Source organism: Pristis pectinata, chromosome 3 (assembly GCF_009764475.1).
Source record: "Pristis pectinata isolate sPriPec2 chromosome 3, sPriPec2.1.pri, whole genome shotgun sequence".
Classification (NCBI taxonomy): Eukaryota; Metazoa; Chordata; class Chondrichthyes; order Rhinopristiformes; family Pristidae; genus Pristis; species Pristis pectinata.
Window position 1 is genome coordinate 94,312,065 of NC_067407.1, and position 121,896 is coordinate 94,433,960.

Here is a 121,896-nt window from a genome sequence, read left to right on the forward strand (position 1 = left end):
GAAGGGGTGGAGGGGGGAGGGATGGGGAGGGGAGGAGGGGGGAGAAGATGGGGAAGGAGGGGGGAGGGGGAGGGGGGAAGGGGAGGGAGAAGAGGGAAGGAGGGGGAGGGGGAAGGGGAGGGAGAAGATGGGGAAGGAGGGGGGGGGGGAGGGCGGGGGGTTGGGAGGGTGTGTGTGGGGGGGGGGGTGGAGAGGGGGGGACTGGGGGGTGGGGGGGGGGGGGGGGGGGGGGGGGGGGGGTGGGGGCTGCGGGGAGGGGGAGAGGGGCTGGGACGGGGGGGGGGGGGGGGTTGGGAGGGGGGTAGGGCGGGGGTGGTTGAGGTGGGGGGGGGGGGGGTGGGTGGGAGGGGGGAAGGGGGAGGGGGGCTGGGCGCTGGGGGGGGGTGTGGAGGTGGACGGAGGAGGGGGCGGGGGGAAGGAGGGGGGGGGGGGAGGGAGTGGGGGGGCGGGGGACCGGGGGGGGGGGGGGGGGGGGGGGGGGGGGGAGGGCGGGGGGGGGGGGGGGGGGGCGGGGGGGAGGGGGGGGGGAGGGGGGGGGGGGGGGGGGGGGGGGGGGGGGGGGAGGGAGGGGGAGGAGGAGTGGGGCGGGGGGGGTGGGGGGGGGGGGGGTGGGGGGGAGGGGGGGTTGGGGGGGGGGTGAGGTGGGGTAGTGGGGGGGGGGGTGGGGGTGGGGAGGGGGGATGGGGGGGGGGGGGGGGGGGGGGGGGGGGGGGGGGGGGGGGGGGGGGGGGGGGGGGGGGGGGGGTGGGGGGTGGGGGGAGGGTGGGGAGGGGGGGTGGTGGAGGGGGGGCGGGGGGAGGGAGGGGGGGGTGGGGGGGGGTGTGGGGGGGGGGGGGGGGGGGAGGGAGGGGGGGTTGGAGGTGGGGGGGGTGGGTGGGGGGGGCGGGGATGGGGGGGGGCGGGGGTGTGGGGGGAGGGGGTGGGGGGGGGGGTGGGGGGGGGGGGGGGGGGGGGGGGGGGGGGGTGGGGGGGAGGGGGGGGGGGAGCGGTGTAGGGGGGAGGTGGGCGGGAGGGGAGTGGGGGGGAGGAGGGAGGAGGGAAGGGGGGAAGGGAGGGAGGGGGGAGGGGGGGAGGGGGAGGGGGAAGGGGAGGGGGAGGGGGAGGGGGAAGAGGAGGGGGGAGGGGGAGGGGGAAGGGAGGGGGGGAGGGGGAGGGAAGGGAGGGGGGAGGGGGAGGGGGAAGGGAGGGGGGAGGGGAAGGGAGGGGGGAGGGGAGGGGGAAGGGAGGGGGGAGGGGAGGGGAAGGGAGGGGGGAGGGGAGGGGGGGGGGAGGGGGGGAAGGGAGGGGGGAGGGGGAGGGGGGAAGGAGGGGGAGGGGGAGGGGGGAAGGGAGGGGGGAAGGGAGGGGGAGGGGGAGGGGGGAAGGGAGGGGGAGGGGAGGGGGGGAGGGGAGGGGAGGGGGGGAGGGGAGGGGAGGGGGGAGGGGAGGGGGAGGGGGAAGGAGGGGGAGGGGGGGAGGGGAGGGGGAGGGGGGGAGGGGAGGGGGAGGGGGGGAGGGGAGGGGAGGGGGGAGGGGAGGGGAGGGGGGAAGGGAGGGGGAGGGGGGAAGGGAGGGGGAGGGGGGGAAGGGAGGGGGAGGGGGGGAAGGGAGGGGGGAAGGGAGGGGGGAAGGGAGGGGGGAGGGGGGAAGGAGGGGGAGGGGGAAGGGAGGGGGGGGGGGGGAAGGGAGGGGGAGGGGGGAAGGAGGGGGGGAGGGAGGGGGGAGGGGGGAAGGGAGGGGGAGGGAGGGGGAGGGGGGAAGGGAGGGGGAAGGGAGGGGGAGGGGGAAGGAGGGGGGGAGGGGGGAGGGGGGAAGGAGGGGGGGAGGGGGGGAAGGAGGGGGGAGGGGGGGAAGGAGGGGAGGGGGGGAAGGAGGGGGGAGGGGGGGAAGGAGGGGGAGGGGGGGAAGGAGGGGGAGGGGGGAAGGAGGGGGAGGGGGGAAGGAGGGGGAGGGGGGGAAGGGGGGGGGGGAGGGGGGGAAGGAGGGGGGAGGGGGAGGGGGGGAAGGGGGGGGAGGGGAAGGAGGGGAAGGAGGGGGATGGGGGTGAGGGGGAAGGAGGGGGAGGGGGGAAGGAGGGGGAGGGGGAGGGGGGGAAGGAGGGGGAAGGAGGGGGAGGGGGGAAGGAGGGGGGAGGGGGAGGGGGGAAGGAGGGGGGGGGAGGGGGGAAGGAGGGAAGGAGGGGGATGGGGGGTGAGGGGGAAGGAGGGGGGAGGGGGGAAGGAGGGGGATGGGGGGGAGGGGAAGGAGGGGGAGGGGGAGGGGGAAGGAGGGGGAGGTGGGGGGAGGGGGAAGGAGGGGGAGGGGAGGTGGAAGGAGGGGGAGGGGAGGTGGAAGGAAGGGGAGGGGAGATAGGAGGGGGAGGGGGGGAAGGAGGGGAGGGGGGGAAGGAGGAGGGGGAGGGGGGGAAGGAGGGGGGGGGGAAGGGGGGGGGGAGGGGGGAAGGAGGGGGAGGGGGGGAAGGAGGGGGAGGGGGGAAGGAGGGGGAGGGGGGGAGGGGGAAGGAGGGGAGGGGGGAAGGAGGGGGAGGGGTGAGGGGGAAGGAGGGGGATGGGGGTGAGGGGGAGAGGGGAGGGGGAAGGAGGGGGAGGGGGGTGAGGGGGAAGGAGGGGGAGGGGGGGAAGGAGGGGGATGGGGGTGAGGGGGAAGGAGGGGGGGGGGGAAGGAGGGGGAGGGGGGGTGAGGGGGAAGGAGGGGGAGGGGGGGAAGGAGGGGGAGGGGGTGAGGGGGAAGGAGGGGGAGGGGGGAAGGAGGGGGAGGGGGTGAGGGGGAAGGAGGGGGAGGGGGGGAAGGAGGGGGAGGGGGGAAGGAGGGGGAAGGAGGGGGAGGGGGGAGGGGGAAGGGGGGGGAGGGGGAGGGGGGGGGGGAAGGAGGGGGAAGGAGGGGGAGGGGGGGGAAGGGGGGGGGGGGGGGGGGGGGGGGGGGGGGGGGGGGGAAGGAGGGGGATGGGGGTGGGGGGAAGGGGGGAGGGAGGGGGATGGGGGGTGAGGGGGATGGGGGGTGAGGGGGAGGGGGAGGGAGGGGGATGGGGGGAGGGGGGAGGGAGGGGGATGGGGGGTGAGGGGGAGGGGGGAGGGAGGGGGATGGGGGGAGGGGGGAGGGAGGGGGATGGGGGGAGGGGGGAGGGAGGGGGATGGGGGGTGAGGGGGAAGGGGGGGGAGGGGGAGGGAGGGGAGGGAGGGGGATGGGGGTGAGGGGGAAGGAGGGGGATGGGGGTGAGGGGGAAGGAGGGGGAGGGAGGGGAGGGGGATGGGGGTGAGGGGGAAGGAGGGGGATGGGGGTGAGGGGAGGAGGGGGAGGGGGAAGGAGGGGGGGGAGGGGGAAGGAGGGGATGGGGAGGAAGGAGGGGAGGGGGATGGGGAGGGAGAAGGAGGGGGATGGGAGAGAGAAGTGGGGGAGAGAGGTGGGGAGAGAGGGAGGGGAAAGTGGAAGAGGGAGAGGATGGGGAGGTAGAGGGAGGGGAGGGGATGGGGGTAGAGTGATGGGGAAGAGAGGGTGGGGGTTGGGGGAGAGATAGAGGGGGGCAGTGAGAGGTAGATAGCAAGAGGGAGGGATGGGAAGATAGGGATAAATAAATTAATTAAGGGAAATAAGCCATCCAGCACCGAAATGCTTCTTCTTGGACACTCTCGGGATCCAGGATGATTTTCTTCCACTCTGGTTTTCTGGATTATGAAGTGTGTAGTTAGTGAGGAGATCTGCTCTTTGGCCATTTACAAACAGTTTCTGTGTGCTTCTGGCCTTTAGGTTCTCAAAACTATTCTGTTCGTTTTCTGCTTTAGCCAAAAATTCCCAGGAGTCAGTGGGGATGTTGTATTCTTCAAGGAGACTTTGAGTGGCTCTTGAATTTTTTTCCCTCAATCTGCACCGACAGCCAGCAGATCTTGACCTGACATCCTGTATCACAGGGACATACAACATGGAAAACAGGTCCTTTGAACCTCGACCATCAACTGCCAAGTACCCATTTATGCTGATACTATTTTATTATTCCCCTTTTACCCTCAACACTCCTACCTTCTACCACTCATCTACACACTAAGGACAATTGTGGTGGCCAATTAACCTGCTAATCTGCACAAATTTGAATTTGGGAGGAAACCCACAAGGTCACTAGGAGAACATCTTGTACAGGCAGCACCAGAGATCAGGATTGAATCGGATCGTTGGTGCTATGACGCAGTAGATCAGCTAGTTGTGCCGCTCTGCTACCCAAGTATCCTTTGGTAAATTACAGACTTTAAATTAGTGAATGATCCTTCATCAATGGCTGTTTGTTGAAGAGAGCTGTAAACCTCACCTTAAAAACATGAATTTTTAATATAATTACCACTTGTTCAAGCCTCCCAGCCAAAGAAAATTGTTTTTTTTTCTGTCAATCCTATTGGTTTCCCTTAATATCTATAAAACATTGATGAAAACGGCTCCTGACTTTCTAAATTTCAGAGAATAGAATCTGTCATAGTTGAATCTTGGAAGTTCGGGTATAATTTTCTGGTAAACTAGTGCTGGTTTCCCTTCAAGAAATATGGCTATCCTAATGTGCTGTCCACCTGAACTGTGCAGTCCACCAGGTGTAGTTTAACAAGTGCTTTGTATAGATTCAGGGTAACTTTTGCATTCTAATTTTCTAGATATAACTAACAACATTCTTTGAGCCCTTTGCATTATTGTCTATAATTCTACACTTGAGGTATGTCTTAATGATGTACATACTGTATGTGAAACTTTAAGTCTCTTTAGCACTCCACTTCTGGCTTCTCACAATTTAATAATAGATCTTCTGTCCTTTGTAGGTAAATGTTGAAATTATTGTCATGATAATGTCTCTTTATAATTTAATCCTTTCATTTACATGGCTTTAGAGTCTTGGTGTCATTGGAAAATTCAGTTTATGACTTTTTACCCCTGCCTCAATTTAACATATTCTTAAATAGGGTGAATAAATGAGGCCGCCATGCAGATGTTTGCTAGATATGGCTTTTCATACCCTGTGAATTTGAGTTCCCATCCATTATTTGCCTCTCAGTCTATTTCCTAAGAAACTTAATAATTTGCTTTCAATTCCATGAGCTAATAGTCTCATATGGGAGAACTTACCACATGTATTCTGGAAGTCCACATAACTAACATTCCTCTGAACACTTCCCCAGTTAACCAGACTGAGTGGTAAGGGACTGATGAATCTCCATCTAAAAGAGGAAAATCTTCAGATTCAATGGTGAGAGTTCTACCAGCTGAAATAGGCTAAAAATGCCATTATTATTTAATGGAATTAAACCATTTATAGCAAGATAAATGTGGGGTTTTTTGTTAGTCTCATTATATAATAAGGAAAAATATTGCATGTGCTCAAAATGTGAATAATGGGGAATCTCAAAGGTCTGTATCTCAGTGCTCCACAGTGTGACCAATCTGCTTTTTTTTCAACAATTGGTTACAGTTAACCACTCTTAAGTGATTTTTAAAAAATGCTAGGTTCATATCAATGTAGTCAAATCCTTAATAGCATAAATGTTTGAGGATCTGTTCCAAGTCAAGTGAGCAACACATAAACTGCCAAAAACAGTAGCATTCAAATCCTTGTAATTGACTTTATTGTTTTAACATGCAATGCACAGTTTTCACAGGTTTGGAGAGGATGAAATATTCCTCCCATCCTTGTGCCTTCAATATGCACACGAGATAATAAGAAAATAACTTAGAAAAACACGAAGATCTCTTTATGCATTTCTTTAAGTGATGATGCAACTTATTGCATGCTTTTCTGGTTTCAGCTGATTGATATTTTGTGAAATGCACTGCATCAGCAGATTGTACCAATAGCAACACACTAATGAATAAATAAGTATATTTTGGTACCGAGGGATGTAAATTTGAACATACAGCAAAGAAAATCCAATAAGAAAAATCATTCATATTTGCTATTTTTCAATAAGCATTTGATGAGGAATTTCTGGATTGGGAGATTTAAATATTGGTATAAAATCTAAGCAAATATTTTGAAAATTAAAGATTATACCAATGATGGAAGCATATAGTGACAAGTGAACTTCTTCAAAGATGAGAGAATTCAGAGACTGTCTTCTCAACATAAGAAATCAACATACTAATTTTTTTCACAAATGGATTTTCCTGTTAACTTTAATTACCTGAGCTGCTACTCTGTAGCTGGAGATTATGTGGCTCAAAAGACAGATGTCTTGAAAATACTTCTTTACAATAAATTGTGGTGGAAAACAACATCAAAACCAAAATGGAAAAACCAAATATTAATGACATAAATAATATATCAATCCTTTCTATCCAGTGCTCATCCTCATTACATAACTGTGAACCCACTGGAGAAATCCTCAGACCTTCAGAAATATTTCATTTGAATAACAGCTACGTTTGGATGTTGAAAGTAAAGCTTGTTGAGAAACATTAACATGCTCATGAAACATATTTATATTTATTTATATAGGCAGGCTCACCAGTACTAAAGCTTCAGGTAGAGTTTCAAAGTATGAAAGAACTCTGCATTTGGGGGGAAAAAAAGTGAAATAACATGTCTGCTTCACAACTAAGCTGTCTAAAATAAAGTAACATTGAAGACCCAGGCTCTAAATAATTCCACACACATCAACTGATGATTCTCCCATTGCAGATAGTTTCAGGAAAACCTCAGATGATAGATGAAGGAAGAATTATTGATTGATGAGGATCTTCAGAATGTGACGAAAGAACTTAACTCAAGCAAAAATCAAGCCAGCCTAATGTCTGCATTCTTTTACAACATTTTTCTTAAATTGCTTAACCATTTTAGAATGTTGGAATGTTAAACAGTGGTGTGGGTTTGAGTTTAGAGGCATGAAGTCACTCTAACAAGCAACAAAAAGAATATTGTTTAAGTTACAACAAAGAGAACGTTCTGATTTAAAATCTTTAGTATGGTCATTAACAATGCAGAACATTTGAGCAATACTTGAAAATCTGATGAAGACTGATGACCTGAAATGTTAGTTCTCTTTCTCTCCACAAACAGCTGCCTGATCTGCTGAGTGTTTCTGTTCTTATTTTAAGCAGCATGGTGCTACACTCTATGACAGCTTTTAGGAAGCGTAATTTGGCATCTTCATTTGTTTGCATTCATAAATTATGCCTTATTACATCAGAAACTTGTGGAAAATGGAGATTGGAAATAAAGGAAGTGTTCTGCTGATTCTGTGATGTTACTTCAAAGGGGCAGTACTGGATGCAAGTATTATGTCCTAGGTGAACCAAAGACAGAAAGCATCAACTTGCATTTACGTTTTAAGTCCTCAGAACATTCCGAACAACGTTCCTCTCTGGCTGGCCCTATTTATCAGTATGTGTGTGTACATAAAAGCCTGTGACAAAAGAAGTGATTGACAATCTTTAGTTTACAAAGTCCAGATTCGTTAGCCAGTGGCTTGCTTCAGGAGTGTTTCAGTGTAAATCAGATAGTCTTAACAAACAATCGAAGAGGCACTGATTTACAACATGTATTGCAGCTTGTGACCATTCTTCACAGTTGCAATATGTGTTTTCCATTATTTTTATTCCAGAGTAAGTTAATAAATTAATAGTGAGGAAAAATAATACTTGATCTCTGCAACAAATAGTCATTTGTGTTTTAAGTCACTCACTCTGGATCTAAAATATATAATGTGTTTCATTGGGAATATGCACCACACAACAAGTTAGTGAGCTAAAGGAGCACAAATTTTGTCTGAAACGAGCATAGTAAATACTGGAGATGTACAGCATATTGGTTGGTAGCTGTGGAGAGAGAACGTTTTGGGTCCATGACCTTCCATAAGAAGGATTCTGATTTTAAAAACAATCAGCCATTCTGCTCTGGACTGTTGGATGAGAATGTGTGCAGGCATGATAAAAGAAGACAGAATCAGATCATTCTGAGATGTTTCATATGATCAAATAACATGCCAGCACCAATTGTATCAGGAATCAGATGAAAAATGGCTATTTTGCCTATTGGCACTACACCCCACTATATCGGAGGCACAAAAAATTCTGCAGATGCTGGAATCTGGAGCAATACACATAAAATGCTGGAGGAACTCGGCAGGTCAGGCAGCGTCTATGGAGGGAAATAAACTGTCGACGCTGCGGGCCGAGACCATTCATCAGGACTGGAAAGGAAGAGTGCAGAAGCTGGAATAAGAAGGTGGGGGGAGGGGGAGGGCCACTATATTCTTGCCTTTGGAATAGGAAAGTCCAAAACTGAAATAGGGGAAGAAATTGTCTAATATTGACATTTTTTAAAACAGGCACAATAAATGTATGTTCGAATAATGTCACTGGCTGTCAGATTTTATAGAAAACTAAGCTAAGTTGCTGAAGATAATCCTGCAACGTATCAGCAAAACTCCCCATCATCTGTAAAACAGCATTTATTTGAACACTGGTTATAAAATAAGAACACCAAAACACACACAAAAAATCTCTGAAACACACATTATTGACACCCTTATCAGAAATCAGTGGGCCTCCTTTTAAAGGACAGAACTTTAAATATTTAAAATATTTTACAGTAGATAAAAATCTTGCAGCACAAATGCTGAACATCAAGCATTTACTTTGACACAACATGCTCACATTCTGTAGTGTTCAGCTTTACTAAATGATCATGCCTGGTTAGTAGTAGCTAGTCATGTAATCATTATGACAGCATTACAATGATCTGGAATTAAAATTAAAGTTGGCTTTTATTTGTTTTTTTTGCTAAATTAGTTAGACAGTGAAATAATTTGCTACATTGCTAAAGTTTTGCATTTGTGTTTCTATTCATCTAAGATCTAACTTTGGTCTCCAGATTCTTCTGACACCTAAAGTTACAATTAAAGGTCACCTGTGATCTCAAGAAAATGTCCTTGTCAAATTCGGTGAGTTAGTAGGTAATGGAGTTATTACCTTCATTGTCTAATTAGATATCAAATATCAGCAATTAATCCACTGACCACAATTACTCATTTCCTAGTAATATTATTATAGTGTATACATGCATCATAGCAGCTGCTGTGACAACATAATCTCAGATATAAAAATGTCAAACAATAATTTATGACTTCCAGTTACCAAAACCTCATTGTGATACAGCTGCTGTGCTTTACACAGATATACAGCTGGAACATTCAGTAGAAAAATCATCTGAGCAATAGTTTATCCTTATATGGAAAGCAGTGTTCACCTAACTATCTTTTGGGATTATGGTGGAGGAAGATCTCTCAATTGTTTAGAATGAGGACATTCTCTCCTGTACTTTGACATTGTTCATTCTGTAATTACTCTGCCAGTTAATTTTCTGCTGTAAATGTAAGATAACTATTTATATCTATCTATTCAACAGTTAGCAAAACACAAAACCATTGAAAGTATTTGTTTGTATTTCAAAAAGTGTCACAGCAAAGCGGAAAATTACATCAAGAAGTAATAACCATAGCATTACTTTGCAAAAAGATCATTCAGGAAGCTAATACCAGAGCATATGATGCCTATAAAGTATTATGACACAAGTCAAAATTAAAAATTTTGATATAAACACAGTTTTGTAATAGCTGCAGTGTGATTTCCCGGGTCAGGAATGTTAATGCGCTTTGCCAAGCAGTTTGATCTATTATGACAACCATGTGTACTCATACCCATTGCCTCGATGAGCATAAGCAGGACAGTTTGGATGTCGGTGTAACAAATTGTAAAGAATAACTCATATGCAGCACTCTTTCAACCTAAAACCAAATGTAGCTTTGAACTGTGGAGAAGCATAAACTGATCCTTAGCTTATGCTGAGACTTTTCTTTCTGGAGACATAGGCTCCATTTCATCCATTAAGGGGAGCACATGGGAACTGAAAATTTCCCATATGCAACAAAAAAAATCATTGTCCAAAATTTGCTATTGGATTGTATCTAACAGTGTCCATAAGTTTGGCTTTGAATTTACAATTTTTTGCACGGGTAGTTTCCATAAATTGAAATTGACACCACAGCAGGAGAAACACTGTACTTGCGACTTAAGTGAAAAGGGAACCCAGCAGAATTTACCCATAAATGTTGCTTGAAAGACTTTGAAATTAATAGAAAGAAGCCAGAGAAAAAGATATAAATTAGAGTGGAGAATTAGAGTAAATCAGGTATAGAAGGATTCAAAGGAGAGTAAAAGAGAGATTGTTGCAGCTTTTATAGAGTCATAGAGTAATACAGCATGGAAAAACATGATGTTTTTAAAAGCTGCAACAACAATCACATTGTTGTGATTCAAACTGGTCATAATTTTCAGTGTCAATGATGACAAAGTTAAGTCCACTTACACATGAACATAGAACAGCACAGAACAGGCCCTTCAGCCCACCATGTTTGTCAGACCATCATGCCAATCTAATCTCATTTGCCCGCACATGGTATGTATCGCTCTATCCCCTGCCTGTTAATGTGTCTGTCTGATGCCTCTTAAACATTGCTATTGTATCTGCTTCTACCATCTGCCCTGGCAGTGCGTTCCAGGTATGTACCACTCTCTGCATAATAACAATACTTGCCTCACACATCTTTAAACTTTCCCCTTCTCATCTTAAACCGATGCACTCTAGTATTTGACATTTCCACCCTGGGAAAGAGACTGACTATCTACTCCATCTATGCCTCTCATAATTTTAAATTCTTTAATCAAGTCGCCCCTCAGCTTCCAATGCTCCAGAGAAAACAATCCATGTTTGTCCAACCTCTCCTTATAGCTAATACACTACAATCCATGAAATTAGATGAGAGTTTGCATCAATTTTGCACAGCCATTTGTTTTGCTGCCAATAGTGAGGCAAGCAGATAAATACCATTTTTTGCATGGTGGTAGTAAAGCAGTGCAATTCAGAGAGCAAATTTAGGATATTTATTTTAACTTTGAATTTACCCCTTGCTTCAAGCCACTGCTTCATTTGCACAAATAATGGTATTATTCATCACAGTATTATTTTGAGAGCAAAATTGGGCCACTTGCATCTAGTTAGCAACTACTACCCACACCCACTATGTAGATTTAATATATAGTCACAGTAATATCTTCTTCTTGCTTTGCGAGATGCATATAGAACATTGTTCAAGGAATCTGTTTAATTTGTTGTAATCTATAAAATAAAGTCAATATTGTCAGGATGTACTTACATTAATATTTCCTTGTATTTTCTCTCCATCAGTCATCCATTTAGGCACATTGACAAATTGATTATTTCCCCATAAGATGGAAGGATAGGACTAAGTGTGCTCATTCTCTTGATGAAGACTGAAGAGGTGGATGTGGGCCAAACATTTTCATTGCCAGATTAAAATAGATTACTTGTTCCAAATTTATAAAAGCTGATTATTAACAGTAAATTCAAACATTAACAATTGGAAATATCCCAGTGGTAATTATTTAAACAAACTAAAGGCTTGATGATTAAATATTCACAAAATATAAATAGTTGTTGAAAAATGACATGATATTCACATCCTGCATACCTGAAACAATGCGTGCAAATTAATTTAAATTGAATCTGGAGAAGGTTTTTCATCCATTTCTGCTTATTCCATCATTCTTTTTTATATTTTTTAAAATTTTGTTTAAAATTAAAGATAAAATTAAAATGGATCTTCATTATCCAGATGGAATATTGTACAAATTACTTCATTACTCCAGCATTCAAGGGGAAATATATTGATGTACCTACTGGAAACTTTGCATTTTGTGATAGGATTACCATTTTCAAAGCACCAAGTACAGATAAGTGTCTTTGTCCATCATTTTGAAATAGTAATAAAACACTAATGCTGGAGGAACTCAGCAGGCCAGGCAGCATCCGTGGAGAAAAGCAGGCGGTCAACATTTAGGGTCAGGACCCTTCTTCAGTTCTGACCCAAAACGTTGACCGCCTGTTTTTCTCCATGGATGCTGCCTGTCCTGCTGATTTCCTCCGGCATCAGGTTTTTCATCTAGATTCCAGCATCTGCAGTCCTTTGTTTCTCTAGTATTTTGAAATAGTGAATTGGTGAGTCATACATTAGAAACACACAGAAGTTAACTGGAAATAGACCATTTCTTCCAACTTGTCCATGATAAATGTTGACCCTCCAGACAAGCACTGTGTTAAATTTGCAACATAGCTGAAGTATATCTGAAGATATTTATTTATTCCCCACATCACCTTCATAGGAACATTGAAAAATTGGGATAGAATTCAATGGAAATACTAGTGTTCTTTAAGATAATTAAGAATCAAACAGCAATAACCACCAATTTCACATTCTAAGTGTGAAATAGTTGTTTCTTTACCTTTCAGTTACAAATTAGATCAGTGAACATGGGGAAATACTCACTTCATTCTACAATTTATTTTTGCCTTTTCGTTTGTCAGTTTACATTCTCTGCCATCTTGAGATCATTCTGGAAGGGAATGAAAGTATAACCTTCTGTCCCCCAATGAAGTTTCTCCGAAGCCATTCAAAGTTCTTTATAAAATCACTTGTGAAAGAATACCTGTAATTATGCAATGTCCAGATCCCACCTGATCCAGCCACTTACCATCTCTCACTTCTTCCATATAAGAACATAAGAAATAGGAGCAGGAGGAGGCTATCTGGCCTGTTGAGCCTGCTCCACCATTCAATAAGATCATGGCCGATCTGGCCATGGACTCAGCTCCACCTAACTGCCTTTTCCCCATAACCCTTAATTCCTCGACTGTGCAAAAATATATCCAACTGTGTCTTAAATAGATTTAACGAGGTAGTCTTTACTGCTTCCCTGGGCAGAGAAATCCACAGATTCACTACTCTCTGGGAAAAGCAGTTCCTCCTCATCTCTGTCCTAAATCTCCTCACCTGAATCTCGAGGCTATGTCCCCTAGTTCTAGTCTCACTTACCAGTGGAAACAGCTTTCCTGCCTCTATCTTATCTGTCTCTTTCATAGTTTTATATGTTTCTATGAGATCCCCTCTCATTCTTCTGAATATGCCCTTCAGATGTTATTTGCTATGACAGCCCAGTGTTGACATCTTTGCCCCATATTAGATTATTAATATTGGCAAGATTGGGCACCATGAAACAATTGATTTTAAGTGTTCCATTGAACTACGAAATAATTATGCACATCTTATTTTCAAAATCACATGGTGGCATCCTGTTTGTTGGTCTTTATTTTTGAGGTAGGTTTTGAGTAAGTTCGTCATGAAGAAGAGTGAGGCGGGGAGGTTAAGATACAGATTTCACAGTTTAGTGCTGAAATGACTGAAGGCGTATCCCTCACATTGAAACTATAGTCTGCAGCTGCAATAGAGGATTATTATTAGCACTGTTGTAATCGGATGTCGTAGTTACCTCCGGAAGAAAGAGGTCACATTAATTGCAGGTGTTGTGTCGAACCTTTTCTAGAATTTACAGAAGATAATTAAGTCAGGTTTGAAACCAATGTAACCTGGCCTTCACACGAGAGCAATTTTGCTCAGCAGAGAGGCTAATTTCACAGATATTAAAAATGCTAAGTATGTCCGAGTTCCCCAGATAAATATGTGGTATTCCAGATGTCGAAAGTATGATGAAGAAGAGTAATCATGGGAGTGAAAGCAATGCGTCAACCAAAGCACAATGCTAGAAAATGTCTGTTTCACTCTTAAACTATTAAACCTCTACGCCAGTAATTGCTAAAATATTTCACTTGATAACCAGCCGCGGGTTAGTCATCCCACAAATAATGCATCATCAAAGTTCCATTTCCAGGCCATTTATTCCAGCTCCACCTTCCTGTGGTTTTTCACACTTAATGCGCTCTGGTATATTTCACCAACTCCACCGGAAAAGTGTACAGTCCCTGGAAAATGTTTTGCTTCGTGACCTCTTTCAGCTGTGCTTCAGATTTCTACAATCTTTAGGTTTGTTTCCCAGCTGTTTTTATTAAATGAAAAGTCAATCGTACCGTCTTTCCGGATTGATTCTTGCTCTGGTGCTCCTCAGTAATTGAGCAAGGCCTGATAAAACCTAACCCCGTTGAAGATTTAAATTCAATAATCCATCGAGCAAACTGTAGGTTGGTTACGTTTGTATTGCGGTTATTTTCACAACCTGAATAACTTCCGAAACATCTTTTAACTGTACAAGTAGAAGATTTTCATCGCAAGTTTACAGTGGCTGCTCTTCTACTTCCCGATTCTTAGATCTGTTTTCTCGAAGCTATTAATTTGGGTCTCTCCGGCTTTAATATCGCCTGTAGCCGCTGTGTGTCTGTGGTTAGCTTCAGATAGCAGCTGACTCCGATGACAAAATAAAGCAGCACCATGTCGTTCATTTGGTCTGCACCGCCGGACAAAGTGGCTGGAATAATCATTCGCAGAGCACGGCTCAGTACTAAGGCGCGTTGACATTTACTAGTGTTTCATACAGCATCTCATTCTGCGACAAAGATTTAGCCACTCAGTGTACAAACATTTTTATCTCACACTGCATTTATCATCAGGCTTCACTCTTGAACTTGGATAGAGAAAAGAGTTCATGTTCTGGCTGCGAGTTAATAACTGATGCGAGATCATTTCGGGCTGCGGTGCTGTTACTGCAGATAGCCAGACAGTTCGTGTAGTCAGTGGTGCAGTGTCTGGGTCAATTTCCTCAATAATTACAAGACGAAAGTTATAATCTGCTAATGCCTTTTGAAAGATCTAAAAGAAAAAAATCTGTTTCCGTTCCCATGATTTAAAGTAAAACAAAAGTGCCATTTTCATTGATTGATATAAGATCACTTTATTAGTCACATGTACATCGAAACACACAGTGAAACGCATCTTTTTGCGTAGAGTGTTCTGGGGGCAGCCCGCAAGTGTCGCCACGCTTCTGGCGCCAACATAACACGCCCACAACTTCCAAACCTGTAGGTCTTTGGAATGTGGGGGGAAACTGTAGCACCCAGAGAAAACCCACACAGTCACGGGGAGAACGTACAAACTCTTTACAGACAGTGGCTGGAATTGAACCCGGTTCACTGGTGCTGTAATAGCGTTATGCTAACTGCTACACTACCCTGTAAACCGTGCTTTTACAGGATACACAATTCCACAGTCTAATTTATAATTTGCAATCAATGGTATCTAATTGTGCTGTGTTGTACAACTTCATTACCAATAAGTTTCATTTCACTTTTATTTTGTTAATTGCCCCAGGCCAGAAGTAACTTCAAACTCTTCTTATCAGAAGTAGAAGATTATCCATGTGCAGCACATCATTAAATATTATGTCAATGCCCATCTTAAATCAATCAATCTGCCTGAAGTCAAGTTTCCCACAGTGCATCCTGGTCAAAAATTACCCAAGAAGTACTCACTTAAGTGTAGCCAAGATCAGGAAAGTGTGACAGTGTGAATCAGTCATGGATAATTTTGGCAGTTCTCATGGTCATTTCTCTGTCCATAGCCCTTAACTTTAATTGTTTTCAATAATCACTAATTTGGCCATAGAATTCAGCCCTGGGATCCAAAAAATACAAAGTTACTGTACATGCTGATCTTGTCAAACTCCTTCCAAATGTTACTGGAACCCCGGTGTATTAACCCAATAAAATAGGTTTCATGAATGCTTAGTGACAGTACCCGGCAATACAGTGAACATGATGCTGGTTACTTTTACATTTGCTTCACTGGCTGAATTTCACTTTATCCGTATTTGCTACACTTCATCATTTATTATAATTAAACAATCAATTAATCTCTCTGTCATAATGACGTACTTTCCCTCTAATCACTGCTTTATAGCAATGATCTTTCCCTTGCACCTTATCATGTCATCTAAAAACATCAACTTACCAATGCTCAGTTCAGGTTCAAACAGAATCATTCCGTTCCTCACCACATGTGAGAATGGTATGCACAAGGCCTTAGCTGAACTTGTGGCCTTTCTGATAAGTTCAGGAATAATGTGTGTTCAGTGGAATGTGGACTGCCTACAATTTCATTCTTAATTCCTCCAATAATGAAGCAGCCAATAAAAGGATCTGGTCAATGTTTAGGGTTGGGCTGATGTGGCAAGTGCAGGCTCAGTAGCCATTTCCAATAAGAAAAGTGCAAGCACCTACCTCTGAGTTTCAACACCGTCGAATCATCCAGCATCAATATCTTGGAACCCTCTGTGAATCTACAACTTTAGTTGGATGTGCAATTAGGCATCCCAAAAAAGAACCACCAAGGGTAACTTTGGGCCAGATCATCGGGTTTTGAGTTTCTGTCCACAAATGTGTGAAATGTAAATGGAACCTCAAAATTCTGCATGTCATGTGTGCAGATACTGGAAATCTGAAGCAAGAACAGAAAATGCTGGAAATATACAGTAGGCCAGACAGCATCTGTGGAGGCAGTAACAGGGTTAACTTAATTTTGTCTCATAATATGGGAGCTAATGTTATTATATAGAAAAGGAATAAACTTTACATTTAAAGTGGGCCTTAAATCAAATTCAGAAAAGTTTAGGTATTTTAAAAATCATTGTGCTGCTTGTACCTCGCACACTGTTTGAAGAAGGAGCAAGAGGAGATAGAGACAAGTTCTCCAACAAGGGAGAATCGAAACAGCTTCCTTTGACATTCAAAACATTACCATCACCAAGTTTCTGAATTATCATCAACCAAGTTTCTGACGATTAACGTCCTGGGGATCACCATTGATCAGAAACTCAACTGGACCAATCACAATAATACAGTGGCCACAAAAGCAGGTTAGAGGTTGACTATTCAGCAGCAAGTAGCTTGCTGCCTGTCACCTCAAGGCCTTTCCACCATCTATAAGACACAAGTCAGGAGTGTGTTAGAATACCTTCTACTCACCTAGAAAAATTCAGCTTCAACAACTCTCAAGAATTTCCACGCCATCCAAAACAAGATAACACACTTCATTGCCATCTCATCAACCACCATAAAAATAAATTCACCACCGGTGCACAGTGGCTGCAATGTATACCATCTACAAAATGCAGTGTAGTAACTTGCCTAGTTTACTCCGACAGCACCTCTCCCTCTCCCATTTCACAACCTCTACCACCAAGAGCCAAAGCAGCAGCTGCATGGGAACACCACCACCTGTTGATTCTCCTCCAAGTCACACACCATCCAAATTTGGAAATTTATCCTTCATCATCACTGGGTCTCCTCCTGGAACTCCTTAACAAACAGTTCTGTGGGAGCACCTTCACCAGAAAGACTGCAATAGTTCAAAAAGGTAGCTAATCTTCACCTTCTTAAGCGCAATAAGGGATGCGAGATGATTGCTGGCCTTGCCAACAATGCTCAGAACTCAAACATGAGCTTAAAAAAAACCAGGACCAGAATATCTCTGTGAAGTTATGGATTGAATTTGGATTTAGTGGACAATCTATTGATTGGCAAATGAAAATTCATATAAAAAACTTAACATATATCAACAGCAAAACCTAATAAATAAATAGGACCATAAACTCACTGTAATGTTACAATACGGGGATATGGTACATATGAAAAATTCTGCCTTTTGAAAAGTTTTGCATCAAATGAACCTCATTCGCTTAAGAATGATTTTTTAAATTCTGTCTAAGTAATGTTATACTTGGGGGAGCTTAAGGAAACTAGAGTTTGAAATTCAACATTTAAATTTGGCGTTAACAGAATTTTATCTACTTTAAACCATTTGCTCCTATCAAAGATTGTACTAATTGCAAAGTTATTTCTTTATTTATCTGGCCATATCAAAAGAGACTTTCTGTGCTATCTCCACAGGGCTGTTCCATTTGCTTGCACAGGTGAACTATAAACAACAATAGAATCAAAAGTTACAACATTATGAAACACTCGTGCTTCTGGTTCCTTGCAAGCTATTTCAGGGAATCTCTGCCACAATGGGAATTCTATTGTGCACGTGTTTATCAAGCAATGGAGAAATTCTATGTTTGCAAAAGGGAAAAGTCTTCATTACTTTCCCTCAAGTGAAAGTATTACAAAGCACAGACAGGAGCCCAAAATTCTCAAAAACAAAGGACAGAATCTTCCAATGATAAATATAATGAAATATTCAAAGAACTACTTACGCTCTTTATAAGTACAAAATAATTATTTGAAATATCCAGATATATCGAGAATGTGCTAATGGTGCTCATTTCACAGTCAACCGAATTTAGACACCTCTGCTTAAATAAGAATTGTTGATTACAACGTTCCTGTCATACCCTAATTTTTAACACATCAATGATGTAATTCTTACATATTGATAGCTGCATTCACACTTCCTTCAGTGTGTCAGTGATGGCCTAGATGCATTGGAAAATTTAACATGATAAAAAAATATAAGTTGCGAAAGGAGTAAATGTTCAGTTTGTGAGGAGAAAATAATATTTCAAAATGGCTAATCGATACTGAGAATGCATTGATGAGGTCATTAATAGGGAAGGTACAGCTTAAAACATGAGCTTCACCACCATCTCAAGGACAATAGATGATGAACCAGACCTCCAAGTGTTTTAAAGTTTCATATTTTGAAACAGCATTGACGTCTGAGAATTTTAGTGATATCTTTGACTAAATCATTTAATCAACCTAGAAAAGTCCTCAGTCTCTCTTATCCTCCTTCTCACATCTTCCTTCTCTGATTCTCACCTTGTCACCACAGCAACAGGTACTGAAAACATAAGATCATTGAAGTGCTGTGATGTTTTGTGGAAAAACAGCTTGTTTGTGCAGGTTGTATCAAACGAAATGTCATATTTGTTGATGTATTTGATATTACACATTACACAGTACTTCCAGTCATAGGACATTCAGCCCAATAGATCCATGCTAATGTTTACATCCCAACCAGGTCTCCTACCAACTTTCTTCATCTAGTGTCGTCAGCATGCCTTACATTCCTTCCTCATTTGTGTTTAACCAAGTTCCCATTTAAACCTTCTGCTCACCTCAACATTTCTTCGTGACAGTGAGTTCCATTCTCTTGGAGACACAAGGGACAGCAGATGCTGGAATCTGAAGCAACACACAAGATGTTGGAGGAACTCAGCGGGTCAGGCAGCATCTATGGAGGGAAATGGACAGTTGACGTTTTGGGTCGAGACCCTTCATTTGGACTGAAAGATAGCTGGTATAAAAGGTGGAGGGAAGGGGTGGAGCAAGAGTTAACAAGTGATAGGTGGATCCAGGTGAGGAGGGGTGATAGGCAGATGGAGGAGGGTAGAGTGGAAATAGCGACAGAAGCTGGGAGGTGATAGTGGAGGCGACAGAGGGCTGAAAATGATGGAGTCTGATCGCAGAGGAAGGCGGAGCATGGAATCAAGTGAGGGAGGTGGGGGGGCAGATGGGAACAGTGGGGAGTGTGTGGGTGATGGGCAGATGGAGTGGGTGGAGGAGGGGAAGAAAATAGGGTGATGGGGGCTAGGGTGAGTGCAGGAAAAACTGGGTAGATCAGGAGGAGAGAGAAAAGGGACAGAGGGGGACCAGTTTACCAGAAGTTGTAGAATTCAGTGTTCCATTTTCTTACCCATTCCTTGGGAAAGAGATTTCTCTCCAATTCCTTGTTGGATCTATTGGTAATTAACCTATATCTTTAGGCCTTGGTTCTGATTTCCCTTGCAAGTGGAAATATCTTCTCCAGGTCAACTCTGTCAGAGCAGTTCATAATCTTAAACACCTCTTTTAGATTGGTCCCTTTTCTACAGAAAGAGACTCAGCTTGTTCAATTTTTCCAGATCGTTATCACTTCCTTCTTGGCATAATTCAAGTAAAGCATATTTACAGTTTCTTCCCCAGGGCATATCTGTGATATCTGTACAAACTTCCAAGTGTGGTCTCATTGAGGCTTGATACATTCAGTATAAATCCTCCCCTTTTCAAACTGTCCCTTGCTTAAACCTGGAAGCAAAGACCATGAAGTGACATGATCTTATGACACATCCATTTGTATTTTCACAGTTTTGTTCTTTCCTGTTAAATCTGTTATTTTCTCATTGAATCAATAATGCTAAAGTCTAGATTTTACAAAATGAAAGGCTTTAAGTTGCCAAATTCAACATCTAGAATTATAGAGTAAACCAAGTAGAGTCTTCAGCACTTAAAAAGGTCATACTAAAATTGAGCATTTACATAAATCACACCTTTACTACTACTGTTAATTAAAGTTCCTGCTTAAAGTTTTCCAATATGGAACTACACAGGAAAATCTCTTGGTGGAATTACTATCTTAATCTTATCAATAGCACTATTACAAAGCTCAAATGAGGAGTTGGTGGCTTTTTGACACATACTGTCCATGAGTGAAGCATTCTGGCCCTGGTCCTGTTACCAGATGTGAAGTGGATCGAGGATCAGAAATCTTGTCACCTCCCTCAGCCATTCATCCCTTCTGTTTAACAGAGTCCCTCTGCTGGTATGTAAATAAAATGTAAATAAAATAAGAGAAAGAAAATGGTCCTCTCTCAATGACAATTGAGGGAAGGTATAGATGATTACTTCTGGAAGAGCTGGAACTTCTGCAGTGCAAACCAGCATAGATGTTCAGAACTGTAGGGGAAATGTGGTATTCTTCAGGCAGCTCAGTATTCTACACTCAGGAGGAACATTTCTCCCAGATATTCAGACAGAACAGCCAATAAACTACTCCCAGTGAAAGCAATCAATTTCCATTTCAAAGTAACAATTGCCCTTCCAAGACATCCATTTCTGAATGACCGACTTCCCATTCCAGGCAATTGAGCATAAATCCCCTGTTCCTTGAAACTAGTCATCTACCTTGTAAAACAAATTGCATAGTCTGAAAAATTAATTAACTATTCCAGAAAATCAATCACACACTCCAAAAGATCGTTCACCTTTTCGTGGAAGCTAATTAGAAATCAGTCCCCCGTTCTGGGAAATTCCTGTGCAAACTCTTACTTCCCCTCAGATTCCTGTTCTAATGCTATTGCATCAGGCAAAGTAATAGAAACTAAATATTTTATTCAATCACAGGAGGTGAACTTCAATAGGAAGGTCAGTATTTACTCACTATACCTAAATGTCTTGAAACATAGGTTGTACGCCAACTTCTCAAACCATCACCATTTGTGCAGTGAAATTACTCTCTCTGTGAGGCTTGCAGATGGATTTCAACCCAGTGATGATGAAGGGATGTTGATATATTTCCAGTTAAAGATAGTCTGATATTTGAAAGAAAGAAAAAAACACTTGCATTTATAATCTCACAACCAATTAATATTTGAAATCACTTGGAATTCAGGAAACATCAATCTGCATATAAGCAAGCTCTTATATTTGTCATTGGAACAATAAACGGGTAAGGTTCTGGTGATGTCGATTGAAGGATAAATATTGCCCAGCACTGGGCATTATGGTTAACTCCCTTTCTCTTCTTCAAAATAATTCTGAAAGATATTTCATGAGCAACTGAGAACATACGCATGGTCTTGACTTTGTGGGCCATACTCAATTGGAGCCACTGCCCACACTTAGAACATAGAACAGTACAGCACAGGAATGGGCCCTTCGGCCCATGATGTTGTTCACTTGTCCCCTGTGTTAGTCCTTCTATTGCACTAACATTATGCAGCTGTGAAAATGCCAACAACTCCAAGGGCTTAGGGTATGAAGTACATCTGGACTCTCAGCTCAGGACATTAAGGAATGCCCCTGAACTCCATGGATAGGATGAGCTGTCAGAGATGCCTTCATCTTTCTGTTTTTCTGTGCTGCAATGTACTGTCATGGTAGTCCAGAACATGCTGAGGTTCATGCCGCAGTTAGCTGGAAGCTCTCTACAAAACTGTTTACTGGTTGTCAGCATGATCTAGCTAATGTCCCAGCAGGAAATCTTGAAGGGGAAATCGCAGGTGGTGATGCTCCCAAGTGACTGCTGCTCTTGCTCTTCTGCGTGGTGTAGGTTACAATGTTAGGATTTACTGTTGCAAAGTTTTGGCAAGTTACTGCAATGCAGATGGTAAACACTGCAGCAATGATGTACTGGTGGTGGAGAAAGGGAATATTTAAGGTGATAGATAGGGTGCCAATAAAATGGACTGCTTTTTCTTGGATGGTATGAAACTACCTGCCCGTTATTACAGTAGCATTCATCCAGCCAAGTGAGAAGTATTCCACCAGTGTTTTCATGTTAGGTAATTTGTATCCATTATGGACCAGTCCTTTTTCAATTGTTTCTTTTCTCCTGGAAGATTTGTGGTTTGGAAGGAAATAGGTGCTGTGAACATTTTCACCATATCTCAGTGAAATGGGCTTGATGGGACCAAAAGACTTTTTCTGCTTGTCTCATTAACTGGCTCATTACTAGTTAATGTGGATATGGTCTTTAATAATGTGCCTACTGGCTAAATTTGGAAAAAAATCTCTGCAGTCTCTTGCTGATGTTTGCCATTCCATTGCCTGTTTACCTTTTACCGCCTCTTTTAGTCATGTTCAACTGTCTTTTATATGTTTTCCCAGTTCTCATTACTATCTGTATCTTTTAAATGTTTTGGGTTAATCTTTACGCTATTTTGACCTTCAGTCAGCCAGTGTGGTTTTGCTGTTGCTCAATATGTAAGTTTCAACAGTTCACAAGTGCAGAGATCTCTTTAAAACTGTTCAATTCTGATTTCAGGTTAAAATTAGAATCTTGATGTTATGGATTTAAGTACTTTTAATTTTTTTTTTGCAATCAGAATAAAAAAATATTGAAACAAAATTGAAATCATAGTTTTTCGCATTTCTCCACATGGAAGGCAATGGAATTCTCATCAAATGTCTTTGGATTTCATGTGAGATCAATCAAAGGAATCTTGTCCCAAAACTGCAAAACAACGATTCTAACCAAATTCCCAAATATTCACATCAATGGGGAAATTGATGCAACCCAACTGTTGCCACTCATGAACAACCCTGCCAAAATGTCTGCTTACAAAATCATCTGGGGGTATGCTTATGAGGAGAGGGAAATTTGGGCAGATCAGTAGTTGCAAAACGTCCTGAAAATAAGATGTACCCAACCTTTTCTCCTACAAGTTACAAGAACGTATCAACCTTAACCCCAAATGTTTGTTTCAAAATGTTTTATTCCGGCTCCTAAAAAAACATCAAAATACTTAAATCCATAAGATCATGTTTCTAATTTTAATCTTTGTTCTGAAATCAGAATTGAACACTTTTAAAGAGGCCTCTGTACTTGTGAACTATTGAAATATGTCGGATAGACATGATCAATATTTGCTGGAAGGACAATAGTACACATTGCTAATAATGGGTCAAGTTGAGCAGGCTGTGGTGTTCAGCAGCAGAACCCAATCATGCTGGGAAATCCACCTCATCCTCATTAACTTGAATGGGATTTCCAGTCCTGTACATTCAATGGGGAAAGATATGTAGAGTAATTTCAGTTATTCATTTTTTTTAAACTTTGACAATATTTTAATGTTTTAATTATTTATTGTTTAATATGTTTACATTATTTTTATTTGTTTTTGATTAAAATAAATCTAGTAGTTTTTAAATGCCTCTGAATGTCAAAAACATTTTAAAAATGTTACAAAGCCTAAACAATTCTGGCAGAAGATGAGGCTCCAAGCCTTGCCTCTTATCAAAGGCAGGGTGTTTTGGGGCAGGGTCCTTGAAGTCTCCCTATGCCTCCCAGGATACCTGTAGGATTCAAGCAAGTTAGTTCATTTGGCCCTCCATCCAGCCCAAGTAAGTATAGGTAAGCAGGTACGTTGGGAAGTGAGTCCAGGCAGCTATCTGGATCCAGCTCAATTTGGCCCCTTGTGTAAATTAGCCAGCAACTTGTGGAGAGCAAGATGTATACCAAGAATTGTGAACTGCAGAGGTGTCACCTTGTGCTTGACCATGCTGAAGCCAGAACCAGCATTCTAATGAATTGCTCTCCAATAGTAAATACATTAAACTCCCACGAGTGAATGCCTTCAATCACCACACAATACCTTCCAGCAGAAGGGCTGGAAAAAGTAGTTAATCAGCAAAAATATGACCACTCGTCTGCTGAAAGCAGTTACATAATGGTCATGCTTCTCGCCCAGTCATTTCAAAATAACTTAGAACAGATTGATCATTATATGTGAACAATATAAAGGCATGTAATAAAAGAATGCTTAATGTTTGGAACAGTTGGTATGAGTATAAATGCAACTGAAGTGCTCAGCGAAGCTTTAGCTATTTTGTTAGGTTTTGCAATGATTCTGCCTTTTCCGTGACATCATTAATTTTCAGTAGATAGCATTATTAAAATAATCTCCTGGTATGAATTTTATTTATGTAGCTAAAATTGAAATACAAAATAAATACAAGTGAGCAGGATAAACCAGGAAACTGCTAAGCCAATCTGCCTAACATTGGTGCTGGGTAAGTTACGGGAAAAGATTCCCAGGATCCACAATTGCATGGAGCAGCTCAGTAGACAGATCTGGCACTCCAGCATTAAAATAATAACTAAGTTCTGTCTTTACAACAAGTGCATCATTCCCATACTGGCCTTGAGCTCAGCGATGTGGTCACTGACAGTGTCTCTGAGAGCAATAGTGTATGAAATAGATACCTTGCATCCACTTTAGCCATCACATTACCAGCACCAAGGTTTGCCATCAAACAGCATGTCTGGTGGTGACTGAAATGGTTGCGATTGGGAGACTTCATTTTTTTGCACAGATTGCATGAGTGGGTGCCTCCGTTAATCACTCCAGAGATTTGCACACCATCATCTACTGTCTACATTGAGTCTGAAGGGAACCTTGGAGCAAAACACAGTTTTCACTGAGTGTGTTCGATGCACCTTTACAATCAGTTAGATTTGCCTGGCAGTATTTGATGGCATTGCTACAATCCAATTCGGGGAAAATGACTGAAGAAATAGGGGATCGTATGGGAAGGGATGGCTAATGGGGTGAAATAAACTTTCACTTGGAAGAGGCAAAGGTTAACGTAAGGTATCCAATAGATATTTACTAAGAAAATCTCATATGACTAAATCATACCAAGAAGGATTAATAAGAAGACAGAAGCGCAGGGAATTAAGGGAAAGTACTCAAATGGAATGGGCTCAATGAAAAGTTTTGGATCAACTACTCTTTTGAGCTGTTATAAACAACCCAGAATGGAAACAACTTGATCAAGTTTGCAGATGGTACGAAAATTGGCAAAGTGGCAGGTAATGACTTAAGAATAGTTATAGCTTTCAGGATAACCCATACAGAATGGTGAAGCAAGTGGAAACATGGCATAGGGAGCTGAATGTGAAAATATATGTGAATACTTTGGGAGAACTAATGTAGAAAGGCAACATGCCATCAGTGCATAATTTTTTAAATGTAGGAGAGCAAATAAACCTTGTTCCCCACACAGAGAAATTCTTAAAGTTGTCAAGACAGGTTAAAGAAGTGTTTTTAAAAAAATGTATGGGTTATTTGGGTTTATAAACATAAATGCAGAATGTGAAAACAAAGAGCTCATCCTCGAAGTTCATAACTCATGGATTTAGGCTCAACTGCATGTTTGGACGGTTCTGGACCTATGCTGATGAGCTTCCTTCCGTGCTGTAAGTTTCTATGATTCTATGACATCACTGAAGCAATCGAGTCACAGAGCTATATAGCATGGAATCAGGCCCTACAGCCCACTGTGTCCATGCTGGTCATTAAGAACTCATTTTACACCAATACTATGATAATCCCATTTTATTCTCCCCACATTCCTATTAACCTTCCCCCCTGGTTTTACCACTCACCTTCACACAAGGTGTAATTTACAGTGACCGACTTACCTCCCAACCCACGTCTTTGGGATGTGGGAGGAAACTGGAACGCCCGGAGGAAACCCACATGGTCAAAGGAAGAACATCAAACTTCACACAGACAGTGCTGGAGGTTAGCATTGAACCCAGATCACTGGAGCTGTTGAGGCAGCAGCTCTACCAGATATGCAAGTCAATAAATACTGGACCAAAGAGCCACAGATTACATCTAACAGTCCGTGCTTATTGCTTTGACACAGTAAACTATATCCATGTATTCCAGCAGCAAGTAACATTCAGTGAATGTTTCATTAAAAACCAGGCAAGATGTCATGTATACTTTGGAAAGATACAGTACACAAAATAAACTTCTTAGGCATTGCCTTACGACTGAGAATGACTTGCTTCCACCATTTTTGTTGATTGTGAGATGACTAATGAGGCCGATGTGGAAACCACAGATTTGCACAAATTGGGCAGAAAGTGGCCAGCGACGCAGGCTCTGGGTAGTTTGCGAGGTTGTGCACACCCTCTGCCACTTCTGCAGGGCTCCTCTTCTCAATAGCATCCTGAATGCTCCTTTTCCCTTAGAGCAGTCATTGGCCAGAGGCTCCACAGTTCCTCAATGCAAGCTTTGAGCACATCCTTCAATCTTTTTCTCTGACTGCCTGGTAATCTCCTCCATGACAGACCTCAGAGCAGTGTACCTGTTTCAGGAGTGTGGTGTCAGGCATGTGAAAAATCTGGCCAGCCAAAGTAGCTAACTGAGAGTAACTAGGGCCTCAGTGCAGGGGATGGATGCTGATGTCTGTTCACTTTGGAGGATCTCACAGAGACAGCATTGCTGATACTTTACCAGTAACATGAGTTGCTTGCTGTCCAGGTCTCAGAAGTATATGGAAGGACAGGGATCACTGCTGCCTGGGAGACTATGAGATTTGCGCCAGACCTGAAATCTTGATCTTCAAACACCCTTTTCCTCAGTCAATCAAAAGCTGTGCTAGTGCATTGAAGATGATGAATTTTATCATCAATGTCTTCCTTTGCTGAAAAGGAGCGCCCAAGATATGGAAAGTGGTCCATGTTGTCCTGATTCAGGGTTTCGACTCAAAACGCCGACACTTCCTTTCCTTCCTCAGATGCTGCTCGACCCACTGAGTTCCTCTGGCAGATTGTTGTTGCTCCATGTTTTCCAGGGTCTTGTCGTGAACTTTTATTGTCAGAGGGCAGTGTGGTGCAGTGGGGACAAGTTGGTAAAGGAACTCGGTCTTCAGGATGTTGACTGTAAGGCCATTCTCTCATATGCTTGGGGCTTGGCCTCTGAGGTGCTTAAACATAACTTTGAAGGGAGAAAGATTGAGAAAAGTGTTGGGGCAATGGCACAGCCATGTTTGACACTGGTCTTCACAAAGTGCATTGTGAGGGCATTCAATGTTTTATAATATGATTAACATGAATATAAATTACATCAGATCATCACTAATGAACATAAATCTCTTCCTTATATGAGAAGACATGGTAGCTTCTCTTGTGTTTCCCATTGTTATTTCCAATGGTGCCGCCTTTGTCTTACTGCAGCATCATAGTGGTTAGTAATGGGACTCAATTATACATAGCAATATCTAACCACTGTGCAAGAAAATTGCCATGTCTACAACGTTCATTAATTTAATGCCAGCATGCTCGTAGGAAGCTGCAGATTTGTTTTCTGAACCACATATTAGGAATTGTGGCCATTCCTGACATTTTATTTTCAGCCCTTTACATTTTTCCCCTCTTCCTCCAGCTTGAAATGTTGCTTGGAAACGGGAATTGTGATACCCACACAGTGACAGAAAGGCTGTTTCTAAAGTGTTGCCTACACTGCCCTTGGTGTATGCTCAAATCTGAAGGAACACAGGGAACGTTCTGCATTGAAACAGGATTCCAGTAAAATGGCATGAATTATCACGGTGGGTAAATTCTGCCAAAAATATCCGGATGCAAATTATCTTCAGTGGATTGGAAATCCTACTTGACCTCCACTTCAGCACTAGTCATGAATTGTTAATTATTTGAACAATATCTCCATTGGATTTAATGTGCTGATTTTCTGATTAGAAATAACCCCTCGATGTTTGTACCAGGCATCTTTCCAGTGCTGTAATTCATGAAGCTGTAATCACAAAATACAAAGCCCTCCTTGTGAGTCATCTTTGCAATACAAGTATTAATTGATCAAACTGTATGATCAGTTGCGAGGGACAAACTCATTAATATCCCAGTAGCTGTCTTGTGATACTGTACACCTTCAATATCACATTTCCCTATCCACTGATTGTGCTGTTTTAACCCCATAATCACAACACTGAGGAAAATGACCTTGTTTTAAAAATCTTCCTTGTGTGGATACAAGATGCATACCTGGGAGTGAGTCAAGTTTGCAATTCAGTGTTGGCATTCCTGTTGGTTTTTGCAAACAGCTGCAATTATAGGCTTCTAGTTCCAAAGGTAGTTATTATTCTATATAAGTCTTGGCTTCTAACCGTGACTGCGGGTGTCTTTAATATTTTGCAGACATGTTAATATTGGGGTTTAGTATTCTAATTATCCCAGTTATATTTAGATTTTAGGCTGACAATTCAAAAGCCGAATCCATGTTTTTCTGTATGAATGCACAAAGACCTCAAATGCCAGACACGGGTGAAGTTATGTTGAAAATGAAATGCCCAAATGGTCCGCATGAAGAGTAAGAGACAGATAGAGAGAGAGAAAGAGAGAGAGAGAGAGAGAGAGAGAGAGAGATTGCAACTGGCAGTGTAATGTTAAGCTATTCTGGCAAATAACAAACAGACATGACATTATTTCTAAAAATAACTGCAGATGTTGGAAATCAGGAAAAAAAACAGCAAGTGCTGGAAAGAGTTAGGGGAGGGGGGAGAGAGTAAAAGCATAACCATTCAAGTTGATGATGTTTCATTGGAACTGCTCATCACCTACCACCCCCTTCCCACTACCCACAACCCCCTCATCACTAAAAACGTGAGTGCAGATTCCTCAGAGACTTTTGTAAATAGCTTAATGGAGAAGATGTTTTGCAGCTTGTTTATGTGCAGTTGTTATAAATCCAAAAATCTTTAGTGGTGAAAGTCACCAAGAAACAGTGATAAAGGAGAACTGTAGTGGAATCTGTGCGTATACTGTACAAGAAAAGAGCCGATGCAATTCAATCACCAGACTTGATGTGTGACCTGTCTCTGCTGGAATTAAGATTATCCTGTACGCAGTGGCCCTCAGTCCAGCATGTTTCAGCGTTAGTATTCCTATCCTTCTTCTCCAAACAAAATTCAATTAGTTTTGTCAGGTATAAACTGCCAATAACTGGCTGTTCCTGTCAAATGAGAATTTTCAAGTTGTTCTGTCACACTCCTTATTTATGGGCTAGTAATTTTATGTCAACAGATTTAAGCTAATTGGTCTTTTGTTATCTTGTTCCCTTCTCTCTCATGTCTGTCCTTTCTTATCCTTGTTTTCAAATGTCCTCATTGCCCTGACTCTCTCCCCATGTCTGTAACCTCTTCCAGCCTACAACCCTCAAAGTTCTCTGCATTTCTGCCTTCTTCCTTACATCTGCTTTCAGTCACCCCACCATAACTGGCCAAGCCCTCAAATGTTTGTTCCAAAGCTCTGGGATTCCCCAACTAAACTTCTCCATCCCTCCCCTCCTATAAAATAGTCTTTGGGTCCTTTGAAGAAGAATCTAATGTGCAAATGTTATTGACTATTCTGGTTCTGGATATATTCATAAGGGGAGGTAAAGGAAAACGGGAGTTAATAACCTTACCTTCAGAAAAATGATTTTTCTAGATTGATGTTTATTAAAATATACACTCCATCTGAACATTCTCTTGTAACTTACTGCAGAACTTAAAAACATCAAAAATAAGTTTGGCGATTGAAACTAGCTCCAGTTCTCTGAACTATTCAGGCAATGATCAGTGCTTTTGCCAATGAAGAGGAATAGAGAAACCGGAATGAGGTGAATGCAAAACAGACTGCAGATGCTGGAATCTGGAATGCAAAACAGAATGCTAGAAGAACTCAGCGAGTCAAGTAGTATCTGTGGAGGCAAAAGGTGTAAGTTGAAGTCTGAGGTCAAGATCTGTGCATCAGACCTGTGTATCCTTTATTAATTGCTACAGAATAAGGTTAGCTTCTGTGTGATCAAGAACAAGTACAACTGATCTTATCTGACAAATATGGTATACATGCCATCTCTGTGGACACAGAAAGACTGCAAGAAGGATAGGCAGCATTTTGTCCAAGGCACATTGAACAGAAGACTGTCAAAAAGGTAAGTAAGGAGAACAACCGTAATATATAACCCGGTTGGATTAATAATCTGGGCGGGGGGACGCAGAATGAATGGTATCCCTTATAACCAGAATAAAGATTCACAGAGAAACAAAGGACTGCAGATGCTAGAATCTAGATGAAAAATCAGTGACAGTGTGGGAGGGGGAGTTGAAGTGACTGGCAACTGGGAGATGCAGAACGCGGTTACGGACAGAGCGCAGGTGTTCTGCGAAATGGCCATCTAGTCTACGTTTAGTCTCACCAATGTAGAAGAGGCCACACTTGGAGCACCGAAAGATTCATAGGTTTACATTCTCTGCATGGTGCCGAGGTAAGGGACTTTATCATCTGCTCATACACCATGATTCAAATTTAAAGTGCTTATCATTTGTTTCAGTTTGCTCAGTGGCTTTGCAACTTTCTGAAACTTGCTTGAAAGGATTCTGGAGATGGAGGAGGAACAGTCGGTTAGAACCAACAGCATCAGGGAAGACTAGTAGAGCTTGGTAAAAGAACAGGGCAAGAAAAGAAAAGTTGATGGGATGCCAATTAGAGAGGTTGCTTTGTCCTGGATAATGTTGAGCTTAATGACAGTTGTTGGAGTTGCAATCCTGACTTGTGCCTTATAAATGGTGGAGTCTTTAGGATGTCAGGATGTGAGTCACTTGTTGCAGGATACCCAGTCTCTGACCTGCTCTAATATCCAGTGTTGATGAGGGTTTCTCATCAATGGTAACCCCAGGATGTTGATGGTGGGGGACTTAACAATGGTTATGTTATTTAACACAGGTGATTCGATTCTGTCTTATTGGAGAAGTGGTCATTGCCTGAAACTTTCATGCCATAATGTTACTTGCCACTTATCCGCCCAGACCTGAATGTTATCCAGGTCTTGTTGAATGCAGGCATGGATTGCTCCATTTGCTGAGGAGTAAAAAATGGAATTGAACATTGTGTAATCATCAGGGAACACGTCTGACTGAGCCAAAGACACTGCCCTACAGAGTTCTAGTTAGACCAAACCTGGAGTACAGAGAACCATTATGGGAAGGGTACATTCATCTTCAAGAATATGCCTCATAGACTTGCCAAAATGATACCTCAACATCAAGGCTTAAAATACTAGTTGAATTTAGACAAATCAAGATTGTATTCACAAAATTTAGAAGGTTAAAAGTCAATTTGTTTGAAGATTTCAAGATACGAATGAGAACTTACAGATGGATGGGGAGAAACTTCATTGTTTTGGATATCTAAGTCAGGGGGCATAGGTTAAAGATTAGAGACGATCCTCACAAGAATGAAGTTTGGAAAACTACTGCAGGCAAAGAATAGTGAAAGTTTGAAATTATTTCTTCCATGCTGATGCTAGGTGAATTGTTAATTCTGAATGAGGCAAATAGATTTTGCTTTAAACATGGATCTCGGTGTATTTGCAGAAAAGGCAGGCATTTAGAATTTGACCTCAGATAAGCCATGGCCTTTAAGCAGCAACAAAGGCTCAGGAAGCAAAACAGCCTAATTATATTCTAACAGGTAAGGCAGATGAACTCGGGGCATGGATAGCTACATTGTACTGGAATATTATAGCCATTACAGAAACATGGCTAAGGGAGGGACAGGACTGACAGCTAAATGTTCCAGGGTACCGATGCTATAGGTGGGATAGAGGTGGAGGAAAGAGGAGGGGGAGTTGCATTCCTGATTAAGGAGAACGCCACGGCAGTAGTCCAAGATGAAATTACTGAGAAGTTGTTCTGTGAGGCTTTGTGGGTGGAGCTGTGAAGTAAGAAAGGGAATTGAGGAAGAAATAAGCAGGGAGATTGTAGAAGGTTGCGTGAATAATAGGGTTGTCATAGTAGGGGATTTTAATTTTCCTAACATAAACTGGGACTGCCATAGTGCTAAGGGCTTAGATGGGGTGAAATGTATTAAGTGTGTTAAGGAAAGATTCCTCATGCAATATATAGAAGGCCCTACTAGGGAGAGGGCAAAGCTCAACCTCCTTTTGGGAAATAGGGCAGGACAAGTGATTGAGGTGTCAGTGGGGAAGAACTTTGGGACCAATGACCACAGTTCTACTAATTTTAAATTAATTAAGATTGAAAGGGACAGATCCGGTCCAAGTTAAAGTTCTAAATTGGAGCAAGGCAAATTTTGACAGTATTAGACAGGAACTTGCAAAGGTTGATTGGAGTGGGTTGTTTGCAGGCAATGGGACACCTGGTAAGTGGGAGGCTTTTAAAAATGAGACAATGAGAGCTCAAGATCCGCATGTTCCTGTTATAGTGAAGGGCAAGGCTGGCAGGAGTAGGCATGACAAAGGATTTTGAGGCTCTGGTCAGGAAAAAGGAGGCATGGGTCAAGTACAGGCAGCTAGGATCAAGTGAATCCCAGGAGTATAGGGGAGTATAGGAAAGAAATCAGAAAGGCAAAAAGGGAGCATGTGATAGCTTTGGCAGAAAACATTAAGAAGAATCCAAAGAGATTTTATAAGTATATTAAGGGAAAACAAGTAACGACAGAGAGAATGGGGCCCATCAAAGACCAAAGTGGACATCTGTGTGTGGAGCTGCAGGAGATGGGTGAGGTCGTCAATGAATATTTGAGGACCTCACCCTCCATGGACTCTGTCTATACTTCTCACTGCCTCAGTAAAGCAGTCAGCATAATCAAAGACCCCACCCACCTGGGACATCAGGCAGAAGATACCAAAGCCTGAAAGCACGTACCACCAGGCTCAAGGACAGCTTCTATCCCACTGTTATAAGACTATTGAATGGTTGCCTAGTACGATAAGATGGACTCTTGATCTCAGAATCTACTTCATTATGATCTTGCACCTTATTGTCTCCCTGCACTGCACTTTCTATGTAGCTGTGACACTTTACTCTGCATTCTGCATTGTTTTACCTTGTACTACCTCAATGCACTATGGAATGAATTGATCTGTATGAACGGTATGCAAGACAAGTTTTTCACTGTACCTCAGTACATGTGACAATAATAAACCAATTCCAAAACATCTCCTCTGTTTTTGCCGTGTAGAAGGATATGAAGACCTCAGAACTTGAGATAGTTAATGGGGATGTCTTGGGGATAGTCCACATTACAGCAGAGGAGGCACAGGATGTCTTAAAGCATATGAAGGTGAATAAATCTCCAGGGCCTGATCAGGTATATCCAAGAACAACACTATGGGAAGCTAAAGAAAAAATTGTGGGACCCCTGACTGAGATATATGCATCATCATTAGCAACAGGTGCAGTGCCAGAAGAATGGTGAGTGGCTAATGTTGGGCTACCAAGAAAAACCTGGGAACTATTGACCAGTAAGCCTAACATCTGTGGTCGGTAAGTTACTTGAGGGGATCCTGAGGGATAAGATATACAAGCATGAGCTGCCAGAGGAAGTGGTTGAGGCAGGTCCATGAACAACATTTAAAAGGTACTTGGACAGGTACGTGGATAGGAAGGTTTAGAAGGATATGGGCCAAACGCAGGCAAATGGGACGAGATGGGAATCTTGGTTGGCATGGATCAGTTGGGCTGAAGGGCCTGTTTCCATGCTGTACAACTCTATGGCTGCCCCTTATTTTAACCCTGGCGCCAGAGTGGGAGTGCTAGGGTTAATATGGCTATTGTATACATCTCAGAGTTCACACCTCTCCAAGACCTATCACTTTAATTCATGAGCTTTTATAAATGTGGAAGTAACATCAGACAGGTGAGGGCCTTCAATATTGCTGTTGTGGGCTGATGACATAAGTGAGATCACAGAATTAATTTCAGAGTTATGTGTGTGAGTTGCTTTGCCTGTGGAGCTGGGGAGGACTGGACATGTTGATTCAGGTTTCTGTTGGGCCAAGAGGAGGAAGAAAACTTGACCCTCCTCTTCCCCAAGTTAACAGACCCACCTCCTCCCCGACCTTGCCAATTCAGTTACCTCAGGTTTCTGGCAAAAGCAGTGTCCAGCTCTTCCTCACCAGATTCTAGCCAGAAAGGATTTCCAGTTCCAACATCCAGTCTCTGAAATGATTGCAAGATTTATAACAGCATCACTCTGCCAGAAATTTGCTCCACAGAATCATTATGGTTGATGCCCTCATTGCTATTTGTGGAACATGGCTGACATAGAATGAACGTGGTTACTTCTTCCAGGACAAGTCATTACACCACATTATTTGTTATGGCATTTAAATGCGGGCAGGTACGGTAGTGTAGCGGTTAGCATAACGCTTTACAGCACCAGCAATCCGGGTTCAACTCCTGCCACAATCTGTAAGGAGTTTGTACGTTCTCCGCGTCTGCGTGGGTTTCCTCCGGGTGCTCCGGTTTCCTCCCACATTCCAAAGACGAAAGTTGTGGCCATGCTATGTTGACACCAGAAGCGTGGTGACACTTGCGGGCTGCCTCCAGAACACTGCACCAAAGATGTGTTTCACTGTGTGTTTCCTTGTACATGTGACATGTTATTACATCTTGACACCAAAGTTTATAAGTTTATCTAACTGCCCCATTTCCACCTACAACATTCAGCTTGGACATATGAAATATTAATAGCACAATGATGTGTTTCACTGTGTGTTTCCTTGTACATGTTATTAATACATCTTGACACCAAAGTTTATAAATTTATCTAACTGCCCCATTTCCACCTACAACATTCAGCTTGGACATAGGAAATATTAACAGCACAATGATTGAATGCCTGAAAAAGTAGGCATTGAAAATTCTCTGTAGTTCTCCAGAATAGTTTGGCAGTACCATGCAATATGAACAGGTGACCAACACCTTTACATGGATATCGCAACTTGGAGACAGGCCTTGTAGCTTTTCTAGATTATGCCAGCTAGATTTTGCAATGAACCTCCTCCCAACCTTCTCTAACCCTACTTAACCTTCTCTTCCATTCATCCGTACGCCTTTTTTTCTTTCTGCTTAAAATGTATTCAGTCAGTTTGGCGCATCTAAGTTGAAGTCAAGTTTGTCATATGCACAAGTGCAATTCAAAACTTACTTGCAGCAGCACCACAGGCACATAACATCAGAATCGCAATATTCACAAGAAAAGTAACTTGTACAAAAATTATACAAGAAAGAACACAATTAGAACAAAAAAAGACCATATGACAAGGTGGTCAGAGTGGTCATGGTGTTTCTAGTAGTGATTAGGTTTGTATAGGTTGGTTTAAGAAGCAAATGATTGAAGGGAAGTATCTTTCTTATTCCTGGTTGTGTGGGACTTCAGGCCTCTGTACCTCCTGCCCAATGGTATTTGCGAGAAGATGGCACGGCTCGGATGGTGGGGTCTTTTGAGATAGATGTTACCTTCTTGAGGCAGCGCCTCACGTAGATGCTACTGATGGTGGTTAGGGATGTGCCAGTGACGTATTGAGCTGAGTCCGCTACTCTCTGCAGTTTCTTACATTCCTGCACATTAGAATTGCCATAACAGACCATGATGCGCCCAGTCAGGAATTCAACATTTTAACATCACACAGAGCGGGGTGGTTACGTGTTTCTGCTAAATTCCACATTGGATTTATCAGCAAAGTTCTTATACTTATGGACTCTGGTCCTGGTCTCATCCACAATTAGAAACACCTTCTCCAAATCTGCACTTTGGTTTTACTGTGCACAATATTAAAAATCGAGAATGATATTCTCTTAACTACATCCTTTCATTTCCCAGTCTTTTGGCCCACAATCACCAAATTGCTTCAGGCCTACATTGTCTCTGCGGTGGCTGATGAGATCAACGTGAGACCTACAGACTTTGCTACGGGTGGTGCTCGATAAGGTGGGTGCTCACTTTGGGAGGTGGTGCACTCTTCCAATATTCATGCTGGGCTTCCCTGTGGCTTCCACAAAAGGACTCAAGATTCTCATTCTTCTCCATTCTGACCAGTGAATGGGACATTATACTTTCTCAAGGAGGTTTTGAGAACATCCTTATATTGAACCCCTGTCCACCTGGTAAGGTCTTGCGATGAGAGTTCAGAAATAGAATGCCTGATTTTGGGCATCTGTTGTTGGGGATACAAACAATGTGACCTGCCCAATGAACTGAATTGAGTGTAGTTAGGTCCTCATTTCTGAGTATCAGAAAGCAGAAGATGCTGAAAACCAGATGAGTTCATCAACAACAAAAACCGAAATATTGGAAGAATTCAGCCAGTCAAGCAGCATCTATAGAAAGAGAAACAAGTTAGCATTTTGTATCCTCAGAACCTTCCTTTCTGGTTTTGCTTCAGATTCCAGCATTGGCAGTTGTGTTTGTTTTTGGATAACTTCATCAACAGAATGTGGGCATGGGAACCCTGGTCTCATCCTGTCAGAGATAGGCTCTCTCTTCTCTTCATTTTAAGAGCACATAGGAAGAGAAAGGAATGTAAGATAATGTTGCGTTAGATGCAATAGTTCGGTGTTAGACTCACAGGGAACATTAACACTGATAGGAAAGGCATGATGGGATGGCAAAGATTGTGACCTAAGGCACAATGAGTTCACTTCACTAGTATACAGCGTGATGAAGGAGTTAAGAAAGAAGACTAAATGCTGGCAATAAAAATGTTTGTTTTTTTTCAACAACAGATACTGCATCTCATCCCTCTTCCCTTGACCGGCAACAGAAAGATGCTGCAGTCAACTAAAACAGAACTCACAAGCAAATCCAAATGTTATTTGAAGGCAAGCTTTAAAAAAAAGAATTCAGTTTAAAACAAAAGACGTCACTGTTCTTTGTTTTATTCCAGAAGCATAAAATCCTAAATGGAATTGGTGACGAGCAAGTTTCCATTCGGTGTTGTCTTGGAATGGCAAGTAATTAATGCAATTTTTTTTTTAAAAATTGACAGATTTTAAAAAGGCAGCATTGAAATTCAGTCAAGTTTTAACTTCCAATACAAGAGCTTCTGAAAATTTAACTTCTTACTTCAGCCGTTTTCCTTGTATGGGGAATGCTGCCCTCTGGTGGCCAGGACCCATTACTTCAGCAGTAAAATCATCAGGAAGGATTTAGCAACAAGAACAGCTCCACACGTGGCAACTACAGCCCTTCATTTCCAAAAACTCACTACCTCAGTATCTTGCCAAGAGCCACAGTACTGAATTAGAATACAATAAATTGTAGTGTTTCCTCCTGCAGAATTTCTTGTTTCCTCCAGCACTTTTTGTGTATTATGCCAGATACATCCAGCATCTGCAGAATTTCTGGTCTCTCTGAAACTGTAGTGTTACCATCCTTTCAGACCCCTATCACCCCTAGGTGTAAAAAATTGTCATCGTACCTCTAATCCTACCAAGCACCATCCCTTGGTTTTTGACACCTCTCAAGGGAAAAGTCTTGGCCCCTCCATTTTATACACCTCTATTAAGTTTCCCTTCTGTCTCTTTTGTTCAAAAGAAAAAATCCTTGTTCATGTAAGACAAGAGATTCTGCAGATGCTTGAATCTGGAGCAACACACACAAAATGCTGGAGGAACTCAGGTGGTCAGGCAGCGTCTATGGAGAGAAATAAACAGTCGATGTTTCGGGTCAAGACCCTTTATCAGGACCAGAAAGGAAGAGGGCAGAATAACAAGGTTGAGGGAGGGGGGAGGAGTACATGCTGGCAGGTGATAGGTGAGGTCAGGTGACAGGCAAGTCCAGGTGAGAGGGGGAAGGTATGAGGGTGGGGAGGGGGGAGAAGTAAGAAGCTGAGAGGTGATAGGTAGAAGAGGCAAAGGGCTGAAGGAGGAGGAATCCGGTAGGAGAGGGCAGTGGACCATGGAATAAAGGGAAGGAGGTGGGGAAAGGATCGGCAGGTCATGAGGGTGGGGGAAGGGGAAAGAGTAGGGGGCCACAGGAATGAGGGAAGACAAAGGAGGGGGAGAAAAAAGCTGTGAAGAGGGGAGGGGTTACTAGGTTAGAGAAATCGACATTGAAGCCATCAGGTTGGAGACTACCAAGTTGGAATATGACGTGTTCCTCCAACCTATGTCTGGCCTCAATGTGGCGGTAGAGGAGGCCATGGATAGACATGTCAGTATGGGAGTAGGATGTGGAATTGGAGTGGATGGCCACTGGGAGATCCTGGCTGTTGTGGTGGATGGAGTGAAGGTGCTCAATGAAGCGGTCACCCAATCTACGTGGGGTCTCACTGATGTACAGAAGACCACACCAGGAGCACCAGATGCAATAAATGACACCCTTGGACACTCAGGTGAAGCACTGCCTCGCCTGGAAGAACTGTCTAGGGCCCTCAATGGTGGTGAGAGAGGTGTGGGGCAGATGTAGCACTTAGTGTAGTTACAGGGATAAGTGCTGGGAGGGTCATCTCTGTGGAGGGATGAGTAGACAAAGGAGGCACAAGGTGGGGTCCTGTTGGAGGTAGCGGAAGTTGCTGAGAATGATGTGTCAGATGCAGAGGTTTGTTGGGTGGTAGGTGAGGACGGGAACCCTGTCCCTGTTATGTCGGGGTCGGAGATGCAGGTGAGGGCAGCATTGATGGCGGTGGAAAGGAAACCCCATTTACTGAAAAACAAGGACATCTCTGATGTCCTGGAGTGGAAAGTCTCATCGTGGGAACAGATGTGGCAGAGGCAGAGGAACTGGGAGAAGATGGTGGCATCCTTGCAAGTGCCCTTACCAGTATCTCCATTTCCCCACACATCTGCCCTCATCCCATCCACCCCCAACATAACATGGACAGGGTTCCCCTTATCCTCACCTACCGCCCCGTGAGCATCTGCATCCACATCATTGTCCGCAACTTCCGCCACCTCCAACAAGACCCCACTACATCTTCCCCTCTGCTTTCTGTAGGGATTGCTCTCTACAACTCCCTTGTCCACTCATCCCTCCCAGTACTTATACCTGCAAACACACTAAGTGCTACACCTGCCCCTATACCTCTTCCCTCACCACCATTTAGGGCCCTAGACAGTCCTTCCAGGTGAGGCAGCACTTCACCTGTGAATCAGAGGGTGTCATTTATTGCATCCAGTGTGGTCTCCTCTACATCAGAGAGTCCCGATACAGATTGGGTGACTGCTTCGTCCAGCACCTTCACTCCATCTGCAGGAAAGGCAAGGATCACCTAGTGGCCACCCATGTCAATTCCACATCCCACTCCCATACTGACATGTCTAGCCATGACCTCCTCTACTGCCACATTGAGGCCAGACAGAGGTTAGAGGAGCAATACCTCATATTGTCTTGGAAGTCTCCAACCTAACATCCTCAACATTGACTTCTGGTAACCCCTCCCCTCCCTTTGTCTTCCCTCATTCCTGTGGCCCCCTCCACCCTTCCCTGCCCTCATGACCTGCCCATCTATTCCCCATCTCCTTCCCTTTATTCCATGATCCAATGCCCACTCCTACCAGATTCCTCCTCCTTCAGCCCTCTGCCTCCTACCTCTCCCCTCCTTACATCTCTCCCCCTTCCCTGCATGTCCTCCTCCCCTGACCTCCTTATTCTGGCTTCTGCCCTCTTCCTTTCCAGTCCTGGAACATCATCTATTTATTTCTCACCACAGATACTGCCTGACCTGCTGAATTCTAATCCTTGTTTTTCTAATCATCCCTCATAGCTGCAATTTTCTAGTCCCAGATTATCCTTGCAAGTCTCCACTGCATCTGTTCCAGTCCAGTCACATCTTACTTGTAATATGATGAGCTAAACTGCATACTGGACTCCAGCAATAGCTTAAATTGTATTTTCTGTAATGTTAACATACCCCATGCTCCAAGCCTCAAATAATGTGTGCCTTTTTAAAAACCATCTTCTTGCTCTTTCCTGTTACCTTTTAAAGAAATATGTGCATACTCTCCAAAAAGGAGATAGTCGACGGGTGTTTTTGTTAATGGAAGACAGTGGGGTTCCACAGGGTTCAGAATTCCAGTCCTCAGCTCCGGTAAAACATACTCATGATTTTGTCCAAAAGAAGTTTCCAGAGTACAAAAATTAGCTAGGTGTTTGATGGGAAGGAAGCCTTTACAATGGCAGGATGATATAGATGGTCTGGTCAATTAGGCAGACAAATAGTAAATGGAAATTTAATCCAGAGAAGTCTGAGGGGTGCACTCGCAGAGTTCCAACAAGGCATAGGAATGTGTAATAGAAGGGAGGGTATCAGGTGGGATCTTGGACTGTACACTTATCAACCATTACTTTTTGAAAAGTATGCACATGCATCTTTAAAAGGAGGTAGGAAAAGGCAGTAAGGTAGTTTAAAATAGCTCACAGGCTGCTATACTGCAGCTGAGGTTTGGAGCAGAGGAAGTGCTAAAGTGTTTGCAGCACAAGTTAGTTTTAAAAAGGGAGCAGGGCACGTCAGTATAGATAGTTTACAAGGGCATGCCAAGCTCCCTTTTATTAGACCAGGTACAAAATAAGAGTCAGGAGTAAAAGTTTTGTGGAATTAAAATGAGAATACAATTTGAAAGAGGAACTCAGGCAATGTGAATTCCATCAGGTGATCCCTCAACTCAAAGATAAAAATGCCATACAGCATTCAAAAAAATTTAAAATAAAGCCCAACAAGATGTGATAAGTAACCAGGTTTATTTTTGCCTTTCATACACCATGATCCACTGTAGCACTTATTTTTAAAACCTGATGGTTGGAAAAATAAAGGATTATTTTAGATACTAACAAAACTAAATCAACTAAAAAGCAGAGTGACTTCAGTTCTCTGTAGCAGACAGAATATCAGATTTCAGTCATTGCCCAGACATGTCCAAATAGTTTTCATTTTAATGCAAAGAACTGGCACAAGAATGGAAGTATGGATCCCAGCTCCTTCCCATCATTTAGGTTCTGTAATGGTATTGATGTGTCAAGCAATACAATGTATACAATGCAGTGAAGATAAATGTATTCTGAGCACCTAGTCCAAGAACCAGCCTCAAAAGCCATGCAGAAGATACTATCACCACCTAATTCAAGGAATGCTGGATGCTCTACGCAACTCCTCCTGGATAGTTTCAAAACCAAATCAGTGGATCTTTTCAATTTGAGTCACACCTTTCATGAAGGAAGCAGCTTCACAACGGGCCAGGTTTTTCTTGCAGGCAAGTTGATCATCTCTTCTGAATCAGTTTCTTGACCATTCACTTCTTCAGGTATTGGCTGAAATTTTCTGAATGATATATAATTGGCACTTCTGTGTCGCACGATAAATAACGATTCCTCGCTTTCCAATTCTTCTGAAGACAAATTTCTTCCAGATACACCAGCTGGATATGTGTCACAAGTTCTGAGATAGTTTTTGCGTGATCTTTTAAACATCACAAAACAGAGAGCTAGTGCCAATGACACAAGTAGGAATGCACATATAGCAGAAGCAATTAAGATTTCCTTCAAGCCAAATGAGGACCAAAAGCCAGAATCTGAAGGAAGAAATCAAACATGAGCTCCAATTTCATTTGCTTCCTTATCCAAAAAGAAATTTAGTCTATTCATTAGCATTACTAAATTTGGTTGTTGTTGAAAAGTGGAAAACAACATTTAATTTTTCCTGAAAGAGAACTAAAAATATTCAATTTTTTTTCTGACAACTACTTACAGCAACCCAAGTATAATAAGTTTAAATGTAGATTTCAGTTGCTGATTTTCCAATAATCTTATCGTCATTGACCTTCAAAACCAGGATTAATTCATTCAAAAACTTGTGGTAATCTAATAGTCTGAGATCATAAAAATCTGAAAAAAATCACTGCTCATTTCTGCAAACTTTCTAATTCTTAACTTTCCTCTTTGGTCTCTTACGATTTGTTTTGCTCCTTATTACAGGAATAATATGATAAAAGACTCAATGCCAGTTGTGATGAGTATTATTTTAAAAAAGGTATTTCCAAGTTAATTTTTTTGTCATGGGCATAACATACCCTCAGGGTATAAATGCCATGAAAATTAGCTTTTTGCAGCAGCATAGTAACATTTCTGAAAACAAGGTTATTGAATCAGCAAAAGGCAGAAGATGATTTGAACAGACTACAGACCAAGACTTGCAGTTAAGGTAACGCTTTCACTCTTTTTCCAAGTCTCTTGGAAAGCAGTTTCCTTCTCCAAATGACAAAGGGATTCATAGAGTTGTACAGCACAGAAACAGGCTCTTCAGCCCAGCTTATCCATGTTTATCCAGATGCCCATCTGTGCTAATCCCATTTGCCTGCATTTGGCCCATTTTGCTCCAAACATTTTCTAACTCTGTACCTGTCTAAATAGCTTTTAAATATTGTAATTGTACTTGCCTCTACCACCTCTTTGGAGCTTGTTCCATATACCCACCACCCTCAGTGTGGAAACCCATGTTTCTCAGATCCCTTTTAAATCATTCTCCTCTCACCTTAAACCAATGCCCTCTAGCATTACACTCCCCTATCCTGAGATAAAAAGACTGAATATCTACCCCATCGATACCCCTCAAAATATTATAAACCCCTCAGCCCAATTCATGCCAGGGAAAAGAAGACCAGTTTATCTGGTGTGTCCTTGCAATTCCAGCCCAGCTAACATATATAAATTTTTTTTGCATCCTCTTGTTTCATCACATCCTTCCTATCGTGTGGCAACCAGAACTGCACACAATACCGCAAGTGTGGCTTAACCAACGATCCATGCAACTGAAACATTAAGTCCCAAATCTTGTACTCCGTGCTGTGGCTGAAGACAACAAACGTGCCACATGCCTTCTTCACCACTGTGTATTTGTGTCACCACCTTCAGAGAACTATGTACTTGAACCCCCCCCCCCAAGGTTTCACTGTTCGACTACACTCCCAGGATCCTGCTGTTCATTGTGTTTGATCTCACCTGGTTTAAGTTCCCAATATGTGTCACTTCGCACTCAAGTTAAATTCCATCAGCCATTCCTTTGCCCACTTTCCCCGGTTGATCTAGATCCTGTTGTAACCTTGGCCAAACTTCTTCACTGTCCCCTATACCACTAGGTTTGGTGTCACCTGCAAACTGAATAGTGATGCCACCTATATTCTCTTCCACATTATTAATATGAGAAACAGTAAAGGATACTGGACTGATCCCTGCAGCTCACCACTGGTTACAGGACTCCAATCTGAAAAATCCCCCAGTACCATCCACCACCAAGCCATCTCAGCAGTACTTCATAACACACGAAACCAGTTGCTTCTGAATGAAGACCAAGTGAAGAGTAGTTATTCTTAACATTTTTCAGCTGCAATCAGTGGTGGAATTTGGTGATTGTGCATACATACAAGCACAAATTTAGTCCAGGGAATTCTTTTTTGAGCCAGGGAGGTCAAGAGCAGGACTGGTAAGGCAAGAATAGATCAAGTCTCTACCAGCCCAAGATGTTTTGCATTGACACAATGAGCAAGTCCAAATGGGCAGTGTCAAACTTGGTTTAGAAAAAAATACCAGTTTTTAAAAAGGGATCTTAAATACATTATATACCATTTTCACATTAATTTGTGCAAACAAAATATTCATTCATATAGCTGAGGATTTTTTTCATTCTTACACATACCTAATTCAATGCACTTGGGCTTTTGTCCCACTGAATAGTTATCAAATCCGTATTTACACTGGCAGAAATATGAACCAATGGTATTTAGACAGTTAGCTTCCTTGCCACATGCTGCAGTCTTAGATTTGCACTCATCAACATCTGCAAAATATAAAAATACTAAGTAGTTCCGAACAGTAAAAGGCAGAGCACTTCACTGTATTTACACAAAACCTCCATCATTCACAAAACAAAAAAAAATGCTTCCCAGCCCCACCCAGAGTTGTTTCTGCCACTTATTCCAACTTTGGTGGTTTACAAATACCCTCGCCAAGTATAATGTGCCTAAGGTGTTAACCAAAACTGATCACAGATGTGCTGTTGCAGATATTGCATTATTTAATGCAGTTAGCTTTGCTATATTGTTTTCTGGAGACACTGTTAGTGGGAACACCATGACTGTTTTCTTGAATCAAGCAAGGTAAACTCTGTAGAAATGTGGATAACCCTGATTGAAAGATCACATCTATTTTACTTTACACATTAGAGAACAGAGAAGTCATCAGTTAATTAGAAGGTGCAAGTTTTACCAGTCTTTTTTTTAAAAAACAAAATGGAGTTAGAAATCAGCTTCACACCAACATACAATTGGAAATACTGTCACAAATAATGATGTGCTTCATTCACCATCCACAATGATCAGTAAAACAAAATATGTGGTGCACGTAATGAGACAGAGCTTAGAGGACGTGGTCTTTCTACATCCCTCTACACTTGATCTTTGTGGGGTGAGCTAGATTTCAGTGGTTGGAGTCTATTAGAAAAATGTAGTAAGTCCATAAAGGACAAGCACAATGTGTTTTTTTTTCCCCCAAAAGGGAAAGGAAAATTCCCACCATTACCAAATTGGATATGATAACAAATTGAAAATGGATTTTTTTTCTGTATTTGTTAGATACAAGAGAATGCATAATGTGTATTCATTCACCGGACATGCTCATCAATGGCAAAGACAGAATTTAATTTTCACTCCTAAATATATCTTGGACCTAGAAGTTTCCAAGCTGCCTCAAAAGGACTACAAATAGTCAACCAGATTTGAGACTAGCTTTTAATTCTACACTTAGTTACTCAAAAATCAATTTCCCTAGTTACTCTGTTGGGATTCAAACTCCTATCTCTGGATTAATAGTCTAGACCTCTAGGTACTGTGTCATAGCTTAACACTATGCTACTGTACCTCTCAGTAATTTTCCAAAGTGTGAGGTGCCAGGGCACACTAAATACCAAGATACACTCATTGACTCAAAGGGTTTTCTCATTCATCTAAGGAGGCTCCTTCCTAAGTTACAAGCCAGGGTGTTCCAATATTAAATAGTGGAAAATTGGATTCTTTATATACTCCCCCTCCCCCCCCACAAACAAATTATTTTCTCTATGACACTGCTATATAAACAAATCATACTTCAAAGAGATGCAAGAGATTGCACATGCTGGAATCTGAAGAGATAATCTCCTGGGAGGTCCTGATGCAGGGTTTTGACCCAAAAGATCAACAATTCCTCCTCCCCACCCCCAGATGCTGCTCAACCCATTGAATTCTAGTTTGTTGCTCCATACTTCAATGTATGCAGCCATTGTAATACTGAAAACTATAGAATGTAGCCCAGGAGACCAATACCACCCTTCCATTTACTTCAGAGACATCAAGGTCAAGTTTAGTTCCCTCATTTCTGTGCCCCAGCTAAGAATGATTAAATGTACGTAAACCAAGGGTGAATTTTGGGACCTTCTAGTTGTGTGGAGTGTGGCCTATTGATCTGAGCGAACAAGGATAGATCTCTAAATACATGTGCATCTCTAAAGTAGTACAGTCAGTTATTGCTAACTTAGCTACTACTTCAAAACCAGTAAGAATTTTGAGCACTCAACATTTCCCAGTTTTCAAGCTCCATATTTTAATTACCTCTCACTGATATTGACACCAAGTGGACTTGTCCATTCCTCATGTTAGCCACCAACTCGTTTGACAAGCTATTCATGTGCATCTGTAGAGAGTGTTGGATGTTCTCTCCATTTGGACCAAAATACAGCTCATAGGCAAAATTGAATCCTGAAGTATTGACCCTGCAACAAAACAGTTACTGTAAAACTGGAGTAGCAAATACTTATTGACTGTTGAGATAAATGGGCAAGCAAGAAAGTAGTTTACTTCTTTCTCACTAAATTTCAAACCTTTAGAGATTGATTTCATACAGCTTTAAGGAGGCTATTGTGCACATTGCTCAATGTACAACTCAATGCTAGTTTCTGCTTTTTCCATTAAAAATATTTCACATCTACACATTCATAAACGCTGCGGGACACCTTGACTGCATTCTTTCACTACTTCACTGCTAATCTACTAGATTTCCAAATAAAATGACTTAATTAGTCTAAGGTAGGCCAACAGTGAATAGTTGAGAGAAGAATTGACAAAATTAGTCTTTAAATGAACTAGTCTTTGAAAATCAGTTGCAGGTTTCACCATTTTCCATAGAGCAGGTAACTTCTCATCAGAATGTGTCAATTGAACCAGGGACCATTCACCGGCAGAGTTTAAACAGAAATTAGAGCTTTGCCTTGAAGTACTGTTCCTCATGGCAATTACTGGTGAGATCAGTGTGGCAATACTTTTCAGCTCTGGGTTATCAGATATACTGTTCTTTCACAATTGCAGCAGTGTACATGTTTCAGACCAATTTACAGGGATTGACCAAGGAAAATTGTATGTTTATTATATGGATTTTGTGATCTTAAAAATGTCTGCACTCAGCAGCAGTGGCAGACAAAGGAAGAGGACCCAGGAGAGCATAAGGGAACAACATAGTTAATCAAGGAAGGTACCAGAGCAGTGCTGAGTCGTGATGTAAAGGCAGTGGGTAGTGACATGGGATTGGTTTGGGTTGCAATTATGAATAGCAGGGGAAGGAAGACACAGGTGGGAGTAGTCTAAGTGTGACTCAATAGGTCAGAGCATGAATGGGGAAATATTAAGGGCATGATTGAAAGGAACAGCAATTATCATGGGAGATTTTAATCTACACATCGACTGGATAAAGTAAACTGGCAAGGGGATGGTCGAAGAATAACTTGTGGAATTCTTTTTAGAGCAGTCTCTCATGGAGCCTTCTTGGGAATGGGCTACTTTAGATTTGGTCTTATGAAGGATTAATAAGGGATCTTGTGGTTAAAGATCCTCTCTGGGATAGTGACAGCAATATGACTAAATTCCAAATACAGTTAGAGGATAAACATGGGTCCATACCAGTGCCTTCAATTTAACTAAGAGCAATTATGGTATGAGGGAGGAATGGATAAACAAGCTGAGAAACAGATCAGATGAACAGTGGCAGATATTCAAACAGCTGGTCAAAAATGCTCAGCAAGAGTTTATCCCAATCAAAAGGAGGAATTCCATGAGAAAGAGGTACAATGTGTGGTTAACAAAGGGAGGTAAAGAATAATGTTAAATTGAAAAGTAGGATTATATAAAGTGACAAGGGCTAGTGGTAGACCAGGGGACAGGGAAATTTAAGATCCAGCAGCAGAACCCTAAAAAGCTCAAGGGAGAAAATTAATTTTGAGAGAAAACTTGCATACAAGTATAAAAACAAATAGTAAAAAAAAAGCTTCTATGGATATACAAATCAGAAGAGAGAGTGGCCAAGTAAAATGTGGAGCCTCCAGAGAACAAGGTTGGCGAATTAACAACAGCAAACAAAAAATGTTGAATAATTTTTAACATCAGGTCTTCTGATGAAGACATTGCTAATATTCCAAAGATATCAGACAGGCTAATTTCAAAGAAAATGGTAGAATTTACAAAAATCCCATTCACAAGGGATAAAGTATTGGAGAAACTCAGGGGCTGAAGGCAGACAAGTCACCAGGACCCAATGGACTGCATACTAGGGTTTTAAAGGAAGTGGCTGCAGAGATAGTGGACCCATTGGTTGAAATTTTTCATAACTTGCTCAACTCCAGGAGGGTACCAGAAGATTGGATAACAGCCAATGCAACTCACTTGTTCAAAAAAGTAGAAAGGCAGAGGTAGGGAGCTACAGGCAAGTTAGTTTGACAGCTATTATTGGCAAGATGCTGGAGTCAAAAGAGGAAATAGTTCATCGGTTAGGAAAGCTGAATTATAATTAAACCTAGTCAATATTGTTTTGAAAGGAAAGTCATGTTTGATAAATTAGCTTGAATTCTTTGAGGATGTAACAAAGAACTGATAATGGGGAACCTGTAGATGTAGTGTATTTAGATTTCCAAAAGGCATTTGGGAATGTACCACAGAAGATGCTGGTGCACAAATTAAATGCCCATTGTATCAGAGGAAATGTGTTAAAATAGATTGAAAACTGGCTGCCTCTCAGAAAATAAAAGTCAGAACAAATGGGTCCTTTTCAGACTGGAAAGAGGTAACAAGTGGAGTATCACAGGGATCAGTTCTTGGCCTGCATTTGTTCACTATTTACCTTAATGACCTGGAGGAAGGAACAATATGCAAGGTTTCCAGATGATACAAAAATCAATGGAAGGGCATGTTGCATTAGAGGTACTGTGATTCTGCAACAGCATATAGATCAATGGAGTGGGCAGGCAAAAAACAGATAAATGGAGTTTAATACAGGGAAGTTTGAGGTCATGCACTTCAGTAAGAGAAATCAAAAGGCAGATTATCTAAATGAAGAGACCAACTAAGTACAGGGGATCTAGGTGTTCTAATGCATGAATCACAAAAATCTACAAGTCCAACTAGTTAAGGTGGGAAACAGCATTTTTTGTCTTTGTGGCAAAAGAGTTGAAGTTTGAAATTTGGGAATTTTTTTTTTTTTGCAATTGGCCAGGGTGTTGGCAAGGCTTCCTCTGGACTGCTGCCTACAGTTTTGGTCTCTAGGCAAAAAAAAGACAGTAACATAGGAGACAATACAAAAGAGATTCACCAGGCTAATTCTTGGAAGTGAGAGGGTTGTCCTACAAAAGAGACTGTAGCTTTGCTCTGTACTCCTTGGAGTTGAGATTAAAGGGTGACTTTATTCAAACAAAGAAGTCTCGACAGATTAGATGCTGGGATGTTTTCACAAATAGGAAAGTGACAAACAGGGGGACATAGCCATAAGAGGCCAGTCATTTAAAATTGAGGTACGTAGAAATTTATTCAGAGACTGGAATTTACTGCCCTGGCAGGTGGTGGAAGCTGGTTTATGACAAGTACGTAAGATGCAGGCAGGTCAATATTTGGTAGATCAAGGAATGGAGGGGTATGGAGAAATGGCATAGGAAAGGAGTTGAGGCCAGCATGGATTAGCCATGATCAAACTAACTAGCAGGACAGCCTTGAGGAGCCCAATAGCCGCCTACTCTCCCATTTTGTGTTCTTGTTCACGAGTCTCTTGGGAGTTCAATTCCATGACACATTGCAATGAAAAATGTACAAGTGGCTTTGTTGTTCTTGTGAATAAGGACACTCTCAATATGTCCCTCACCTGAGCCTCAACCTGCTGATTTCTGCCATCCCTTCTGTCTCCGCCTGTCCTTCCATGTTGGGCTGAACCAAACTGTCTGCAGTCACTGAGCTATCTGCATCTCACTGGGAGAGTGAGGCGTGTCTGCCATGGAGACCACAAATGACTGTGTTGGGCCTTTAACACCCCATTCTAATGTTCACAACACCTCCTCTGTCTACACTTAAAGGATATTAGAATCCAGCATAGACTAGCAATGAATGGGCTTAACTCCAGCAAATGTAGGTCTTGTGCACAATGATGCCACTATACCAGTCGGTGAGAAAGTACTCATATGGTGGTAGAGCCCTTTCTGACCCTTGGTGCCTAGTCAATTTCAGATTCTGAGTGAAGTTCAGAGTACAACTAGTCCTGGACCGGACCACCAGCATCATGTCCTTCCTCTGCTATCACATGGCTGCATTTTTCAGTTGTGTTCTCTCCTCAGATCTCCATGTTCACCTTCAGCTACATCTGCAATTCATTCAATATTTAAGGAAAATGACCAGGTCCACTTGCATCTTGTAGTCATCAACATATCTACCACATTCCTGCCATTGTCACAGCTCTGCTTGGAGAGAACCTGATCTTTTCTTCTCTCTCAAGCAGTAACATCTCAATCTGCACACCATAGAGTCTACAGATTCTTCAGGTTTGCTACACACCTCTGGTAGAGCTATCAACAGAACATTCTTCAGTCCAAGTGAGATTGATAAACTATCAACTAAAACAAAGTCATAGTGCGTAGTACACTCAGTTGTTAAAGCTATCCTGATCTTATATGCACTACACGCAGTACAATTTTGTACAAGATTAAAAAGGTGTGTATTTAATGGCATTAGAGGGACAAAAACAAAGGAATTCACTATGACAGGGTAGTGTAGAGAGTTAAAAAAAACTCTTACAGTGATGAGTGGAATGCTGAGGATCAATAGGAAAGAATCTGATGTTTTGGTAGAATATGTGAAGGTTGAGGATATGCTAATTGACTCAATAGTGCACTCCTGAAGTCTCAATACTTACAGTTGCTGATCACAGGTTTTAAGTTTGTAGCTAGTTTCTGGAAACATTAAGTTGACTAACAATTAGTCCTTGAATAACTAGTCTGGTTGAGTTTGATGAACCAATATAACAGCTATCCAAATTTTTAAAAAATGGAGATAGCACTGTGCCTCTTGAGAGCAGTAATTTTATAGAAAACTACCATATTTTACAATTTTTATTACACATTCACCATGAGTATCAAAATGCAGATACGAAGTGCTGGGATCTGTAAACTGCTTGGAACTTATGTTCCCTCCAAATGCCTGTCAAATCATTAACTCCCTAATTAAACCTCCACTGGTGTCCAAGAATCCCAGAGTGTCTTGTACCTCAGGCACACATGCAGCACCTTTATGCTCCACTGTGCCTCAGAGTTTCGTCATTCCCCAGTGAAGGCAAGATTTCAGGTTACGTTTTGTTTTTACCTTTTGGCACCTGTAGGAAGAATTTTCTTAAGAGGCAGGTAAAATGATACCAGATTGTTCATGATCTGCACAAAAAAGAATTAGAAGTGATTTAATGAACAGTTTTCCTTTTTCTCCCTTGCCTCACATTTGAGGGGGTTAGCAGGGTCAAAGGAACAAAGTCTGAATTATTATTCCTACCAGATTCTGAACAGATTGCAGGACCTGTTTTTCCAAGCGTTGAAAATTCTTGTAAACCACATTTGACAATTCCACTCTGGCAGAGACTTCCAATAAATGACCTATATTTTCTAAAAAGTTGTAGTTGAAAAATAGATGAAATTAGAGAGCAAGTTTACAGAACTGGTAACTTCTGGTAATTAATTTCATTTAATACTTTTTATTCATTGGTTACATCCTTATCCTCTACCTGCATTTAGTCATTTTGCAGCAATTTAGGATTGCGTGTCAAGAGTCAGACTTAGTGTTGTTAGGTCTACCTGCATTTTTGCTGAATACTACAAAACAAGGGAAGTTGTGGGTGCAAGATACAGCATAAAGCTTGTGGAAAAAGTCATACCAAATCTGTACATGCATTAGGAACTTTGAGAAGTTTAGATATCAAGCCCACCAGTATTTCATTTTACCAATAAACATCACTTACCTGTATCTTTGTCTTGAAGTTTTGGTACCAATGTCATCCACGAGAGAGTCTGTGAAATAGATGGATTATTTGCATATTGAACATTAAGAAAACTGGTCCTGTCAGTCTCCTTTTCTGTAGCTTCAGTATCCTGCCACACTGGCTCAATAAAGGTCCCGCTACTGACGATCTGCGTTTTTAACCATTCCAATTCATAATTCCAGGACTCATTTCCAGTCACCGTGCTGGAGTTTATTTTCAGTGATGTGTATACATGGGTTGGTGCAATTAGTTGTACAGTTCTTTCATAGGTTTGATAAATAGAAGTCTGTAAACCACCCTTGTATACATACAAATCCTGGGATTTAGCTTTCGTCCATATATGGGTGTGGAATGAGGCAGTTAATAAAGATGATACCATTCTATCAAGACTAACTGAGTAGACCATTTCAGATTCTCTCATTCCAGAATTGGCAGTTGCCAGTAAGCTCGTAGGCTCCCACAACTCATGGTGTTCAGTTTTGCTTTGCATGTTGGTAAATGTCTGCAAGGTTTTTAATGGCAATGTCCTTTTATGCCCCAAATGTTCACATTCAAGATTTTCAACTACATTCCAGCTAGTTGAAGCCCAATCATCAGACACAACAAGCTTACTCTCCATTGCCATCCACCTTTCAGTAGAGTCAAATGATTCTAGGAGATCTGTTAAAATTCCTTCCAATCTGTTAAACTCTACAGAATTCCCTCTGTACATCATTCCCTCTGAAGGTGCACTTCCAGGAAAACCTGCATGGAAAACTGATGGTGTCAATACACTGGAGAATTCAAACAGAGTAGAAGGAAGTCCTTTGGAGTTCCTTCTGGATGGCTGTGTGCAAAGATAATTGCACAGATGGACATTTTCAAAGTCTGATGTATGGTGTTTAGCAGATACTTGTACTCCATGGTTGGAAACTAGAAAGTAGTTGCTTTCCTTAGTGGATTTCCAAATGCTGCCTCTTTCAGTTGTTGGTTGGGCAAATTCCTGCAAATTAGTACCACTCCATCTTCTCTCATAATCCTGAGATATTGGTTCTGTAGCTTCACCACTGAGCAAATTTATAGGTTGGCCTGTGTGTGGTTTTCCATCAGCTTCAATGTTTGTTGTAACAGAAATCTGCTGGGATATTCCAAAATTAGATAACATCAGTACAGATGTACTAGAAGTCTTAATCTTATTATACATCTGATATTTGACTTGCAAGCACCTTTTAGATTGGTTTGAGTTTCCCTTCTCAAAGGTGACATATGCTGCCAGAGCATGAATGACAAAGTTATGAGTTTTGTTGAGATAGGCTTATGCCACTTGCTGAACAATTTGTTTGGGAATACAAATGAAAATTTCATCTCAATTCTCGTTACAGTCTCTGTGATAAGAATTGATGTATTTGCACTACAATACTTTCCCACTGACTTACTGTGGCAGTCCAGTTGCAAAGGTACTCATCATAAACACAAGGGTAAGCTGGAGAAAGACATTTGCTGGAGTCTCCCTCTATGGTCATATGACAGTTCTTCAATGCAGAAGTGATTGGAGATGAAAATCTTTCCGTTTCTGAAATGAGGAATTAGAAGATGTTGCACCAACTTTATTTTTAAAAACTCATTCAATGAGCAATAACAGTGGTGGATGGTTAATTAGTTTTAAAAACTTGTCCCTACAAAGAACAATTCTATAATGTTAAATCTGGGCCAAGTGTAAGCATTCTTGGACCCTTCCAACAAGATGATCAACACTATGGGTATGAGGATAACACTTAGACTGGTAAGTATGAAGCAATGACTGTCCCAAAAGAAGTCTAACAAAGTCTGAGACCATAAAGGCGAACAGCACACTGCCCAACATCTATAAAAGTACAACTTGGAATTTAGTGTTGGGGCTGATGTAGTTTCAGTACTAAATACTATACCATATAGAATAACCTAGCAGCAGTGCCTGCTGTCTACAAGATTCACTACAATGAACATCAAGATTTTATTCAGCAAGATAATGCACCTGCAACCTTTATTATCTAGGAAGTCAAGTGCACACAAGTGTCATCTCTTCCAAGTTATTCTCCAGTGATACAAATCAATAGTAGGAATCATTCACTGGTGTCTACAAGGAGAGCACCTTCAACAATTCAGTGTTATTAGTTTTGATTCCATATACACAGGTTAAATAGGGAAAAGCCAAATCTTTCAATGACTATCATAGGCCTTCTGTTTTCATCCACCAAATGTACATTAAAGACTGAATAGAATGAAAGATGATTTACAAAAAAATTAATGAAAATCAAATCTTTGTACCATGCTTTCCATAAGCTCAGGATCTCTTAATTTCTTCACAATCAAACAATATTTTAAGTGCAGCTTCAATTTAATTAAAGAACTACAAGAACAGACATCCACAGCAAAACCCCAACACAGCAGGGAAGGAGAATGGAAATGGTTTTCATGTTAGTTGAGAGAGAGCTCACTCTTCTTAAAGACTCAGTCCTGGTTCCTTCATACGACAGGCTTTGGACAACTTGCAAACTGGTCAGTCAATACTCATGTCCTTCGTAGGTTAGTGAAAACTTGGAAACTGGACTTGAAGCATTGTTAGCACTGGTTCCATCTCCAAATAAGTATTTTTCCCAGGACTTGAAAAAGTAATTTCTTGTACATATATGTGAGCTTTTCAAAACATGACTATTCAATATGAAATCTATTATCCTGGTAGTGTGTCAGTCTTTTAAATTGATGTTAAATATTTTAAATTGTGAAAGGCAAGAATTTAGTAGAAGAGTTGTGACCTCTAGTCTGGAGTAAATTATGCAAAGTATTGCATTAATTATTTTAGATCTTGAGTGCCATATAAAGAACTGACTTAAAAGTACAAGAAAGGAATATTCTCACTGCAGGCAAGAAAGGCAAATACTTGGATTAACAAAACCACTCACTCAATGTCCTAGGACAGACTCAGATTCAAAACTAAAGCAAACAAGTATTTTAATGAACATAATTTATTCTCATGTCCATAAATGCCATTGAAAATAAACATTTGGAATTGTTAATACAAGCATTTATACTCCAAGCAGGAAGTTTATTCAATATTATACACAAAGTGATTTGTTAAAAAAACAAATGGTTCCCAAGGCATGCACACAAAAGACTTCATATTTTCTGGCTTTTATCCTTCTGGATGCATCATTGAGCTAGTAAATAATCTTGTAATTTTGAAAACCCAAGTCATCAAAAGCACACATATTTGAATACTCAGCTTAAAGATTGGCTTGGAAGTGATCAGAAAGCAATGAAGTTATTGTTCCATACAATTTACCATTAACCAACCTTCTCCATCAATACTGGTCTTCCCTAGTTTCCAATTCAACTCAGATTAGAAGTTGCAGCATCCCAACTTTACCTAGTTCAAGAATATTCTTACCCTTAACCCCATGGAGTTGTCATCATAATGTTTGAACAAGATAAACAAAGCTCATTAAAAAGATATAATAATGGTTAAAGATCATGAGGAAAGTTGGAACACAATTTACATTTTTAGTCACTTAAATTTCTGCATAAATTTTGTGGACTGTTACTGGTTAGCAATAACAGAACACAAAGGAACACCAACTGTAAATGTCAGTAGCACTGCCAGTAATTATGCATTAATTTTCAGCATTATGAATGTTTGTAAGACACTATGCATTCACGGGTTAGAAGAAACAATATTAGTATACAGCAAGCTGTTCCCACCAACCCATTGCATTGTTTTACAAGCGTGGAGTTTCGACAGTCAATTGTTTTTGCACTGTTTTAAACTCAGTGCAGTCAAGTTGATGTCCAGCCACAACTTCAACTTGCTCAATTTTCTTGAAGAAAATTCTGTTATTTTTGGTCTTATCAGATTCAAATACCAATAATTCTTCACTTCTCATTTCTTCTTGAGGGTAGAAAAGTTGGAGTATTGGGAGTGGGCCATCTGAACTCCGGTCCAAAGAAGAGATTCGTTTTTGTCTTTTACTCATCATAAAAAGGAGAGTTAAAATTATTGCCAGGATCAAAATTATACATGGGATAACACCACCTAGGATTTCCTGTAAACCAAGAGAGGGCAGAGAGCCAGATTCTGTAAAGAGAAAGTATCTGCATTTACTGGAAACAGTTGACACTGAACCCAAAGAGCAGATTGAAATTCAAATACAATAGTCTCCATCACGCTTCACTTTCAATCAGGGGACATTTGTTGGTAACAGCTCCCAACCCCAATCCAAAAAAGTCTTCCTTCTTAAATCGCAAGACTGATCATTTTACTCGTGCAGCACAGTTATCTTCACATTAGCAAGATTACAAGTGAAGAATGTGCCATGGAGATGCTGGGTAAGAGAATGCTACGGCTTCAGACTAAAGATTCAAACACGGTACATCAGGTATTAGTTAAATAAAAGCAGCCAATTTCTTCCTTCTTCCCCCCTGCCCCCCTCCCCCAAAAAACAGTAATCAGTTGTTGCCATTAGGTATTTAATATTTACCTCAAGTAAGCATGCTTCTTAATTAGTATCTTCTAGCAGCACTTGAATAAAACAGAAAATTAAGTTCTGCAGGAAAGCATTCAAGTTGTTGCAGTACTTAATATTGGAAAAGAAGAATTTTACAGGTTTGAGAGGAAGCCAGATTTGCTGTTAGGACACGTTCTGCTACAGAACAGCTTTTTTACAAAAATGGGGTTCTTCATTCAATGTTTACAATAACACTGTAGGGTTAATTGACACCATCTTCAACATTACCACCTGCAGCTTTCAATGGCCATAAATGTTTCTCATCATAGACTTAGTTAATAGAAAGTCTTCAAAATGCACTTTATATAAAAATGTCTTAAGTTACAATTCTATATGACACTTAGTCCAGTTCTTTACAACAGCTAACCCATCCAGGAAATCATAGAAATGAAGTTAATTTAATGTCACTATTTCCCTACACTGAAATTCACAGCATCTTGCTGGGATATCAGGTTAGGAAGCTTGGAGCCATTTTGATTTTGCCACAGATGCATCAGTTCATAAATACCTGGTTTCACATTCTTGACACAGCCGGTGCTAGAAGCAGTTGAAGATGGGTCTTCAAATCCCTTGGTGCATTGACAAGAATAATAACCGAAAGCATTCAAACAGTTGGCTTCAAGATCACACATGGAAAGCCCAGAGATGCATTCATCCACATCTGTAGGATGCAAACAGTTAATCTCTCCATTTCTCAAGGTAAGTTCAAGTTACTCATGTCACCATTAATTGTTGGTGGTGTTGAATAATATTAAATGGTTCATACACCCAAAAATCTTTACGTATTGCACAAGGCTATATTACAACATTGAATTGTTTACAAATTTTTTACCTTCAACAGATACTGAAAATGTTACAGCTTTTCCATGTCGCAAATTAGATACAGACTTGAACAATAGTTGGTTTATCCTACTCTCAAGGGGAATGTAGATATCTTCTCCCCCAGGACTGAAATATAACCAATAGACAAAGAGCAGGCCTGGGGCATTGATCCTAAAGTTGAAGGACCATAGAATTATAGTCAATAAGCATTTTGACAATTAATCAAATAACAAGCAACTCTCACATAGTGAATTTTACTTCTTGTACTACAGAGATCATGAACTGAAATTCAGTATTCAAGTGTCAAAAATTCTCTTGCTTGATGAGAAACAGCAATCCCCAAGGGAAATCTTGCCCAGCATCAACCCAATTAAAAATGGGACCCTATATAGGAGCATTCTGCAGGATGAAGAACTGATCAGGTAAATACTATACAACTCCAATTAAGCATTGCAGAATTCAAACTGCTCTACTGAGTGAGCACATTATGAAGCTTAGTGCAGTCTTGCAATTTACAAGTCATTTAAAGATCTCTTAGAACCACTAACTTTCATCAATATCAGATGCAAGCTTACCAAATTACACAATGCATGGAAATCATTTGGATTTTACCTCTTAATAGTTAGAAGGAATAACTCTTTAAATGATGAAAATGTTGAAAGCTTTTCTCTAACCTGAAAAATAGTAAAAGAATCAATTAAAGAGGAGAAATGATCTTAGCACTGAAGCAGCAAATAACTCACCAGTCTTTTTATAGATCTTGCAACTCTTCTCTCTATCCCTTCAGATTCTTTGAAATTTGCACCAACAAACTTCACTCCAACAGATACTTGAAACAAATAGTCTGTAGATGGAAATACATTCAGATATACTTAAAATGGAAGAACTCCAAGAGAAACAAACATTTTATGACAACATTCAGCTCATTAAGCTAGTGCCAACTCTTTGGAAGAGTTGGCATCTTTTCTTAGTCTATTCCTTTGTCTTCACTCTCAATTTCCTTGTTACTTATCAATTTACTTTTTTGTAGTGATTACAAGTTCCAATTCCACTGTTTTGATCAGACAGGTGAAAGCTAATGTCCCATTACTTAAAGGTGTTTTTTTAAAAAAAACTTCCAACATCTTGGATGCTAAATATTTGTCTCTGGTTACACCGGAGTGGAAATTCTTCTTTCATAGCTATTTACCCAAAACATAATACTTAAGAGCAGGCAAATATAACAATATTGCCCAGATTTTGATCGTTGATTCAAAAAGCCCAACTTTCTCTAATGCAAGGAGCCTCCAATCCAAATTTGTTCCCTCATGACAAGAGCAGATCCTTGATAGTATCTCAGATAAACCTTGCATCCTTTCATTCTTCCCAGTAGTAGTGTTGGCAGAGCTAATTCTTGGACCTGGTCTACTGTCAATATCCCCCACATAGCCCAATTGAGCAAGAGTAATTGGGCTAAACATGCTGCCATTTCACTATCACAAAAAAGGCAGGTCAAGAGTAAAATTGGACCATTATGAGATAGATTTCACAAATTTCTAAATCTGTATTATTGTTTTCTTTGTGTTATTGTACAAAACAGGACTGCAGATTTTTGCTTTATTCTTTTAGTGTTTGACTGGTCCTTACACTTTGATTTCCAAAACCTTCATGTCTATTATTGCATCAGACAAGATGGACAAAAGTCATTCAGAGGCTTTAAGAACTGAACACATTTCACAATACCAGTACTTTTGGATTAGGCAGACAACTTGGGTCCATGTCTTTAAAAAAAAAACAGTTCTCCAACTTCAGGCAACCTGCTCCCCCTCTGCACTTCACACTCTCCCCTGATCTACCCAATTGCTCCTACACCCACCCCCCAACACCACCCCCTATTTCTTTCCTCTCCACCCACTTCATTTGCCCATCACCCATACACTCCTCCCACAGGGTCCCCTCCCCCTACTGTTCTTACCTGCCCATCCAACCTCCCTCATTTGGTTCCATGCTCCTTTGAGGAGATTCCATCATCTGCAGCCCTTTGTTTCCTCCACCTGTCACCTTCCAGGCTCTATCACTGTTTCCACTCTTCCCTCCTCCATCTGCCCATCACCCCTCCTCACCTGGAACCACCCATCGCTTACCAGCTCTTGCTCCCCCTCACCTCATCTCTCTCCCCCGGTAAAGATGAAGGGACTTGACCCAAAATGTCAATTGGCCATATCCCTCCACAGATTCTGCCTGACCCACCATGTTCCTCCAGCAGTTTGTTTTCTTACTTGTTAAAAAAAGGATGATTATTTTCTGGTATTTGTCTACAAGTAGATTGATTGAATTAAGTTTCACAATTTGCTGTCACTTCTAGTTTGATATTTGGACCAATGTTTTGACAATAACCATGCATCCAGTAATTTTTTTTAAAAAAAAAGACCAACATGTTATGAACTGATGTTCCACATGTTTACCTCCAGGATACACTTTTGGTGCATCAGATGTTTTGAGAGTGATCTCTCCATCTGTAAAAGAAAACATTTTCATACACAGAAAATTAATGCATAGCTTAGGCCAACAAAGTTACTCCAATACAAAACATTATTCAGCCACGAGTGGCTTTGCTTTAACAGCACTATTTAAATGCAAGCTCAAATCGGTGGCAAAATTAAGTTATTCCAGACAGTTACATTGACTCAAGCAAAAATATTAAAACTAAACCTTTTATTATTGTATATTGACAGAACAAACCAAGTGCATTAGACTAGTCTTGGACTCAAAGATCAAAATAACATTGCTCAGTTTTTTTTCTCCTCTTCCCCTTAAGAGAACCAAACTGGGTAGCTCACTGAGCCATTTCAGAATGCAGTTAAAAGGTCATATTGTTAACGTGTTACAATTAAAGCTAGCTGTTAACATATTAAAGGATACAGAAAGGCACAATTCACTGTTTTAAGATTAACATTCAGTTGTCATGTTTCATACCTGATGATAGTGTGAATACAAGGTATCAAAATTACACTTTCATCGTGGCTGCATTCAAGAGTGCAAGTTTACCTGCACAAGCATTTGAGGGAAAGTTAAATTTAACTTTTCTTGAAGCAATGAAAATGACACATTTGAATCATTCCACATATTGCCAAATGGCAGTGGGAAATGTTTGTAATGGTGGGGGGGGGGGGGGGGGGGGGGGGGGGGAAGATGGTGGTGGTGGTGTGGAAGGAAAGAAGAATTCTGTGATTGAGCTCATTTTTATTTTCATTACTTCACATTTGTTTTTTAAATTTGAAAATTTGGGCAACCAGAAATAATGACAGGAATAATTGTGGGCGTCTAGTTTTGGATTCAGACCCATCCTCTGACTGCATTGAAGTGGAAAGATCCATTTCTGGAAGGTTAGTTTCACTTAGATCTGCAAGTTTTGGCTTGAAGGTATGCTCTCGAGATGAACCTCATTTTCATTTTGCAATGAAATGTGCGTGTACAGAAGTTAGTAAGAAAATTGATTTTTCTCATTATTAACTCCATTTTTGTTCTGCTCTTTCCCAGTTTCAACCATCTTAACCTATGATAATCCCTAAACACTGGACCTAGTAATCAAATTATCTGGGTAGTTTCAACGTGTCAAGATTTTGACTGCAACTTGAGCCAGAACTATTTTATGTAAATATGGACCTCAAAGATCAGCACAGGATCCAAGGATGTTATACTTTTTGTTTTTACATGTTATGCTTGACAAATTCAACCTCCATTTAAGTGGAATTTCATCTGTGAGAAAGGACAGTCTGTGACAACCTTAGTGTCCCACCTTTAAAACAGTGGGGTGTTTTATTGACACTGGCTTGTAACAATCCAATTCTAAATACTGCACATTTCCTATACATCTTAATTTTATCCTGATTATTCTCACTGTTCTCTTCTGACAAAATTCCTTTTTAGTTTAATGTACATCTATTATTTATTACTTCACACATCCTTTGGGCAAGTGCCTGACCAGAGAAAGGAATTCCTTTAATGATCATATGACAGCTCCTCACAGGATACAATATCCTAAATGAGGATGTTTAAATACTGGATGATTAAACTGGAAAGCTTTGGACAACATTAAGCCCACACAATTAGTGATGCAGGAAGTTCTGTGGCAGCACCCAAGTTAGTTGTGCTGGACTTCAAGAGTAAAGCAGCAACAACATCCTTCAAGACTTTGCTGCTCCTCTGACAAGGCTTTGGTAAGCAGCCATTGAGTCTTGCTTCAGGGAAATGGGACAGGAGGGAAATAAGACAAAATTATCAACAAGTTTTGCATAACAGCAAGTAAACTGTCAGCTTCTATAAAAAAAGTTCCTATCTGCATTTTCAGCTGCTCTGCAGGCATCCCAGGAGACAAATCAATCTGCAAGTCAAAAGTCTGAAAACCAAATGCTTCAACTGTTTTTAAAAAGTCTCCTAGAACAGCCAAGTTGCTCTTTTTCCCCTAACTTCATTGTCACCAACAGTCCTGTTCATCAGCTGGTCATAAATTAACCAATCAAGTTAACAAAAAAAATTCATTCACCTCAAAATGTTTGTTATGTGCAAACATTTAATTTATCAGTGCTGTCCATTTTGCAATTATGTTTCTTTCAACAGTCCAAAGTACCTTAAACTTTGGACCTCAAGCAGCCAGAGCAATCTTTGCATTTGCCAACAGAAGTCATTCCAGCTAACCACAGGAACCACCATATTCAATTTAAGTTATCTTCTGGCTCAATCTGATGTTTAAAGAGCACCCAAGCTTCCAGTTTGAAGATAATTGGTGTAGATCAATAAAAATACAGAAACACAACATTGCAGATGGTATTGCAAAGCTCAGGTTGCTTTATCACCACAAATGCTGCCTGCTGGATATTTACAGCAATTTTGTTTGTATTTTTAATAATTATACTATTACCCAGGAATAAAAATTTCAGCTTGTGCAAGTGAGTTATGTTCCAAAATATAACAGTAATGGCTAATCACATGTTTCAAGACTTGAAAAACTAAGCTTCCAGTGCTACAAATATTTAAACTAGTGCATTCAACTCCATAGAACATTGGTGAATAGGCCCCAATTGGAAGTTTCTCGTGTTTTGCTCCCCAAAGATAGAACATAGAATAGTACAGCACTGGAACAGGACCTTTGGCCCACAATGTTGTGCCAAACTAATTAAACTAGTAATTTGATGCCTAACTAAACTAATCCCTTCTGCCCACACACGTCCATATCCCTCCATTCTCTGCACATTCATGTGCCTATCCAAGAGCCTCTTGAATGCCTATCGTATTTGGCTCCACTACCACCCTGGCAGTATGTTCCAGGCACCCACCACTCCTCTAAAAACTTACCTCCTGTCACCTTAAATGCATTCCCTCTAGTATTGGACATTTTGACCCTGGGATAAAGATACTAGCTGTCTATCTATGCCTCTTAATCTTATAAACTTCTTTCAGGTCTCCCCTCAGCCTCTGCCACTCCATAGAAAACATCCCAAGTTTGCCTAACCTCACCTCTAATCCAGGCAGCATCCTGGTAAACCTCTTCTGCACCTTCTCCAAAGCCTCCACGTCCTTCCTCTCATGTGGTGACCAGAATTGAATGCAATATTCCAGATGTAGCCCAACTAGGTTTTTTTAAAAATATATAAAGCTGCAACACAACTTCCTAACTCTTGAACTCAGTGTCTCAGCTAATAAAGACGAGCATGCCATACACCTTTACCACCCTATTAACCTGTACAGCCACTTTCAGGGAGCTATGGACTTGAACCCCAAGATCACCCATACATCAACCCTGTTAAAGGTCTTAACATTAACTGTGTACTGTCCCTTTTCACTTGATCTCCCAAAGTGTAACATCTCACATCTGCCATTTCTCCACCCATATCTGCAACTGATCTAAATCCTGCCACATCCTTTGGTAATCTTCTATGCTTTCCACAATGCCATCAATCTTTGTATAATCTGTGAATTTATAAGTCACAAACAGCAGAGGTCCCATTCCAGATCCTGCAAAACACTACTAGTCACTGATCCCCAGCCAGAATAAGTCCCATTGACCACTACCCTCCGTCTTCTCTGATCAAGAGAATTCTGAATCCAAACAGCTAAGCCACCATGGATCCCATGCATCTTAATCTTCTGGACCAGCCTCCCATGAGGGACCTTGTCAAACACCTACTAAACTCTATGTGGACAACATCCACAGTTCTACCTTCATCACCTCCTCAAAAAACTCAATCAAGTTAATAAGCCATGACTTGCCCTGCACAAAGCCATGCTGACTGTCCACAATTAAGCCATGGTTTTCCCAAATGCTCAAATCCAATCCCCAAGGATCCCCTCCAATAGGTTCCCACCACTGACACAAGACTCACCGGTCTATAGTCTCACTAGTCTATGGGATTGAGCAGCAACTCAAGTGAAGCAGCACCATGTCTGGCAGAGGGAAAGGAGACAAAAGGCAGAGCCAAGCAGCACCATAAAGTGCTTTGTGATAACATCCAGGGCTTCACCAAACCAGCCATCCAGTACCTGGCTTGATGTGGTGGTATCAAGCAGATCTGGGGTCTGATCTACAAAGACCTGCAGGGTGCTGAAAGTTTTCCTGGAAAAAGTGATCAGGGATGCAGTCACCTACACTGAGCATGCCAAGTGCAAGACAGTCACTGCCATGGATCTTGTGTACACTCTGAAATGCCAGGCTGCACTCCCTATGGCATTGGCAGCTGAAGAACTCCACCCTTCCTCCCAAGCACAAAAGAACCACCAAAAAAAAGTTAAAAAGCAAAACTTCATAATAATTGACAATAGGAGTCATTGGAGCACCACAAAGTGGTGCAATGGAGGGGAAAGCCTCAGATCAGGAAGGTCTATTACCCAAACTAGATAGTGCAAGGGGAGCAAGCTTTAATTTTCATTTACATCCCCATCAGGAAACAGCAATACTGGAAGATCACTTTATAGAGTAGAAATTACAATGAAATCTTACCATGCCTTGGTTTTTCAGTTTGATCATTCAAAAATTCCTGAATAATAATAAAAAATTAAAATCAATTTTAAGTTGAAAAAGACAACTTTAAACTTAAAATTGCATCAATACAACTAATTAACTCAAATTAAATCTGATTAGTTTAATCTTGCAAAGTTAACAACTCCATGGAAATATCTTAAATTCTGACAAAATGTTATTGTCCTGAAAAGTCAAGTTTCCTCCCTCCATAGGTACTGCCAATGTGCATTTCCAGCAATTGCTATGATCAAATTCATTATCAGATAAGTTATAAAACTGTGTATTACTTGCACTAGATTAACTGATAATTTCTAGTTTAATTGATAGTCCACGAAAGCACACACACACATCTGAAACTACCTAAAGAGCACACATACCACTCCATGCAAACCACAATCACTACTTTAAATTGATGGTACAAAGGGTTTAAGAAAAAAGTCTGATGTCAGGACCAGTTCATTTGTTGAATAATTGTCATAGGACATCATGGGGTATTTAGGTGCTTACATTAACAGTTGTTGTTAACTGATGATATGATAATCCTTGACCAATTTGTTGCAGTCCATGGTCCAAAACTGTACTGAAACCTGGTCACATTTACCCCACAGGCTTCCATGCTATTAAAAACTATACAATATCATTGCAGATTAAAAATATATTCAACTAAGTTTCAGTCCACCATTTATATTACATAGCAACTTGTGTTGTGATGCAGGAAATTTGTACTTTTTAATGTGGGCAACAGCCATTCAAATGGAACCTTACTGAAACCCAAAAGTAATCCGTTTTAACAAGTCTTCACTATTCTCTCCTGTCATTCAGTTTCTGGTTCACAGTCATTGTTATCTTCACCCCTCTCCTACTCTAACTCAGAGAAATTTGATTTTGACAATTTTTCAGGGTTGAGGAAAACATCAACCCAAAACATCAGTTCCATTTCCATCTGCAGATGCTGTCTGACCCATTAAGTGCCTTCTAAGTTCAGTAACTGGTCTTAAAAAAAAAACCAGGGATATAAAAATTGGGATATCAGTTGTGCTTTAACAGATATTGTGCATGGTGCTGTAGATAGGTTTGTCCCATTGAGGCAGGGCAAGAATGGTAGAGTGAAGAAACCATGGTTGACAAGAGACATAGAATATCTTGTCAAGGGGAAGAAAGAAGCTTACCCAAGGTTTAGAAAGCAAGGATCATACCTGACTCTTGAAAGTTAGAAGGTAGCCAGGATGGAGCTTAAGAATGGACTTAGGAGAGCTAGAAGGGGACATGAGAAGGCCTTGGCATAAATCAAGTGGACAGTCAGACCCCCCCCCCCCCCCCCAGGGTGAAAGTAGGTAACACAAGGAGGCATAATTTTATATATTTATAGATATATAACATACAGCACTGCCAGCAAAGGTAGTGGAGGCAGCTATCTTAGGGACATTTAAAAGACTCTTAGATAGCCACATGAATGATAGAGGGTGATATGGGAGGCAAGGGTTAGATAGATATTAGAGCAGGATAAAATGTTGGCACAACATCATGGGCTGAAGGGCCTGTGCTGTGATGTTCCATACATAACAAATGAGTCAATCACTTCAGTTGGTCAATACAAGCATTAATAGCCACACATCTCTTCTAGCTTCAGTATTTATTTCCTCCCAATCTTTCCTTCAGATAAGAGTTCTACATACTGGTCATTTGAGCCAAATGTTCCCCACAAATTGCTTGGTGGATTTAGTGATGATCTTTTGCCTTGCACACCAAGAATATAAGTATTTTGACGATGTCTATCAAACCCTTCATCTACCTTCAGGTCCTCTTGGCCTACACTTCTACAGGGAAAGGCCCTAACCCATTCAAACTTTTCTAACATGTACATCAACATTGTCATCCTTGCAAATTTTCATTTCACCACCTCTCCAATTTTCACAAACCTTTAATAATACTCAATTAATACCAGAATATGCACAATATCTCCAATATGAAATCAACAAGATTCAATACAGCTTCAACTTAACTGACTTTTAATATTACAAGCCAAAGTCTTAATTTTCTTTAAGACTTTTTAATACCATTAACACTCAGCCAACATTTGAATACTAAATAACAAAGCTCACCAAGAGTCAAATTCTGACCTCTTCATTGTAATTAATTCAATCCATGGAAACATAGGCAAGACCTCACATATAGGTTGTATCATTGCTGCTCCCTGCATTCTGTACAAAACCAAAATTCCACTCACTGACATGCATATTCCATGTAATGTTAAAAGAGGCAGCAAGATGTATCAATTATTAGTACACTTCCAAATGTGATGGGATCTTTTTAATACTGTTGAGCAGCAAATTGAGAAACTGTTTGAAAACATTAGCACAAATTTTTTTTGCGTACCAAGGTAGGAATGGCATTTTGTTCAGAAATGAAATCTGCTTATTCAAAGATAGATCCCCTCTGAATTTAGCCTAGTTCAGAGTCTTTAAGAAAATTAAGACAGTCAGATCCATGATTTCATATGAAACCAAAGTAAAAATTGATGCTTTCAAAACAAAAACTTAAGGGAATTTAAAGACTATAGAAACTAGTAGGAGTAGACCACACAGCCCTTTTGTCATTTCATGAGATCACAATGGATAGGATCTTGACCATGTTCCTGTCCATTTCTCCATAACCCTCAACCCCTGACAAAACAAAAACTCAATCTTGTTTGGCAATGAAAACATGTAATGATTCAGCCTCCACAGTTCTCTATGGGTAGAAATAAAGACTCATTACCCTCAGAAAAAGTTCCCCCTCTTCTATCTTAAATAGACAACCTTTTATTCTGAGGCCATACCTCCAGGTCGACATTCCACTCTCCCACCCAGAGGAAGTATCCTCCTGGCATCTACTAAGACCTGCTACCTACCCCCAATCTCAGAATCTTATTTCAATAAGATCTTTAACTGGTTACTTCCCCACATGTTCATTGTTTCCTCTCTAAGCACCAACTACATTGCAGGAATCAACATACTGAATTTTATTCAAGTCACCTCCAAAAGCAAGCATATCCTTATTTTACTAAGCAACCAAAACTCTACTATTCTTAAGGTGTTGTCTCACAAGTCCCTTGTAGGTTTGTAGCAAATATTCTAATTTCCTGCTCCAACACCTGTGGGGGAAAAAAAAAGGCCAACATTCCATTAACCTTCCTATTTACTTGTGGCACCCATATGCTCACTTGCTTTCATTTACAAATACATACAGACCTCTTTACACAATATCATTCTGTAGTCTTCATTTAAACAATATTCTGCTTTTCTTTTCTATGCTTGTCTATCCAACAAAGTGAATAATCTTCCATTTTACCATTTCTGCCAAGTTCTTGACTTCTCACTTATCCTATCCTCATCCCTTTGCATCCTCCTTAATAGCTACTGTAGCTACAATAAGTCACAAATACAGATTATCATTAGTTGAGACCCCAGCACTGATTCCCAAGCTACACTGTTTATTACATCTTGTCAACCTGAAAATGCCCCATTCATGTGTCAGCCATGCTCATATCTATACTAATATTTTACCACAAAGACAGGAAACTTTACCTTAAGCAGCAACCTTTTGTACCACCTGATCAAATACATTTTGGAAATCCAAATACACTACATCCAGTGAATCCCTTTTACCCCCCTGTTCATGGGATCCTCAAAAGATAGGAATAAGGATAAGTTTTTAGGAAAATTTGGGTGGAGGGGAAAGACACAGGAAATGCGATTGCTCTGTCAGTCCACTTAATGGTTCAGGCCAGTAGAAAATATGGGAATAAGGACACTCATAACATTTGTCCAAAAAGATGCACTCCTATAAAATTTGCTCAGTTGCTTTATGTATTTCTAAATGCCTTGTTAATACTCCCTTACTAATAGATTACAGTGTTCACACAATTTCTTCTCTATTAAAAACTGATCTTTATATTTTAAAAAAAGTTTAAAAGTTTTCCACTCACTTCCACAGGAGAGATTTTGCTTTCTGTTGTAGTTTCTTCATTTGCCCAAAGAGGATTAGCCACATACTGGTGAAAAACTACACAAATCACACACAGACTAAAAGTAGAAAGAACCAAATTGTCCATTCTAAGACTTGGAGAATACATCTAATACAAGTCTTAAGGTGCCATTTGTCCAACAGCTGAACTGGCTTATATAATTCATTTCCCATAAAATGATTTAATTAATTGATAAATTAGATCAGTCAGCAGGAATTAATTTAGAGGAATGCCAGTGAAAACAATTCCATTTTAACTCTTCATTGCCTGAAGAGAGGCTTAATGGACCAGGGCAGACCTTGTGGAAGCCTTGTCTGTTTCTCCAGTGTCACCAACCCAAGAAAACAGATTTATAAAACCCAAGTCACAGGAAGGTAGGAGACCATCCAATTACATAATTTTATTCTGAGCACACACCACACACACCAGATCCCAAGATGCTCACTGGCTGTGGAAGGCCTCCATTATTGCAGCAAATCCACACGCTCCCTCTCCAGAGAGGATACGTGGATTAAAGAAGGTCACAGGGGTTGTATTAAGCAAGAAGAGAAAGAAACACAACAGCAGTTCTGTACGCATTGAGAGAACAGACTTGCACTTGTTTGGGGTGTAAGGGTTGGAAACATTCTGTTTGTCACACTTCAATTTACCTTGAAGTGTGACATCAAAATGTTTCCACCACTGTGATCAGTCAGCAGAGCGACTGACCTGCAGAGTACTTCCAGCAGGAAGACTGAAACCTGTTGAAGCCATTCAAAAATCCAGCAAACTGTACAGTGGTTGTTCTTTAAAGAGATCTTTAGCATCCACTGTATTGGGTGAAAGACCAGAGGATCTGATAATGGTAAAGGAATTTACAAAAATCAAAGATTTTGTTGAAAATCTGCTGTGACATTTAAACCAATAATTAATAGCAAAGCATTTGTAAACTGATTGACTACAAGATGAATGCAGATACTTTTCACATTCTAAAGTGGTGTGCAATGCATAGATGTGAGTGATGCTCATCTCCAGAAACTCCTCCATGCAGAATACCTTCAATAACTCAACAAAATGCTGATGTTTTGCTACCAGTGACTATTCCTGAGCTCTGAAACCCTGGCTTTGGCAACTCTGCATCTTTTATTCCTCCACAACCACTTCATAATCCCTCCCCCATCATACTCAGCATTTCACCAGTGTTGGTATTGGTATTGGTTTATTATTGTCACTTGTACCGAGGTACAGTGAAAAACTTGTCTTGCATACCGATCGTACAGGCCAATTCATTACACAGTGCAGTTACATTGAGTTAGTACAGAGTGCATTGACATAGTACAGGTAAAAACAATAACAGTAGAGAGTAAAGTGTCACAGCTACAGAAAAAGTGCAGTGCAATAAGGTGCAAGGTCATAACAAGGTAGATCATGAGGTCAGAGTCCATCTCATCATATAAGGGAACCGTTCAATAGTCTTATCACGGTGGGGTAGAAGCTCACCAGCCTCCCCACCCTGTCGTGATACTTGTCACTAAGAGTCGATGATGGTGCCAAGTACCAGGTAGGGTATCTGACAGAACAATGAAGAACAGCTTTAAAACATTAACTTAATCAAGACCTTTGAAGACTGACCTTTCATTGTATGGGTCTGTATGCATGGCTGTGAATGTGTGAGCAATCTTTCAGGAAGAAGTGGAGCAGTCTTGGATGGAGAATCACAGAGGTCCCACACATAGCAAGAACATTGATATTACATTCCAGAACCATGCAACAATTGATCACGAAGCCTCCCTCCACCATCTTTGATGTATGTCAAATTCCCTGCCAGACTCCCAATATAGCTATTTTCTGTAGAAGGTTGGGCTCTTAAAGTCTGCATCTCATACAGGGTAGACAGGGTTGTAAAGAAGGCTTTTGGCATCCTGGCATTCATAAATCAAAGTATTGTGTATAGGAGTTGGGATGTTATGGTGAGGTTGTATAAGTCACTGGTGAGGCCAAATTTGGAGTATTGTGTGCAGTTCTGGTCACCTAACTATAGGAAGGATATCAGTAAGATTGAAAGAGTGCAGAGGAGATTTACTAGAATGTTGCCGGGTCTTCAGGAGTTGAGTTACAGGGAAAGATTGAACAGGTTAGGACTTTATTCCTTGGAGCGTAGAAGAATGAGGGGAGATTTGATAGAGGTTTACAAAATTTTGAGGGGCATAGACAGAGTTAATGCAAGTAGGCTCTTTCCACCTAGATTAGGAGAGATAAGTACGAGAGGACATTGCTTTAGGGTGAAAGGGGAAAGGTTTAGGGGGAACATTAGGGGGAACTTCTTCACTCGGAGAGTGGTGGGAGTGTGGAATGGGCTGCCATCTGATGTAGTAAATGTGGGCTCACTCTTAAGCTTTAAGAATAAATTGGATAGATATATGGACGGGAGAGGTCTGGAGGGTTACGGACTGGGTGCAGGGAAGTGGGACTAGCGGAATAACGTTTCAGCACAGACTAGAAGGGTCAAATGGCCTGTTTTCTGTGCTATATTGTTCTATGGTTCTATGGTTCTTCAGCAAAGTGAGGACCTGAGCCATCCCCTGATATAATTTTGCACATGTGATCTGAGAATCAATCTGTACAGATCCCTCTTTATCTGTGCCCCATTCAGTTGTGGCCTATTTTGTGTCACTGCTTGGAATAGGACGAGCAAGGGATTTTGCACCTTCAGAGGGTTGTATCCAGTGCTGACATAGAGTCACTTTACAAGGGTCTCAACAAAGGCAGGTAAGACCAGAAGTAGCCCTTAAATGAAAGGGGGAGCAGTGGAAGATGAGAGGTAGTGGAAGCAGGCGCAGGCTGTGACACATTAGGAGTGGAAATCTGTGAAACTGTATCATACAGTGTGAACCAGAGAATGGAAAGAGGGAAATATGTTCAAGGAAAGCCCTCATGAACTGTATTCAGTTCCCAATTGGAATGTTGGAGAGCTTCCTATTTTGTGCTATAAATAAGTGAGAATTAATGAAGCCCCTTTGAGAGACTGTAAGGATGTTAGCACTATGGCCAGGCTGTGACTCCCAGCTGGAGCTGTGAATGAGAGTAGTTATTGTGAAGTGTTTGGTGGAGGAGGAGTGGAGAGCAGGGCCTGCTCCACGATAATTAGATGAGAGGCATCTGAGTTGAAGAATGGAAAAAATTACCAGGACAGCAACTGATGGCTGGTGTTGCAGTGTCACGTAGAGACAGCAGTCAAATTCAATTTTAACGTGCAAATCTTGGTAAGATATTTCATTTTCTCCAGCGCAAGTAGCAACACTGCAGCATTGATCTGCTACCAGCATTGACCTGTTCAGCTGGCTCCATCTCATGATCCTGTTTAATTTTCTGTGACATCCATTTCACTAAGTTTCCTATCGATTCATTACAGTATTCTGAAGCCCACGTGTTCTCCTCCACGGTCCAATCGACACACATACATAATCAGCTTAATCTAAAAACTGCAGATGCTGGAAATCTGAAATAAAAACAGAAAATGCTAGAAATACTCAATAGGTCAGGCAGCATCTGTGGAAAGAGAAACAGATAAAGTTTCGGGTTGAAGCCACCGTTTGACCTGCTGAATGTTTCCAGCATTTTTTTGGTTACAGGTCAACGCTTTAACCTAACCTTGCAAATGTTTCCTCAGCTCAGTTCTGTGCTTCCTACTCTCTGATCATCCAATTTACATGATTTCCTCCTTGACAGTTTTACAATGTTCCCAATATGTATTGTGGTTTCAATATCAGTGTCCTTTTACTTACGGGGCACAGTACTGTGTGAGTGGTAAAGTTGCAGTATTTAAGAAACAATGGTCAAAGCAGAAATATTAATGGGAAAAGAAACTGAATTCAGGCTTCCAATTGGAGCCCCTTGCACTTTTTCATCAGTGTGAAGCTGGTAAAAAAGACTTGGACTATGATGCTGTTTAATGACTTTAAAATCACTGAAGCCCACTTCTTGTGTTATGAGTAGAACTCAAAGATATAATTCATTTTTCATTGATAAACAAATCACTTGCACAGAATCTCAACCAGAAAGTGAAATGTTTCACATTTTCACTTTCCCAGCTAATGCTTCGCCCTCAAGGAACACTTCCAAATGCATATTGAAGAATGATTCACCCTATCAGTATTTTTGAGATCATGTTGTGTTCAATGGGACTCAATGGCAATGTAGAAAGGCAATGATTCATCCTAAGTAATTTTACATGGTATACTTTGTAATACATTTTTCGGAAACTTCTCATATGTTCCATGAGGTGGCAGTCTAATGCAATAATTGTTAAGTAACATCATCTGGCACTGAGTGACTTTGCACGTCAGGAGTTGGATGCCAATGTAAATTCCACAATGTCTACATGTGATTGCTGTGACTCAGCGACAAAATTACAATGCCAGTTTTTACACACACAGAAATTCTGAAGGTATGACCTTGAATCTTCCCGTCACTTGTGCAATAAGGAAAGATTTCCCATTTTTTAAAAACAGAATATGACCCATGGACAACATAAATCTGCTTTATGTTCTCATGTGCGTGTTGGTGCAGTCTCCTTGCATACTTTGTTTTAGTCTCTTCTGCCATTTGACGCTCATTCTGGTGTACGTCCGTATCACTGTGCAAATGACAGTGTACACTGGTGCATTTATTGAAAGTGTTGTTAACCCCTAACCGGGGAAGCTGTTTTCTTTATATTAACACTGGACTCTTCAAGCCGCTCTTTATTCTTTCCTCCTTTTTCCCTCTCTCAGACGCATGCAATTTTCATTTTCTGCTACAGCGTGAAATGAATGATAGCAAGTTGGCAACGAACTCCACTTCACTCCCTAATTGTTATGCTGAATGGTTCTTAAGCCCAATCACAGGCTGCTTCAATTTATGTGCAACCATCTTCAATGACCTGTGTTGTGCAACAAGGTCAGTAGTACTGGCACCACTGTTTTTCTTAATCTACATTACGTACCCAAGTCTGGGTAAATGTGGAGCATATTTTTTTTTAAATCCACCCTAAGGCATGGAGGCAGAGTGAACAGTATATTTCTAAGAGATAGGCAGATTAGTAAAAGGGGCAATAAGGTGGCAGGTAAAATTAACTGCTGATTAATGTACTTTGTTAAAGAGAAGAAAAAACAGAAGGAACAATTTTAAAAGTCCAACAAGATAAGAGATATGTGTGTGCCGAGGCCATTGGAGGTGGCAGTACTGGTTGAGAAAGTGATTGAAAAGGCATACACGATCCAGGGTTTTGTAAATAGGGCCATTGAGTTCACAAGAAAGAAAATCATGATAAACTTTTGTAAAACACTGGTTTGGCCACCACTAGATTGTTGTGCCAAATTCTGGGCAGCACACTTTTGCAACAATGTAAAAGGCTTCAGATAAAAATGAGGAACTTCAACTGTGGGGAGCTGGGATTGTTCTGAGACAAAGGAGATTGAGGGGGTCTGATAGAGGTATTTAATCTCACAAAGTGGACAGATCGAGCAGATAGATGGAAACTGTTTCCATTGGCATATTGAGAACCAAGTAACATGGAACAAAAGGAATTGGCACAGGAATCCAAAATAACACAAGAAACTTTTTTTTTAGCTTATTTATTAGTAATTAGCCCATGGAATGAACTGCCAAGGCTCATAGTGGATGCAGATTCGACTGTAGGATCTGAAAGGAAATAATCGAACTGTGGAATGTAGGATGTGAGTGGAAAAATGAGGCAAAAGTGGTTATTCCTACATTGAACCAATAAGGACTGGACAAGCCAAGTCACCTTTTTCCATGCTGTAACCATTCTGTTTTTCTATGATTGCAGTGAGTTCAATTCCATTTACAACTCCTCAGAAAATGAGGCAGTCTTTCCCTACATAAATCAAGACCCAGATAGCATTGAGAAGCCAGACTGGAAAGTTCAACACCCTGTGTTTCTCAAAGGGGAGGCTCTCTTTGTCAGCAACACCCTCTTCCCATGATTAAAAATGTGATACAAGATTTTCTGCAGTGAGTGGTGAGGCATCCCTAAGAATATCACCAATTCTACTTGCAGGTATTAGCAGTGGCTACAGAGGGGATGCAGAGCTGGACAAGGCACAAGGCATCTGCCAGACTTGTACTTCAGTCTGATGTTCATCAGCAGGCTGTTACTATACTTAATGGCCAGTTGTTGAGCTGCTTCTTCAGGCTGCCCATTGAACTTCCTTTCCCTTTGCCTCTTTGTCACATTTTAGATATTGTCCCTTCGCTCCTGGCAAAACTGACCTTTGACCCTTGCAGATTTTCATTCCTTAGCCTCCTTCCTCCCCACATTTTAACAACTGCTTTCCATGCAATGCACTTGCAGCATTGGCACAGTCCACCTTCATCTGCAAGAACAGTTCTGTACTGATGCATTGCAATTGGAGGGGAAACTTAAGTACTATTGACACCTGCTGATCATGGGGATTTTGCATAGATGTTCACCTTTTCAGATGTGACATGCACAAGCTACACACAATTTTTTGACAGAATAAAACCATCTAAAAGCACAGAAAAATCATGGAATAGTACTGAATGAAAGAGCAATTTTGTTTATTGAGTCAGTATGAATCAATAAGTTCCAACCTCATTGACCACAAGGTGACACATCTAAAATTACAATCATCACAACTGACTCAACATGCTACATACCAGAAGCACAGTGGTTTAAAGTAAATCTGGTTAATTATCCAGATTCTTTGTTCCTCACGAAGTGGAAGTTAGGCTTGAAATGGATTTATAAATGAGAAACTTAACATTTTGAAAGTTGTTTTAGTTATACATAATTTTAATGTGCCCTTTCCAGATTTTTAAAAAATATTTCTTGATAGATACGTGGAAGTTTGTAATCCATATTCACACATCAAACAACATGTTTTCTCAGTACATCTGCAATTGGAAAGTTGTAACCATGTCAGTCCATTATATAAATTAAAGTTTATTTCAGACATTCATAACATATTACATACTTATTGTAATGTCACTGCTATTAGCACAAGGCTGAAGACTGAAGGAGAGTAATGAATTCAATTCAATGCCAACACAGGTCAGCAAGTGGTACGTTGCTCCCACTGAACTGCTGTAGTTGTTTTTTTTTGTGAGTGCATTAAATTTGCTATATTTAGTAAAACACAAGATAACCTAGAACTAGGTCAAGATTACACACAAGCAACAAAGATATTTATGACCTCAGGTACATATTTAATAACCTTGATTATTCAGGCACAGAAAGTTACTAAAAGAACAAAATGTATACATTTTGGTACAAAACCAAAATTATTAAAACAGGTTTTACTTTTACATTTCTTTGAACATCTAGAATTCAGAAGTGCTCTGACATTTATCACATTTAAAAATAAATTTTATTTGAATAATTGTTAAAAATACTTGTACAATATTTATCTTACAAAAAGGCTTCTTTTACTTTAAGGATTTGGCCAAGAATACATCAGCTGGCTTCAATGACCTAGAGCTAAGGTATAGTCATTTAACTGTATCCCTTACCCCTTCAATTGATTTGAAGCTTCAGCCTCCCCCTTCTCTCCTTCCCTCCTTCCCCAAGCCCATCTAGTACTCTCTCTCTCTCTCTCTATATATATATATATAGATATATATATACACACACACACAGTGATGTTAATGATGTGCATTGCTGAATAAAATGTGCCTCAGGCAACCGGATCTTCCCCATTCAATGTTTGGACTCCCTCTAGGGGACTTGTGCTTGTGCTCCACAATCTCAGGGGGATCTAAGAGCATTCACATTTATCACTAATTTGAACTCACAGATATGACCATTATTTCTCAACCACAACCCTGTCCAGTCCTCCCGTGGGTCAGCAGTACCCAGCATGCAGACATAGATATGTCTGGCCACAGGGGGGTCACGGGATTGCTCAGATGATTCATGAAGGGTGGAGGGAAATTTTGTTTTTACTGTCAGACTCCTGAACTGAAGGATTGGTGTGAATGTAGATGTGCGAACAATAGATGTGGTCTGCAAGAGGTTGGAAATGACTCAGGGTAAGCTAAAAGCAAAATACCACAAGATATGGAAATCTGAAAAATGGCAAACACTGAAAATGCTCAGCAACAAGTGTGGAGAGAGAAACATAATTAACATTTCATCTCAAAGATCTTTCATTAGAAAGGGGAAATGTTAATTGGAACCATCACAGGAAATGTTTGTGGTGTCAGCCATCACAGTGCTGCATCATTTGTGTAGGTGGAGTGATGACACAGAAGGTTCAAAGGGCAGCTGACACATGCCCACAACCTGAACAAAGTGGAAAGTTTAACCCAAAATTTGCATTTCTTCAAAAGGTTATTAAACTCAGGAAAAGCCACTATGGAGAGGCAAAAGGAAATTCTGTTCCATCAAAGGACAAACTTTTCTCCCTGTTTAAGTCTGGTCTTATTACAAATATGTTCACGATGCAATACTCACATTCAGTCACTACTGAATCCCTTACATCTGGAACACACATTTGAGGGGATTTGCTGAGCAAATATAAAAATAAGATATTTCTGAAATGAAAGTTAAAACGTGTGAAATGACTTGTTTTTGCAAAATGGTGAAGTCAACCTGGTTTTTGACAACATAAGTTTGGCAAAAAGCTAATTGAGAAGTGGCTCATTCTCACTTTTTTCATTTCCAGAGTCCTTCTGGTAATCGATTTCACTTTATAATTTTAGGTCCCATACTTTGAAGAGCTTGTGTAAGCTCTTCAAAATGGCTGGGACAGTACAATACAAGATTATATCCATCATTCAGCAGAGTTATTTATCTATTGACAAAAATGCAAAAGAAAAAACATCATTGTAAAACACAAATTAAACCCAGGATTGATTTGCCTTAAGTCAAACTGAAATTTTATAAAACTTCTCCAAGGGCACGATCTCCTGATTACTTGGCCAATTTGCCCCAGGGATGCAAACTCTCAAACTTACAAATGTCATCTTATGGCTGCTACAAAGAACCTGGTGCAGCTGATGGTGGTACCAGTTTTTCTCTAAACTTCCACTCTGAGATAATGTAGGTCCTTTTTAATTATGAAGGACCCAGTTATAACCCCAGTATTTTTTGGGAGCTGAATATTCGTGTCTTTGGCTTAAATGTTTCTTGAATCCATTTTGGGAACTATGCAAATTTTTGAAGCATGGTTAGATCCTAACTGAATAACTGCTTCATCTCAGCAAATGAGTACAAAATGAATCTACCTCTTCCAAACAGAAGATAATTTCCAAATGTTCTCTCATGTACTCCAACTGTCCTGTAATTATTAAGTTCTCTGTTCATGTTTATAAAAACTCTGCTCATGTTTTATCTAATTTGAAAAGGAGCAAAACACCTAACTACATAGTGCAGGCAATCACTGAGAAAAAAAATAAATGTAGTTTTTCAGTAAGCAGCAGCAATGGTTAATTGCTTCCTCGCCAGTTCTCATCCCACATACTTCTGTTGAACTTGCAGATATACTCTGCTTTAAATTACATCTACCTCTTTGGAACAATGATCTTGTAATGTTACTGTATGTATGTACAAGTGGCATAAGTCAGGCAGTACCTCACCAGACACACCTGGGTTGAGGTTGAGTTTAACCCAAGTCCTTTAATTTGGCTGAACAGATTAAATTATGAAAGGATGTTGCACAGACAAGGCTTGAATTAAAATTTATTATTCCATTCGAGGGTGATGTTCAGGAAAAATCCAGCCTCTACTAAAATGTGAATTCCTAACTCTGCTTCACGGATAAGCTACTATTTCTTATGGTTGTATACAAATATAATTTTCTACATTGAAGGTTCAAATAAAGGGCAAGCTGGCCTTACTTAAAGGCCACAATTAAAGACAAAATTACCAAAGGAAAATGGTAGATCTACATTTAATTGTTAGGAGTCTAAGGGAATATACATTTATCATATTTTTCTGTACTATCTGGAGTCATTTACTTAAAAGATCAAGTGCTTTATTTACTTTCAAGACAATTACAGATATCAACTCTTTCATATGAAAGACCTATCGTCATATTTTCTTATTTTGGATTGGATGGTAAAGATCCTGAAGCTTTCTTTTGCACTGTGCAATTACTTCTAATCATGTTTCAACCCAAGGTATGTTAATGCCCTGTTATGAACTAAATTATGATCTCTTATGCCAAGCAATCCAGAAAGCAGGACATGAGATAAACCAACAACAAACCACAAAACAATTTGAAGACATTCATGCTTCAGTTGAGAGTTAGACTAGTAAAATGGTGAAAAGCCTTTCTAATACTGTTGAATGGCTTAGTTCTAATTTAAATATGGGCCCAACCTGCGCAAGAGCTCCTCAGTTTAATACTTAAAGCCAAATCAAAGGACCTCATGCTACAAGACTCCAGATCATCAGCCAGATTTGTCAAACCATGGGACCCTTACAGTTAAAGTGCAGAAACTACACAATCCCAGTACCTTGAAATACTAAACAGTAGATCCTTCCCCATTTCCCAGTTTTAATTCCTTATATAGCACCAAGAAAAGCAGTGAATGCAAGCATATCTTGAGTAACTGAGTCACAAATTTGCACCACAAATGGTGCTGATGTCTTCACTCCTAATATGGCAATATTCTTTCTCTGTGAACCATGTTGTGTCATAATTTAAGTATCAGAGAAACAAAATTTAACTATAATATTGCAACTAAGCTCATACTGTAAATAAAACATACACCCAAGAGCCACAAGTGATTCATTTTAAATACATTTGTTTTGAAATGCATACATGAAGTGAAATCAGCAGTTACTTCTCTTGACAGGCAAGTTAAATGAAAATGTTCCCATTTAAAATTTTAGATACCAAATCATATTAAGTATTCATAAATCCCAAGGGAAAGCTCTACTAGTCTCAAATATATTGATTTTAAATAGCTTGCACATTAAAATCAATGGGATATAACTATCTCCAACCATCTTGCTGAGAATTACTAAATAGCAAAATCAAAGGAAAACAATGAAATCTGATGTCATGGAGGGAGCACTTTTCCTCCGATCATCTTTCACACATATGGAGGGCCCCATTTACCAACCAACAACCACAAAGTTGAAATCAATTACATTTTTTGGGGGGGGGGTGGAATTGGATGAAATACTTTATGGTTTTATGTATTAGGATGATTTAATGTCTATTTGTTGGTGGAAAGTCCAGGGAATTTTCTTGGTTTAACTGGTCTACGTGCAGCCACTGTACAAGGAGTTAGGACACTCTGTATAATGTGCAGTTAGAGCCTATTCCCCCTCAGGTTTAAAGAAATGCATTCTGGATTATCTTTTATTATATCTTGAAAGATGCCAAGGATTATATTAACTGTTTATTTAGAGACAAGTCACACTTAACAAGTTTTTACAGACAAAATATACATTGTATATTTTCCATTTTAAAAACAATTTGGTCGTAGATCTGAATAAATAAAATGCAGGCACTTTTCCACATAAAACACAGGAAGCACACATGCTTACATATTATGGAGAATGTCCAGCAACCTTTAATAGATTGGAAATAATCTGGGACAAATCCAGAATTTATAAAACTTCTGGATTTCTTTTGCAACCTGCACTAAAATTTAAATAGCATTGACTTTCTATTCAGAAATTAGATTTATTAAACAAAATTCATTTACATTCTTCTTTGAAGACATGAAACATCCCCTTTCCTGATGTACAGCACATATAATCATATACAATTGATAGTGAATCTCAAAAATAATCTGCTTGCACAAGATTTAAAGAGACAATATTATGCTCATGGCTGACATAGTCCAGGGTAATATTCTGTAATCTCTTTGTGCCGCCTCTTTTATTTGGCTACAATATACTGAATGAACCACTCCGTTCCAATTATCACCAGACCTTATTTCAACTGGCTCCAGAATAATCTCCTGGGATTCCTTTTGATAGAGAATGGGAATGATCCGTTGTGGAAGATGACATCATGTTAGAGAGAGATGGTGGAAATTGTGGAATTCATAAAATTATTCTGTGCATTCAGTGAAATGTAGCATTCAGGTTGATCAACACAACGAATGCAAATCCTGACTAAGGAATACAGATACCTTTGGACCCACAATACTTCTGAGGTTCACAATTGGTATCCTCTGAGAGAAACCTTCACACAGATTTTGCACAGCCTATTAGCAACATGATATCATTAAGTGGTTATAACAATGCAAAAAATCAGATAACCCTCCGTGTCCAATGGAAGCTGGTATCAACTCTTTCAACCATTTTCTTCATATGGTATTTTAGATTAACATTTCAATTGAGGATCCTGCAGCCTGCTCCAGATTCTTATCATTTCTTGGGGATTTCTGCTGTGGACTAATATTAAATTTTTGTATGCACAAGTAATTTGTCTATCTTTTTGCAGAATATCAAAAGTCCTGAAACCCTTGTGTTTCTCTGGAGCAAGGCCAAGTTTTCTAAGGCACATTCCAGTGTACACGTCATCAATTGGATATAGTGCTACTTGATATGAAATATTATGAAGTCTCTTTGCCAAGTATCCAGAGTAGAGAAATCCACCTCCACCTGCATAGGGAGGATACACACCTTCAAATATGCTTTCAGGAACATAGTACTTCAGTTTCTTCTCTCGATGAGGTCCTGCATTTGTAATAACATCACCAATAAACAGATCTTTCGCTTTATTCTTATCCAATGTATCTATATATTCTAGAATCTGTAACGTGTTTACAAAGACATCATCATCTCCTTTAAAAATGTATTGAATATTGGAGCAGGATTTGCTTATCCACTCTAAAAACAACACTTCTTTTAGTGTTAGATTAAAGAATGTATCTCTGTAATCCCACAGAAGAATATCTTTGTGCTGGTTACTCTCAAATTGAAGCATATCTGATAAGTTAGGAAAGTCATCTGCTTGCGAAGACTTGCCCAGTAAAAAGATCCTTGCAATGGTCTTATTTCTAATTGTGGCTTCACTTCCCCAGGACTGACGTATGGCCTGCCTTCTGTCAAAGTGTGATTCCAGTGATTTTATAGCCAACAGAAGCACAGGCTTATTCTGGCATTTTGTCGGTTGGTCAATTATTAAGGGATAGCTCCGACATCGCAAGTACGTTAGAAAATCTTTGAAACGGTCAGGCAAACTATCGAAATTACTGATCTCCTCCTTTAAATTTAAATTAGGTTCACAAGTATACATGTTTGTAATGTTTATGTTCGCCATCACAGTTCTGTTGTGTAGAGCAGCAGTAACAGGGTTGTACAATTCATCCAATTTGTGCTGTTCTCGATTCCAGTATGGTTTAATATGAACTACTGGTTTCCAAAATACACCGTCTGCAATGATCATCTTTTTGGTCGAGTTTTTGTCTTCATGATCATTCCAGGAAATCTCTACCACGACATAAATGAAGAAATTTACCATCATCATAATCCCAACCAGCTTTGTTCTTTTGCGTCCAACACTCATTTTTTCATAACTGTAAAACAAAGAGATAATTACCAAATGGAAGCAGCATGAAATCATTTTATTATTTATGTTTAAAATGAGTGAATTTATGATTAAAACAGAATAGCTGCTAAAATGCTGGTGACCATATAACTATATTTAAATTATTCATTCTTGGCACATGGACAAATGTTCACCCCTAATTGCCCCTGAACTGAGGAGGCAGGTAAGAATCTTTGGTAGGGCTGGTATCACAGGGACAGACTGGGTGCGTTAGTGAACCAGGTAGGTTTTATTTTACAAGAGTCTGGTAGTTTCATGGTTACTGCTACCAAGACCAGTTTTCTAAAACAAAATATTTCTATCTTTTATATAATTACTTGAACTTAAATTCCCTAACTGCCACACTGAGATTCGGATTTGTGCATCTGAAGCAATAATCCAGAACCTGGGCCGACAGTCCAGTAACAATCACACCACCACCACATGCAAATCCATAATTCTAAGCCTATCATTAACTCCAAATGGATAATTTCCATGTCCCTGGACTCATCATTTGTTTCTCAACCTCACAACAGACTGTGACTCTATCAGTCAGGAGGGACGGAGCATCCTCTATGTATGACTGCTTGCAAAAATTTGTCTCCACCTTGTGTTTGCTTTATGATGGAATGCAAGCTGTTATACCAACTAACTGGTCCACAAAACATCCAATCTCAATGCAATTATGTAACCGAAAAGATGATCAACACCTCTGCCCTCCATCCTTGAAGCCCTGTGACATTTTTCCAGACTTCCTCACTGATATGCTTCACCTCAGCTCTAACAAACTTCTTGCCTGAGTGGAACTCATCTACAGGACAGATAGCAATCCATTCAACCAACATAGCCTCCACTCCAGAATCAAGGCCACCCCACCCTCAGAAGTTCAGCTGCAGCTGGCAAGCAATACTCCATCATCGCCTCATTCATTGAGGCATACGAAAGGATAAATCTTGCAATAAACATCCACAAAACAAAAGATCCTTTAACCAAATTTGCCCCTGCTGTAAAAATCTTCTAATATTAAGGATCCACAAGACCCGCAAAACATGAACTGCTTCCCCTATTTGGGAGACACCACTCAGTGGGGGCAGGCATCAATTATGAAATTCCCCATTGTCTTCACTGTCTGAGCAGTCTTAGGGTGCAGCAATCTGTTGAAGGAACTCAGTGGGTCGAGCAGCACCTATGTGGGGTGGGGAGATGAATAGTCGATGTTCTGGGTCAAAACCCCACATCAGGAACATCGGCAATTCCTTTCCCCTCAACGGATGCTGCTCAACCCATTAAGTTCCTCCAGCAGCTTGTTCGTTGCTCCAGATTCCAGCACCTGTAGTCTCTTGTCTACCTTTGTATCTTAGGTTGTCTGGAGAAAAGGGATGTTTATAGATCTAGACTTCAAACCAAGCACAAAACCCAACAGCAGTGATCGCTGCCCTCCTACTTCTGACTACTTACAGTAGGTGCCACCAAAGCATTTGAAAGATACCTTCCATGCTGTTTCTGCAAAGTCCTCCAATCCACTGGAAGGATGAGCAAATCAATGTTAGTGTCCTCTCCAAGGGCAACACCCCAAGCATCAAGGAGCTAATCACACTGAGCCAGCTCTTTTCAACAGGCCACGTCATTGCATGTTCCACACTAGAATCCCGAGACACTATGTTTGGAGCTCCATTGTGGGAAGAGATTACCAAGTGGAGAGAGGAAAAGATTCAAGGATCTTTTCAAAACCTCTTCAAAAAAAAAAGTACCGCATTCCTGCTGGCACCTGGGAATTTCTTCCCAATGAATATTGAAAGTGAAGGAGGAGCTTTCAGTGTGATATTGAGGACTTTGAGGTCATTGGGAATACAGAGCAGCCCTGTATTAAGCGGCAAAGGAGTTCAAATTACCCTACTTCCAACCCCATGTAGAATCACCCACCACACTTATGGCAAAAACATGCAGGTCCCACACTGCCTTCATTAGTCATCTGAAAACCCATAGAACAGGAATGAAAGCAAATCTTCCTCAATCCTGAGAGACTGCCTCAAACAAAGACCAAATAGGCTTAAACCAGTTGCCTATCTGCAGGCACACCCAAGAAAGAAATGATCTCTTTCTTTTGCTTGCAAGTTGTGTTTGCTAAAAAAAATGTTACCTTAGCCTACTGGCCATCATCCAGTATCTTACAAACAGATAAAAGGTACCAGAAATGCTGGTCAATTAAACCGTGAAATTTAGATACTGCACCTTAAAATTAAAGATAATACATGCATTTGAACCAAGAGACAGCAAGCTCTGAAGTTTGAGTGAAATACCACACCACTGAACAAACACACAAATCACCAATTTTCTATGCAAATAACCCATTTAAGAAATGGCTACAGTGAGCAAAAACATTGTACTATAAATGGAGCTGACTATGCATAAAATAGAACAGATGAAGGTAAACATGCTGTTCTACTCAATAGGTTACAAGGGCAGAGAATAGTAACGTACCATAAAGCACTCAAATAAAGCCCTGGAGAGTGCATTACAAGCAGACTGCAACCGGTCTAGAAATTAAAATGGAATGTCACTAGTTCTTTCCTTGCAACCAGGAGCAGGGATGCCTTCTTAATGAAGGGAGGGGAAAGTAATGCACTGAAAAGGTATCAAGTTATTTCCGCTTGCTGACAATAGAAAATGTGATTTTCTTCCCCAAGCACTTTGGTATATATTTGTCTGCATTGTTCTCTTATATATCCAGAACATAAAAAGAAACAAAAATGGAAAAAGGGGGGTGTGGGGGGAAATCAAATTGAAAAGAAACTGAACAAATCTATAATTTTTCTCAAATGGATTTTAACAGATGAACAATTATAGGTTTCCTGTCATATCATTACAATATTTGTGGTTCAACATAAATGGCAATTTCCTTCAGCCAATGAAATGCATTCACGTAAAGCAAAGCTTAAGAAAAAGTTCTCCCCAATTCCCATCAACATCAATAATGTAAAAATGCTTAGCATTAAACATTAAAAGTTAAAAAAACACCTTTTAATTCATATTGAACTTACATTTATAGCATTTCAACAGGTCAAAGTTGCCCAGCAGATAGAAACAAGAAAATTCTCCACTCACTGTTCACTCATTCTGCCAAAGCTGTCCAGTAATATCAACATCTAGAATCCCAAATAAAGTTATTAAATATTGTTGTGCCAAGTAACATCTCTTAAGACTTCTAGTCAAAAGCTTTATGTATAGAAAATGGCAGCATAGCACGAGTGCCAAAAATGTACAAACCAGAAAGCAATTGAAGCTACAAAAGTAAAATGGAAGATCACATCATTTTATACAAGGGTTCAGGCATTCCACGTTTCCTTAGCACAGAACAGTTTGCTTTAAGGAATGTTAAGTGTTTCAAAGGTAAAAATAGAACTACGAAGCTTTGTTTAAAAAAACTGGAATGATAGTGAGCTCTCAGATCTTGGAATTATATTCATGCTCTCAGTCATACGAAACCATAATTTCTGATCAGCAAATTATGCAGTTTTTTTTTAAAACAAACTATTAAAAGTGGTGCATTTGGCTTGGAATAACTATCAATTGTGTGCAGTTCTGGTCGCCCCATTGCAGGAAGGATGGAGACTTTGGAAAGGGTGCAGATTTTTTTTTAAACAGGATTCTGCCTGGATTAGATGATATAAACTACAAGGAAATGTTTGACAAGCCTGGATTGTCTTTTTGGAGTGGAGGCTGAGGGGAGACCTGACAGAAGTTTACAAAATCATGAGAGGCATCGATAGGGTAAACAGTCAGAATCATTTTCCCCAAGGTAGAAATGTCAAGTACGAGAGGACATGCATTCAAGATGAGAGGGGGAAATTTAAAGATGTGTGGGGCATTTTTTTTTTTAAAAAGCACAGAGTGGTAGGTGCCAGGGAGCGGGCTGCCAGCGGTAGTGGTTGGAAACAGATGTGACAGTGGCGTTTAAGAGGCTCTAAAGTTAGACACAAGAATGTGCAGGGAATGGAAGGGGTATGGATCATGTACAAGCAGAAGAAAGTTCATTTTAATTCAGCATCGTGTTTCAACGCACACATGATGGACCGAAGGGCCTGTTCCTGTGCTATATTGTTCTATATCTAGCAAGAATCCTTTAATATAACTGTATGCTTGCCAGGTATTTAATAAAAAGCTTTCGTGTAAGTCTGCAGCAAGCACCACTCCTAGCCATGAATTCTGGTAATAACATTGAGGTAGACGATTCTGCTTTGTTAAGCTTGCTTAATTTCCACATTGGAGGAAGAGCACATCAATCTTTTACCCCAAGTTCCTCTGTGGTAAATTTGTCTAGACTTCAAGATACTTAACTTGTAAAGAGGTAGACAAAATTTTAAAAGGAGAAAGAGTAGCTCTGATAAAGAATGGGGATTAAAGATATAGAGAAAAAGTGTCAGAAAACCCACAAATAAAATCAATTTGGGTAAAGCCAGGAAACAGAATGGGATAGCAAACGTTGTTCAGAGTTGTCTGCAGGTAATCAACAATAGTGGTTATGTAGACCATCGTACAGGGAATCAGAGGTACATCCAACGAAAGTAATACAATAATCATGGGGGGGGGGGTGGTGAGGTTTAATCTCCATATAAACTCGATTGGCAGTAATTGCATGGAAGATGAATTCATGGAGCACAAAAGAAAATTTCTACACCAGTATGTTGAGGAACCCACATGGGGACAGATAATTATAGGTCAAGTGTTGTGCAGTCAGAAAAGTTTCATTATTAATCTCTTAGTTAAGGTTCTTTTAAAAATAGTGAACACAATATGATGGACTGTTACATAGTGACTGCAAGTGATTCAGTTCAATCAGAAACATCGGTCTTAACTCTTAAAGGAATCTGTGAAGATATCAGTTAGGTACCTAATAAGGTTAACTACATAGTACAATGGGAAACTACAGTGTGACAGTAAATGTTGGCAAACATTTAAATTAATGTATTATCTACAAAAAAAACATTCTTCAAAGGACAGAAGCCCGATAGGAAAAGTTGTCCAGCTCTGGCCAACAAGAGAAATTAAAGATACTATTACATCAAAGGAAAAGACCTATAATGCCAAAAAGAACAGTGGGCCCAAGAATTGTGCAAATTTAATTCAGCAGAGGAGCAAGTAACTGATAAAGAGAGTGACCCAGTGAGAAACACAAAAAAGAGACTGCAAAATTTTATAGACTGGTGGAGCAAGTGCAAACAGCTTAGTTGCTCAGTCCTACTTCTATTTCATATTCCAAAGGGATACTTGTAAAAACTACAGAGTGGACAAAGATTTACAAAAGATGAAAAACACTTGACAGAGTGTTTGACTTGATAGAGGTGGACAAGATGATGAGAGGCATAGATCAAGTGGACAGTCAGATTTTTTTTCCCCAAGGTGACAATGGCTAACATGAGGGGTCATAATTTTAAGGTGATTGGTGGAAGGTATAAAGGAGGTGTCAGGGTAAGCTTTTTTCTCTACGCAGAGAGTGGTGGGTGCTTGGAACGCACTGCCTGCAAAGGTTGTGGGGGCAGATACATTAGGGACATTGATGAGGCTCTTAGGTAGACACATGAATGATAGAAAAATAGGGGGCTATGTGGGAGGAAAGGTTAGATAGATCTTAGAGCAGGATAAAATGTCAGCACAACATTGTGGGCCAAAGCACCTGCACTGTGCTGTAGTGTTCTATGTACCTTTTTAAATCAATATTGCAAAGAATTGACACAGCTTAAGCAGGCATTTAAAACAGCAAGCCAACCAAAAATATGGAACAGCATAATTAAGCAATGTGAAATGCTTCAAATTATGGGCAGTGATGACTAATTTAACTCCAAAAGAGTAAGTTCCATCACAGGTTCACAGTATCATCTTCCATATCTGTAAAGAGGATCATGTGGTGCCTCTGAGATCCCTTGATACAAGTGTGATCATATCCAGGAAAAGCCCCATTGTGATGACTTGGGCTCTACCACAGGGACAGGAATCAGCAGGGTCTTCCTCCACTGCCTCTTCCCAGTGGCCAAAGAGCCGCTCCCTAATAACAGGGTGGATTTTATCCATCTGGACGCACAATGGACATGATCTTCAAGTGGACAATTCCAAAAGCCAAGAGCAAGCACTAACCACTCTACATGACCTTTTGTGACCTAGCTTTTTTCTCTGTCAATCATAAGGGGCTGTGGAGCATTCTTCTCAAATTTTGCTGATGGCTGAAATTCTTCTCCATTCTATATCTGCTAAATTTTGAAATACAAGCCTTAATCTTAACTCATGGGTCCACTGAAGACCCAATCTCCATGCAAACCAATGTCAGTTAAGGCTGTTGTCATTCCAACATATGTCTCAACTTTTCTTGCTGCAATACTGCCCCTCATCTCCAATAAGTTTCTTGCTGGAGTGCAGCCAATTTACAGGGGAAAAACAACGGGAAATTGTTCAGTCTGCGTCACCCCAACCTCAAATTATTGAGCTGCATTCTGCAAGCAATGCTTTAGCATGGGCCACATCAGAGGCTGATGACACTTTCACTGACAGGGCCTTAAACTAAACATCTGCAAACTAAAGGTCCCCTACCAACCTGGCCTCACTACACAAGACCACTTCCCTGACAATAAAGATCCACACAAGAGCCTGTGATCATATTCAATACCGCAGGATTTACCAGTCAAAAAAAGCAGACTGTTACTACCACCTTCAGTGTGCTGGCGCAGCCTTTGGCAGTCTGAAGAAAACACGTTTAAAGATCAGGACTTTAGATTTGACACCATACACATCATCTGCCAGACAGCAGTGGTCCCTGCCCTCCCCTATGCTCCAGGGATGTGGACCTCCTACAGCAGGCACCTCAAAGCACTGAAGAGATACCAACAACACCATCTCCACAAAATCCTCCACATCCACTGGCAAGACAAAGAAACCACAAGCATCACATCCACAGCCAAGATCCCCCAGCATCAAGAGTCTAATTACACTCAGTGAGCTCCAATGCACAGGCCACATTATTTGCAAGTCGGACACCAAATTCCCGATACAAGCAGTCTATTCTGAGCTTGATGACGGCAGGAATATATCGGGTGGGCAAAGAAAACGAGTCAAACCCTCTTTGGAAAAAGTGCAACATCCCTGTTGACTGTGCGAATTCCTGACACAGTGCGAGAAACAGCATTCAGGATGGCTTTGAGAACTGAGTCCATTTGTCGGGAGCACAAAGCAGCCCAGCCAAAAGGAGGGGTGCATCACTCTCAACTACACACTCTTTGCCCAGTGCCCTACCTGTGGCGAACCTATGGATTTCACATTGGCCTTATCAGCCACGTCAGAATTCAGAGATTTAAAAGGGATACAAGCAATCGTCCACCCAGAAAGGATGCCCAAGTAGCAGCAATATTGTACAAGATGTGCCCATTTATTACACTCAACTATGTTGAATGCTTATTGTGGCAAAGTCAAATTCAGGTGAGAGTTGCATCAAGCTGCAGTGATTTTAGCCAGGAATCAAAATATCAATATACTGTTTTGTGCATTTGTATCATACACCTCATGGATATTATTGGGACACCAAACAGTAATTTTGCTAGGTACAAGCATTTCTCAAAAATATTTATTCAAATTTATTTCTTGCGGTATTACTTATGGTAAAGCACAATAAAGCTTTGGAGGAAATAAAAGAAGAGGGCAGTTTTGTGGGAACAAAGTCTATTTGGGACATGGAAATGGCATATTTAGAGGGGCATTATCAAGTATGTGTTGCTCTTGGTGCAACAGTGCTAAGGAGGGTGGTGGCACATCCAGAATGTTTGAGTTCAAAGGGCAGCATAGTGGGAGGTGATATCTTTAGACACAATGTATTAGATGGTGCCCTGGAGCATCCTCTCAAGTGAATATTTTGCAAGCTCTCCCAATCACCCCGACCAAACTCCACACAACTAAAAAAACAAAATTGTCTTTTTTGCGGAAACTTACATGCAAGTTTCCTGTTGGACTTTGCTGCAATGGTGACTACATTTAAAAATAATTTTATTGGATATGGCACACATTGAGCTACCCAGGAATGTGAAAGACATTATAGACAGGATTTCCTCTGTTGCTTTGACTCTGCAAAAGGGAAAATTTCAGAATGGGAAATGGCAGGAAGGGAATAATTAGGACAATGAAGGAAAGGTATTAACACTGGGGTAGGCAGAACAGCGTAGATAAATTGTGGAAATGCTCTGAAATTCAGGACAATAAAAGAGGCCAATGAATAATCACTAGCAAGTATTTAAGTGGGTTGGGAAAGGGAAACTGCCTGTAAATTATCTGCAATTTCAGCAAACAAATGTCCCGGGATTGACAGCAATCTTTTCGCCCAAATACCAGGATACAAAATGTATCTGTGCCCTTGAAAAGACAATTGCAGAAACTGAAGCAATTTATTCCAATCAGATTAGTGGGCAAGTTTGAGATTCAAAAAAAATATATTCCCAGAAGAATTTGCTGGAAAAGCATTTGAGAGTTCATAGGACAAAAATAACTGGGAAGTGAAAAGGCATGGGAACAAATCGCTTTGCCTACCACAAAGGCACCTAATTCAGCAAATTGTCAGCCATTTGCTGATGAATATTTGCTGAAATGCAAGTGGCAAGACATTTAGATTGGAAAAATTGCAATGAAAAGAGGCTTTGTGCCATGTGCTTGGTGTATATCAATTCAACCAAACAATTAACTAGAGTGGTCCTCTTTGTTAAAGCTTCAAAAAAGCAGATAAAAATTTAAGCAGTATAGAAGCATAGAGCTGATACAGAGGAGTCTGGTGCCCATTTATTTTGGTGGAATACATACACTAAAAAGTGACACTGGGCTCAAACAACTTAATAGTAAAGCAGAATTTGTTTGTAACAGGAACATTTCTCTGGCTTATAAATGCTGATAGTTAAAACCCTCATCCATATCTCTATTCCATCCAGAATTGATCCACCTGAAGCATACCCAGCTGCCTTCCCATTGTCTCCCTTCCATTTTCATACTAGCACCAAGTCCCATTCCCTGGGCTCCTGCTCATGCAGTGTTCACTTTTAAAATTCTGATAGTTTTCTTTTGAATCCCTCCACAACCTTGCCCATCCTTCTCTCCAAAAATCACCTTTGGCTCTAACCCCCCCTTCCCCTCCACAAATCCCCATCCCCGAGTTATTGCTACTCCTCCAAGTCTGGCCTCAAGCATCTTGCCATTTTCTTAATTGTACTTATCCATTTCCATCTGGAGTCAACAGGTCTCTGTGAACTTCGGAATCAGCTCAGGGTCATCGGAACTTTGGCCTGCACCAACACACCCAGGCTTTGGCCCATCAGTTTTCAATTGGCAGTTGGCACCATATGCCAGGCACTGTACCTGTTTGATGCCAGAACTGCCTGGGTGCTCAACCTAATTGGCATACTCAGATTTTCATTGCTCCACCATTAAAAAAACCTTTTCCTTCCATTAGCAGAGTCCCTTAGGTCTGGCATTCCTTTTCACTCTTCTCCCTTCATTGTTAAAATTACCTTTGATCTAAAACATTTAGAATTGCTGTTTTGTTTTTTTTCCCCCCGATCAAGGACAACCCAAGCAGGTGATGACCACACACTGCCCATGGCCCCAGTGCCATTAACAGGTAGTTCAGATAATATTCACAGAGGCTGCCTGATTAGTGGAACTATTGGTAGAAAAATGGGAGATATCTCGGCATGCTCACCGTTTGAGAGGGAAAGTCATTAATCGACCATCCCCCCCACCGTAAAAGGTTATCAACTTGAAATGCTAACCCCTGCCTCTCTGCTCACAGACATGACCTGAACTGCCAAGTACCTCCAGCATTTCTTGCCCTTTGTCGTCAAACTGGCCGGTTCTGATGCAAACAGGAAAGGTTGGTTATCTGAAACTGCTGACTTCAATGTTTAGCCCCAAGGGTGTAACCACCTGAGATAGGAGATAGAGGTTATTATTTAAGCTCATACAGAACTCTGGAACAGTATAAAAGGCCAAAGAGGTTTAAGTAAGAGAGAGGTGGAGAATTAAATTGACAGACAAAAAGTTAGGTTTCTGCCCTTATGAACTGAAGGTGGATGTTCTTCAAAGTGTCTGTGTTTAGTCATCACTGGATGTATTACACAGAGATAAAGAAGCACAAGCGAATGAAGACTTGTTGTGAGCATTTGCATCCTTTGATAGTTGGAAGGAAAAAGGCGAAATGGCAGGTATTGCATTTCCTATAATTGTATGGGAAGGTGCTGTGAGGGGTGGGTGTTGCAAATGGCAGACTTAACCAGAGGTCCAGAGGAAACAAGGGAGCAGAGAGAAGAGGAAAGGAAGAGTTATTTGTTAGCAGCATCTGATTAAAGGTGGAGGAAATTATGATGCACAATCTATTGAATGTGGTGGCTGGTGGGGCAGAAGGTTAGAAGGAATAGTTTATGTCTATCTGCTTCATCAAGTTCTATCACTTCGACAGAGAAAGTTGAGCAGTTACCAAAGAAAGTCCAAACTTTTCAACCATAACTAATGCCCCTGACCCCAAGTAAACTGATTCTGTACCTTTTCTACAGTGGTAAACAATAGATTTTACCTAAGAGACAATGGGGTCTGTGAACTCCCCTAACTTGTTGGAGCAAAGGTTGAACAGATCAAAGGAGGAGATGATTTAAGGAGATGCTGCAGTGAAAAACACACAGCTTACCTATACTTTGCACATGACCTTTTGGGATTTGTAGCTTAGTCAAAGGACAGCATTAAAACCGATTTTTGGAAAAGGATCATATTTACAAATCTTTCTCTGGTACAATTCGAAGCAGTCAAACTTAGGACCCCTTCTAACGCTGCTCATCTCAGATCCACCGATAAAACTGTCAAGATGCAGCAAGTTAGCAAAATCCAATTAACTTTAAAATCACACAGAATTCAATGAGTATTTTTGTTAATAAATAATCTGAACATTTAGCTCCATGCTTATCACCCAACAACATCTGGTTCAAAGTAAGTGGGTGGTAGCAGGAAAATGCTCCATCACAGAACAGTCACCAAACCATGAGAAGCAAAAGATAAACAGAGAGAATGGAATGTGAGAAGCATAATAAGTTGTGTCAAGTGAAACAAGATTCTGCTGTAACTCCATCTACAAGTTTGCAGATGATACCACCGTCATAGGCTGTATCTCAAACAGCGATGAGTCGGAGTACAGGAAGGAGATAGAGAGCTTAGTGGAATGGAATGGTGTCATGACAACAACCTTTCCCTCAATGTCAACAAAACAAAAGAGCTGGTCATTGACTTCAGGAAAGGGGGGCGGTGTACATGCACCCACCTACATCAATGATGCTGAGGTCGAGAGGGTTGAGAGCTTCAAGTTCCTGGGAGTGAACATCACCGACAGCCAGTCCTGGTTAAATCACGTAGATGCCACGGCCAAGAAAGCTCACCAGCGCCTCTACTTCCTCAGGAGGCTAACAAAATTTGGTTTGTCCCCTTTGACTCTCACCAACTTTTACAGATGCACCACAGAAAGCATCCTATCTGGATGTATCATGGCTTGGTATGGCAACTGCTCTGCCCAGGACCGCAAGAAGCTGCAGTGTTGTGGACACAGCCCAGCGCATCATGGACAGCAGCCTCCCCTCCTTGGACTCTGTCTTTACCGCTTGTTGTCTTGGTGTAGCAGCCAGCATAATCAAAGACCCCACCCACCTGGGACATTCTCCCTTCTCTCCTCTGCCATCGGGTAGACGATACAGGTGCCTGAGGGCACGTACCACCAGACTTAAGGACAGCTTCTACCCCACTGCGATAAGACTATTGAACTGTTTCCTTATACAATGAGATGGACTATGACCTCACGTCACTTGTTGTGACCTTGCACCTTATTGCATTTTCTCTGTAGCTGTGACACTTTACTCTGCACTGTTACTGTTTTTACCTGTACTACATCAATGCACTTTGTACTAACTCAAAATAACTGCACTGTGTAATGAATTGACCTGTACGATCGGTTTGTAAGACAAGCTTTTCACTGTACCTCGGTACAAGTGACAATAATAAACCAATACCAAATAGCAGACTCCAGTGGACATGTATTTTTTTTACTTCACAGGATTGGGCATCAACTGGCAAGGCCAGCATTTACTCCCAAGGTACCCTCAAGAAGGTGGAGGAGAGCATTCTGGAACTTCTTCAGTAACGTGGTGAAAGGACACAGTTAGTACTGTTAGGATTTTAACCCAGTCGCAATAAAGGAAGAGCAAAACCCTTTGAAAGCAGCATGATGTGTGACTGAGGAATGAGCAGGTACCACAGTGAATGTGTCTGCTGCCCTCATTCTTCAACGTGGCAGAGGTCACAAGTTTTAGAGATGATGTTAACGAAGCCTTGGAGAGTTGCTGCAGTACTTTAGTAAAGGGTTTGTGGGTGCAGTACACTATTAGAGGAAGAGAGTATTAAAACAATGGAAGTAGTCAAGTCACCTGCTTTGTCATGATTGGTGTCAAGTTTCTGAAGTATGTTGGAGATGCTCTCATCCAGGCAAGTGTAGCAACAGGCAAATACAGAGTATCCTTTCACATTCCTTATATGCCTTGTAACAGTAGAAATGCTTTGGGGAACCACAATACAAGTCTCTCATCAGATGATGCCTATCACAGACATACTTATGTATCTACAGCACTTGTGACACCATAAAAGTTCCTGATACCCAATTATGAATTGTGTATGAAGTAAGATTTGGAATTGGCAATGCCACTGAAAATCAAGGGCAAGGTACAAACTCTACTGTTTGAGTTTGTCAAGATGTCCCCAGTGCTGACACAATGGAGGGGAGGTCACTAACCAAACAGCTGAAAACGGTTGGGCATCATGGACAGTCATAGTCACATGGAACCCAGCTCTTTTGTTCATGTTTGGACCAAACCTACAATTAAGTTTGAAGGCGAGTGGTTCTGGCAGATCCCAAATGAAATAACTGGTGAGCAATGTCAGTATCCCATTCAGCATTTTTCCATTGATGATTAACTTGCCAAGGTATTGGAGGGCTTTCAACATGTTTGGAGCCTCAAAAGGAATGAAATGACTACTAAACTGGCCAGAAGTACAAGTGGGTACTGCAATCCTTCCCTTACTTTTGATGAATTGTTAGGAATATGCTACAGCCATTGATTCCTTTTACTTTGTTAGGAATATGTGGTAGTCATGGATCCCTTTTCCAACATATGTAACATTAAAATAATCTGGGGACATGGGGAGATGGAAGTAAAAACAAGTGCAGTCTTTATTTTACTTCTACATAATTCTTTCAACCATATAATGGTTTCATTTTCCTCATCTTTTACTTTTTTTTAAATGTAAGTTTTCTTGTGTTTCCTTCAATCACTTTACTGAGCTTGTATCAACTTTTATATTGATAAACAATCCAAAAATGACACATTCAACAGGCAGTGGCTGCAATGAATCAATCAAGACAAATCTGAAGTTGCAATGCTGGTAAAACCTCTCAAGGAAACTGTCCTTGTGACATTTTGAGGCAATTTTGACCAAATGAAACTTAAATCAGTTGTTCAAATCATTAGCCTTCTGGATAAATCTTCTTTAAATATTGACAAAAATCAGTATAATAAATAGAGATGGTCATGCTGCAGTTCATTGCCATAAACTGGAGGTTGTCAGTATTGGGAATTAACCTCAGGTCTACAGCACATTAATTGATCCAGTTCACGACAACAGATGACGACCACCAGGCTGTTTGTAGAAGGGTGATGAAAGACAGAATTAACCCGGTCAAGGGTTTCAGTAACGATTACTTTCCCTCAAGTTCTGCTTCCAAATGACAGCTCCAGGTGTTAGTTAAGGACAGCATCAGGAGTAACTCTGGTCTTCTCACAAATCCATCACCTTCCATCAGTTTCCTCCCAATATTATGATATATTTGGACTGGGCAGAGCCAGAAAGCAACCTGGCAACAATATCTGCTTGCGTATGATTTCCATGCTCTTTACTGGTCCATCAGTAATATCTGATCCCAGCATTCCAACTTTTAAAAGACCTGATGTTGGGAAATCACCCATCACCAGAGCACTCAGGAATGAAAAACATTGAGGATCTGCAGAACCCTTTCAGTCTGGCTTTTTACAGACAAATCCTCCAAATACTATGCATGACAATGCAGTTGTTTCCAGAAGCCACACCTCTGAGTACTTTGAATACAAAACCTAACCTTTATCTCCCATGTACCCAAACTTCCGAAAAATGCAACATCACTCCATCCAATCCTCACCAGCACCAGATCATAGACTGGTACTGTGCGGACTTCAAGGTAGACTGGGCTAAAGGAGGTTTTTGCACGTTAGATCCAGGGCCCCAACCGCAAGAATAAAAAGGTATAGGGTGCCGCGCATACCCTATTTGAGAAGGCAAACACTTTAGCAATGCTACGGAGGATAACAAGAACCCAGCCCAATAGATGGTATGTATTTATCAGGTAATTATAGTTGGATAGTCACATGCATTATCTTCATTATCACACTCAGCCTCCAAGTCTAAAGATTCATTTTCAGCTCCCTCCTCTACCCCACCTATTTGTTGCGCTACGGTATCATCAATGGGCAATAAATGCAACAACAGCCAATGTTCACATTCAATGAATGAATAAGGAACAAATTTCACAGGCACTGCATTTGTTTAGCATGTAAAATGCAGAAAAACATAACAAAGCACTTTATTGAAATAAAACCAGACAAAGATTGATACCAAGGCAGCTGGAGAATGTAGTAAATTGGGAGTGCACGAAAGCTTTACATCATCAGCTTTGGCTGAGTGAGAAGGATCCAAATCGAAGTCCCACTCCTGACACTTCAGCAGGAAATTCCAGGCCAACTCTCCAACCCAGCAGAGAGGAGCCTTGCACTGTCAGATGTGCTGTCTTCTGGACAAAACTAAAACCAAGGTAACATCTGCTCTCTGAGGACTCAAGAAAGATACCGCAGCATTATTTCAAAGAAGAGCAGAAGACATTTCCTGTGTATTGTTCAAAATTGTTCAAATCAGTCATTCCGATGAAGAAAGCATCTTCTCCCCATAGAGAGTGGTCGGGGTCTGAAACTCACTACCAGTAAGGGTGATAGAATTGGAAACAATTACCACATTTACAAAGTGTCCCTGGACGTGAGAGTGAAAAGCCGAGACCTGCAGGGATACAGGACCAAGTGTTGGAAAATGGGATTAGGCAGAGTAGCTCTTTCTCCAATCAGCATGAATACAATGAGCCAAATGGCCTCCTATGTCATTCGTGTCCTGTGATTCTATAACAATTGATAAAGAGTTTGCAAAAGGATAAACATTGATCAAATGAGTGGGTAAGGTGGTGGCAAATGGAGCATTATTTGGAAAAATTGCTGAAGTATATACAAGAATATCTTTAAAACAATAAGAAATGTGTAAATGCTGATGGTCAGAAGTATCTTGGTGCACCAAGTCATGAAGTACAGGAAGTTAACACAGATGCAGAAAGCAATTCACACACTTGCCTTTATTGAAATGTGGCCAAAATAAATCAGTGAGAAAGTTTTGCCACAATAGTACAGGCCCCTTTGAAAGTTTGATCTCCCAAGAGATATAGTTGCTTTGCAAGCGATGGGTGATACAGTGTAAGATTCATTGTAGTGATTCCAATAAATGGTTTGCCCTCTGAGAAGAGATTAACAAGGATTGGCCTACACTCGTAACAAGTTCAAATAATGAGGGGTGATCGCATTGATGGATACAGAGCTTGCATCAATGTGCCGAGAAGTTGTTACAGAATAAGGAGTCACTCAGTTTGAGCCAAGGAGAAATTTCTTGACCCTGGAGGTTGCACATCCGTGGAATAAATCCAGCTGTGCATATTCAGTTGAGTATATTCAAGACTAAGATCAATAATGGGATTGGGAAAGTAAGTAGGAATATGCACTTGCAATACAAGATTAATCATGTTCTCACTGAATGGTGATGCAGGCTCAAGGGACCACTTGACCTATTCCTGCACTTCCTTTTGCTTGATTGGATACCGAATCTCAGCTTAGCAACATGGATGTGATGGAAGTGCTAAGAGAGCTGGTCCTGAGGCAAATTTGATCATCATCACTTCAAATGTGGAACCTGATCCCATCCTCACAAAGCATCTTGAAAAGAATAGTGCAGAGATGGAGGAGGAAAGGCAGGGGCCAGGAAATGTTTCTTTTAAAGTAATTCATATAGAGTCATAGTGGTATACAGCATGGAAACAGGCCCGTTAGCCCAACTGGTCGATGCCAGCCCCATCCAAGCTAGTCTCATTGCCAGCATTTGGCCCACAGCTTTCTCAACCTTTCCAATCAATGTATCTGTCCAAGTTTCGTTTGAAAGTTGTTATTGTACCTGCCTCAATCACTTCCTCTGAAAGCCTATTCCAGAGATACAAACCTTTGTGTAAAAACAGTTGCCCCTCAAGTCCCTTTTAAATCTCTCCTCTCTCACCTTAAACATATGCCCTCTAATTCTTGATTCCCCAACCCTGTGTAATGTCACTGACAATGGACAGGCAAGATTGGGAACAAGCACATCTCTAACCTGAGCAATGGAGGGAAGGATTTGGAAGAACTGTGTAAGAGCAGCATGGTTTACTGCATGCACAACAGTAACACAAGTGGGTTTCACTTCAACTGTAACAAAAGTTGTTTTGAGTAGGAAACAAGCACTGACAGGTAGATCTTGATCCCTTCACTACCTTGGTGCTTTAAGACCGAGGGGACTATTTTTGGCAACATGTTCCAAGGTAAATTATCCTCCAAGGTCACTACGATCATACTTTGAACCAAAGTGCCACTTTAACAGCAGATGTGGTCTTAGTTTCGGAGGTGAAGCATATACTACGAATGGCAACCCAGAGGATAACTGAAGTTGCAAGTTAAACTACCCCCTTGTTACTTGACAGCATGTTTGTTTCCAGTACTTGAAGAACCGTGCTCTCCAAACAGTGACCAGATGAAAAGGGAGTAAATTAGTTGTGTGATGTTGACTTCAAATGCTGCTTTCCAGGAGATTTAAAGAGCCTGTAAAACATCACAAGGGTCTCCTGGACCTCTAAGATTTCATAAACACTCCAACATTTATTCCAAAAATTCTGAGAACTTAACCCAAGATGAGGTGAGCACTGTGTGATTGACATTTATAGAGACCACCAGAGAAAAGGTTGTGGGCATCTTATTCAGGACTTGCCTTGAAGTATGGGAGGAGACCAAGACGAAACTACGAAGACCGAGCCAGTCAGAATCCTCCATACCTTCATAAGGGTGTTGTGTAGAATCCACAAATGCTGCTCCAAAAAATTGCATCCCATCAGCAAATTCACACTGCGGTTCTGAACAATTAGGACAAAAATGAGTGCTGAACCCAGGCTTTCAAGCAGCCATATCTTCCTAGCACAAGACCTGTTTACAAAAATAACCACACCTTACCAACCCACCCTGGCCACATTTTCAAAACCATCACTTCCCATTTTACTCAGAATAAGCTATTTCAAAAAAATGATCAAGAATGCTGATAGGTGCTAAGGCATTCAATAAGTACAATTTTTTTTGTCAGAATGTGCAGCAAAATGAGAAACATCAAAATCCAGATCAAATTTTGCATATTTTCCAGATGAGACCATATTTCAAAACTCAAAAATATTAGCCACCTTAAACATGTCTGTTAAGCTGTACACAGGCCTCAATTAATCCATCTGCACCAGCTCAACCCATCAGCACATACCTTTAACCATTATTTCCCAGTGTACATGTTCACAGTAGGCCATGTATTGCAAAGTACATGGCATTGCTGCTATGTGGGACGTCTTTGATGAATCAGATCTTGTCTCATATGTCACCACTCATGGAACATACTTAAAAGAAAACAGATGGACCAACTATTTTTGAGCAAATCATTCAATTCTAGCAGAGACAATAATTTCGCTGGATCCATTTTCACTAATGTTCTCATAGGTGCAAAAATAAGCTCCCTCACTCTCCCCTAAACATTACAATTTTAGTACATGTATTTTGTGCAGTCAGCCACATCAATTTATTATCAAATACAACCCTAATCCAGGGCTGTAAATGTTTTGGAGTTTCAAAACATTTCCTAGTTTGGTCATAAAATTCCAAATCATAATGCCAAATTTAAAAAAAAAATTACATTGCAGATGAGTTTCAATTTCCTAAAAATCTTTCACACAAAACTACTTCTGGGGAAATCCCATCTATAAATGTCACTGTCATTATGACTGCACCAGATGTTATGACAGGTGGTTGGTGATGGGTACTTAATAAATCTCTCAGCACTGACCTCTGATATCACTGCTCATCACATCCTGAATCCCCAAATAGCCAACAACTGAGAGGTGGGTGAAAAGAATTGAAACATGTAAACATTTATTCAATATCTCAATACAACAAAAATAAAATTCATGCAATTTGGAGTGGAATGGGAAACAGAAGGGGATAAAAGTGGGGTGGCTGAGGATGTTATGGGGCAGCCAAGGTTTGCAGATGGAAAGTTGGGGTGGGGGGTGGAAAGAGCTGGTGGATTGAAGGGGAATTTATCGAGCAATGTGGTGAGTCAGAAATGATGGATTTCAGAATCTACCCTGAGCAATAGAATTGCTTAATTTCACCCATCAGCAAAAAAAGTTAAAAGTGTAGACTAAGGCACACACAATTGTTACTAACCATAAGACAGTGCAAGATAGTGAAATTTGTGAGTACTGTACACTTATGTTTGCTTAAAATGTGCATTTGTACCATCCTCACATTAATACACAGAAAGTGGACTAATTTACCCATATTCTTTTAAAATTCACAGAAAAACAAACTGGCTAAGATGTTACTCTCAATGTTATTTATGTAAGCAAGGAAGTTTGTGGCCAAACTTGAAATTCCAGCATAAAATACTGGGAGTTCTTCCACTGCATAAGCAGCTTGTTGAAACTGCCTTTCACTCTCTGCCTTACAGTTGACACGCAGAAAGCAGCATGAAGTTGTTTATGCATAGTAGATACAAAATAAACTTATTGAAGAAAGTCAAGTCTTGTCCACTGCAGCCCAGGTATCCCCCATCAATTAATACCTATTAATAACTGATAATCACCCTCACTGACACTGATAATTAACTGTAACAACAGTGAAGTTTCATTCCTTCAAAGCTTAATTGAGAATTTTAAAAATGCCTATTTCTTCCGCGCCCCCCGCCCAACCCCCCGCCCGCCCAAATTTCTTCCTCTACTCTTTCCTTACCTAATTTGATACTGATTTAACCACTAGAATTTGTAACTTCTCAGCCCTTGGACAGTAATTAGATAATTCTTCAGCCCAAAAAAGTTTCCATGGACATACTTTCAGAAACTTCCTGCGAAAAAGAGTAAAATAAACTTAATAGCATATTGCATTCAAAGTGATTCTACAGCAGAACCTGCTGAGGACAGTGCGGCCTCATGTGGAGTAGCATCCTTTAAACATTAGGAAAGATCTTTATTAGTCACATGTACATCGAAACACACAGTGAAATGCATTTTTTGCGTTGTGTTCTGCGGGCAGCTCACAAGTGTCACCACGCTTCCGCCGCCAACATAACATGCCCACAACTTCCTAACCTGTACGTCTTTGGAATGTGGGAGGAAACCCACGCAGGCATGGGGAGAACATACAAACTCCTTACAGACAGCGGTGGGAATTGAACCCGGGTCGCTGGCGCTGTATAGCATTACGCTAACCGCTACACTACTGTGGTGTGAAGTGAAACAATGATACACTAAGCAATGTTTAAAATAGCAAAAGATAAACATGGAAACTAAACACTGAACTTTTACTGAGTGTTGAAACACAGTATTCTTAATCCCAGACTATAATACAGAACCTGTCTTTGTGCGACTTTTATTGCTACAACAAACAAGTATTGTTTTAGATTTCAAAAGTACTTTGCCTTTGAAATGTCCTGAGGATATGAAAGACAACAAAAAAAAATATATCTACTCTTATGATTAAGAGCACCATCACAGCTCAGTCCTCCCTCATACATGCACACAAAGCCAATCTTGGCTCAGATATTCCCATCACTGCTGACAGTTGCTACACTGTTTCACACAAAAACTATTTTGGCAAGATAACAAACGACTGGCTGTGTTCAGCTAACCACTCTGAATTTTCAGTCCCTCCTGTGCCGGTGCACCGTGGTTACGTTGGGTACCATCTACAAAATGCACTCAAGCCTCCTCCGACAGCACCTCCCGAACAATGAGCTCTACCGCCTCGAAGGGAAAAGGTAACAGTATAACAGGAACATTTCCTCTGTCCCCACATCACCATGATTTTGCAAGTATAGCATTGTTGCTTCGTTGCCAAGAGGTCAAAATCCAATTCTTGATTTAACTCACGATAGGCGTACCGATAGGGTTCAAGAAGCAACAAACAATCTGCTGGAGGAACTCAGTGGGTCAGACAGCATCTGTGGAGGGAAATGGACAGTCGATGTTTTGGGTTGGGACCCTTCCAAGAAAGTTGCTCAACACCGCTTCTGAAGGACAATTATGAATTGTCATTGCACGCTGACCTTGGCTACATCCCACTGGAGAATAAATAAGGCACCAACCCAGGCTGAATACACGACCCAGTGTTATGTCATTGAGAAGGGTGGACCAGGGACCTTTCTCACTCTATTCACTCAAGGCGACAGGCTTCTCAAGCAGGGTGTGGGGCAGGAAAGGGGTTGGTGGGTGGGATGGGTGGTGGGGGCAGGGACACTGTTGGCTTCATATACAACACTTAATCATATTCTCAGAAAATGTTCCTCAGCCTTTGGGACACAGCAAGATCCCAAAGAGCACTCTCACCAGGTCCCTGGTTTCAGTGGCGTCATTTCAGGATTGATACAAGGGGCTCAAAGAATAAATGTGGTGTGGTGGTTTGCAAGGGTGGGGGCAGTGACAAAAGGGATCCAAACCTTGAGGAATTTGCAAAATTCGGGTGAGTGAGCCACATGCCCTCCTGAAAACAGAATTGTTGCCATTCAGGAGGGCATTTGACCCATTGAACCTGTCTTGGTTTTGGAAGTCTGTTTTAATTCCTCTCTGTCCTACAAACAATTTTCACACAAAGACTTAATGGTTAGATTATTCAGTATGAATACATCTGTATGCATTTAAACAAAAAGTTAGGACTAATGCATGACAGGTAGATAATAAAGGATACCACACTGCAAATTAATTTTTTTTAATGTATACATTCAACAAGTCTTGATATTGTCATTAGAGCGTGTACATATTGAGCGGCAATGTACACTGGCCCACAAAGCTTTTTAAAAAGGAATTACACTCTTCTAAAAAGTGTCCTGCTGATTAAAAACACAAGCAGGAAAATAGATCTTGAGGAAAAGATTTTTCATTTTGTGTATGCTGGCATTGCTGGTGGGACCCATTCACATTTCACATAATCACTGCAATATTCTTTCTGGCAGTTTAATACAACTGAACAATTGTCTCGTCTAAAGTAAAACTTCAATGATCCAGTGCACTTCAGACTTCGGTGGCACCAAGCCAGCAGGCTTTCCAGACTGTTGGAAGTTCTCTCTTAATACCCAACACATTTTCAAATTCACATTTTTCAAATATTACACAGTATTATAATAAACTTCCCAGTGGACCTGGTAAGTTTAAGAGCAGTGCAGAAACTTGGGACCCAGAGAGGTGGAAGGGAACCCAACAAACATTACCTGGTGAGCCAGATGCTGAACCATTGGGATTTTAAAACAGTGGGTAGTGGATTAGAGAAACAAAGGCCTGCAGATGCTGAAATCAAGATGAAAAAAAAAACACAAGATGCTGGAGGAACTCAGCAGGCCAGGCAGCATCCGTGGAGAAAAGCAGGAGGTCAACGTTTCGGGTCAGGACCCTTCTTCAGGACTGAAGATAGGAAATGGGGAAGCCCATATATCGGGGGAGAAACAGAGCAGTGATGGGTGGACCAAAGAGGGGAGGCAGGGTGGGCACAAGGTGGTGATAGGTAGATGCAGGCCAGAGAGAGTGATAGGCAGATGTGGGGGAGTGGAGAGCAGATCCACCGGGGAATGGGTCAAAGGTATGGAAGCAGGCAGCATGGGGGGAGGGGAGGAGAAGGAAAAAAAATAGGCGAGGAGGAAAACAAAAGAGGCTTGGAAAGGGAAGAAGAGGCATGGTTGGTTGTGGGTGGGGGAGGGAGGGAGGTTGGTTGGTTGTGTTTACTTAAAGTGGGAGAATTTGATGTTCATTCCATTAGGCTGCAAGGTTCCAAGACGAAAAATGAGATGCTGTTCCTCCAGTTTGTGTTTGGAATTCTCCTGGCAGTGGAGGAGGCCGAGGACTGACATATCTGTGAATCCGTGATGGGGGGGGGAGTTGAAGTGACCAGTAATGGGGAGATGCAGATCACAGTTACGGACAGAGCACAAGTGTTCTACGAAATGGTCACCTAGTCCGTGTTTGGTCTCGCCAGTGTAGAGGAGGCCATACTTGGAGCACCGAATGCAGTAGATGATATTGGGGGAGGTGCAGGTGAATCTCTGCCTCACCTGAAAGGACTGTTTGGGTCCCTGGATGCAGGTGTAGGGGCAGGTGTTACACCTATGGCAGGGACAATGGAAAGTCCTTGGGGTGGGAGCAGGATGGGTGGGGAGGGTGGAGTGAACTAGGGACTCGTGGAGTGAGTGGTCCCTGCAAAAGGCAGAAAGGGGTGGGGAGGGGAAGATATGATGTCTTGGATACGTAGGCTGGTAGGATGAAATGTGAAGGACAAGGGGGACCGTATCCCTGTTGGGTCTGGGAGGGGTGGGTGAGAGCAGAGGTGCAGGAAATGGCAGAGATACGGGTGTGAGCTCTATCACAGTAGAGGGGGAAGCCACGGTTAGTAAAGAAGTTGGACATCTCAGATGTCCTGGAGTGGAAGCCTCATTATGGGAGCAGATGCGGAGAAGTTGAGAAAGGGATGTTGTCCTTGCAAAGAGGCAGGGTGGGAGGAGCTGTAATCGAGGTAGCTGTGGGCATCAGTGGGTTTGTAGAAGATGTCGGTGGATAAGGAATCTCCTGAGGTGGAGATGGAGAGATTGAGAAAGGAGAGAGAGGTATCAGAGATAGTTCAAGTGAATTGGAGAGTCGGGTGATAATTAGTGGCAAAATTTATCAAATTGTCGAGTTCTGCATGCGTGCAAGAGGTGGCACCAATACACAGGTCGATATAGCGGAGAAAGAATTGAGGAATGGACCGGAGTAGGCTAGGAACAGAGACAGTTCAATGTAGCCAATGAAGAGGCAGGCATAGCTGGGGCCCATGTGAGTACCCATGGCTACACCCTTGGTCTGTAGAAAGTGAGAGGAATCAAAAGTGAAGTTGTTTAGGGTGAGGACAAGTTCAGCCAGGTGGAGAAGAGTGTTAGTGGAAGGGGACTGGTTCTGTCTCTGGCTGAGAAAGCAGAGGGTGTAGAGGCCGTCACAATGGGGAATGGAGGTATATGGGGACTGGACATCCATGGTGAAGAGGAGGTTGTGTGTGCCAGAGACCTTGAAGTTATGGAAGAATTGGAGAGTGTGCGAGGTGTCACGGATGTAGGTGGGAAGGGATTGGACTGGGGGGACAGAATAGTGTCCTGGTACGAGGATACGAACTCAGTGGGGCAAGAGGACGTGGAGACAATAGGTCCACCAGGACAGTCCTTCTTGTGGATTTTGGGGAGAAGCTAGAAGTGGGCAGACCTAGGTTGCGGGACTATTGGGGGGTGGGGGGGGGGAAGAGGAGAGTGGAGGAGATATCACCCAAGGTGATGAAGTCTGTGATGGTGTGGAAGATCATGTCCTGGTGGTCCTCAGTGGGGTCACGGTTCAGAGGTAGGTAAGAAGAAGTGTCCGAGAGCTGGCATCTGGCCTCTGCAAGGTAGAGGTCAGTACGCTAGACTACCACAGCACCACCTTTGTCAGCTGGTTTGATGACTACGTCAGGGTTGGTACGGAGGGTGTGGAGAGCAGAGCGTTCAGAAGGGGTGAGGGGAGCAGAAAAGTCAAAACAGCTGATGTCCCGCTGACAGTTGGCTATGAATAGGTCCAGGGAAGGTAAAAGGCCCAGTGGGGGAGTCCAGGTGGAAGAGGAGGGCTGGAGGTGGGAGAACAGGTCATCGGAAGGGTGAAGAGGACTCCTTACCGAAGGCGGTGGCTCGGAGGCAGAGGAGGAGGAATAGTGGATCACCGGAGTTTTTACTGTATCTGGAACGTGACTGGGTTATCATTCTGTTTTTCTCTGAACCATTTGTTTTTAATTTGGAGATCAAGCTCAGAATTCTTGCATAAAAGTGCTAATGCTCACATAATAAGGGTGCTAATTGTAAATTCAAATCAGCATTAAAATTCACCCAAAATATTAACCATTAAATTCTAAGAACATGCCATGCATCATCATAGTGCATAAACAGCCTGAAATAAAATCTAACAAAATGTTGCACCAGGCAAATGCCAGTATATCATTAAATACAATGACTGACTAACAAAGGTAACAACTGAATAGATGATGTAACTAACAATGATTCTGTTAATATAACAACTATTTTAATGGTTACAAGGAATAGTTGGTCAACTTTCACCATAATTCACAGCTTGTGAGTTATAACAAATTAAAATGAAGATACATGCTACAATGAAGATACTGCAAGACATTCTGAGCATTATTTGGATACTTTCCATTTTGTTGAATACAAAAAAAATCAGTATCCATGTGTAAATACTGTAATTGACCTTTAACTTGACTCTAACAAATTATATCTGTCATCATCAAGTATTGTAACCCCTCATGTTAATGTGATCATCGTGGATATTTTCCCCCATTCATCACCAGTTAGTGAATCATTTCCAGATTTGACAAAAATTGTGAACTTTATACCACCCAGTTGATTGGATGGCCGTCGCCTCTTTATTCAATCCTTAAAAGACTGTTGATTCCTACATGTGAAGAATGTAAAAATCCCGTCAGAGCTCAAGGAATTATGACCACTTCATTGTTATCTTGCAGTTACCTTCACACAGAATTTCTAGGATGATCTCCAAGAGAACCAAAACCAATTAACATGTATTTTCTCTTCATTTCATGATCTTCTGTTCCTTGCAAATTTTTTTTAAACCAACATCTCCACTCCTCTGTCTAACCTTTTGCCAGGCACCTGTGACATAACACTGCTAGATATCTTCCCTTGTAGCAAAGTCTTTCTTTAAAAAATAATTGTTGCAATTTTGTTCTGTCTGCATGCAGAAACAAAATACTCATGCCCTCAAGTTGCCCAGGATGCTTTTCACCAGCTTTTTTAACAGTGCAAGATGGAGTGCTAACAAAACATATCAGAACCCAGTCCATGTTTCTGGTCTAACTTGAATTCAGTCCTTTCTTGGTCTCATTCTCATAATGAACTTATGGAATTCAGTCATCATACTGTCATTATCCATGGCCATGCTTTTGAGAATCCCACATTGTTTTTCGCAAGGAAAGCCCCTCACTCCACACTTATCTGTTACAACAGCTACTACAACTGTTTTATTGACACACTTTAGCGACTTTCTGCACAAACTTTTCTTCTGACTTTGAATGAAGTAAACAAGATGCTTTGTCGGCTTCAATCCAGTTGAACGATATTTTCTGCGTCTGACCATAAACAGGCTTTTCCATTAATTCCAAACACTCCTTCAGCACGGTGATTCCCACATCTTTCTGCAAACTCCACAGCACGTAATATGAAGCTGATTAAGAGGTTTTTGGAGATCCTTCTCAATTTATCCACCGCTGTTACCAATGAATTGAAATCATCCAGCAGATAGACAAGCCTTCACTCCTTCACCCCTACCAGCTTTTCCACTGCTCAGGTTGTGAAGTTTTAAAAGCAAAGCTTGAAGTCTGCATTCTTACCTGCAGTGTGTGGATATGGAGTGTGGGATGCAGGTTCTGTAAGCCTACAACAATGAAGCACAGAGAATGGAGATAGAGACAATTGAAATGGGGTCAGTCTGACAGCAGGGCAGGGAGGTCAGTCAAAAACATAGGAGAGGCAGTCCAAAGCCATGCTGGGGAGGACAGTCTGACAGCAGAAACCAGATTCATCTGTGCAACTGGAGAGGCCTGTCTGTCTCCACGTCAGCAAAGATCTGGCATCCAAAGCAATAATGCAGGTTGAATGTGGCCCAGCTAGTAACACAACCCAGTGTGGGAAGATTTCCCAATATACTATGACTAAGTTATACTGTTGTACAAGTTGCTCATCACCACAAATTTCTGGCCACTTAGAAATATTTAACTGACTGCAAGTCAACTTCTTTGACAAATGTATTTATTTCCTGTTACCCCATAGAGAAGTTTAGTTCCAAATATGAATCTGTGTTTGGAGCAAATTTAAAATTGACTGTTTTATTTTAAATTCTGGAACCTATACATTGCCAAACTAAATCCAGTTACATTAGGCAATGTAATATTTCTGATGCAATATTTCTGTGGACTGTCATCTTGGCAATGAAGTAAGAAAGCTAGACTTAACAGTTATCAGCAACAAGACAGGCCTCAACTTCACCAATATTTTGCCTCCTGAATAATATTCATTTGGTGGTCCTCCAATTCTGACCTCTACATCCCTGTTTCGTTCTAAAGCACTCTCAGTGTTAGCTTTCTGCCAAAAGCCCTCCATCTCTTTTCTTCTAAACATCTTCTGGGAAAAGGTTCCATTTCACCAAGCTTTCAGTCAACAATCACCTTGGGTCTTAAATGTAAAGTCCATTATTCTTTTTTTTAAAATCCTTTATCCCCCTCTCTATAAATCTTCAAAAGCTAATTGAACAGTGGAAACTGATGCCGAGCAGGGTGTAATAAAAATCAACACACAGCACTCAGGAATCAAGTATTCAAGACAATTTCAGCTTCCTCATTATGGGAAAATGTGTCTCTACTGTGTCCGTACCAGAATAGGGGACCATCTGCATACAGTGTACAACTCCAAATAATGTTCTGAATTGACAGGGGTCCAGAAATCACCCCCTCAGCATCATAGTCCAAAAATATTTCGTCAAGAGGGAAAATTTGTACTTACAAAATAAAACGTGTCATAGAGCGATAATTTCAGGTTGTTTTAAATAGTAATACAAGTGCCACAAAACTGCATATGGCATACTGCTGGGATATAGAATGCTGCACTTAGCTAACATCCTTTGGGCTAATAGAAATAGAAAATATGTTGGAAATAGAAAATATAGACATGGAAAAGTTATGACACTGTAAACTTGCTCCGAAGATGGCACAAATAACTCTTCTGAGCATTAGCAATACATCTCCAGGTCTGCAATGCCTACTTCAGGTTGCCCTCGTCACTGAAGCATACAGAAAGGCAGGGATCATTGCTGCTCAACAGACCACAAGCCTCGTGCCAACTAAGACCATTCTACCTACCAAGAGGGTTCTCCACTGTCATCCTGACTACATTCTACATCTCACCTCAGGCAGGCATCAAGCTAGCACTTGAGGAACGAAGTGCCATAATCATTAAGAATGAAGCAGCAAACCCCCAACACCTGTCACATCATTGCAGAAGACTTGAATCAGGCCAGCTTGAAGAAGTCTCTGTTCAACTACTATCAACATATCACCTGCAACACTTGAGTACCCAACACACTTGGCCACTGCTATATCACCATCAGGAACACCTACTGCTCCATCCCTTACCCGCACTTTGGTAAATCCGACTACCTGGCTGTACTACTTCTGCCTGTGTACAGAGAGAGACTGAAGAGTGCCACCAGTGAAGGGGACTATGAAGAGCTGGAGAAGCGAATTTGGAATTGCTTCAAGTCAGTTGACTGGACCACGGTCAAGAATTTGTCAGTGGACTGAAATGAATATGCCACAGTTGTCACCGATTTCCTAAGGACATGCGTGAAGCCCTGGATGAACCAGGAGATTTGCAATTTGCTGAGGGCTAGACCTGTGGCATTTAGGGCTGACAACCCAGAATCATATAAGTTGTCCAAGTGTGACCGCCAAAAGACCAATACGAATGCAAAAAGGCAACTTCAGACTCAACTGGAATCATGTATAGATGCTTGACGACCCTGTAATCTCAGTCTCTGAGGCCAATTTCCAGGCATCCTTCAAGAGGGTTAACCTACAAAATGCATCCGGTACAGACGGCATACCTGGTCGAATATTAAGGACCTGTGTGGATCATCCGGCTGGAGTATTTACAGACATAGTCAACCTCTCATTTCTGCTGTCTGAGGTTCACACCTGCTTCAAAAAGGCATCTATTGTACTGGTGCCCAGGAAGAGTGTGGAGACCTGCCTCAATGACCATCATCCAGTTGCACTAATATACATTGTAATAAAGTGCTTTGAAAGATTGGTTATGGCACAAATCAACTCCAGCCTCAAATGACCTGGATCCCCTTCAATTTGCCTACGACTATAACAGATCAACAGCAGATGCTATTTGACTGGCTCTCCACTCAGTTCTGGATAATCTGGACAACAGTAATGCCAATGAAGGCAGATGTTCATCGACTACAGCTCGGTGTTCAACACAATCATCCCATCCAAACTTATCATCAAACTTCAAGACCTGGGCCTCTACCTCCCTGTAAAACTGGATCCTTGACTTCCTCATCAGCAGACCTCAACAGTGAGGACTGGTAACAACATTCCCTCCTCACTAACCACCAACACAGGTGCACCTTAAGGCTGCATGTTTAGCCCCCTGCTCTACTCTCTATACACATGACTATGTGGCTAAGCACAGCTCCAATGCGATACACAAATTTGCTGACGACATCTCTGTAATTGATTGAATCACAGGTGGTGACAAGGAGAAATTGCGGAGGCCCTTGAGGAGATTTTTGCTTCACTAGTGGCTAACGATGAAGTTCCCAAAGACCGGAAGGCAGCTAATGTTGTTCCATTGTTTAAATGAAAGGTAGCAAGGACAAGCCATGGAACTACAGGCCAGTCAGCCTGATGTCAGTAGTGGGGAAGTTACTGGAGGGAATTCTGAGGGACCGGATCTACCAGCATGTGGATAGACAGAATCTGATTAGGAGTCAGCGTGGCTTTGTGTGTGGAAAGTTGTGCTTAACAAACCTTTGAGATTTTTCAAGTAGTAACTAAAAACGTAGATGAGGGAAGGCCAGTGGATGTTGTCCATTTGGACTTTAGCAAGGCCTTCGACAAGGTCCAGCATGGCAGGCTGGTCTGGAAGGTTGAATCCCGTGGAATCCAGGGAGAGCGAGTTAGGTGGATTCAAAATTAGCTCAGAGGTAGGAAGCAGAGGGTGGTGGTTGAAGGTTGTTTCTCGGAATGGAGACCGGTGACTAGTGGTGAGCCGCAGGGGTCAGTGTTGGGACTCTTGTTGTTCATTATTTTATATAATGATTTGGATGTGAATGCACAAGGCTTGATCAGTAAATCTGCAGATGACACAAAATTAGGAGGTGTTGTTGATAGTGAAGAATATTATTGTAGAGTACAGTTAGGGAAGTGGGCTGAGTGGCAAATAGATTTCAATACAGATAAGTGTGAGATGATGCATTTTGGAAAGTCAAACCAGCATAGGACATATACTATGAATGGTAGGGGACTAGGGAGAGTAATGGAACAGAGGGACCTAGGAGTACAAGTGCACAGTTAGTTGAAAGTGGCAACTCCACCACACAGGGTGGTGAAAAAGGCATTTAGCATGCTGGCCTTTATCAGTCAGGGCACCGAGTACAGGATTTGGGACATTATGTTGCAGTTGTACAAATCGTTGGCGAGGCCGCACTTGGGAGTACTGTGCATGGTTTTGGTCACCCTGTTATAGGAAAGATGTGGGTTCAACTAGAAAGAGTGCAGAAAAGATGCACGAGGATGTTGCCAGGACAAGAGGGAGAGGTTGGCCAGGCTAGGTCTTTATTCCTTAGAGCACAGGAGAATGAGGGGTGATCTGACAGAAGTTTATCAAGTCACAAGGGGCATAGATAAGGTGGATGGAGACTTGAGAGACAACTTTTTCAAGCAGAGGGTGGTGAGTATATGGAACGAGCTACCAAGGGAAGTGGTTGAGGCAGGCACAGTAGTATCATTTAAGAAGCACTTAGATAGATACATGCAGGGGTGGGGCTTAGAGGGATATGGGCCGAAAGCAGGAAATTGGGACCAGATGGGTGGACACCACAGTCAGCTTGGACTTGTTGGGCTGAAGGGCCCGTATCCGTATTGCTCTTTCACTCTATAGGTTAGCACAAAGAAGTGAGACAGGACACCTTATTGGGTGGTGCCACAACAACCACCTCTGCTCAATAGCAGTAAAATTAAAGAACTAATTATTGACTTCAGAAAGGGGAAGGAAGGCGAACATGTGCCAGTCTACATTGGTGGACTGGCAGTGGAAAGTGTCAACAACTTTAAATTCCTGGATGTTAACGCATCAGATGACCCATTCTGGGCTCAACACATAGATGCAATCATAAGGAAGGCACGCCAGCGTCTTTACTTTTTTTAAAAAAAAACAGGTTGAGGTTCGGCATGTCACCAAACACTAACTTACACAGATGTACTGTTGAAAGTATCCTGACTTGTTGCATCATGGTCTGGTACTGCAATTTGAATGTGCAGGATGCAAGAAGCTGCAGAGAGGAGTGGACTACTCAGCCCAACACATCACTGGCACATCCCTCACCACCATCGGTAGTATCTACATGCAGCAGTGCCTCAAGAAGGCAACACCTATAATCAAAGATCCCCACCATCAGGGCCATGCCTTCTTTTCGCAGCTACCTTCAGGCAGAAGGTACAGAAGCCTGAAGTCCTACATCAGATTCAAGAAGAGCTACTTCCCTTCAACCATTTGGTTCTTGAACCAACCAGCACGAACCGAATCATGACCTCAGTATGAACACACTGACTACTTTGCACTACAATGGACTTTGTTTTTTCTCTGTTCTAATTGTATTCTTTCTTGTATAGTTTAAGTTTTTCTTGTGAATGTTGTGTATTTGATGCTATGTGCCTGTGATACTGCTGCAACTAAGTTTTCCATTGCACCTATGCATACATATACTCATATCCTCACACACATTTTTCTTCAGTTATCTGACAGCTGTGATGATGCCCTGGAGGCCGTGGCAAATTTCAAACGTCATGTCTGCCTTATTCGAGGAGATGGCTCCCGTGATATGGAAGATCAATCATGTTTACTAGAGTCATGTTCTGTATCTTGATTGTGGGGGAGGGGAGGGGTGGGATGTAGTGCAGTGACGAGGGGAGGGGTAACTGTACAGCAGTGGTAGGTTGGTAGATGACCTTTGTCTTCAAGATGTTTGATACAGGGCCCAACCATGCTTCAATGAAGGAATCTACAAGCTCACCCAATGTGTGTGCACATACACAGGAGTCACCTGTGGATTGTAAATCAATGAATGAGGTTTTAGAGTACAGTGATAAAGGCTGAACATTTTCCCATTTCGCTTGTTAATTAACTATTTCTGCAGGAAGCTTGTTGGACATCAAGTGCAGTACTGCAGCAAGGAAGGTTGAGAACAAGGTTGCTGTGGTGAGACAATCTTGATTGATCTCAGTCTGCACTCCATTTGGAAATGTGGTGGACTCTCCGGTTAGGATCATGACTTGCATGCCACCATATAAAAGAAATAGAATAGGGAAGAATTTCTGAGCTCAGCTAAATTTGAAGATGATTCTTCAGTCCCCTTTAGTTAAGTTCCAAAATCATGGTGTGGTGTAAATTGTACCCCTGGAATGAGACTGATTCTAACCCCACCAGCTGGTAAAATGTGCACCAGAACTCAACAACCCTCTCACAGAACACCAGGAGACTGTACATTGCTAGTGTCCGGCAGATACATTTGAAGATTCTGCGCAATCCCTATGGGTTGATGGCCATTTCAACCTCACTAAAGCCAAGTACAGTAATTAATGCTGCTCTTCACATTTTCTTGGATTTCTCATGCAATAAAAAAAAATCACATCCATTTTACCTCTTGCTGGTTAGGAATCCCATTGTGGCTCTGAGGAATTTTTCAGCCACTGGGATGTGACAATTGATAAGGATCTTCAAAATGACTTTTCATGTGCCAGACAGCAGAGAGAACCCTCTGTGATGACCTCAGTCTTCTCCCTTCTTGAAGATTATCACAATTATAGAGTCTTTAACATACCCTGACCAAGCCTCCTTGTCCCAGATATTTACTTTGCTGCACAATTGTAAATAACTGATTTCTGGCTGAGAGATAATGCTCAATTGAATTACCTTTGGTGAACAAGATTTGCAAATCATATTTAATGCAATACAGATAAGGGGAACAAAAGCACAAACCACAATATAAATGCACACAAACAACTCACTTCAAACACAAGAGTCAAAGTACCCTTAAAAACAAAAAAAAGTCATTTTAATCTTTGGACCCAAGAAAATACAGGAAAAAAATTAGAATGAAGCTGCAGCTCCAAGTTCAATGACCTGAAGGAGCATGGAACAAATCAAAGTACTTCATACGAACATCTCAACAACGTGGAAATATGCTGCCTGTAGAGTGCACTGTAGATTTTCTTCTTAAATTAAAGTCCAGTAAACCAAATTAGTACAGATTAAGTCAGGCAAGGAGTAGAATGTGTATACTGGGTGAAGCTGTGGAGCTTACAACAAAACAGAACAGTACAGCATAGGGACAGGCCCTTTGGCCTACAATGTCTGTACCAACCATGATGCTTGCACACAGTCAATATCCGTCTATTCCCCGAATGTTCATCTGTCTGTCTAAATGCCTCTTAGACATCACTATTGTACCTCTTTCAACCAGCTCCTGTGGCAATGAGTTTTAAGCACATACTACTGTGTAAGAAAAAACCTTAGCTCTCAAACCTCCTTTACATTCCACCGCACCCCCCCACCCCCCGCCACCTTGAACCTATGCCCTCAAGTATCTGATATTTCCACACCAGGAAAAAGACTCTAGCAGTCTGTCCTATCCAAGCCTCTTATTATTTTGTGTACTTCTATCAGCCTCCGAAGCTCCAGCAAAAACGGGCGGCATGGTAGCATAGCGGTTAGCGTAACGCTATTACAGTGCCAGCAGTCATGGTTCAATTCCCACCAGTCTGTAAAGAGTTTGTACATTCTCCCAGTGACTGCTCCGATTTCCTCCCACATTCCAAAGACATACGGGTTAGTAGGTTAACATAGGTGTAATTGGGCAGCGTGGGCTCGTTGGGCCAGAAGGGCCTGTTACCATGCTGTACAAGTGAAGTTTTACAAAGAAAACAATCCAAGTCCATCCAACATCTCCTAATAGCTAATGCTCTCTAATCCAGGCAACGTCCTGGTGAACCTCTTCTGTACCTTCTCCAAAGCCTCCACACCCTTCTGTGATGTGGTGATGCCCCAACCGATGAAGACAAGTATGCCGCATGCCTTCTTTAACACCCTATCCACACATGTTGCTACTTTCAGGGAGTTATGGACTTGCACCCTAAGATCCCTCAATACTCCTCAGCAATGTAGCGGTTAGCGTAACGCTATTACAGTGCCAGCGACCCAGGTTCAATTCCGGCCACCATCTGTGAGGAGTTTGTACGTTCTCCCCGCGACTGCATGGGTTTCCTCTGGGTGCTCCGGTTTCCTCCCACATTCCAAAGATGTACGGAGTTGGATTTGTGGGCATACCATATTGGTGCCAGAAGCGTGGCAACACTTGCGGGCTGCCCCCAGAACACACTACGCAAAAGATGCATTTCACTGTGTGTTTCCATGTACATGTGACTAATAAAGATATCTTATCTTACGTTAAACCTCAAATGCCCAGATTAAACTTCATAGGCCATTTCTCCCCCCAGATTTCCAACTGATTGATTTCCTGCTGTATTCTTTAACATCCTTTCTCACAATCTACAACTCCACCATTTTTGTTTGTGTTGTCTGCAAACTTACTAATCAGACTACCTACATTTTCATTCAGATCATATGTAAAATAAGAGGTCTCAGCACTGATCCTTGCGGATATCCAATTTACCGTGGATCCCAAGTGACTTAATCTTCTCGACCAGCTGACCATGAGGAAGCTTTACTCATGCCCATATAGATAACATCCACTTCTCTACCCTCACTCATTTTTTGTTACTTCCTGAAAAAAAACTCAAATTTGAGAGACAGGACCTCCCTCACACAAAACCATGCTGATATTCCCTAACCAGTCCACGCTTTTCCAAATATTTGTATGCAATTTCCACAGTAATATCAAGTTCACTATAATAGTGACTTATAACCCTAACGCTCTATCTAAAGTCAACCACCTCTTCATTCACCAGATGCAAATGACCATCTCATTTAAATGCTACTGCATAAATTCTGGGGGAAAAAACTGAAATCAAAGCCACAACGTAAAAATTAAACGATATTATTCTCATAACCTCAACTATCCGTTTGCATGTCATCATGGTTTCTGTTACACTTACAACCAAGAACCCGCGAATCAATCACTGACATTTTCAACAAGATCTAAAAGGTGTGATTTTTTTTTACAAAGAATTAACACACGATTCTCATTTATCAATATACAACAGATATTGCATTTATCTTCATTCCTCAATTTACCAATCTCAAAAATCTACCAGTCACTATATAGGCAACCCCTTCATAAAACATAAATTATTTTCTTTGACCAACACGCACGCTTGTATTAACCTTGAAACTTGTTTTTTTTTCCTTTCTTGTGATTCTTTTAATGGTTCCTTCAAAGGACAACTCCATTACAGCGAAAAAAACTTGCATTTCTACCGCACCATTCGTGACGTTCCAGGCACCTGACAGCCAATTAAGTACGCAAGGAAAGAACGGTCACTGTTATAAGAGATATGCCGCAAGAACCCAAGGTTTCAACCGCGTATGTTAGTCAGGAAAAAGCCTCCAACATAAACCTTTCTCCAGTCCCACGATAACTTAACGAGCGAATACAGTGAGCAAATTAAACACGGTGGTGGAACAACTCAGCATTAGGGGTGCACAAACAAAACGCGGGAGAGGGAGACGAGGTTAAATGCAAGCCCGGGGGCAAAAACACCTAATATTAAATTAGTCGTATCGCCAGAACAGGGCGACGAACCTTTGATAACCACATCACCGGTTTAAATTCGTGCTAAGTCCCATTACAGATCACAGGTTGTTGACGATGAACGCGAGTTCAGCTGCTGAGATGCTCGGAATACGTGAAAACCCGTTTCCGGCTGCGGAGTCTCGGAAATGAAACACTTCCAAAAAAACAATCGTCTGCGGAAACCGGCAGGGCGTCTGATCCGGAGCGCAGAGGAGCCCGAAACAGAGCGGCGCCCACCCATCTACCAGCCGGCCGGCCGGAGCCTCACCCAGCGCCCCATCCCTCAAGCCGTGAGCCGGGCTCCACCTACCTGCAGGCTATAGCACCAGCTCACGCCGCAGCACCGGCCTCCGACTCAGCCCCGGGCACCAGTTCGCAGCGAGAGCGAGTCCCAGACGGTGGGCGGGATGAGCCCTTCGCTGGGCGGGGCCCGATCAAAGGGTAGCTCCACAGTGGGTGGGGCCAGAGAGACGAGTTCAAGGCGAGGGGTGGGAGGCTGGTCTATAGGGAGGGCGGGGCTCTGTGAGGGGCGGGGACGGGATTGGTGTGACAAGGGAGCAAGCCGTGACGGCAACGGGGGAGAGGAGCCAGGAAGGAGAGGTTGTTGCAGAGCGGGGGCCGACCTGGTGGAGTGCACGGAGAGTTAGGGGACGGGTTTGCATTGAGGGTGTGGTGTGAAGAGATGGAGTTTGGAGGAAGGGAAAAGTTTGGGTTACAGGGAGGGGCGGGAGATGTTTCTCTCAGGCTCCTTTGGTTTGTTCGCTCATGATCTTTGATCTTTGCACATGCGTGCCCGGGCTGACGCCCCGCCGGCGCCGGCGCGCTGTTGCTTCGTACCTGAGACCGTTCTGCAAAGCACCGCCGTGGTCCTCAGAATTCCTGCCGTCCCGACTCGGTGCTGATTCCGCAGTCTCCCTGTCATGTGTTGACTGGTGCTACATTACACCGATGTAACACCAAGGCAGCGGCCTGCCCAGCTGCTGTCAGCGTATTGATCCATCACAGAAACCGCAAAATGGGTGAGACAGCCACTAATGATTGCGAATACATCGATGGAGGGACTAAATGTTTTCCAGCCGCTCCGCCTCACACTGGTTTGCAAGTAAAGCTCTGCAGTCGCGGTGTGGTTGCAGCTTCCGCTGAATTGTATTTCCATATTTGGTGAAACACCCCGACACACATAACAGCAAACATCCTGGAGCTGCCACGTGTCTTGCTTTTAAAGATAAGAAAAACTCATTAAATCGCTTTGAAAATTGGATCTTTAAAAATCTGCACTCGTTCCACTTTTATAATTTTTCTGGCAGCGATGGTCATAGTTTTTTCCTTACAGCACACGAAAGGACAATTGTAAATCTTACTAGTGATCCTGAACGGGGAAATGGAACTGAAGGTTAGAAGTGATGGGCAGCTGAACTAAAACTGGATTGCTGACTTAGGTGATGTCCTTGGAAGTGAAACAAGAGTTGGAGGTCAGGTGGTAACTGGGAAGGACAGGTTGGAGTAGGCCTTCTAAGGAGAGAGTGCCTGAATATTTCGCAATCCTCAGCTGATGGTAGTATTACACAATGTTTTATGTGAAGGCTATGCCGCTGTTGAAAACATGAAAATCTTAAATGTACGTAATGCTTTGCACAAACTCAGGGCATCTTAATCACTTGAGTGCCATTTAAGTTCATATTTATTTGAAATAGTTTACGAAATGGGGCGCCCAACTCCCAAAACATCAGTAACAAGCAACGAGGTAATGACGCATTGAATCATAAGATTCCGAGGGATCTTAGGGTGGTACTTGTGAGAGAATCCAGGAGTCAGTGTTTTATAAATGATGCAACAAGGCAGTATCTATGGAAGAAACTGGACAGTCGACCATTCGGGTCGAGACCCTTCATCCAGACTGAAAGATGGAGGGGAGATAGCCAGTATAAAGAGGGGAGGGGAAGGGGTGGCGCAAGAGCTGGCAGGCGAAGTGATGGATATTTCAGAGAGATAAGGGATTTTTTTTTTGTCGAAGAGAGTTTTTGGAACTTAAAAAGAGGTGGAAGCGGAGTCTTTGACTTTTTAAGGCAAAGGCAGAGAAATACTTTATAAATAATGGGGTGAGGTTATTACTGCGGATAGACGGACTGTAGAATCGAGGTCGTCCAATCAGATATGACACTGAGGAAGTAGATTTGAGGGGTTGAACGGCCTCCTCCTGCTTATAATTAGTTTTTAATGATAGTGGTTCAGACTCCACCTCAGAGAGCACATGGCGATCCTCAATTTAATATTGCATTTGAAAGATACAACCAATGGACGATGCAGCACTCCCTTGGGGTACTAAAGTTATTGACTTGAATTTTACTTTGCCTCCCCGCCCTGCACCTGCATCTTTCTCGGCTCTGATGAAAGGTCTTCAACTTGAAACATTAACTCTTTCTCTTTTCACAGAAGCTGCTTAAACTGTTGAGTTTTTCCAGCATTTTCTGTTTTGATTTCAGATTGCCAGCAGCTGCAGTATTTAAGATTTTTGCTCCTTTAATACTATTGATAATTTTAAATGATACACACCTGCATTTGTTTCCTGGGAACTTATTTAATCAATTTGATAGCAGGTCAAGGCAAATGAGTCCCTTCCACATAACGAAAATAGAGCAGTAGCGCCTATCTCGAAAGACATGAAGAAAGACTTTTAGACGGGATTACACAGTCGGGGCAGTAGTGGAAGCAGATTCAATCCTGGTATTTAAAAGGGAGCAAAGAAGTATCTAAAAGGAAGGGTGGAGTGGGATAGCCTGGACTGAACTGGTGTGGACTTGAAGGACCAAATAGGCTCCTCCTTCGATATGACCCTTCTGTGATTCAAATAATAATTAATTCGTCTTTAATTACTGAAACAGCTTCTGTGACCTTTTCAAGTAACATATCTCAGTCCATAACATAACAGTCCAGAAAACATGTCCTCTGAAATTTTTGCCAATTTTAAAAAATACTTCCATCAAATTTCTGCTTAAAAAAAATCCCTGTACAAACAAGAGAAGTCCCCATTAATTATCCACTCAGCCCATTGGGTCCATTCCCACTCCTTATTTCTTTGTAGCTCTTTGAACTATCGTGTTTCACATGCCTATCAACTTCCCATTTTGATTATTTTGCCACTTGCCTACGTGGAGGGAATTTACAGCAGTCAATTAACTTATCAGGGATGTGGAAAGGAACCAGAGAATCCAGCAAAAATCAACACAGTCATGGGGAGGTTGTGCAAACTTCACACAGACAGCACCCAAGGTTAAGATCAATCCTGGGTTCTTGGAGCGATGAGGCAACAGCACTAACTTCTGCACCACCGTGCGGTCTCATTCTTGGGTCTCTCCACATAGCTGATGACTCTCAGATCCAAAAACATTCCATTGCATCTTTTCTTTAGCCTTCTTCATGCTAAAGTTGAGATTTATGAACAACAAACAATCTGCTGGAGGAACTCAGCCTGTCAAGCAGCAGCTGTGGGGGTAAAGGATTCGAAACCCTGTATCGGGAATTGGGACTTATGAGTTTAATCTGTCAGGTGATTTTATCATTACCAGCAGCACAGCTTCTGAAGATCAAAAAAGTGAAGGTCCAAGATGACAACATTCTGACAAAGAGTCTCCAATATGAAATGTCAACCTGTTTCTCATTGCACAGATGCTGCCTGACCTGCTGAGTGTTTACAGCATTTTCTGCTTTATTTCATTATTTTATGAAACAGTTAACCCAATAGAACACACGAATCATATTCTCCTGTTTCATTCACGAGATTCCTGCCAGTAAAGATGCATTTAATCAGCGAGGGCAGTAGAACTGAACCTGGTAGCAGCATTAGCTCTACGGCCAAAAGGCTCTTTAAACTTGTTTCTTGTGGTCCTTCTGTCTCATTTCCATTGACTTCAAGAGTATATGGAGTTCATTATGACTGAAAGTGTTCATCTCCTCTGCTGCCACTCATCCATTGAATCAGAAACCCCCTCCCTGAACATTTAATCCACATCTTTTTCCAGTTTCTCTTTTCCCTCTGATAATGCCCCTTTGAGCTAATTTTGTCCATGAAATGCAGGTCCAGATCTTCATGTCAACTGATATTGAGAATAATTGTCTGACATCTATTGTTTGAACTGCAACATCTTTCACTTATAGGGAACTTCTCCCTTAAATTTCTCTACGATGCTGTTTTTTAAGATCATTCTTCAACCCAATTATTAAGCTTATATTTTGCATAAAATTACACACAAAGAAGTGCAAATATTACACACTGGTACTTGTGCATCCTTACTCAGCAAATCCCTCCATTCCCTTCTTCCTCGTTTAATCATGTTTCTCGTTAAATGCAGCTGAACTATTTACTTCATGTAGTAGCAAGTTTCCCACTACACATATATGGGCATAACAATTGGGAGCAGTGTGGACCACTGCAAGCCTGCTCCTCCCTTTAATACGATTATGGTTGATCTGATTGTAACTTCAACTCTGCATTTCTGTCCACCCGTGGTAACCTTTCACCCCCTAATCAACTATCGATCTACCTCTGCCTCAAAAATATTCTGCTTTCACAGCCCTTTGAGGAAGAGAGTTCCAAAGACTCGCACCCCTGCAAGAGGGGGAAAAAAACTTTGCCTTAAATGGGCAATACCTTATTTTTAAACGGTAACCCCTAGTTCTTGATTCTCTAACAAGAGGAAACATCCTCTCCATATCCATTCTGTCAGGACTCCATAGGACCTTGTATGTTCCAATTAATTGTCCTCTCACTCTTCTGAATTTCAGCAGATACAAACCCATCCTATGCAGTCTTTCCTCTTGAGACGATCAGCCCATACCAGGTATCTGCTGCTTCCAGCACATTAATATCTTTCCTTAAATAAGGAGACCAACACAGTAAACACTTCTCCATTGAAGTGCTCACCAATGTCCAATATAAATAAAGCAATAACATCCCTATTTTTGTATCCAATTGCCCTTGCAATAAATGGTAACATTCTGTTATCTTTGCTCATTACTTGCTGTAAATTAGCCCTGAGAAAACCAAATCCCAACAATCTCTCTGCTTTTTGATGGTATGCTTTATTAATATTCCTGCCAAACTGAACAATTTTACATTTTCTCTAAATATACTCCATTTGCCAGTTCTTTGCCCATCTATTTCAATTATCTCTACTCATTTGTAACCTACTGATATCCCCTTCACAACTTTCAAGTTCAAGTTTATTATCGCCACACAAATACATACACAGGGTATGAATGCCATGAAAATTTGCTTTTTGCAGCAGCTGCACAGTACATCAAAAGACGAGGACAAACATAAGTTAACGTGAACTTAAATTAACGGAAATCATACATAACTTACACGTGTGCAAAATAAATAATGACACTAGTGCAAGAATCTTTCCTCCGTCTTTGTCTTCTGCAAATTCAACAACCACATCTTCTGTCCCTTCATCAGTCATTCATATAAATTGTAAGAAGTTGAGAGTGCAGCACTCATTCATGTGACATAATACCTGTAGCCAATCTATCCATGCCAATATGTAACCTCCTGCAGCACGAGCTTTTATTTTCTGCAATAACCTTTGATGCAGTTCTTTGTCAAGTGCCTTCTGGCAATCTAAGAAATACATCCACTGATTCCCC

At 41.4% G+C, this 121,896-nt stretch overlaps 2 protein-coding genes across 10 annotated transcripts; both read right to left on the reverse strand.

The window, feature by feature from the left end:
* Positions 1-40,417: 40,417 nt before the first annotated feature.
* On the reverse strand, positions 40,418-67,715 carry zgc:66455 (uncharacterized protein LOC393502 homolog). 4 transcript variants are annotated; one of them, XM_052010833.1, is made up of 15 exons: positions 67,546-67,600; positions 66,663-66,711; positions 63,558-63,594; positions 59,026-59,076; positions 57,325-57,425; positions 57,194-57,255; positions 56,592-56,752; positions 56,268-56,420; positions 52,655-52,791; positions 51,219-52,356; positions 50,756-50,865; positions 50,576-50,640; positions 45,524-45,684; positions 43,579-43,719; positions 40,635-41,458 (listed from the first exon to the last, which is right to left on the reverse strand). In XM_052010833.1, exons 1-15 carry the CDS (start codon positions 67,584-67,586, stop codon positions 41,097-41,099), a joined length of 2,769 nt encoding a protein of 922 aa, XP_051866793.1. In that variant the 5' UTR covers positions 67,587-67,600; the 3' UTR covers positions 40,635-41,096. The 4 variants fall into 4 exon arrangements, with proteins under 4 accessions (XP_051866791.1, XP_051866793.1, XP_051866792.1 ...); XM_052010831.1 differs by lacking the exon at positions 66,663-66,711 and having other exon boundaries at positions 40,418-41,458; positions 67,546-67,715; XM_052010832.1 differs by lacking the exon at positions 66,663-66,711 and having other exon boundaries at positions 51,219-52,353; positions 67,546-67,677.
* A 6,539-nt stretch (positions 67,716-74,254) lies between these two features.
* Positions 74,255-117,228, reverse strand: b3gnt2b (UDP-GlcNAc:betaGal beta-1,3-N-acetylglucosaminyltransferase 2b). 6 transcript variants are annotated; one of them, XM_052010838.1, is made up of 3 exons: positions 117,088-117,228; positions 84,125-84,229; positions 74,255-81,072 (listed from the first exon to the last, which is right to left on the reverse strand). In XM_052010838.1, exon 3 carries the CDS (start codon positions 81,060-81,062, stop codon positions 79,875-79,877), a length of 1,188 nt encoding a protein of 395 aa, XP_051866798.1. In that variant the 5' UTR covers positions 81,063-81,072; positions 84,125-84,229; positions 117,088-117,228; the 3' UTR covers positions 74,255-79,874. The 6 variants fall into 6 exon arrangements, with proteins under 6 accessions (XP_051866798.1, XP_051866796.1, XP_051866799.1 ...); XM_052010836.1 differs by lacking the exon at positions 117,088-117,228 and adding an exon at positions 116,561-116,676; XM_052010839.1 differs by lacking the exon at positions 117,088-117,228 and adding an exon at positions 116,260-116,529.
* Positions 117,229-121,896: the final 4,668 nt, after the last annotated feature.

What these genes read in the sequence shown, in the direction of transcription:
- zgc:66455 (XM_052010831.1), bottom strand. Translation starts at nt 67,692, where the DNA reads ATGTATTCTCCAAGTCTTAGAATGGACAATTTGGTTCTTTCTACTTTT. An exon ending in AACTGAAAAACCAAGGCATG is followed by an intron (nt 59,077 to 63,557) that starts GTAAGATTTCAT and finishes TTTCTTTTACAG; the next exon opens with ATGGAGAGATCACTCTCAAA. An exon ending in ACCAAAAGTGTATCCTGGAG is followed by an intron (nt 57,426 to 59,025) that starts GTAAACATGTGG and finishes TTCCATCTACAG; the next exon opens with ACTATTTGTTTCAAGTATCT.
- b3gnt2b (XM_052010838.1), bottom strand. Translation starts at nt 81,062, where the DNA reads ATGAGTGTTGGACGCAAAAGAACAAAGCTGGTTGGGATTATGATGATG.